This window comes from Phyllostomus discolor, chromosome 13 (genome assembly GCF_004126475.2).
Source record: "Phyllostomus discolor isolate MPI-MPIP mPhyDis1 chromosome 13, mPhyDis1.pri.v3, whole genome shotgun sequence".
In the NCBI taxonomy this organism is placed as follows: domain Eukaryota; kingdom Metazoa; phylum Chordata; class Mammalia; order Chiroptera; family Phyllostomidae; genus Phyllostomus; species Phyllostomus discolor.
The window spans coordinates 20,244,036-20,383,959 of record NC_040915.2 but is presented as its reverse complement, the minus strand read 5'-3'; the positions used below and the strand labels follow the sequence as shown (position 1 = coordinate 20,383,959).

General features: G+C 51.5%; 4 protein-coding genes and 1 long non-coding RNA gene across 9 annotated transcripts; 1 reads left to right on the top strand and 4 right to left on the bottom strand.

Annotated features, from left to right (window-relative positions):
- Positions 1 to 13,608: 13,608 nt before the first annotated feature.
- On the bottom strand, positions 13,609 to 29,175 carry LOC118497835. Of its 2 annotated transcripts, none has more exons than XR_004900346.1 (3): positions 28,993 to 29,175; positions 17,436 to 17,554; positions 13,609 to 16,897 (listed from the first exon to the last, which is right to left on the bottom strand). It is a non-coding gene; the product is annotated as an uncharacterized LOC118497835 (long non-coding RNA). The 2 variants fall into 2 exon arrangements; XR_004900345.1 differs by having other exon boundaries at positions 13,609 to 15,069.
- A 17,967-nt stretch (positions 29,176 to 47,142) lies between these two features.
- On the top strand, positions 47,143 to 51,727 carry IL17B (interleukin 17B). The gene is made up of 3 exons (XM_028528820.2): positions 47,143 to 47,489; positions 49,687 to 49,976; positions 51,391 to 51,727. Exons 1-3 carry the CDS (start codon positions 47,469 to 47,471, stop codon positions 51,620 to 51,622), a joined length of 543 nt encoding a protein of 180 aa, XP_028384621.1. The 5' UTR covers positions 47,143 to 47,468; the 3' UTR covers positions 51,623 to 51,727.
- A 4,232-nt stretch (positions 51,728 to 55,959) lies between these two features.
- Positions 55,960 to 66,320, bottom strand: PCYOX1L (prenylcysteine oxidase 1 like). Its single transcript, XM_028528629.2, has 6 exons — positions 66,165 to 66,320; positions 62,086 to 62,292; positions 60,505 to 60,679; positions 59,725 to 59,936; positions 57,356 to 57,496; positions 55,960 to 56,902 (listed from the first exon to the last, which is right to left on the bottom strand). The coding sequence occupies exons 1-6, from the start codon at positions 66,250 to 66,252 to the stop codon at positions 56,244 to 56,246; spliced, it is 1,482 nt and encodes a 493-aa protein (XP_028384430.1). The 5' UTR covers positions 66,253 to 66,320; the 3' UTR covers positions 55,960 to 56,243.
- A 2,416-nt stretch (positions 66,321 to 68,736) lies between these two features.
- On the bottom strand, positions 68,737 to 78,888 carry GRPEL2 (GrpE like 2, mitochondrial). The gene is made up of 4 exons (XM_028528809.2): positions 78,738 to 78,888; positions 76,268 to 76,421; positions 75,142 to 75,223; positions 68,737 to 71,645 (listed from the first exon to the last, which is right to left on the bottom strand). Exons 1-4 carry the CDS (start codon positions 78,812 to 78,814, stop codon positions 71,281 to 71,283), a joined length of 678 nt encoding a protein of 225 aa, XP_028384610.1. The 5' UTR covers positions 78,815 to 78,888; the 3' UTR covers positions 68,737 to 71,280.
- A 2,182-nt stretch (positions 78,889 to 81,070) lies between these two features.
- AFAP1L1 (actin filament associated protein 1 like 1) lies at positions 81,071 to 139,106 on the bottom strand. Of its 4 annotated transcripts, none has more exons than XM_036014834.1 (19): positions 138,945 to 139,106; positions 113,865 to 113,993; positions 112,637 to 112,720; positions 111,817 to 111,914; positions 110,591 to 110,699; positions 106,799 to 106,897; positions 105,897 to 106,108; positions 103,758 to 103,937; positions 101,602 to 101,694; positions 99,937 to 100,030; positions 99,540 to 99,698; positions 98,240 to 98,451; positions 96,569 to 96,714; positions 95,853 to 95,925; positions 94,004 to 94,115; positions 88,830 to 88,994; positions 87,160 to 87,338; positions 85,012 to 85,140; positions 81,071 to 83,005 (listed from the first exon to the last, which is right to left on the bottom strand). In XM_036014834.1, exons 1-19 carry the CDS (start codon positions 138,958 to 138,960, stop codon positions 82,982 to 82,984), a joined length of 2,313 nt encoding a protein of 770 aa, XP_035870727.1. In that variant the 5' UTR covers positions 138,961 to 139,106; the 3' UTR covers positions 81,071 to 82,981. The 4 variants fall into 4 exon arrangements, with proteins under 4 accessions (XP_035870727.1, XP_035870728.1, XP_035870726.1 ...); XM_036014835.1 differs by lacking the exon at positions 138,945 to 139,106 and adding an exon at positions 114,321 to 115,430; XM_036014833.1 differs by lacking the exon at positions 138,945 to 139,106 and having other exon boundaries at positions 99,540 to 99,692; positions 113,865 to 114,285.
- Between the last annotated feature and the right edge of the window lie 818 nt (positions 139,107 to 139,924).

Sequence of the window (139,924 nt, the reverse complement as noted above, 5' to 3'; positions counted from 1 at the left end):
GGGGGCCCACACCTCTGACACTGTGACCCCACCCTGACAGATGGTCCGGGCTGGTCACTCTCTCCTCGCCCTTGGACTGCCCACCCTGGTTTTATGGCCGCCCTGGGAGGGCTCCCCATGAGACTGGAGAGTGTAGGGATACTGGCCGGCTGCCGGGGGCCCAGGTGAGAGACTGCTGAGGTACCAGAGGCACTTGAGAAACTTCCTCCTCAGGGCGGTCAGGCCGAAGATCTCCAGGCCTCTGGGGCTCCCTGGACTGCCAAGGTCACCCGCTCCCTACCCTGCATTCTGCCCTCTGCCGCCCCCTTCTGGGCGTCTTCGGGGTGGACGCAGAGGGAAGCCAAACCCTGCACCCTCGCCACGCCAAGCAGTTTCCCCTCCAGCTTTCCTGCCACAGGGGGTCGCAGGCTCCCCCTGCCAAGCCCCTTCCCCTGCCCTGCCGGCCGGACTCTCCCCAAGGCCTGGGAGGGCATTCACTGTGTCCCTGATGCTTACTGCAGGTCTGATACTCAGTAGAAGGGAAAATGAGTGCGTGGGTTGGCTCAGGAGGCAGAGGAGAAACTGAAGCCCAGAGAAGGGGTCTCAGAGCTCACACAGAGCCTTCCAAGAGCCCAGGCTCGCTCTGCCATGGCCTCGCTGGGGAGAAAGTCCCAGCCTTTCCTGCTCAGCAAGAGCCAGACTTGCTCATTTGACTGGGCTGCCCCGGGGGAAACAGGCTGTCCACAAATTGGGGCAACTGGGCGGGCTGGGGAGGCAGGCAGCCGCCGGAACCCAGCCTGCCTTTGCTGGGCGCCCCAGCTGGTCCTGCTGGTGGATTGTGCTGAGCTGGCCCACGCCTGGGAGGAAGGCGGTGGACACAGACACACCTGGGAGCCGGAGGGGGGCGGGGGGCCAGACGCCTCCACTCCACCCACAGCCTCTGCCGCAGTATCATTATCTCCTGGGCGGATGAGGACACCTCCGTTCCGAGGGGCTGGATTTGCCCAAGGCCACGGCTCCCCGCGTCTGACCAAGCCTGTCTCCCACGAACCCTGCTGGCTTCCCCCACATACCCGGGGGCCATTCCTGGGCCGCTCGGGGAGGCAGGGCCACCCGATTCCCTTCCCAGAACTTCCAAACAATGACGGCTTGGCCACCTCTTCCTGTTACCGTGTAAAAAAAAGGAAAACACAGAAAAGCCAAAAGAAAGCCCAATCGCTCCTGGGATCAGCCCCAGTTCCCAAATGGCCCCAGTGAACCCTGTCTGCTACTGTCTCTGGAACTGAACCCCTTCCTGTCCTCTCTGCGGGCCTCAGCCAGGCCCCCTGCCACCCTCGCTGTGGCTGAGATCGTCCCACCCCTGGGGTAGGCGTCTGTGTCCTGCCGTCCTGTGCTGTCCCCTCCCCCGTTGTGCCTGCCCCAGTGATGGCTCAGGGGCCCCTCAGACCGCAGGCCCCAAGACTCCATTTCTCTCTCTTTCTTTCTTTCATATTTTATTTATTTTTAGACAGAGGAAAGGGAAGGCAGAAAGAGAGGAGGAGAAACATGGATGTGTGAGAGAAATATCAGTCGGTTACCTCTCACATGCCCCTAACTGGGGACCCAGCCCGCAACCCAGGCTTGTGCCCTGGCAGGGAATCGAACAGGTGACCTCTCACCAGCCCTCCATCCCCTGAGCCACATCCGACAGGGCCCGAGAGTCCATTTCTGTGTGAGATGACTGGGCCGGCCATTCCCTGCTCTGAGACCTCTCATGGTTCCCAGACAGACTAGAAAAGACCCAGACTGCTCAGTCTGGCGAGGAAGACCCCACACCATGCGGCCCAGGGCACCCCAGTGATTGCTCCTCCGCACTGTAGGCCTACAGCAATGAGTGGCTGTCTTCCTCCTAGGTGGGCCTTCCCTGCGGCTTGCCTGCCCGGTGAGGGCAGGAGCTGGGTCCACTTAATCTCTGCAGCCGCTTGGCTCGTCCCAGGGCCTGGCACAGAGTGGGTCCTCAGCAAATGCTCACCAGAAAGAACTGAACTGGCTTGAGCAAATCGATTCACTCCTGGCAGGTCCAGGATTTTGCCCCAGCCCACGCCCTGCCCGCCGCCCTGGACTGCAGGGTTTGCCTGCTCCTGCCCTGCGATCACGCTGGCTGTCTGCCCCCTTTCCTGTCTTTCTCCCACCCTCCCCAGCCGGGCCCAAAGGTCCTTCCATTCTGTTCTCTCTCCAGCCTCAGCCCCAGGGCCTGGGCAGTGCAGGGGAGGCTCCCGGGAGTCTCGGGTGCCGGGCTGTGCTGAGCGTGCTAAGATGCCGCAGGGCTGGCTCCTTCAGGGAACAGGAACACGGCTGCTCTTCCATGGGGCTAAACGAGCTTCAACAGGTCGGCCTGAGTTCCTGACATGAGCGAGAACCGGTGCAGGGGTGGACAGGGCTAGCCCGGGAGTTCGGGCTCAGGCACAAGCACAGGCCATGGGAGCTTGCGAAAGGCGCTTAGCTTGTCTGAGCCTCAGCTTTGCTGCCCATACCATGGGCATGGGAATACCCAGCTCACAGTGTTGCTGGGAGGACTACAGGTGAGCTGGCACGGGAAGGGGTCTGCAAACTACAAAGCTGATGGGGGGGATGGGACACTGTGGTCCTGTGAGGCCTGGGTCGGCAGTGGCCTGGTCTGGAGGCTGGGAAGAGAGCGAGTCAGGACGCAGGCCAGAGGCCTCCCCAGGCCGGGTACAGGTTTTCCTGGTTCCTGTGTGTGCCGAGTGAGGGTGAGGCGGCTGGAGGAGGAACAGTGGGGAAGGAGCTGGGGAAGGTAGGCGGGACCTCTACTGGGAGCTGCTGGGAATCCCAGAAGAGCTGCTGAGTCACCCGCCTCCTCTCTAGCCTTCTTTTCTTTCTGTTTTTTTTTTTAAGTCTTAATTACTTTTTTCTGCTTACAAAAGCAGGACATGCTCACTGTGTGCAGTCCAAACAACACCGAGTTACACAGTGTGCATACTGTGTAAGGCAGGCAGTTTCCCGTCTTCCCAGGTGTGACTGTTGTTGACGTTTTGGTGGATGTTCTTCCAGATTTTTCTTTTGATGAAGAGATGCCCACATTTTAAATTAAAGAAGCATGTTCCTTGCAGACAATTCAAAACAATGCAGACCTGCAGCCTGGGTGTTCCCTCCCACACCCCACTCCAGGCCAACCACTGTAACTGCTTTGTGGGCGCCCTCTCGAAACGGCTACATGCAGCTGCATCCACAGTGGGCGTGAAGGAGGAGGGGAGAGGAGTCATTATAGACCTAAAGCCAAGAATTACTAGCCAGGGTCCAAGCCCCAGTCCCAACAATTACTAGCTGGGTGGCTGTGGACAAGTTACTGAACCTCTCTGAGCTTCATTTTCTTCCTCTGTAAACTGAGAATAATGGTAGCAACTACTTCAAAGTGTGATTGAGATGATTAAATGAAATAAAGTATGCAGCGCTCAGCAGAACGCCTTAGTGAGGATTAGCATCATTTTACTTATTTTTAAAAGATTTTATTTATTCATCTGAGATGGAGGGAAAGGGAAGGAGAAAGAGAAGGAGAGAAATATCAATGTGTGGTTGCCTCTTGTGCGCCCCCTACTGGGGACCTGACCTGCAACCCAGGCATATGCCCTGACTGGGAAGTGAACCAGTGACCCTTTGGTTCACAGTTTGGTGCTCAATCCACTGAGCCACACCAGCCAGGACCATTTTTATATGCGTGCGCATGCACACACACACACACACACACACACACAGAGGGTCTGATAGAAGTAACACCTGCTTGAGTGTGTTTGGTAGGGTAATAATATGGGTGTCATAATTTATAGTTTTAATTTGAACATTTCATCTAAAATGTCATGGTGTGCTTGAGTGTGATCTTATGTTGCAGAATTACATGCTTATGATTTTGTAATAAAAGATTTTGTAATAAAAAAGAGGTGTCATTTGTGGCCCCGCATACTCATAACGAATCATTTTCTCCCCCACAGAAAGAGGATTGCACGAAGTGTTCCGTCCTGTTTCCTTTGGAGGCAGAATTAGGCGGGAAGGTTAGTCATAGGGCTCCTGAAATTTACATAGGAGACGGGAAGTCTTGCATGCAGGGTGGAAGAACTGGTTGCGTAAGTGTAGGCTGGGAGAAACCTACGTTTCCCAAGCTGAGTCACAGCCACCTCTGCCACTCCGCCGCAGCCTGGGCTTTGTCAGCAGATGCTGAGCTTTCGAAACATGGGAAGTGATGGGGTTTCTGTAACCTGGGCCTGTTGACCACCTGAGACTTCCATTTCCTCAAAGGCTTTTGCAGCTCTCACTGCGTGTACATCCGGCTACCTCCACGGTATCTTCTACCTGGAAACGTCTAAAATCTCTCCCTGCCAGGCCTCCCTGCCTGCCTCCCTCCGGCCCCCTAATCCCACAACCTCCCCTGCCTCAGTGATACATCAGAGTCTGCCCATTGGCTCAGGCCAGACCTGGGGAGGCTCGTGGTGCGGGGAAACCGCTTTCTGATTTTTCCTCCCTTCTACACCAGATCCCTCTGCAGATCCTGTGTGCCTTTGTTTCCACACACACAACGCCCCCCACCCCCTCCCCTCCTGCTGCCTCTGTCCCGATGCCTCCTGTCCTCTGCACCCCAGATTTTTAAGTTCACTTTGATCTTTCTGAGTAGGTATTGTAATGGGCTGAATGGCACCCCAAAAGCTATGTATGTCTTCATCCTATTGTTTCCCAGAAACTGGCCCTATTCAGAAAAACGGACTTTCTAGATGTGACTAAGGATCTTGCAATGAGCAGGTGCTCCTGGATTGTCCAGGTGGGCCCCGAATCACTGATAACCATCCGTACAAGAGACATGCCGGGGGCTCTGACAGACAGGGGCAGGGGAGGCGATGGGGGGCAGAGACTGGAGGGGTGCAGCTCCCGGCCAAGGAACTCCTGGAGCCATCAGAAGAGGAAGGGGCAGGAACAGGAGCTCCCTCGGGCTCCCAGAGGGAGCAGGGCTCAGCCGACACCTTGAGTCTGGACTTCTGGCCTCCGGCCCCGTGAGGGGTAAGCCTCTCCTGTTCCAGGCCACCCAGTGTGTGGCGATTTGTTGCAGCATCCACAAGAAAGCAGCACATAGACATGTGGTTCAACACAAAATGTAAATACTGGGGAATCTAGCTTTTCTAGGGAACTGCCTTTACTAGTTTCTTTTCTACTCATCCAGGGTTTCTTTACAGAGATGGAAGAAAGTAGGATTCCTCCTCGCTGTTTAAGAGTGATCTTTTAAAACGTCTGACTTAGAAGCAGTCACTTGGCCGGGCCCCTGGGCCCTGACCCACAACCCGGCTTCCCTCCAGGCTGCAGCCCCGCCTGCTCCTTGCAGGAAGATCCCACACTCCCTCTGCCTCAGGGTCCTGACACCCACCCTCATTCCTGCCTGGCCCTCAGGCCCTTTTCTGTTCCCACCGCCTTCCTGTCGTCAGTTCTCACTCAAGTGCCACTGCTCCTGACCCCCAGCAGCCCTCCCTGACCCCCCTATTTAAAATAACACTTCTAACCCTGTTACTTACTGCAGTGCACGGGCTCATTTTCTCTCTTGAATTTGTCACAATCTGACATGTCTTAACCGTGTGCTGGTTTTCTGATCTGCGTGGCGTCTGTCTCCCTCCAGACTGTACATTTGAGGAGCTGGGATTTGGTTTGTTCACACCTCCATCCTGGACCCCAAAGGGTGCCTGGCACAGAGTAGGCCCTCCATACACGTTTGTCAAATACAGAGATTAAACCCAAAGGCCAGCCACTTTCCAGGAACAGCGGCACACTAAAGACAGGGTCTGTCGCGCTTCGGGACCCTCTAAAGGAGTGCGCTGCATGCTGTGTGGGGTGCAGCTCTTTTCAGGGCGATGACTGACAGCTTCGGTTAGCTTTTTGAAGGTGTCCTGGCCCCAAAGACGTGAAGGGGTCTCAAAACCAGGGTGTGGTTGTGCAGAAAGGGGGTCACAGGGGGCTGGGGCATGTGTAGCCTGGAGGAAGGAACCCACGGGAGCCGGGACCTGTCTGTAAGTCTCATGGGCGGTGAACAAATGGGGGAGATGACAGGGCTTGCACTTCAGCAGGGGAAGGACCTCCAAGCTAAGAACCTGCGGAGGGCTGGTAAGGTTGTGAGGTCCTTGTCACTGGAGGCACGTAAGCACTCATACATGCCTCTCTGTCAGAAATTGTCCTGGGATGAGCAGGCCAAGGAAACACACAGCTCTGGGGTGCAGCAGTGTTCTATGGTCTGGGTCAGAGGGGACGGTTTCTCAGTTAATGTAGCTGAGGGTCCTTCCGGCCTTCCACAGGCTACAGTGCGATTGAGATGCCTCTGCCTGTCCTGGGAGTGAGTTTGTTGGAGTGCCATTCCCATATTTTACACAAAAGGAGCAAATCTGGGCCGACTCCCTCCCCGCTAGGCTGTTTGCCACTGCGCCTGGTCCGCTGACTCTGAGAGGGGCAGTCTGGGTCTGAAATGCAAAGACGGGCCTGGATTCCTTTCTGGGGCCACTGCCCTTTCGCAGCAATGACCTTGGCTCGCACAGGCTGCCAGCCGGGCCCTCGGGACTGCTGGAGCTGTGTAATCTCCCACAGGCCGGACTGTCCTTCTCTGGCCTCCCTTGGGCTTCCTCTCGGTCAGCAGCTTTTTTGCAGGCCTGTTGTTCTGGAACCAGAGCATCCCATTTCACAGCCTTTATCTGGATCATCAGACCACATCCGACAACAATTCCAGGGCACCCTTCCTGCTGTGCCCTCTGAGGTAGGCAGCTCTCCAGGAGCCTAGGAGGCTTTCTCCTTGAAGCAAGAAAAAAACCTCTGGAAGGGCAAGAGGTGGCCCCTGCAGAGGGACTGTGGGCTCCGAGGCTCAGATTGGACGCCGCTGGCTCCGAGCTCGCATGGGAGATGGTCGGCCGCGGGGCTGTGCTTGCTGCCTGATGTAGCTACTGAGCAGTTAGGGGACCCCAGGCACGTGTCTAAGGCTCTGAACTGTTCTCCATCCGTTCCATAAGGGCCACCATGAATCTCACAGGTCAGGTCATATGTACAAAACAAATTCAAAGTGCCAGGTACAGAGTAAGGGCCCAATAAATCCTAGGTGCTATTATTGCTACTGTTATTTTAGTAAGTATCGCTTAAACTGGCTGGGCCTCTGAAAATGTATGGTGACAATATGCACCTCATTGCAAGGATTATATGAGGTCACGAGGTAGAAAGTGCATTTTGAGACACACAACCCTATGCAAATGTGTTAGATAATGATTACTGATAACATTAGTAATAATAATGGAAAGTCCCTGTAAGCAAGGAAGCATGTTTTTCCAGGATTGGCCACAAGAGGGCACTCTCTCCCCTGCTCAAGCCTTGTCCCTGTTGCCACTGTCCCAAGCGGCCACTCTCTCAGGAGGGATCTGGTGCAGGCTGCCCTCACTGCCTGAAGAACCCGGGCCCAGTCCTGTGGATCTGTCCCTGGACTTGTCACGGGAGTGGGGGGAGGGTGCCAGTTCCTTCTCCCCACAAGATGGAGCATCTAGGGATGTGTTTGAAACGGTTAACTACTTAAGGGCTGTGTCGAGAAATCGTCTCCACACTGAAATCCTGCAAGGGCAGTGCAGACGCGCACACTAGCATGTGTGAAGGAGTCTGTCCTCACAGCGCTACCCTCTCGGGACCTCGGGCTCCTCAGCTGTGAAGTGCAGGCTCACAGGCCTTCCTCTGAGCTGGTTCTGCGGTGCAAAGGAGAGATGTGGGGACCCCCTGTGCCTCCCATTATCATTGTGTAAGAGGTTGTCAGATTTGGGTTTTTTTTTTCTTGAAACTTAGACGGTCACGCCTAAGGTGGGGTATTTGTGTTTCAAATGTCCCTGTGCATTGGCCATTATGCCTATGGTTCCGCTAAAGCCCAGAGCTCACTCTGAACCCTAACACCTATGCGGGGTGTGATTGCAGACGCTTTCCTATTTAACCTGGCCAGTCACACCTTGGGGATGAAAGCTGAGCCGCTGTGGGCCAGGCCCCAAGTGCTTCTCAGCTCTTGTCTTGGTCCCACCCTAGTGGGCCTTACCTCCCTCCTCTAACGCCCCCACTTTCCCCCCAACAGCGGGGCATCCCCAGCCGTGTCACGGCAGCTTCCTAGGGCTTCCGACTGACTTCCCCAGTGTGGGTCCTGATTGTTTCCGTGCTGGCCTCTGGAAGTGTGGGGGAATGTGAAGGCACCCGTGGGTCATCTCAGGGGCACTGTGTTATGGGCTGAGCAGTGACTGTGTGTGGAGACAGGGTCTTTAAGGAGGTAACTAGGGTGGAATGAGGTTATTAGTGTGGGGCCTAACCCAATGTGACCGGCGTCCTCAGGAGAAGGGGTCAGGACGCAGGCAGGAGCAGAGCGAAGACCCAGGGAGAGGACAGCCCCTCTACCAGGCAAAGAGAGTGACCTCAGGAGAAATTGACCCTAGACGCCGTTGTCGTCCCCTTTCAGCCTCCAGGACTCTGAGAAAGGAGCGCTCTCCCTAACCCGCCAGAGCTGCCCAGTCTGTGCTCCTTTGTGGTCAGCCAAACAAACTGTAGATGGGCCGTGGGGTTCTTCCCTGCCTCCTCCCCACCCCATGCCGTGTTCCCAGGAAGAACCAGGACGCAAGTCAAGGGCCCAGCACTTTATTGTGGTCACAGAACACAGAGACACCACGTGTTTGACCCTTTCCCCCAGAGGAAGTCCTGGAGAGGCAGCCCTGCCCCCCAGGCCGGTGGGAGGGAGGGGGCAAGGGCGGCTGGAAAGTATAAACACAGACTTGATTTGGTTCCAGCTTCGTGAGTGAGTTTAGCACACTGTCTGGAAAAATGTAGGTAGTCAGCGAGTGGAAGCTATTATTATTATTATTGTCATTATTAGGACCAAGGCACATTTCCTCATGGCCAGGCTAGCTCCAGGTTCTGTGGATGAGGCCTGTTAAGAAGGCAGCTTGAGACACGTGTGGGAGCCCCCTGGGAGTACGGGGTCACTCCCCGAAGTGAGTATTCTGGGGCCCCGGCACTGACTGTCTCTACCAACCCTAGGGCAAGCACCAGGAAGAGCTTGCAGAAATTTCTAGTTTGGCACCGGGGCCACACTCAGGGTGGCATTCGGTCATTAGCACGCCCTAGTTCTGTTCAGAAAGAGTCTTCTTGTTTCAGTCCTGTAGTTTTTACTTTTGGCGAAGGCATTGTCATAGGCTACTGCACTTGGAATGAATCCTGGCTCTCCCTGTTGCTATCAGGGAGACCTTGGGCCGTTCACTCCAACTCTCTGAGTCTCATCAATGACCCTGACCTTCAAGGAGCTCTGAGGAGAAGCCAGGGTGTGGACGTAAAGAGGACTGTAAGAGGAGGCATCACTGGTAATGAGATGATGCATGGTGCTGAAGCTTCCACTGGCTCAAAGGTGATTGGGGCAGAGGGAGTCTCAGCCCGCTTGCGTGTGTGCGCATGCGCACCTGTGTGCGTGCGGGGTCAGGGGGAGTGTGAAGAGCCGTGCCCCTGGAGTGGGTAGAGGCAGGCATCCCCTCAAGGGGGTGCTCTGAGCTTCCTCTGCTCTACCTTGAAACAAATTTTCATTTTTCTATGGCTGCACTCCAAGCTGAAGTAAGACTTAGGGTTTTTAGTTTACTGAACTGATTTCATAAGCTTTACAATAAATTTGTATGCATTTATGAGTTTATCAATCATGTAGATAGGACGCTGTGGCCCCTACCATATGGCATGCTGGGAAGCGGGGCGAGAGTCGGTGGAGACGGGAAGAACCCGGGGCTTCCCGGTGTGCTTGTCCAGCCCCGGCTCAGCCGAGCGCTGGGACTAATTTCCCACGAGGGCGACCGTGGTGAAGCTCCCACATCCAGCCTCCCAGGGATGTTATGAAATGGACAAAATGGAAAGAAAAGCAACTTAAAGGTCAACGCAGTCCCCAAGCCCTCTTACCTCCAGTGCACGGCTGGCCAGTTGACCTGCGAGCGGTGCTTGCGCCGAGCCCCACGGGGACAGCTCCGGGGTGGGAGGAGGCGGATCCAGCTGTGAAACCATGACCTCAAGAACAGTATTTCCAGGAATCCCCATCTTAGCATCCAAGGGATTCCTGGGAAAACTGGACCGTGAGGACAAGGTGAGCGCGCGGCCTTCAGCACCAGGGCCCTGGCGTGTCCCTACGGGGCCGGCTGGAATTTTCTTCTGCGCGCAGCCGGTCTGCAGACCCAGCGTGGGCGTGCGGCGGATCGCAGGATGTGGCTCCGGGAGGCGTAGTGACTGGAACTTCAAGTGCCCTGGAGGGTACTTTCCGGGTGGTCAAAGGCTACCTCCTTGAGCAGCGACCAGCCGCAACCCTGCCCCCTTTCCCGCAACAGCCCTGAGTTGTGCGCATTCCTGAGCCTCCAGCCACAGGGAGGGTTTCACTCTAAACCCATAGGGCCCATCTGGAGCCTGGGCTCTGCTGGGCAGCTTCCTTGCTGGTGGCCGGCAGCAGCAAGGCACTTAACCTCGGCTTCCTTCAGTTGTGAAGTGGGATCGAGCAGGGGCTGCTGGGCTGGGGGAGATGCAAATCCCCTGGGGGAGGGGAGGGGAGGGGAGGAAGAAGGCGGTCAATAGGATGGAGGGAAAGTCTCTGGGTCTGTCTTTGCTAAACGTGAGCCAACGTGTAAGGGCAAGAGCAGAGCAGGAGTGATTATGTTCACCAGCTGGTCCCCTGTCCCCAGCAGTGGGCAAGGATACAGATCTGAGAGCAGGGAGATTAGGCTACAACCTTGACCCAACACAATGTGTGTGACCTTGGGCGAGTTACTTAACTGAGCCTCAGTTTTCTCATTAGTAAATGGGTCAATGACATTGCCACCTCCCAAGCTTGCTGGGAGGTCACATAACACTGTGCTTAGCCCAGGGATTATCCTCGGCTGCTCCTTGCTCGTCTGAAGCCCCTAAAAGACATCAGACTGTGAGACGAGTGGACTGGGTCAGGCTGTAGCCTGGAGCGAGGGAGGGGCTCTTCCGGTGAAGAGCCTGACCCAAAGCCCAGGACTTTTGTCTTGAGGATTGAACGATTTGGTGCAAGCCATGAACGATGAGTGGGTTTCAGTGCCGAGTCACTCATAGGACTTCGTGTTGAGAAGGGTTCGGAACCTGCGTTGAAGCGCTTCAGGGGTGGACCCTGACAGGTGGACAGGCCGCAGCTCCCGGAGGACTCAGGACTTGCCCAGACTCACAAAGCATGGATGGCGTGGGTCGGATCTGAGCCTGGAAACTTCCTCAGCACAAGCAGCTGACAGCACGGAGAGTGGAAACATCCTGTCCTTCCCGATGCTCCCCCCCACCCGCCCCCCACTTAGCACTTCCAGGAGGAGGGTGGAAGAACAATTTCTCCCTTCCCGAGCTACAGTGCTTCATCTCAGACTCCCAACTGACCAGAGATGCAGCACTGCACCTCAGGCTGGGGGACAGGGCACCGGGCAGCGGCAGGGAGTCCGGCCTCCCAGGGAGAGAGAGGGGCGGGGGAGGGGCCTCGGCTCCACGGCCAGCCCCACCTGTGTGCCCCACCCTCCGCCAGGCATTGGAGCCCTCTGGGACCAAGCCTCGACTCCCCTTTCATTTTATTTTTCAAAGAGCTTTATGGCAAGAAGGTCCCCTCATCCCTTTAGAGTGCATGATGAAATGGGGTTTTAATATGTTCAGAGTTGAGCAACCATCACCACCATCAATTTTAAGATATTTCCTCCCTCCAAAGAGAGACCTGCCACCATGTGGCCCCTCCCTCCCGTTGGCCCCAGCCCTGGGCCGGCCACATTCTGTCTCCAGAGCAGCCAGTTCTGCACATTCGGTAAATGGAGTCTTCCAACAGGCTGACCCCACTCCCCTCTCCCCTGCTCTGTGTCTCCCAGCCAGACAGCACCATCATGGAATTTGATATTTTATACAATCGAACATCTGCCGTGGCCTCCTACTGGGTCTCCCTGCCTCTACTACCCCGAACCCCCAGATTTCCCACCCATCCTTCCCTGACACCCTCCCAGAGTGATTTCTCAACGTGCCAATAGGGTCCTGTGGCTCCCCTCCTTAATTCCTGAAAGGGCTCCCGCTGCCCTCGGGCTGGATTCTGAAACCCTCACCAAAGGCCTCGGCGCCTGCCCCACCTGGCCACTGCTGGCCTCTTCCTCTCGGACACTCCTCCAGGGAGGCCGCACCCACTGCCCCTAGCTCCTGGGCTGCACTGCTCTCCTGCCCGTCTCCTCTTCGTGGGGTTGGTGTCTGCTCAACAGCCACGTCCTTGGGGATGTGCCTCCTGGCCTTCTGGGGTGTCAGGATACCCTGGTCACGTCCTCAAACACCCTGTGCCCTTTTTCTAATCCTTTACCACTGTGGTCTCGTTTAAGCCCACTTCCACTCGTGGGCCGCAGGGCCCACCCTTGGGGGAAGGGGACTTGTCAACGGCACTCCCACCGAAAGTAGGTCCGGGCAGCACAGACCCCCCAAAGCACTGATGGATGGCCGGATGGTTTTCCTCTGTCTTGCTAGTGCCCAGGTTGTTTGCACATGGCTCTGACTGGGCTGCGCCCCCAGTTCCCTGAGGACAGCACCCACATCTTGTTCATTTGGGGGTGTCCCTGGGCCTCACTGAGGCCTTTGTGCGTGCTGACGGGCCCAGGGAATGCATGCCATTTGGTGAGTGAGTGATGGCCCTGGAGGTGATCCCTTTTCCTCTCCAGATCTGGCTTGGGTGAGGACATCCGAGTGGGCTGGCAGAGCCCCCTGCGCTCCTCCGGCCTCCCCCTGCCCACAATCTCAGGGCTCCCCAAGGGCACCCTCCTGCTTTTCTGGTTGCCCACTGTGGTGGCCTGGGTGTCAGATGACATACATTGTCAGGGATGTCTAAAGGGAGAAAGGGGGTGGACAACCCTTCCTCAGGGCTGGGAGTGAGCAAGAAACACACAACCTTAAAACTTAAAGCGTGTCTGATGCTTCTAGCAGGACTCTGAAGTCAGGCCCCTATGTGAAGAGTATTTCCCCGGCTTTACCACTAGGGGTAGGTCAGAACCATTGGCCCCCTGAGGCGAAGTACTGCCTGCCTCTAACATGGGACTCTTCCCGCGGGAGCTCCTTTCAGACTGCGTTTGGCTGGGGAGGGATTCCAACATCAGGACGAGCCTTGGGAGGCCTGGACGGCCCATAGCCCGCGTACTCCTCTCTCAGACGCCCCGACCAGCCCTGCGGGAGAGAACGCTTGCCCCACTCACGGGGAGGTTTCAGTGAGGAGTCAGGAAGCGTCGTTCCAAAAAAGTGATCATCTGTTCCCAGAAACCAGGCCAATAAGGTCAGCCCTGCCTTCTGGGGTGCTCAGTTTTTCCCCAAAGCCCTTTCCCCCGAACCGCCTTCGGCTTCCCGGGGGCACTGCAGGGAACGAGCGGTCTGGAGGGGTGTCTGTGGCCTGGGCACTACCTAACCTCAGAAGACAGTGACTCGAGTCCACCCATTCGCTCGCGGTCCTGTCTCCCGGTGCGGACAAAGCCTCAGCTGGGTGCTCGCTCGTCTCTGACACTTTTCTGGCTCCTGCTCATCGGCCTCGGGCCCCGGGCAAGTGACTCTTTCACCCCACTGCCTGAGTTCTTCCTCCTCTCCTAATTAGGGCCTGTTTTCCAGTTTCCCTCTGCAGAACTCTTGACAGTGAGGTATGAACAATATTCATCTTAAAATTTAAATAGATCTGGCAAAAATTTTAAAAAAGGGCATCTGAGCGACTGCAGCCTGGGGAGCCCTGCCCAGCCATGCGACCTGCAAAACGGCCAGCCGGCAGATGCGGCAGGCCGGCAAGGTGAGCTCCTTGCCTCAGCATGGAGGACTGGGAAGGGGAGGAGCCAGCCCAGCCAGAGCTGAGGGGGGGCGGTGCCGAGGGCTATTTCCAGCACATCCCTGGTCCCACTGGACTCAGAACGTCGCAGCGAGAGTAGCAGCTCTCCTGGGTGCAGGAACAGGAAGTGGACGGGTAGTCCCACGGTCCTGCGGAGTCACTCTGACGCAGGGACAGGGCTGCAGGCACAGCCTCTGCTCGGGGGAGGGGTTCACCTCCATTTCCTCCGTGGCTAAGGGCTGCCCCTTCTGTTCCTTTGTATCTAGGAAAAGCACTCTGGTGCGGCTGCGCTGAGAACAGTTGTTTAATGAGGGTTTTAGTTGTGCTGATCCCTGTGCATCCCCAAGGCTCCGTGGGAAGGGAGTGTTCCGGGGGCAGGGAGCTGGGACTCCTAACTCAGAACAACCAGCCCCAGGGCCCTCATTTTAAACTCTAAGCTCAGCATCTTCTCCCTTGACCAGTTTCTGATCCTTTGCGTTTGGGGTCTAACCCTTGCACCTGTTCGTTCTGCAAACCGAGTTTGCCTTCTACATGCAGAGGACAAGACGGGAATAAACTCGGTGGGATCCTTGCCCTGGAGGAGTGCACTCAGCCAGAAGTGGAAGGACAATGCCCCCAGCAAGGCAATCAGGGGGCAGACCTGGGTGGCATTCGAGAGCCTGAGAAAGGACCGCCAAGGGCTTAGAGGACATAGAGGTTCCCGCCCCTGGGGGAAACCAGGAGGGCTTCCTGCAGGAGGAGGTGCTGTGGTGGGCTAGGAGGACCTGGCTGTCTAGTCCCTGGAACTCTTCCCTTGAGGCTTGTGTACCTGCCTGGCAGGCAGACAGCACTGGCCCTGACCCCTGGTCTCCTCCAAAAGAGACCTCGCTGAGAAGGAGCTTCGTAGCTCTCCTGTTTCGCTTGTCCCACAAGAGGCTCAAGAGGCTCCTTCTCGCTCTGGGGCCCTAGTCAGGAGGCAGGGGCCACTTGGAAAACTCAGGTTCTGTCACTAACTGGCTCAGTCCTTTGTCACAAGTGCATCTCCTCCCTGCGGTTCTGTTTCCCCTTCTGTCAAAGGAGGCAGCTGAATCGGTGACCTCAGCCTCTTACCTGGTGTCAGCTGTGGGCAGGCTGGGGGGCTGCTCCCAGAGGATGAGCCCCTTTCTCCTCTGTGCTCCCCACAGTCTTCAGGAAACGTCGCCCAGCCTGGGGGAACCTCTGTCTTCTGTCTGGAAGCTCCAGGGAGGCTGGGAAGGAGAAAATAAACAGTGGCCGTCTGGGTTTTCTCGCCTGCCGGAGCCAGGAGGCCTCCCTGGCTCCTTCCCTTATATGGCCAGGCTGCTCTGGGCTGGGAGCCTGTGCTGGCTCCCCCACCCTCCCCGCCAGCGAGGGCCGGGGGCCACCGCTGGTCACCTGGGGCCCTGGGGCTGCAGGGGCCAGGGCAGGGCTGAGGGTGGAGGGTTGGAGCCCAGGATGTGTCCCCACAGTCACTTGTACGACCTGGCCCCCTGTGGCCTCTGGGCTGCATGGGTGGCCCAGGTGGGGAGAGTTTTATTGGGACAAGGGGTGGAGAGAAAGGAACCCACCCACCTGGTCCTGGCTTCACCTCCAGCTCAGGGTGTGACCCTGGCCGCGCCTTCCCCGCACCTGCCTCCGTTCCTCTCTGTGCCGGATGAGGGTGTGGAAAACCCTCACTAACCCTCCCAGCCAGCCCCTTTCCGTGGCAGCCGTGCTGTCCCTCTTTCACTGAAGGGAAAACGGGCTTGGAAGAGGCTGAGTGGACCACAGCTATTTAGCAAAAAGGGAGCAAGGCTGGATTTGAACTTGGGGCTATCTGACTCCTCTGGGCTCTGGGCTCTTGATGGGAGGATTGCTAAGGGTGCTCTTGGTGGCAACATGCAACTACTTGTGCGCACCACACGGAAAAGGGATCCTCCCGTAGTGACGCCCCTGGAAGACCAGGGAGGCCCCAGCGCCCAGCACCCAGTGCAGAGGACACTGTTCCGTTAAGCAATGGGGGCCGAGGCTTATCTTGGGGTCCCTAACCACCCTGCCCTGCCCCGCCCCGCCCAGGGCCTGGTGCAAAGTCAGGGCTCAGGAAGGGAGAGCTGTGGAACCACTGACTGAATGACGCTCAGGAGCCACATCTGTGCTGTGGGCACAGCCCCCTGACTGCCAGGCACACTCTGGGGAGTAAAGAAGACAAGGGTGAGAAAGCACTGAGATGCCGCCTTTACAATGGCATTTTCTCTCTGCGCACAAGCTCCTCCTTCCCTCTGCTTCTCATCCCCCAGGCCACTGCTTCCTGAGCTGGCCAGTCCCTGCTCAGCTCAGCTGTGGGACCAAGATGAGGGTGGTTCTGGTCAGAGCCCGGGCTCCGGCTTCAGAGACCGTGGGAGAAGCTGTGGGAGGGGAGGGTGAGAGGGGAGGTGGGGGTGGGTTGCTGGGAACAGCTCAGAAATGAGCCTCACACGAGCACTAACATCCTGTGTGCTCTTAAGCCAGCCCTGGAGCCTCCCTCAGCCCATCCATCATCGTGGCATCCTTTCGGACCCCGGCCGTCTTCCGGGGGCCCGGGGATGGGTGGAGGGGGGCTGCGGGCTGGCTGTCAGCATGGCCGAGACGCCGCAGCTGGCAGCTCTGCAGGCCTGCTCAGTGTCTGAGCAGGACAGTCGAGGGAGGAGGCGCCTGTGGCCCTCCTAATCCAATTTGTTTAGACGCAGTCTCGGGGGTTTGCTGGCTCGGGAGAGAGGGCCGGGTGTGTGAGACGTGCTGGGCTGCACGTTTGCACACACGTGTGAGGCGTGTGGAGGCGAACAGGTGTGCTGCGTTATGTAAGCCAGGCCTGGGCCTGTCACCCGTCCCCGGAGTGTCGGCTCCTGGCCTCCTCTGCTCGCCTCCAAGCCTCCCTCCACTTTCTCCGTTGTCCTGAGGTTTGGCGCCAGAACACCCGTCTGCAGGGGCTATCTGTGCCATTCTGAGTTAGCTCCTTCGCCTCCCCGGGCCTCAGTGTGTCCACCTGTCTTATGGAGCTGGTACACCACCCTGCCTGCTCCGTGCACAGGGTGCTGAAAACTGGCAAGCATGGGGAGAACAGGATGGATGGTAAAAGCGACTGTCACGGTTTTGCGGTGGTCACTGGGGCATACACCCGACCTCACGGGCCCTGTCAGAGCCCCGTGTGCTGGTTCTGTCATCATCGGGTTCCCTCACCCATGTCTACATGTTCCCAGAGTCCGACCCTGCTTGTGCCTTTCCTGGGAAGACAGGCAGCATCCCCCCTCCCCCCAGTCCCGCCTCCTCCGCAGCACGCAGGCTCCGTGCTGCTTGTTTGGAGGCAGAGTGGGTATTGGGCCCCTGGCTGTTTGTTCCTTTGTTGGTCTCACTTGTTTTCTCCTGCAACCCGGACCCAACAGCCCCAAACTGCCTACCCCCCACCAATCAGTAGGGGCCTTGTCAGCTCTTCCCCCACTGAGACCTGGTTTCTTGGCCATTCTGAGGGCTGGGGTGGGGGGAGTGCCCCACGGGACTGGGGTTGCCACGGGGGCACCGTGAGAGTGGGGTGAGGTGCGGGGTGGGTGGGCATCGGAGGCCCGAGGCAGGAAGCACTCACAGCTGCACTTCCAGGCCCCATGGCCTGCCCTCCTCTGGTCCTCAGGAAGTCCCTGCTGGGGTGCTTGCTCCTTCACCGTCAGGGTGGTAGGGACGGCGCCTGCAGGACCGTGTCCTTTCCTGAAAGGGACAAAGGTACCACCTGTCAGCAGGTGCTGGGGTGCCCTGTGGCCTTTGGGGGTTCTGACTGGCTGCCAGGCTCCGAGGGGTTGCGGGTGGATCTGGGTTGCTGCTGGGCCCTTGGAAGTGTCCGGCTGAACCTGCTGAGAGTGTCCAGGCCTCCAAGAGCCTGCTTCTCGGGCCCCAGGCAGCCATCGTTCCCACTTTGCCTGCCTGGCTTTCAAAAGGGGCCTCCTGAGCAGCTCCAAGCTCCAGGAGATGGAGCCCCCCCACCGCCCCACTCCAAGCACAGCCAGGCCCCGTCAGTGAAAGAATGGGGCTGATGGAAATTTCCCAGAGGCCGCTCAGACCCCACCTCCGGCCTCACAAACTGGAAAAGAGCCATTCAGGGGTAGATCAAAACTTGGGGTTAACACAGTGGCCAAGACTGAAGGGACAGCCCTGGGCCACCTGTGACCACTTCCAGCTGCACATGGTTTGCAGCCTGCACAGAACTCCCTCCCTTCTGTAACTCCAGGACACTCACAACCGCCACTGGAGGCAGAAATAACTTCCCTGCTTACTGATCTTCAAAGAAGCTCCACCACGTGCCCAGGGCCATCTGCTGGCAAGCGCCAGAGGCCAGCCTGAACCCAGGCTGTTCATGCTCAGTCCAGCTGTCTCCTGAACTCGGGCAGTGGCCGGCTCGGTGGACACCAAACCAAGCTCACGTCACCATGGTCATTGCAGAAGCCCTAATGCCCTTTCCCGGCCTTGCTCGTTTCCAAGAAACATGAGGGGCTGGGACTGGGACTGGGCCACATCTGCCAGCCAGATGGCACCGCTGTGGGAGAGCTGAGGCGAGGGCTCTGGGCAGACGCGAGGACCCACATGTTCTTTCCCGAGGGGCTTCCCGGGCCACAGTGACCTTCCCTGGCTCCCCGATGCAAGTGCACGTACCAGGGCTGATGTGCTTCCTGGGCTCCAGGGCCCTAGGGTTTCCACTGTGTTGGAAAGAAGAGAAAAGACCCAGGCCCTGGAGCTGGGCTGCCCTGCAGTGGAGTCTCGCCCTAACACTCACCAGCTGCGTGATCTTAGAGCTCATGGGGTCACCTCTCTGAGCCTTGCCTTCCAACCTCACAGTTATGGAAGTAGAATGTCAAGTGCAAGCACAGTGGCTGGTGCACAGTAAGCCCACAATAAATGGCTGCCAACACCACTCCGTGCACAGGGCGGGGGAGAGGTGAGAAGGATGGGGCAAAGGCCCACAGTGGCACCCGGAGAGGACATGGAGGCTTTTGTGGGAGCCACCGTGTAGGGCCTCGAGCTCTGCGTGTGGCTTCTCGGGGCTTTCTGTTCCCAGAGTGCCTTCCCATCCCCTGGACGCCCCAGCCGAGTTCACCAGCCTCACACGCTCCCCACTTCCTCCCCAGGGAAGGTCGCTGCTTGGGGACTTCTGAGCAAGCCCTGGGAATGCAGCTTGAGGTGGAAGCAAGAGTGATGAAGGGAAGAGAGGGGAAGAGAGGGGCCGGACCTGCCTGAGCCCTTCAGGCAGGCCCTGCTTGAAGTAGCCGGGACTCTGGGAGAGTAAGAAACCAGTATCCCTATGACCCTGACCTTCAGGGAGAACAAAAACTGGGAAAGTGGTGACGGTGATGCTAGCTACCACCCATCAGGCTTACCCTGCGTGATGAAGCAACAGCTGACACGCTGGGTGCTACAGTTCACTCCCTGGACGCTCTCATACTCGCACAGCTCTTTGTTCTGTGTCCATCTTCTCACCTGCTCCTTACAATCACCTGTGAGTCAGGTGCCACTTTTATTCCCTGTTACAGATGAGGACACTGAGGCTCCTGGAGGTTACAGCACTCCTTCAGGGTCTCACGGCACCTAAGTGTCAGGGTGGGAGTGGCCCTAGGTGGCCCACCGTGCATTTTCACGGCTCCCGTGTATGACCAGATGGTTTGTGGTATTACTTTGACAGAGTGACAACCTGAGTCGGCATCTCATGGCACTTTGTCAGGTGTGTGTGAGTCTGTACTTGGAGGGGGTTGTGAGCAGAGAAAGCGGAGGCCACACAGGCCCTGGCAAGGGCTGCAAGTGTCCAGAAGGAAGGGGGTGTCTCGTTCTCATTGTCGTTATGCCTCTTTCCCACAGAATCTTCCCCTTGCACGTTCCTGTTTGCTTAAGAAACAAAACAAAACCCCACGATAAAGGAGTTAGTTCTCCCTTCTGTCCTGTCTACTTTGCAAAGATCTGGGGGCTCCAGGGTCCCCATCGGCTGGGCCTGAGTGACGCCTCTGGATAACACAAATGTTGGTTTCTCTGGGAACGTGTTGCGTGGGAAGAGCAGTAGCTTCAGCCCAGGCCCCCTGCAGGTGTGCTGTGTGAGGGTAGATAAGTGTCTTCCCCTCTCTGGGCCTCATCCTGATGGTGGGAAAGGATGGGACTCTAGGTGTCCAGAGTTCTCCCAGGGTCAAATATGGGGGGAAAGTTGACCCCACCTCATCCCCCTGCTATGAATGGCCCCCATAGATCTGCTTGGTAAGAGAGAGAGGGACAGACAGACAGACAGACACGGGGCAGTACATGTTGAGGCCGGAGCTCTCCTAGCTGCCTCTCACTCCTCTTGCCCCCATCCCACCCCTGCTGCTCAGTGCAAAGCAGCCCGAGTGACCTGGACCAGCAGGACTTGATGTCTCTGAGCATTCCTGCTGGTTTCATGCCGTTGTTCAGAAGAGGAGACTGAGGCATGGAGAGAAGAAGCACGGAGCTGAAGGCGATGCTGTCTGTCCGAGGCCCCACTGGGACTGGCCCCTTCTACTCACTGAGGGATCCTAACGGTTCAGATCTTAGCAGAGGGGCCCCTCAGGAAGGAGGGAGAGAGGAGAGCCTTTAAGTTCCTTTGGCTTTGAACGTGGAATAATCATGACTTCCTTTTCCAAATATCTTTTGGCCCTTCCCAGAACCAGATGGCGGATGTTTGGAATTTATGTTGTAAATAGTGTTTAAGAAGGGAGGGGGGTGCAGATATGTTTCTTTCCCCAACCACCAAAAACAAGGTCCAAGGGAGGGAACGGAGGAGGGGAGGGGACTCTGAGGAGATCTGGGCAGAAGGGAGAAGCAAGGGGAAAGAAGAGAGAAGACAAAGGAAGGGAGGCTGATGGAGCGACAGAGCAAGACAGAGAGGCAGAGAGAGGAAGCCAAGGGGAAGGAAGAGAGAAGGTGGGCGAGGGCAACGGGGAGGGGGCTGCCTGGTGCAGGCTCCATCTTGAGTTCAGGAGCAAACCCTTGAGTTTTCTATAAATAGCGTAGCCTTTCCCCCAGCGAGGCTGGCAGCAGGGACTGAGAGAGGCACACTTGCCCTTTTATGGTACGAACATTCCAGATCTTCAAGGGGGAGCTGGGCCTGAGCCTGTGGTTCTGGGTAAAACCCAGCCCTGGGGTCTGGGGTGGGACAGGGCTGGGTGAGGGTTGTGACTTGGTAGGACTTCCTGGCCTGGGTGGCCTCACCCTTTGTGAAGAAAGGGCTGAGGCAGCAATACTAGAGCCTCAGTGTTGGGGTGGAGGGACTCCTAGAGACATCTGGTCTACCCCATTTTTCGGCTTGATAGGAAAAGAAACTGAGTCCCAGGGAGCAGAAAGGATTGTAGGCTCCCCATGTAGAGGCTTGAGGTGTCAAGGTAAACCAGTGCCCAGGTCCATTATTCCGGGCGGCAGGGTGGGCAGTAGAGAGAGCCCTGGTCTGGACTTCAGGGGACCCTATGCATGGTTTGCTGTGTGACCTTGAGCCATCTGCCAAACCTCTCTGGTCTCAGATTCCCTCACTGGGGTGATCTTAAGGGCCTTCTCAGCTTTTTGCCTCTCTGGGAATTCCAAAGCTGGAGAGCAAAGCTTGGGCATAGAGGATGCTGCTTCCAGGCAGGGAGGGACCTACAGCCTGTGGTGTTCTTGCTGTGCCTGGCCTCCTTCCTGTGCCGAGACAAAAGCTAAGATGGACCGAGACAGACAGAGAGGAGGTCCTACCAGAGACTGGGATAGATCATGGATGGAATCTCTGTCCAAGCTGTTTGGGTCCAGGCCCTCACTGGACACACTGAGGCCAGAGAGGACCTTATGTTCAAGATCATGCTCAAGGTCACATGGAGAGTTGGGGCAGAGCCAGGAGCAGAACCAAGGCTTTTCCCTCCCAGCCTCAGGCTCCTTCATCCACAGGAAGCCTCCCATCTGCAGCAGCTGGCAGCTTGGGGGACCATCCCTGGCCAGGAAAAGGGCCTTCCTGGACAGAGCAGCCAGAACTCAAGATGTCTTCATCTTCTGACTCCCTCCTAAAGAGAGTTATGTCCTGGCAGGTCACCAATCTCTCCTTTGTCCCCCTCCCTTAGCTGCAAAGACAATACCATGGTCCCGCCTGAGGAGAAGGGAGGAAAGGCGAAGAAGGACGCACAGCTCTGGCAGGGCGGCGGTGTTGGTCATGGGCTCTGCATCTACAACACCAGATGTGGCCTTGGAGGTGCTCTTGACAGGACTTTCTGCTCTACCAGGACTGTGGCACTCTGAGTTTAGGACTCAACACCAAGAAAATGTATTAAGCCTGCACCAGGTTCACGGGGGTGAATGAGAGGGATCGAGTCCTACGTTGCTGCTTCGCAGTCGGCTGAGTACCCAGGGTCCCTGGTAGCCCCAGTCCTGAGACCCTCTGTCAATTCTGGGAACCTGGGCTGTCTCTCTGACTCCAGCTGGAACCCAGAGCTCAGGCAGCTCTGGTCTTGAGTGTCCAAGAATGCCTGATGGCCGGATCCACGTGCATGCCCACTGCCCAGGACCCTGCCCAGGACCGTGCCCAGGCCTGCCCTGGCTATCCCCCTGACTTTGCCCTTCCCTCCACCCTGTCCCACATAGCTGCCCACCTCCCCAGGCCCTGCCTGGTCTGCCCCCTCGTATGCCCTGCACCCCCTCTCTCCACACTTGGTCTTTTTTGTGATTCAGTTCAGAAGAGGAGGATTGAGGGACAGGAAAGAAAAGGGACAAAAATAAAGCATCTTGTTCTAAGCTTCCCTGTGACCTTCCTGGAATTTCCATGTAAACTCTCTGGGGCGTGTGAACAGGGCTCTCAGGGACCCTGGTCCCCTCCGCCTCATTCCTGCTGGGTGGAAGGCCATCAGCTGAATGTTCCCCAGGGACCCAGCCTTACAGCCAGGCTCCAGGTCTCCTTGGCGTTCCCTGGGAAGGGCAGGAGACAGCAGTGGGGTGAAAGGAAGTGGGGTCCCTAGAGGCCCCCTGTGTGCAGCCAGGGCAGATGCCTCGCTGGGAATCTGACATTCAGGCAGCAGCGTAGCTCAGCCCCGTACGACTGTCCCAAGGCATCTAGGGCTGTGATGTGAAGTCCCTGTCTGGTGGTGGGAAAGGCCTGAAGCCCAACCTCCTCTAATGCTTGACTTCTCTTGAAGGTCTCTACAGTGTCTGCTGAGCTTGCATACCTCTGGCGATGGGGAGCTCACTGCTTCCCCAATCACCTGCCTCTCTTTGGATAGACTCCTGGAGATTCCTTCCTAACATCCTGCTGACACCTGCCTCTCTTGGGTTGTATGCCCTGTCCTTTGCGGGTACAAAGAACAAGTTCTTGTTCCTCCAAAAGCTCTTTAGATGGTGATGCAGCCTGTGGGCTCCTGACCCCACCCTAAGGCCTCCTGTTCCACTATGCGACATCTCAGAGTCACCAATGCCCAGGTCTCTGCCCCGCAGTGCAGCTCTTGGCCTGATGGTGTTTTGGGGAAGGGGACAAACAGGCTAAAGAAAGGGACTCTCTCCCAGAGACAGATGCCAACCCCCCCACCCAAAACAAACCAGTCCCACCTTCTGAATTCTGGCCATCCAAGCTGCTTCATGACCAAGCCTGTCCCACCTTGCCCTCCTTGGATCTCATGGAGTTTCTAGACCTACCCCCGGTTCCAACGGAATGGGCTCTTCTCCTGAAAATGTCTTTCCAGTCCTGCCTCTGTATCTTTGAACACAGAGCTCTCCACCCGGAATGCCTTCTCCTTTCTTCTCTGTTGACCTGAACTGTGCCCCAGGACAGGGGGGCCAGTTGGTTGGGCATCATCCCACAAACCAGAAGGTCATTGGTTCGATTCCCAGTCAGGACACATGCCTAGGTTGTAGGCCAGGTCCCCAGTAGGGAGCACGAAAGAAGCAACGACACATTGATGTTTTTCTCCCTCTCTTTCTCCCTCCCTTCCCCTCTCTAAAAATAAATAAATAAATAGACAAATAAATAAATATTTCTTAAAATAAATAAATAAATAAATACAATTTCTTAAAAAACCCCCAAAACACCAAAGTGTGCCCCCCTGCTACTCCAACCACCCCTGCCCCAGGTGTTTCCTCCCTGAGAGCCTGTGCACCCACTGCAGTACACGGGTAACCTGAACTGTCCCCTTTTTACTCTAAATCATGCAGCAGCGCAGCCTGGAGAGCCCGAGGGACGGAGGAGCAGGAGCGTACCTGAGGGTGCTGGCTGCAGAGCCAGGACCGGAGTCTTAGCCTATTTCTCTCCCTGTTACCCCAATCTCGTTCCGTTTCTCCCAGCAGATGCTCTCAGACTCCACGGGGCTGTGGGGCCACACGCCTGCAGTCTGGGTGGCTCTGGGTGGACTGACCAGTGGCCTCCGAGCTCGGCAGTCCAGCCGGGGCCATGCCACCCTGAGGGGCAGGTTCCCTCTGGACATTTCACCCTGCCCCTGCTTCCCTGCAGCGGTGGGAGGAGGACGGTGTGGGGCACCCTCGAGTGGCAGCTGAACACCGTCCTTGTGGAGCCTGTGGGGTCAGTGTGTTTTCGAGTTTGGGGCTTCTCCTCCTCCGTCCGACCATGGCGTGGGTCTTTGACGGTCTTTGAGGAGGGGGCCAGAGGTTTGTGGCTGATGTGGGCTCCTGGGGAGGAGCCAGGGTGAGGCTGCTCCTTCCAGCCTTGGCCTAGCCAACTGCCCTTTCCTCAAAGCTCCATGGGCCATGTGGGGCAAGGGGCAGCCTGGACTGCTGAGGCCCCTGGGCACTCAGCCGCACTAAGAGCTGCTCAGTGGGCAGAAGGATCATTTCGCCAGGGTCCACCTTTGCCCCTGAACAGGCCTGAGGGGTGGGACCTGGGCAGTGGGGTGGGAGCTCTGTCCATCCCCTTATCACAACAGGGGAGCATCAGGCTCCAACAGCCCCTGCCCAGATGTTGTCCCTGTTAGGCAGGGCAGAACCAGGACTAGTTCTTGCTCATGGACGGTGTTAGAGGGTAAGCACATGGTTTCTAGGGTGAGCCAGACCTGGGATGGAGCCCAAGCTTGGCCTCTTAGAAGCTGTGTGACTTTCGGCAAATGACTAAACCTCTCTGAGCCTCTAGGTTTTCAGAGGGATAATGATTCTTACCTCAGAGAGTGGGGCAAAGGGACCAGACATATGGGCAGAGTTGATAGCAGAGTTGATATGTGCTACTTGTTTTTTTTTTTTTAAGATTTTATGTAGAGAGAGGGGGAGAGAGGGAGAAAGGGAAGGAGAGAAGCATCAATGTGTGGTTGCCTCTCATGCACCCTTTACTAGGGACCTGGCCCACAACCCAGACATGTGCCCTGACTGGGAATCGAACTGGTGACCTTTTGGTTCACAGGCCCATGCTCAGTCTACTGAGCTATACTAGCCAGGGCCCAACTGCTATTTTTGAAGCAGCAGTTTACCCCCTCCCCAGGTGGAAAGGAGAATTGGAGCTCAGTACAGCTCACTCTCCGCCCCACCAAGAAGCTGCCTTTCATATTCACATTTTTGCAACTACTTTTTATTGAGAACTTACTCTGTGTCAGTCACTGTTTTGAGGGCTGTATGAGGTTTCACTCATTTAATCAGACAGCTAAATAACCTAGTGAGACAGGTGTGCTTACCCTGCCCAAGGTCACACAGTTGCTGCGAGGCGGATCTGTGACTCAAACCCAGGCAGCCTGACTTCCCTCTGACCCTGCAACCGGCCTCCTGCCGCACCTGAGCCCCACCCTAGCAGTGCTGTGCTCCCTGCCTGCTCACCTCCTCACCTGGGCACGGGGGTTCACCCCGCATCGGAAGCCCCCCAGCTCCAGAGTCGGCCTCCATTTTCTCACCCGAACAAAAACAGGCCTGAGTGAAGCGGTCTCCACGGGCCACAGGAGCGGGTGGTTCCTGCTGTCTGTCTATTCAGGCATGTTTTGAACTGGAGAAAAGGTTTCTGGTGGCGAAGCACTGCCACCAACAAGCCTCTTTTGCAAGAGGGAAAGGGGCTGGCTCTGAAGTGTGTGGCGAAGCCCCGTGGGGCCTGTCTAGACAGGCCTGTAGGAGGCGGCAGCCACTGTGGGCTCTTTTCCCCAAATTCCTGCACAGTGTCCCGCAGGCGACCTCCGACTGGACCGTGGCCACTGCATGCCGCCGGGCTACGGGCGGGGCCGCTGGGCGGTGCCCGCTGCCACCTCCGTGCCTGCGGGGCACTCCCTCTGCAGCTTGGCCCACACGCAGGGCACTCTCTAGAGACCCAGGTGGACAGGGCTGTGGCGGTGTTTTTGTTTCTTCCTTACATTCTTCCCACACAGATTTAATGGACACAAAACAAAGTGCTTTACCCACGTACTTCAAGAAACCTGGCCATGTCAAGCGTTGCCAGGGAGGGGCTGCGCCCACACTCCGGAGGCCGTGTGACTGGGCTCAGCCACTTTGGAAAGCGACACGCTGCTCCTCTACAAAGTCACCGGGTGTGCACCCCAGAACCCGGTCATCCCTCTCTAGGTATGAGCCCCGGGAAACTGCGGCTCGTGTGCACTAGGAGATGTGAACAAAAATGACTGTAATAACGCTGATCAGAAAGAGGCTTTATCGCACTTCTTGGCGCAACTCCGCTGCCCTAAGCCCTGGGGGACTGTTTAGCTGGAAAATTGCAATAGAGGCGGGCCCAGGCACAGCCCACAGGTGAGGACCTCAGGGACCCTCTCCCAGGCCCCTCCAGGCTCACACAGTCAGTGGTGCCACTGGGCCTGGAACTTTCTATTCCTTAGGGCTACGCGTGTCAGCTCTTCCCCAGACCTGGCCAGGCAGGGAAAGGGCTGGTTCTGCTCAGAGAGCTGCCTTGTGGCTCCTAGGGACCAGTGACAAGCAGTCTCTCTCTGGTCCTGGGGAAGTGGCAGGGTGGAAGGCTGGGCGGTCCCCTTGGAACTAGAAGACCTGGGTTCAAGTTCCTGTGAGGCCGCTCCCCCAGCCTCTGGTGTGTGTGTGGGGGTGGCATTCCTCCTCACTGCTCTCAGCTGGGCCTTGGGGGGCAGGTGAGAGTGCGTGTTTTGAAGCTGAAGAGTGGGTCCCAACCCATTCTGCCACTTTCTAGTTGTGCCACCTGGCGTAAGCCCCAGGGGTCTTCTTCCCTATAAACTGGGGATGGTGGAATGATGCTGACTCCTGCCTCGTGGTCATCCTGGGAGGATTAAACGATAATGCTAGAGATTCAGCCCAGCACCCGGCACCCGGAAAATCCACCAGACATATCCACTGGTGCATTGCGGATGCCAGGATGCCAGGGTGAGGTGGCCCAGTGGCAGGGCAGGAGGTGGGAGACCCATGTGGAGAGAGCATCTCGGGCAGCCAGATCACATACAGTGTCCAGGCTTCATGACCCACGAGCTGTGTGACCTTAGGCAAGCTCCTTAACCTATCTGTGTCTCTGTCTCCTCCTCTGTACAACGGGGAGAAGGATAATAATTGCACCTAATTCTCACAGGGCTGTTGTGAGAATTAGACAAATTAGTCCATGTTCAGGCCTTAGGTAGTGCTGGACCATCGGCATCGCATCTCATTTCCCTGTCCCTACCGCCTCCGGGAGGCCTGGGCTGGGCAGGGAGAACGGCTCTGCTCCAGCTCTGCCAGCAGCTCTCTGGGCGACCTAGACCAGGGCTCTCTTTCTGTGCACTCAGTTGCCTCGGCCTTGTTTGCGAGGGTCCCTAGTTGCTTGATGGCGTAGCATTCTCAAAACTCCACGGGCATGGGAATCACTCAGGGAGCTCACAGCGCAGATGCCCGGGCCCCATCCTGGATTACCTGTCAGCAGGTGAGTGTGCAGTGGTTTGCACACTGCATTATGGGGCACATGGCCCAAGCAATGCCCTGCTGAGGGCCAGAGATGGCAAGTGACTTGCCCAGGGTCACCTGTCTAGTAAGTAAACAAGCCAGAACTGGACCCAGGCAATTGGATTCCAGAATCCCCTTTTGGCCATAATGGCCTTGGGCCTGTCCATCAGACGATGCTGGGCAGGCCGACACTGGAAGACCAGGTCCGTTCTGGGCCCCAGCCGAGGCCAGAGCTTGTTCAGAAGAGTGATGTGGCCTGCTTGTCTCCCAGTCCCGGCCTCAGACCCCTGCCTCTTCCTAGGCCTGTCCCCCACGATGCCCATCTTGAATCTCCTGCCTTCCTCTGATTCCCACGCCTACCACGTCACCCCCCTGGAGTTCTCTGCTGTCTCTTCTGTCCCCACCCCACGCTGCTGTCCTCACCCAGAGATCAGCACCTTCCCCGCCAGAGGCTGCCTGGGGCCACGCCTGCGTCAGATCCCCTTCGGCTCCCTTTCCTCACTGGGGGCTCAACCTCCAAAAACTCGCACAGGCTACGGGCACCTGCTTGGACTCCATACCAGCAGCCCCAGGGCAGGCTCACCTCAGGGACACCTGTGACAACTTCCCGACACTCTCTGCGTTTTAGGCTTGAAAAGGGCTCAGATGCCACATTCTGTGTGGACACTTGGTCATCCAACAGCTTTAAGGTACCGAGAAAAAACTGTAGGTCAGAGAGCATAGGGCACCTGCCCAAGGCCACAGGGCCAGGCAATGGGAGGCAGAGCTGGGGCTGAAGACCGAGCCCATCCCTCAGCCATCGTGCCCATCCCACGGCCGAGCAGCCAGCCCCTTGGCCTTCCCGCCTGTCTGCCGGTCTGCCAGAGCCCAAGCTGATAAGGGCTTCTCTTCCAGCTTTGCTTCTTGAAGCCATTATTGGAAAACAGTTTTCCTTGCCAGGAGCCCCGGCTCCGGGAGCTGTGAAATCAAACCTCAGAGAACACGGAAGGAGCGCTGTCTACAGGGAAGCCGGGGAGACGGGCCCGGACTTGGTCACGGCAGGGCAGCTCAGGCTGGCAAGACGCTGACACTGCCCACTTGCTCTGCTCCCACCCCCACTTCGTCTCAGCCGCAAGAAGTCCTCGGAGCCAGCGGGACCAAGGACTCTGCCCATCTGGCCAGTGCGGGAAGGGTGCTTAGAGATCAAGTTCAGCCCCTGTGCAGATGGGGAGACCGAGGCTCAGAGAGGCGGAAGGCACAGAGCGGGTTAGCAGGAGAACAAGGACCGGACCTCTGACACAGCGTCCCCTAGATGCCATGAGCCCCCGCCCCCTTTCGTACACCCAACGTCTACCATCGGTTCTTACCTCTCCTGTGTCTGGTCCAGGTGAGGCTCCTTGTGGCCTGAGATGGGGGCCAGCCCACCTGGGGGATTCTGGGGGGATGTCACTGCTTCCCAACTAACTGGACTGGGACTCTGGTACCCCTCACTGCCACCGGGGCGTTTTCCAACGGCCGGCACCGGACCCCCCTCCTCTTAGCCCCTTGCTTGCTGCTCTCTGGCCACAGAGGCCCCTCTGCCTTTTACTTTATATGAGCTGAAGGAGCAAGCCCAGTGTCGGGGTGAGGCGGGTGCGGAGTCCTCCCGGGGGCCCCCCATTGGCCCAGGCGCCCGCCACGTGACCGCCTCGCCTTGACCTGCCCCCGGTGCTGAATGTTGCTTTTACCCCCTAAGGAAGGAGTGGTTGACAATTTTCATATTTCTTCTAAATTTGGAGATTTCAGACAATGCTGGGAGGCTTGGCTCCAGCTGCCAGAGGCCCATGTGGAAGTCATTAAGCCCAAGAAGGGGGGCTGGGGGAGAGGGAGGCAGGGAGAGGAGGAGGAGGAGGAGGAGGAAGGGGGTGGGGATGGAGTTCTGAGGGTTGCCAGTTGTCAGCCTGGGAACAGGAGCAAATCCCTGGGAGCAAGCCGTGTGTGAGAATTTCCTTCCTCCTCTCGGGCCCCTGTGTCCCAGGCCCGGCGCTGGAGCTCTGAGATTTTTCTGGGAACCTCTAGTCAGGAAGACACCCGTCCTGGCTCCCGGGGCCTGGGGGCCGGCTGTGATGGCAGCAACAGGGGACCACGAGGAAGCAAATCCTCTCTCCAGAAAGTGAGGACCCTGGACGGCCAACCCCATCGTCGGGCAAAGGAGACTGAGGAGGGACAAGCTTGTCCCCATCACAGGACAGGAGCTCAGACCCCGGGATGCCTGCTGGCACCGGGTGCATCTCCTCACACACCCCTCCTTTCTCGTGGCCCGGCACCACTGGCCTCCGGCAGGCACCTCAGCGTTTCCATGCTTCAGGGCCTTTGCATTCGTGGTTCTCTCCACCGAAAGGGCCCTTTCCCCAGAGCTTTCCAAAGCTGCTCCTCCTGCTTCTGGTCTCAGTCCAACAGTCCCCTCTGGGTGAGGCCGGGTCTGGCCGCTCTGTAATTCCCTGCCACTGCCCCTGCTTGTGGCCCCCCGTGACGGCCTCACGTGTACTCATTGTACATGACTGCTGGTTTTGTCGCTCACTGCCTAGCTCTTCCAGGGAAGTGCGACTCCTCGCTCAGGGTCTATGTCCCCAGACCTCCCACAGTGCCAGGGCAGAGCGGCAGGAAAGACAGGGTTTGCTGAAGGGCAGCCACCAGCGTTGGAGCTCGGAGGCTGGAGGAGGGCTCCTCCCAGTGGCCAGCAGTGTCCTGGGCGCAGGGCTGCTACCCCATCTAGTTCACAGTCCCCCAGCTCCTGGCTGCCTCTCCCGCTCCTCCCTCGGGGCCAGGGTTCCTCCAGCACCTGGACTTGTGCCATCCCGTGTGGGGCTGGCGGCTGACCCCCAGGGGTGTGGGATGCTCAACTTGACACAGACCCTGCCCTTACAAGGCTCCCAGTTCACCTCCTCTTCTTTCCCTCGGAGGAGATAACTCTCTGGCCACGGGAGGCCTGTGTTACAGCTCTGCCGCTTCCTGGCTCAGGTGTGGCACAGTCACTTCCCGCTGCTCTGAGCCTCACCTTCCTCCTGCGTGAAGCGGGATAACAAGGCCTGCCTTACAGCTTCGCCTGAGGGTCAGGTGGGGTGCCTCCTCTGGCCCCTGCCCCGCCCTGGGATTGGGTTAGGCTGGGGCTCTGCTACTACCCACAGGGTGGGGGATGTGGGGTGTCGGGGCGTGGGGGGTAAGGGCCTTGGGAAAGTTACTTCGTGTCTGTGAACCTCGCTCTCTTCTGTACGGGGAACAGCACCCACCTTTAGGACTGCCGTGGAGATGAAGCGAGACCAAGCTTAGGAAGGGGTTCGCCTGGGGCTGGCTTAGAGTAAGTGCTCCATAAGCATGAGATACTATTGTCTTCTGACGCTGGAGCTGACACAAGGTAGGCTGGCCATTCACGTCCTCCCCTTTGTTCCTGAACAGAGGAGATGAATTCCGTTCATAACCCCACCTGGGGTATAAGAGGATGGGCAGGGAAGGCCTGTGAACCGGACTCCCCACCCACACTCGGAGGTCCAGCTGAACACTCCCAGCATCGCCATGAGATCCCAGGGCAAAGAGCAAGCCAGCCCGGCAGAACCATCAACATTATGGAAAGTGCGCTCTGGAGACGGTGAAACACAATTTATGCTTCTGGTTGCTCTGCTACTGTGTAAGCATCAGGGATTTTTCTGTTGAGACAGAAGAGAAAACCAGAAAAACTATCAGTCTAAGTGGTGTTGGGAGCCACCATTTCAATGCCCCAATTCTGTGCCTGGCTAAGCACCAAGGGGCTCAGTTATCAGAAAGTTCATTATCAGAGGTTGGAGCAAGGACCTGATGTGACCCGGAGACAGGTCCCTAGCACATGCTGGGAGAGGAGGTGTCCCGGCACCAAACACCCCAAAGGGCTAACCGAAGGCAGCCATCTGTGACTCAGTCTCCATAAATCTGTCTCAGAAATCTCGGAGCCGTTTCCATTTCCTCCCATCGTCCCTACTGGGAGTCATGAGTGCTTTAGGTTTATTAATCACTGTGTGAAGTGGCTTTTCCTTCCAGACTGTGGCGAGCAGCCTTGAAATCCCTCCACGCCCAGAGGAAACAGGTCATTGATACTCTGAGTGTGTGTGGGTAAAAGGCATCTTGGGGAGCGAAGGGAGAACTCTTATTCCGAGCTGGCTGCGAGAGTGCGTTTGGCGAGCTCTGTGTCTTCAGAGGGCGTGTGCGGTCAAGGGCAAGGGGAGCCCCAGCCGGGAGGGTGAGGGGGCCGAGGAACAGGGGACAAGTGGGGCCTGGGAGGGATGCCTCCCTTGCACAGGTGACCAAGGAGGGGGCTGAGTTGGAACAGTTGGAACCTTTAAGAAGATGGGGTTTAGATTCGCACAAGGAGGGCTTTGAGGGTGGTAAGCACACAATATACAGATGTTTTGTTATAGAACTGTGCACCTGGAAGTTATATGTTGTTAACTAGTTACCCCAATTAAATCAATTAAATAAAACAAAATGGTAACTCTTAAAAATAATAAAAGCTCTGGCCAGTGTGGCTCAGTTGCTTGGAGCATCTTCCCATAGCTGAAGGGTTGAGGGTTCAATTCCTGGTCAGGGCACATACCTGGGCTGCAGGTTTGATGCCCCGTCTAGGTGCGGGAGCATGTGATCTTGGTCTGGACACATACAGCCCCCAGTCGGGGCGCCGATCCCCAGTGTGGACACACGTGGGAGGCAATCAGTAGATGCTTCTCTCTCTCTCTCATTAATGTTTCTTTCTCTCCCTTCTCCTCTCCTTTCTGTTCTCTCTAAGCAATGAAAAAATGTCCTTGGGCGAGGATAAAATAATAATATAATAATTAACACTACTGCTAATAAAAGGACTTTGTAATTGCAGTCAGTGGAGCTACTCAAGGAGGAAATGGGCAAAAGGCTTGATCAGGTTGTGAGCCCTCTGTTCCTGGAGGAATGCAAGCCGAGACCCTTCTAGTGCTGGGATCCTGCGAACTTTATCTCACATCTCATGTTCCCACCCCAACCTGCCCCTGCCCCTGCCCCTACCCCCACCCCGGACTTCAGTAGCTCAGAGGTGACCGGCGGGGGGACAATTATGTATAGGAAAGGGCCATCGGCCCCTAGTTAGAAATCGAGCTCCCTATGTTTTCTTTGACAAGCATAAGACTTTTGTTTCACTCATTTAATTTGATTCTGAGAAGTGATAGTCAATTCACAAAAAAATGCTTATAATTATAATCCAAGAAATTTCTCAAAAACATCATTCCACAGAAGGCTGTCTACAACACATTAATGAGTTTAAAAATCATGGTACAGAAGAATATATATGGTATAATCCCATTTCAGTAGAGTGATGTATCTGCTAAATTACAATGAGATGCCACTTCATACCCATTAGGATGGCAATAACAATAATAAAGGAAGAAGAACCTCCTAGACACTTAAATACTGTACAATCCCACTTCCATGAGGTGTCTAGAATAATGAAATCGTAAAGGCAGAGAGGACAATGGGGGCTGCCAGGCCCTAGGGAGAGGGACATGGGGAGTTACTGTTTAATGGGAATAAAGTTCCTTTTTGGGGACGGTGAAAAAGTTCTGGAAATGGGCAGTGATGATGGTTGCACAACACTGCAATATACTTAATGCCACTTAATCGTACGCTTAACATGGTTAAAATAGTCAATTTTATGCTATGTGCCTTCTGCCATAATTAAAATAAAAGATGTGTCCGCGTGAGGGGGTAGGGGTGGACGCAGCCAGGTGCCCTGCTGGAGGCTGAGTTTGTCGGACCCACGTTTACAGACGGGCCAGGACCCACGGCCACCGTGGGGTGCCCGAAGCAAGTATCTCTGGGACAGGCAGGGGTCGCTGCGGGGAACGGCGGTGGGGGAGGGCACAACGGTGGGCACAGTCCAAATCTCTGCGACTCCCTGGCATTTGAACACCGATGAGGAGTGGGGCAGCTTGTGTTAAGGGGCCCTGGGTGGGTGGCTTGGAGCCCTGCATTGACTGAGAGAATATTAGCTTCCACCTCTGTGGCTGGGTTGGGGGTTGTGGATTTAACCCACAGCTTGGGATATGACTCACCAAAACCAGCTTCTGCTCAGATGTTCATGCCTGCCGTGGTCAGTGCATTGATACAGCACCCGGGCACCAGGTGGGACTGGACACTACCCCCACCCCCAACCCAGACCCTCGAGTGCATAAGAGGAAGGCGGTCAGAGCCTTGGAGAGGGCTGCCGCGCTGCAGGCCTGGCCTCCTGCTGTCACTGGCGCGTGGGCCTTGAACAGGTAAACTCTTGGGGCCAGTGGAGCCTCATTAATGGCACTCTGACCCATGCAAAGGAACACCCCAGGGACACGTGTGCATGCATGTGATTGCACATGTGTGTGGCAATGCAGTTACATATTTGAAAGAGTGTGGGAATTTGGGTAATTCTGGCTTACGCCATTTTGTTTTCTGTATTTGATTTGTTCCTAACTCATAGTGAGCATTTATTATTTTCACTATCAGAAAAAAAGGTGATTATCACATTGAAAAAGGCATATAATGGTCCTAGACAACTTACTTTGTGTTAGAATTTATGTATGCCAAGTGTGTAAAACTGAAAATTTAACGCAGTGCTAAATGTTTGACAAGGTTCAGCGCAGGAAAGCGCTCCTGTTATTTTAAGTGGACAGGGATTTATGGCAGGGAGTTAGGTGCTGACACAGTTGTGGGGAGGCTGGAGAAGCTCCCAGCAGGGCCCTGGATGTGACCGGGTCGACCACCCCACTGAGCTGCCAGGCTGGGGCGGCTGCCACCTCCGCTGCCGTCGGAAGGGCTGGGATCGGGAAGGGCCGCTCCGCTGTTGACGGAGAGAACACGTGTTGTGCCGAGTGCAAGGGGTCAGGAAGCCACTCTCACGTCTGCCACGACTGCCCTCCGACACCCACCAGGCCAGCGATGGCTATTTCAGTTTCTTGGGGCTGCCGCGCCAAGGTACCACAGACTCCATGACCTAAACACCAGCAGTGTATTCTTTGCCAGTTCTGGAAGCTAGGAGTCCAAGGTCAAGGTGTGGCAGGGCTGGTTCCTTCTGAGGGCTGTGCGGGGAAATCTGTTCCAGGCCTCTCTAGAAGCTCCCGGTGGTTTGCTGGCAGTCTTTGGTGTTCCTTGGCTTGTAGACGCATCAGCTGGCTGTCTGGCCTTATGTTCACATGGTGTTCTCCCTGTGTGTGTGTGTGTCTGTCTCCAAATTTCTCCCTTTTATAAGGACATCAGTCACGTTGGATGAAGGGCCACCCTACTTCAATATGACCTCATGTTAACTAATCATGTCTGCAACAGCCATATTTCCAAATAAGGTCAAACTCTAACGTGCTGGAGGTTAGAACTTTAACATACAAATGGGGGAAAGACAGTTCAGCCCATACATGAGTAATGGAACACTGCTCCGGAAAAACCCGCATGGTGGTGCTTGATGTCAGCTACTATGAAGAAGCAGGGATACGACCTTATCGAGAACCCTAGGAGGCCTGGGAAATGTTTCCAGCTTATTAGACTCTGCAGTAACGAAGGCATTCTAAGAGTAGGTCGGAAGGACACTCTGCCAAGCCACCAAACCACCCTCCTGAGTCTGAAACTGTCTGCACATCACCCTACTCCAGGTCATTTTGCAGCTGGCAACAGTTCACACCTCTGAGCAGATGAACCTGGGGGACTGGAAACAGCCCTGTCTCAGAAACCAGGAGCTGGGAGTCAGCGGCCTGGCCTTCTCTCAGCAGACAGGACAACAACCGCAGCTCACCAAGCGCACTGGCAGGAAGCCCCGCCGCCCGGCACTCACTGTCACTGCCTCGCTCTAGACCGAGCGCGCTGCACGCTGGGAGCTAACGGCATGCATTTCTGCCACCGGCTCACCCACCCAAATTCGTTTTCTTTGTTTTTTCCTTGATATATGGAGATTTTTTTAAAAAGATGATTGTCTTCTCTGAACCCATGACCAATTGCCTGCCACTACTTACTGGGGGATGATGGGCAGTGGGGTACCCTAGTCTGGGCCCCAGCTTTTTCATTTGTACTACAGTGGGGTTGGACAACTTGGTACTGAGGACAGGACGGAGAAAACAGTCACACACACTGGATGCGGCTGCTCCTGCCTCGGAGAGGTGAGACCTGGCTCGCTTCTAGGTCACTCTGCTGACTCATGGAGCTAAGGCCTCTTGGGCCCAGCCAGAGAGAGCGGATGAAGGGGAATGAAATGATCTTCATCATACAGTGACAGGTTTTTTTTTTAATTTAAAAATAGTATTTGTTATTAGACTAGATAACACCTGCCCATTGTTCCCATCAAAAAGGTATTAATGGCCCTGGCTGGCGTAGCTCAGTGGATTGAGCATGGGCTGCGAACCAAGCATCACAGGTTTGATTCCCAGTCAGGGCACATGCCTAGGTTGTAGGCCATGGCCCCCAGCAACCGCACATTAATGTTTCTCTCTCTCTCTCTCCCTCCCCTCCCTCTCTAAAAATGAATAAATAAAATCTTTATTAAAAAAAGGTATAAATGGTGTCCTATGAACAATAAGTTTCCTCCTGAGCCCACCCCTTGGCCACCCACCTCCCCTCCCCCAGGAAATCTCGTTACCAATTTTTGTGACTATTTCCCTTAGGAAGCCTAGGCACATGCTAGCTAGTTCGCCCTCACACAGGCACGAATACAGTCCCCGCAATTTTTTTACACATAGAAGCCTATTGTTCACACCGTTCTGAACTTCATTTCCTTGATAATGCATCGCAGATAATGCAGCCTGTCTTCTTAGAGAGGGCCGTGCACAGCTGGGTGGATGCTGCCCGCCCTGCGTGACCGTGTGGATGGGCCCGTGGAGGGTTTCTAGTCCCTTCCTGTCATGAACGATGCTGCAAAGCCCATTCCGGTGCCTGTGTCCTTTCTACATGGAGATGCCTTTTTCGGGCGAAGGCCTGGAAGAGCAGTTGTTGGACCACAGGCCGAGTGCATTTGTGATCCTGAGATGCATTGTCCCCTGTCCCCCCACAGAGGCTGTAACCAGTGTGGCCTCCCCCAGCAGTGGAGGAGCGGCCTCTTAGCCTCCTCGGGCAGCCTGGGGGAGAGGGAATGGGGGGGGGTGCGTGAGAGCCTGGGAGGAGCACAGGGTAGGGCAGAGGGAATACATCAATAAAAAATAGAAATCAGAAAAGGTAGAAGTAAAAATAGAAGTCCCTAATATTTTTCCTGAGTCTGGAGTGATACCCTGTTTTGGAAACCATAGGCCTGGCTTCAGGGAAGCATAGAGCCGGCCTGCCCGAGGGACTTAGAGGGCTGAGTGTGCGTGTGTGTGTTCAAGAGCTCATGTTCTGACTCAGCAATGGACGGGCTGGGGCTCTGGGGACACGTGGGACATGGGGAGGTTTTCTTGAGAGGCAGGGGCCTGAGCTGAGCTTCCACTGGAGCCCTCTGTGCAGAGGGGGGCGTGGCCGCACGGTAGATGGGCTGGACCTTCAGGGTCTTGGCTTGGGGGCAATTTGGCAAAATCCCTGCACCCCGACTTGGGCTGCATGAGTGGGGGAGCCTTTCAGCTTCATCATGATCCCTTTTCCCACCCCAGAGTCCCCTTAGATAAGTCCCTTGCCTCCTTAGATAATGAGCTTAACTATGGGGACTTTAGAGCTATATTATATTATAATTACACGTAACATTAGGTACTCCTACTTTTACTACTATCTTTTCTAATTTCTATTTTTGTGTGTGTGTTCAGGGAATATAACATATCAGTGTAATAGTACTTTACAGACTTTATGAGGAATTATTTTAAAAAATAAGTTACTTAAACGTATTTAAGTAATCATGGAGATGGAGTCAGCCCGCAGCCCATTTCCCCCCGGGGCGAGGGGTCCTGCTAGTGATGACCGCTGGTGCAGGGGCCTCGGTGCGACAGGGAGCCCAAGGGTAATGCGATTGCTGCTTCACCTGCTTACCACGGAACAGGTTTGTCCTCACTGCCTGTGTGTGAGAGGGTTGGGGCAACAGAGGGCAGTTATCGGAGACCATCTCCAGCTATGAGCAACCTGTTCGGTGGGATTAGGGGAAGTTACTTTAAAGTCCCCTCGAGGCCTTGGCTTCAGTGTTGCTTGTCCATCACTCCCTGCTGCCGCCGAGGCCCCTCCTGGCCACCCTGTCCCCACCCGACCACGTCTTCCCATCCGACACTCCTCAGCCAGCCCTCAGGACGGCAGGCTGACTCCAGGCCTTTATAAACCGCCCAGGACGGTTAAACAAACCCTATAATTAGAAGCCAGGTTTTCTAAATGAAATGAAAAATGTAACACTACCCTCTGTTTGTTCACTGGGTGCTCCGTGCATGTCCCATGACCCGGAGGATCTGCGACTTTGGGTGTCCAAGAAGCCTTAATAAGGTAATGTTTATAAAGTCCTTAACTCTGCATCTCTGCTGGAACATGGCTCTGTGAAAGCAAGACAAGCCATAATTCCAAGGAGATGCCTCCTGCCTCCGTCCCCACCCCGCCCTGTCCCAATGGTGAGGAATGTTGTCCCCTTATGGGGTGTGCAGAAAGCCCCAAGACTGGGATCAAAAGAAGTGAGCTCTGACTCCAAATCTGACCCTGAACTGCTGTGTGACATTGTATCAGTCTCTTTCCCTCTCTGGACTGGATTTTGAAAAAGTAAATCTTTATAAATTCTGTAAAGTACTGCGCTAGTCTCTCCATCTAGAAAAGAGAAGAGATGATGAGACTTGCTTATTCTAACCGTCCCTTCAAACTCTGACAAACTGCAGTTTGATTCTGTGTCTCTCTGCCATTGAGTTTGTCTCAAGCAAGGATTCTTCTCGGAACGTGACCTCTTGACCCCACAGAAGGACTTGGGGTTGGCAAGACACGTAGATATACCTTTGCTCCCCTTGGCTCTGAACCCCTAAAGGCCTCTCTCATGAAATAAAATGTGTGAAAAAACAATGTGAAAATGACTGGTGGGGAAAAAACCCTTTAAATCTTCGGAGGAATTCAAACTGGTCAACGTGGGGAACAGGGCCAAGAGGCAGCGCCGTGCTGCCTGGAGACGGTGGCCACTGCCGCGTGAAGTCCACATTCCCACGTTACGTTCACATCACCATAGCTGACATTTACTGAGTTCTTTCTACGAACCAGATTCTGCTGAGGTCTCACACCTACCCTCTCAGTTAACCTTGGAACAAATCTTCGAGGTAGGTGCTTTCTCATCATCCTCATTGCACAGATAAGAAACTGACAGTTAAAAACATAAAAGAACTTGCTCAAAGGAAATAAGTGGCTGGAACAGAGGTTCCTGAACCTATTCTTGACCTCTATAAATCTGTTGCCTATAAACCTCTGACCCTTTGTGGAAGCGAACATTGGGATAAAGCTTTCATCACTCTGTGTCCCTGAGTGATTCTGATGAACAGAGCGTATACTTGTAAGAGAGACACCTTCCCTGGGCTAAGTCACCGAGAGTAGGGGGCTGTTTGTTACTGCAGCAAAACCTGGCCCCTCTCGATTGATACTCCTTGTCATAAGACAGAGGGAGCAGCTTGTTCTGGGTATTCTCAAAGAGCAGATGGAAGGAGCAAGGAGGTGGACATTTAAAACAAGCAGAGACTAATGAGAGACTTGGGAGCATTGAATAGGAGTATCATTGAGAATCCGGCGAAATGACCAGTAAGGTCTCGGTGAGCCCGAGACTCTAATAAATGGTCCAAAAACAGGAGAAGATTTGGAAGTGAATCTGAAATGATGAAGTCAGCGCTAGCTTGGTGGTTGGGATGACGGGACAGAATGCAAGGGAATCCCAACATGGGAGACAAAATGACAGACATAGCTGTGTGATCACTAGACCGAAGAGCCAAACCGCCCCAGCGTTTCCAAGAACACACCACTGGAGAGAGGAAGATGGGGTCATCCCAACCCTTGAATTTGCTCTGGAACGGACTGAGAAAACACATCCCCCTGGCACCGAGCCCTCTCACCAGACACACTCCCCTCTGATGTAGGTTTGTCCATAGAGCACGGCTAGGCCAAGTGAGCAGTCATTTGGATGGCCCCGGGCACTCCGTGCACACTGCTTCATGACAGGCAGGGGGCCCCTGTACCTGCTGCCTAGCTCCAAAGCTCGTTCCTAAGCTGGGGCAAAGGTTACGGTGGGTGGTGGTCAGAAGCGGCCTCGGGCTCCGAAGCTCTGCCCCTTTCCCATGCTATCTGACCACGGGCAGCTTATCTCCCATCCCTGGGCCTCAATTTCTTCTTTTGTAAAATTCTTTATATTTGCATGGAGTTGATACAAGGAGTAAATAAACTCACAGACATAAAAGTGCTTTGTAAACTGTAGAGTGCTATGCACCTGCCGAGGGTGTCACTCCTACCACCAGGGCCATGATTGGCCGCATCTGCCTGGGTCCTTGGCCGGACCACCTCCGTCTCCCAGGGCTAGAAACCTTGAAAACGTTTTCTTCTAACATTAGAACAGTTACAGATGCTTCTTTCCTGGGAACCAGACCTTGCAAACGGCCAGATTCCAGAGGAGCCATTTCTTCCTCTTTCCTCACAAATACAATATTTATGAGAACCGATGTTCCAGTGGAAATTTGGCAAAATTTCACCTTCTGGAAATATTGTGCCTTCCTTCACGTGCCCCAAGGGCTGAGGTCATGGGCTTTGCAGGAGATCTGGCGGTTTCTGAGGATGCAGTAGGTGTAGAGGACTGAGAGGGGAGGTGCCCAGCACCTATGGTCTCTCTGCCGTAGGCGGCTCCTACAATACCAGCACTGTAATGTCTGCCATCCTCTCTAAGGGCATGGGCTCAGGGACTCTTGTAGCTGCTCACTGCTGTGTGCCCGCAGTAGATGCTCAGTATGTATTTGTCCAGTGAAATGAATGAACCTTCCACCTTCCTCAAGAACTCTCAAGGGTCCTCACTGCCCATATCTTGAAACTTCCAGAGTTTCCTAGGCAACCTACTTAAACCACCATGTGGGCAGCTTTTCGAGATCACATCTCAACGGCTTCAGGCCACAGAGAGCAGCCCCTGCGTGGAGATAGGGCTGGGAGGCGCTGGAGCCCTAAGAGCCTGCACATTTTTGAGGCTGTTTTCTGTGTGGGAGGCGGGCTGGGGACAGAGACCTCGGCGATGGCCATCAAGGCCCCTTGCTGAAGTGGGACACTATGTGTCTTGGAGCCACTGCCTGTCCTCTATCTAGGTGGTGGGTAGTGAGTAGCTCCCAGGGTTTCTTTGCCTCTTCGGCAAGACCTGCCGAGGTCACAGGTCCCCAAGGCAGGCTCTGAGAGGGACACGTGTCAATACATCCTGCTGGCTCTCTGCAAGAAGTTTCAGTCTGACTGTTCAAAACAAACAAAAAAAAATGAATGAAACGCTCACAAGACCCCATCTCCAAATTCGCACTCACACGGATATGTACCAAAACAAGTGCAATAAAACCAGCACTATCTGAGGCAGTAACAGGAGCCAACATGTGAGGCGGACTTTGGTGAGAACCACCCAGTTTTAGCTTTGTTCCGGGGAGCAGGCCTTTGAACCCAAGCTGCCAAGGAAGTCCCCTCTCCCCATACCGGGATGCCTCAGCTCTGACAGCCAGACGACACCAACCTCCCTCTTCTCCCCTCCTCTGCAGCCCAGGCTTCCTCCTCCACCAGGGTCTACCTTCTGGGGGTCTGAAGAGAACATTTCTCATGCCATACCCGCTTCCCGCTTGTGAGGATGGCGCTTCCCACCCGAAATAGACACAGGTCCACCCTGCAGGAGGAGGGGCTGACAGCTCTGGGGGGAAAGCCAGAGCTCTGGATCTTGTAAGTCCAGACGTCCTGTAAACTCCGACCCGAGTATAAACATCCCCTGGGAGTGAGGGGAGGATATGCCGGGGGGCAAGGGGCCCCGGCGCCTCCGTCTGCCCTGGGGACAGGCTGTTTATTCCACGTCCCTCCCAGGCCTTCTTGGGCTCCTTCCTGCCCCAGGCCTGGGCAAGTCCAGGCAGGCAGGACAGCCCCTAATGGGGGTGGGTAGGGTTGGAGGCCTTGGACATAACACTTAAACCTCTTCGGGATGGAAGGGAAGTATTTATTAAAGCTCGACAAGCCAACCCTTTTCTCTTCTTGACTCTCCCTCACAGCACTCCCACTGGTCGTCTGGCTTCTGCTGACACACCTTGGCTGATGGGGAGTTCACCCTTTCCCAGGGGAATCCATTCTGCTATTGGGACTGGGCAGTTAGAAAGTTCTAGAAGAGAGCTGACTAGAATTGTTTTGTGTGACCTGATTGGGCAGAGCTAAAAACACGCACAATGAAACAATAGCCAGGCCATCCATTGGGCACCACTCCGTGACAGGCATTTATCTGGTTAAATCCCCCTTCCTTCTGAGGAGGACATGCGGGCTCAGAGAGGTTAGGCCATTCACCCAAGGCCACCCAGCCGTTGCTTTCAAAGTCTGTGTTTAAATCTTCGCCTACCCTGGGTCTTCCCAATCAAAAACAAAAATAGCACATAAACCCACAAAACTCCATACAATAAACAGGGACACACAAAATCAACCAAGTGACAATAAAAACAGCCCCAACTTGCCAACTTATGAAGCACTAGTTGTGTGCCAGGCAAATCACAATTTTTATGACACATCCATTTTAACAACCCTGTGGGGAAATTGCGGCTCACTGAGGTTAGAAGGAGTGGGCATGGTCACATAAGAAGGGGCGGAAGCGGCAAGTGTCCGGCCACCTTTCTGAAGTCTGCAATCTCCCACCACACCGTGGGGTCTCCCAGTGCATCATGGGGCAGGTGTGGGGGGAAGCGAACTTCAGCATAATGAGAGAAAACGTTTATAATTATAATGATCATTTTCAACAACTACAGCTTTAAAACATGGGATGCACGTCCTCAGAGAGGAATGACCTCCCTAGGCTGGAGGTGCCCAGCAGAGGCGCTTCAGAAGCAGTCCCCACTCCGGCAGGGGCTACACAAGACAGCCCCCAGCTCTGAGGATCTGTGGGTGGCAAGTGCTAACAAGAGATGAGGCGCAACGCAACGTCAGTATGCAACCCAGAAACAAACCCAGTCTTTTCAAGGCTGCATGCTGGGCTGAAGGGAGGCCTTGGCCACCCAGTCCCAGAGCACAAGCCCACCTTTTGGCCCCCTACCCCGATGCACACTTCCTTGTCTGTCCCCTGTGTGGGAGGAGGCGTGGGCACCTGGCCTGGGCAGAGGGTCCTGTGGATGTATACATCCCAGGGACCACCCATTCCCCGAGGCCTTTCCCTTTTTTGAGAAGTGGGAGCTTGTTGGGTCTGTTCCCACCGACAGCGTTCCCGTCCAGGGAGCTTAAAATAGTGCTTCTTGGCTCGGGCTCCGGAGTGAGCAGTGAGGCAGGCATTTGTGCAAATATGGGCCTGGGAGAAGGACTCTTACCCGGGAGGGTAGAGGGTGGGGTGGGCAGCGTGGCAGGAGAGCCAAGACCTCCTGCGGATGATGCGCCCTCCTGGCCACAGCCCCCGTCCCTCTGGCAGCAGAGGCGCCAGCTGGTCTCCTCCGGCCTCCCCAGCCCCTTACTGGGGAGGCCACTCCGACTGGTCTTCAGACCGAATCCCGGGGGTCCTCCCGGCCCAGCCGGTGTTCCAGGGCAGACCCACCGGGCACGAGGGCCTCTGCATTCTTCTGCTGGTACTGTCCTTGTCCCCACCTAACAATCCCCTTCCTACCTAGGAACACTCCAGAAATATCCTGTTTTAACGCTGACAGGGACCACTGGAGCTGCCATTCACGCCTCCTCACTTTTGTCAGGCACTCTGCTAAGTGCTTTACACACAGTATTTCATTCCAACCTTACAACAATCTGTCGAGAGCCAAATTATTTTTATCTCCACTGTGCAGAAGCAGCTAAGGCTCAGAGGAGTCAAGGAACTTTCCCGAGGTCACACAGTTGTGACCTGGTAGAGGCAGGATTAAAACTCAAGTCTGTCGCCCTCTGGAGTCTGGACCAGCCCGTGGGCTGTACCCGCTCTTCCAGGGCCCGGCTGCTCTGGCCTCCCACGTTCCCCCCCAGGAGTATCAGCCTGCAGAACACACCCCCGGTTTGATTCAATGCATGAAATACTGAGGGCCCACTCTGTGTCAGGGACAGTGCTGGGTGCCATGCCCACACCCTTGAGTTCTCAGATCCCCTGGAGGACTCGTGTTCCGGAGTGGGTTCAGGGCCCTCCCTGACATGCAGTGTCCGGATTGTCTGAGGATATCAGGGTGAGGCTGAAGCAAGCACTGGCACCTCCTGATGACCCCGTGACCGGCTGGACATCCCCCCTCCTGTCCTGGTTGCATTGCCCCCTCCTGTCCCTCCCTCTGCAGGGAGGGAGCAGCATGTGCATGGACCAGACAGCTTGCTTTGAAGCCTCTATGACATCGGCTCCCTGAGCCTGAGTTTCCCCATTCTACATTTGGGATAATTAGGACCTAATTAAGACCTAATTTTACCCCGAGTATAGAAAAATTAGAACATAAAATGTGGCTGGAAGGATTTAATGAGACAATGCACATGAAGACTTAGCACAAAGTCTGCCAGTCAGTGAGTAGATACTATTATTACTAATTGTTACTTTCTGGAAATTACGGTGTCCAGGGGTCACGTGCCTAGGGCCCAGCACATAGGAGGCGCTCCAAGTGAAGGGAACCACCCACCAGCAGACACAGTACCGCTCACCCTGCTGCCCCCACTCTGGACCATCTGTGCCATTCCTGCCCTGGGGAGAAAGGTGTCCTGGGCACTGGTTCTCATTGACAGCAGGGTCACTGGGGCAGCCAGGGGTGGGCACAAGACCTGAACACACTCTCCCGGGCCGGGCCCCTCGTTTGCAGCCCCAGAGCCCATTCCAGAGAATGGGTGGCTGGTGCAGAGGGCCATGAGGGTTTGCAGGGCTCCTCAGGGATGGCTGGTGGCGCCACCTGGTGGTGAGCACAGCACTGCTCCTGCAGCCGTGGCTCCGCTGGCTCGGAGCGCCACCGCCTTCTGCCCATCTGACGTTCCCTTCCATTCACATGCACTGACCACCTTCCATGTGTAAAGGCTTAAGGACCCCAACTCTGCTGTGGGGCAGAAGCCGCTGAAGTCCAAGTCACTATGCCTCCCTCTCCAGCCTGGCTCTGACCTGCGGGTGTGGGTTCTTCTGGGGTCTGCCAGAATTCACTCAGGATATCCTTGAAGGCAGGTGGCCCTCCAGTGGCTTCTAGAAACCAAGGCTGGGGAAAGGGGCTTTGTTCTTGGCCTTGAGCTAGACAGGAATGGGAAACCCCATGGTGGTCACTCCCTGTGGTGGCCACTGCCTGAGTACCCCGCAGACCTCCCTCTCCACTGGGAGGGGTCTGGGGTCCCCAGAGGGACTGGCCCGGCTTCTGGGCCCCCTCCAGACCAGCACGGAGTCCCGACTGGGCCCAGAGCTGTGTGTATAAAGTTTCAGGAGGAGCAGTAAGGGTTAGGAGGCTGCGCTGTGCTCTATCCAGCCTTGCCCAGCCCTGGCACTAACATGCTGTGCTGTAGGCATGGGGGGGGGGGAGGGCTTGCCCTGCCCTGGGCCTTGGTCGCCTTGTGGTAGAATGGGGGTGGGGTGGGAGAGTGAGCAGGAGGATGGCGACAGTCCCTGCGGCATGCAGCCTTGCTGTTGTTGTGAAGTGCAGCTTGCAGGCTGGCTACGTCAGAACTGCGGGCCAGGACTGCGGCACCTGCATCTACACATGCCGAGGCTGAGAGCTGAGGAAGCTGATTATCACTCCTTCCTGGGAGACAGCAACGATGAGGACAGTGTGGTGGCTCCAGGGATCCTGAGAAGCAGAGGCACGCCCTGCACCCCAGTTGAATTTTCCTGCCTTTCTGCGGAGGTCGGGGGAGGGGTCGCCCCACTGCTGGCCTGTCGGACCCCACCACCCACAGCAGCAGAGGGGATGCACAGAGCGCAGCCAGGCGGCCCCCATCCTTCGCTCCGTCCCTCTGGCTGTTGCACTGGTTCAAAGGGCAGTGGCGGTGGGGCTGGACCAGCTGGGGGTGGGAGTGGGGGCCCTTGCTGTCTGAGGAGGTATTTTCAGAGTCCCCCTCCCTCCGGAGTTTCCAGCGATAGAATGGAGCCCTGTCTAGTATTTGACCAAATATGGTGGTATCTCTGGATGAGCGCGAGCCCCAGCCAGCTTCCCGGCTATGCTGTGGAAACCTGCCCTGCACAGATTAATCTTGTGACGCTCAGGAGGGCCTCGAGCCCCGCGTTCTTCCCTCCGGCCGATTCCTGTAAATGGCTAAAAGTGGCCCCTCAGCAGGACACTGCAGCCTGGGATGTCTGTTCACCGTGTCCCTCCCCTGTCCTCTTCACACTCCCTTCCGTCCCCTCCTCTGCCTCCCCAAGTGGACTCACTCGCTCACCATTGGCTGGGCTGTTCACTTGAGCGAGAGAGGTTGTTCGACCAGCGTCCCGCTGGGCTGGTCAGTTCAGCGTGTGATTCCAGGACACATAGACCCCGGGGTCACCTGAGCTCACAAAACTGTCCCCAGAGCCCTTGAAACCCTGAGCTCCCTTAGCCAGGAGGGTGGCCGGACAGGGCAGAAGTTCCCTTGGCTGAGCAGTGGGCACTGTGCTAGCACTAAAGTTAATTAGAACAGCTGATGTTTATAAAAAACAATTGTAAAATTATAATAATTTTGACAATTAACTGTTAAGTGTTTATTGAGCAGTTACTACATGCCAGGCACCGTGCCAGTCGTTTAACATGGGTTATCTCTTTCAGTCATTATAACAGCCCTAGATGTTGAATGCCTCGAGGATTCCCATTCTAGATACATGGGAACTAAGCCTCGAATGATTTCAGGGAGACATGGGCTAGGCCACTGTTGATTCCTGGGCGCAACACCCATTTTACAGAGAGGGAAACTGAGGTTGAGAGAGAATAAAAGTCATAGACAGTCATATGGAGCCAGGTCCCTGGAGCGGAGACCTTCTCCATACAAGGGGGAATGTGACGGCAGGAAGGCCAGCACGACTGGCCACGACGTCCTCATGGGTCTGAGACTTGGCCCGTGTGAGAACACAGATTCACAAACACATTCCCAGCAGGCCAGAACTGCACAGAAAATATCCCAAGAAAAACAATGTGGGCTGGTGGATAGAGCCCTGCACAGCGCCAGGGAGGAACTCCAGCTCTGGCATCTGTAACGCACTGTGTAATCCAGGACCAGTCCCTTTTTGCTCCGGCCAGCCTCAGTTTCCCCACTTGTGAACTAAGGAGGTGGCACTCCGGTCATCAAGGGCTATTGAGCTCACCTGAGACCGGCTGAGGCCGGAGCACCCGAGTCCGCTACCCTGGGAGGGGGGGCCTGTGTCCTGCTCCTGGCCAGCACGCTCTGAGAACATTTGCTCTCCTGACCAACGGACAGCCCGTCCCTCCTCTGCCCTCACCCCCTTGCCATCCCCAAAGCAAACGAAGCTGATTGTCTTAGCCGGCCCTGTGGGTGCTGGCCGGCCGGCCGGCCGCAGGCCACAGGCGGAGGTGCCACCCGCCAGAGCCCCGCCAGACACACAGGGCATTGTCCCTCAGTCAACAGCCCCTGGGCACCTCTGCGGGCTCCTGGCCTGCCCCCACGCCCCTCACCGCCTGCCACTGCGCCAGGCCCAACCAGCTGGGGGCCCAAGGCTCCCAGCGAGGATGAGCCCACCCACCCCCAGCAGCCCCCTGATGAGCTATAATTGCTTCGCTCCATCCTGTCGCTGCCATTCTCTTGGTGGAGGCATCTGGGGTTCCAGGCGGGCGGCAGCTGCAGGCTGGCCGCCTGGCTCGTCGGGATGGACTGGCTGTACAACCTGGTACGTGGCGCTTCCCTACCCCCCACCCCCACCCCTCTTTAGGGCCCGAGCGTTTCGGTACTTCTTTCCTATTGATTAATGTCTGCCTCTGTTTGGCTTGGAACCTGCAGAGTCCTCCCCTTGTCCTCTCCCCCAGGACGAGAGAGAAACAGACTGGTCTCACAGACTGGTCTCACAGACTGCAGCCATGGCCAGTAGCTCAGGCCTCTGAACGGTGCTCGGCCCGTCCACACTGAAGCCCTTTCAGGCCAAAGGCATCTGGGGAGATGCTGGCAAACTTAGTTATCGGGGTTTTTCCAAAGAGTCCTTGGGTCCTGAGAGCCAGGCTGTGTGACCTTGGGCAAGTCCTTCGGTGCCTCTGGTTCCCATCTGCAACCTGAGGCTGGGGGCGGGGGGATGTTGATTCCATTCTGGGTTTCTCTGGAGGAAGAACTGGAGTTTAAGGATGCCAGGTGAGAAACTCAGATGAGATGAGAGAGTCTGTTGTTAGAGAGACAGTTTTCTGCGCAAGAATCTAGGACCAGAAAGGAAGACTTCAGTGCCTGGAATCTCTGTCATGGAGTTTGCTCCAGGAAATGGCCCTGCCAAGAAGGACTTTGCTGGAACTTGTTTCCAAGGGTCAGGACTTGCTGGGTAGCCTGGAAAGTCAGGCACGGGCCCAGCAAACCATGGGGTGAGGGACACAGGGCAGGTAGGGGCCTGGCTAGGTCCCAGGGAGAGATGAAATTCCCCCCCGAAGGTCCGTCCCATCTGGCCGGCCCTGGCCCCACCCGAGTCCTGGCCCTTCTCTCCCTGGCTTCCCGAGAAGTCTGGGTCCTCTCTGGAGTGAGCCAGAGGCTTTCCTGACACTCCCGGCTCTGAGGGCAGAAGTGGACAGCAGCAGGTGGGGGGCGGATACGAGTGGGTAAGGAGAGGGTGGGGGGTGGGGCAGGCAGAGGGTCAGGGGCTGCAGGAGGGGGGCACAGGTGTCAGGGAGTCCGACAGAGATCCTTGGCTCTACCTGCCCATCTCCCCAGCTTCATCTCACGCCCCTCCCCCTGCACGCTCTACTCCAGCCTCACTGTTGCCTTTCAGCAAAGCCCTCAGCCAACTCACATCTCTCACACTCTTTCCCATCTGCCACCCCCTCGTCCTCCAAACTTCACCTGAAATGCCCGCACCTCAGAAAGGCTTTGCGGGGCCCCTACCCTGTCACCTGGCTACGTGGGTGGCCTTGTTCTTCTCTAAGCACGCACTGCACGGCCCCACCATCACTGTTGTCTCTAGTGAGATTTAGGTGTTTGTTTTCATGCTCAGCATCTGTTCTTTCTCCCAGACTAAGCCACAGAAGGCAGGGATGGTGACAGCCATGCGTCCACTTGGACATGGGGGATAAGACAGGGTGTGGAAGCTGACCCCACGCCTGCTCTCATGGAGTCTATGCTTAGCAGGGGACAGACATAGACAAGAGTCCCATATACAGACCGTAAGACAATAGTCTTATGAGCAAGAGGCATGTGGCCTTAAGGGCACAAGAGGGCCCGCCAAGGCACCCCTGAGGAGTGACCCTGGAGGGCTGAGAGGCACTCAGAAAGTGAGGAGGGGCAGGACTCTGCAGGTCGTGGCCTGTGACAAGTCCCAGTGGCAGGAAGGAGCATGGTGAGAGGCAGAAACTGGGAGAAGACCAGAGGCTGGAGCACGGGTGTGAGAGGAAGCGCGGGCCCAGGAAGGTGCCTTGATTAGACTGGCATTTCAACAGCTGCTCTTAGCCCTGGTGTGGAGAACGGCTTGGGAGGAGACAGGGGCGGTTTGGGGAGACCAGGTAGGAGACTGCTGAGCTGTTCAGGGAAGTGAGGCTAGTGGTGCAGCTAGAGAGAAGTGGATGGGTGGGGAGATTTTTATTTCAAGGTGGGGGGGAAGACTTTATTTACAAATAACAGCATTTAGAAAAGATCCATCCTTGGCCCTTAAAAACCTTTTCATCAATTCAAATGCGTGGGGAGAGTATTCCAAGGTGCACCAGGCAGGACTGAGCAATGAGCGTGGTGCATGGAAGTGTTGGTACATGGGTGCAGCGGGCTGGTGGGACAGGGCAGGACACACCTCCGTAAGGCCTTTCCTCTTCCCCCTCCCCTCTCCCCTCTCTGGGTGCTGAGTCTTGGCCTACAGGGAGGGGGTCCTGGCTCTCTCACCTTTGACCTGTGACCTTCCTCCTCAGCTGTTTCTTCTCACCATTTCCATCTTTCTGGGGCTGGGCCAGCCCAGGAACCCCAAGAGCAAGAGGAAGGGGCAAGGGCGGCCTGGGCCCCTGGCCCCTGGGCCTCATCAGGTGCCGCTGGACCTGGTATCACGGGCGAAGCCATACGCCCGCATGGAGGAATACGAGAGAAACCTTGGGGAGATGGTGGCCCAGCTGAGGAACAGCTCCGAGCCAGTGAGGAGGAAGTGTGAGGTCAACCTACAGCTGTGGCTGTCCAACAAGAGAAGCCTGTCACCATGGGGCTACAGGTAGGCCAGCCTGGGTAGCCGTGGGCAGGCTGGGTTGCGTGTTGAGGGCTGCATGTGGAAGGGGGAAACACCGTGTGCATGGTCCCTGTCATCATTAAGAGTTAAGACTGTGAAGGCAGAGGCCTGAGTGCTTGGGATGGAATTCTGGCTCTGCTTCTTGCTTGCTGTGTGGGTTTGGGCAAGCTGCTCGGCCTCTCTGCAAAGAGACACCCATGCACAGCGCTGCTGCTGCTGTTCTTCAAGCCCCCCCACAGTGCCTGCAAGGCCTTGCCGGAACATCGCTTTCTCCAGCTTGGAGTGTCTTGTATGCGCTTCTCAGTCACTGCACTTCCAGGTGGTCCTGAGTTGGCCGTGTCCGTGTCGGACTCATGCTGGACTTGGACCTTCCCCATGCCCGCACTGGAGTCACCTATGGATTCTCCTGCTCCATCTAGTTAAAACCTCCAGGGCCGAGGCCCAGAAAGTGGGCCTTTATACATCATCCCATGATTAGGATGCACAGCTGGGTTTGGGAATCATGACCTGCTGCCCCTAGATGACCGGGAAGGGTCTTACCTTGGTTTGCATGCAGCTCCACGTCCCAGCCCAGCACCTGGCACACAGAAGGGGCCACCTGTGTGTGTGTTGAATGCACAACGAAGACACAGGCTAACCCTGAAGGGGCCTCACTCACAAACCCAGGCTATACAACTGATGTCCTGAGACTCCGGAATAACATGTTCAGTAGAACTTTCTGTGATGGTGTAAAGTCCAACTGGCATTTCTAACAAGTTCCCAGGTGATCCTGGCACTGCAGGTCCACAGGTCAAGTTCACTGCCCACATTTAGTAGCTGAGGAAACTGAGGCACAGCGAAGGCAAGGTCACAAATCAAGTCCCTATACCCCCATCTGTGGGCAGGAACTCCTCTGTGTTGCCCATCAGTGAACACCCAATGTCAAGGACAGACTCACTCACATGGTGGGTGTGTGAAAAATATTTGTTGAATGAATAGAAACTAAGTCAGGATAGACCCCAGGCCTCCTGACTCCTCTTGCAGTGGGAATTAAGCATACATGTCCTATCCTATGTTACTTCTTGTGGATTAAATTTCTTAAGACTATAAGTAAGGGGGAGGGAGACAGAGGGGCCTTAGCTTCTTTGTGACCCTATGGCACTGTGTGGTATTAGGATAGGAATCTTGTTGAATGAAAGAAGAAAACTGGGTGACTAATTGGTGACCTTGAACCTGGATAACCTTGGGGCACCTGACTTGTCCTCCAAGATTCTTTTTTTCACCTGACCTGGTTACTGCCCTCCCTGTGGCATCGCACGGTGTTGCTGTGGGAAGGAAAACCTGGGTTAGGAAAAGCAGGGGCATGGTGTGTGGGCTCCAATTTTCTCCCTGAGTCCTGTTCTCTCCGGCCTTCCTGCAGCATCAATCACGACCCCAGCCGCGTCCCTGTGGACCTGCCAGAGGCTCGGTGCCTGTGTCTGGGCTGCGTGAACCCCTTCACCATGCAGGAGGACCGCAGCATGGTGAGCGTGCCGGTGTTCAGCCAGGTGCCTGTGCGCCGCCGCCTCTGCCCGCTGCCTCCGCGCACCGGGCCCTGCCGCCAGCGCGCGGTCATGGAGACCATTGCTGTGGGCTGCACCTGCATCTTCTGAACCGCCTGGGCCCAGAGCCTTCGGGGAGCTGGAGACCGCCCGCCCTGCACCCCTATACCACGCAAAGCCAGTGTGAAAAGTAAACGCTGTCTTTCTAAAGCAAGACCTTGGGTTTGCTCCTTGTGGCTCTGAAGCCAAAACCAGGGTCGGGGTAGGAGGTTCCAGGGAGGTAGATTTCAGATCAACATAAAGGAGGATTTTCCATCACTCAGAGTTCTCCAACACTGAAATAGGTTATTTTAAAAAATTACTGTATTTCTTCCTACCATTTAGGGCAGTCACATACTTCCTTTAATTTGGGTTTATAAGCCTTACTCCAGCCACGCTGTTGGAGCTTGGATGGCACGAACCTATGCAGGAGTGACCAGGTGTTAACTCTCCCCAGTTAAGGCTGGGACTGTTGCAAACAGTCTCTTCAGAAACAGCGAGCTCCCCATCTCTAGAAGGGTCCAGCTAAGTAAGGCTGAGCCTCTCAAGAATATTGTGGAGCAGATTCCTGCTCTGGGTGGAATAAAGTCTCTTTCAACTCGGCTTCTCTGCAGGTCAGCCTTAGACCGGAGGAGAGCCTCCGGCTTGCCAAAGAGCAGGGGTTTCTAACCTGGGCTGGCGAGCCCCTGAAATGTTCACATGGGAATGAATTTTTTGGGGGGCTGGGGATCTCTGACTTCGAACAAACACTGGAGTTGAGAAACATCAACACAAATCATTCTTTCAACCAGCCTTACCCACCGGGGGATCTGGTTAGACGGTTTGCTGACATCGGTGGTGTTCAAACTTTAGGTAACGCCAGCATCGTCCCGAGGCCTTGTTACAACCCAGATTGCCCAGCCCTCGCGGAGTGATTCAGGGTCAGTAGGTTCGAGGTGGGGGCTGAGGCTCGCATTCCTACTGCAGCGTGTCCTGCAGCTGGCCTGGAGACCGCACTTCGAGAACCACTGGCTTCTATCAAGACACTTGGCTGATCAAAAAGGCCGTGTGGATGGATTTGCCCCAAAGCTTCTCCTGGCTCCTTGCCCCCTCGATACTAATTCCCACCCACCCGGCAGCCCCTTGCAACTCAATCCTTCCCCTGCCCTCCTAGCCCCTGCAGCACATCCGAAGTCAGCTGCTCTCAGATCTAAAAATACTCGCCCTCCCCCAGGACAGCTGAGGGGCTCCGGCTATTTTCCGAGGGTAAGAATAGCTGGCACGTTAGAGTTAATTTCAATAAGAGGGCCAACAGCCAGTATAGAAATACTTGGCTGCTCTAACTTCGATGCTTAAAGCAGCTTTAGCTGTGAATGTATTCAGGCTCCATAATTCATGAAAGGGCACTGGTTAGGTATGTGTCTGTCTGGGGTGGTAAGTAACTTACCTTTTTTGGTATTGTTCTAGAGTGGATACTGGTTAAAATTACCCCAGGAAGCTTCAGCCTGGCTCCAGACACATGGAAAATAGATTCCGTGTGCCAGCCCAAGCTGATGCCTTCAGCAGCCTCGTCTCCTCCCTGGGGGTTGCTTGCCTCTGAGGCCCCCGCAGCCTGCTTGCTCTTCAGGCCTTAAGACTTGAGCCGCACATGAAGGACCCGTGTTCCCCAAGGCCTGTTGGTGGGGTGAGGGTGAGGGAAGAGTTGGGTGGCAGAAGGGTGCTTCAGCTTTGGGAGGAGACCCCAGGTGTCCTGGGGCATGGGGATTGGGTGGGGAAACTCCGCACCCGGTGGGATTCCTGCCAGACCATCAGACACAGGGAGATCTTCAGTAAGCGCCAGTGAACTTATTGGTTTCCTATGGAGATTGTCTTTTCCTCTTTCCGGTCTTCAGTTTTCTCATCTGTCAAATGAACAGATGGGATTTAGTCTCTCCAGGGTCTTTTGCAGTTTTATCATTCTGTGACTCAGGAGCTTGGTCTCCAGAGCCCGGGCTGGCAGTGCACCCTTCCCAGTGCCCTGGTTTGCAGGCAGCAGCAGGGAGCTCAGCACCTTTGGAGAATGGGTCTGCACCGTGCCCCTAAACTCCTTTGGTCTAAGTTCAAACGCGTCTCATGCCTTCCCCTTTCTAGCGAGAATCCCCCACTCCATAAGAACGGGCTCCTCATCCCCCAGCCTCAGTGTTGTATCCCCAGCACCTAGCATACTGCCACGTGCAAAACAGGGGTGCAGCGCTTGGTGAATGAGTGAAGGCATGCATTCACGCACGGAGACCTCAGGGAGAGCCCAAGATCTGTCCCTAGCTCCCTCTGTTGCTCCTTCAAAGGTGGGTTCAGGAGCAAGGCATTCCTCCCTCCCCACTGTTCGTCACCCACCCCCAGCTCTACCCTCCATAGCCCTCCTCCCCTGAAAGAGTTGAAATCTTGCTTCAGTCACCTGCTCTAGGGGCAAAGTTCCTTCGAGGAGTTTGGGCATGCACTACACTGCCCCCGGGACTGCTGAGAATGTGTGGCCTCCTTCCTGTTTTGTTTGGCAGACTGTAGGGCTCTCTCTGTCTTTGCAAACACTCCCTCTCTCTTCTCCCAGAGCACTGCGGATCCTTGGGGGCTTCAGTCCTGGCCTGAGTGGAGGGTGGGCCTGGGGACGGAGGCTTCCTGCTGGTTCTCATGCTCCCTTCAACTGCCTTCAGGAATCTCTGCCCTTTTCTTGTAGGTGAGAAGGTGGTGAGATCCAGCTCTCAGGTTCGGGCTTGGGGAAGCGGGCAGCGTGGGCATCTTGGCCTGGTTTGGCCCTGAGCTGTTCAGGCCTGCCTGTCCAGACAAAGGAAGCTCCTGAAGCAGCAGCCAGCTCCACAGCAGTCAGGCTGGGGCAGGGAGCCAAAGTGCCAGCTTTGGGGATCAGATGTGAAACGTCCTGGTTTTTTCCCTCTCCGTACGTCCTCAGGGATGCACAGGGTGGTTGTCAGAAGCAGTTGGGGATTGGTCTCAGCTGCCCTGCCCAATACCAATGATCATCAGTTACACCGTGATCGCCTGGGCCACCTTCACTTTAAACATAAACCACAAAAGTATGCCGTTACACACAGATTTCACCGGACTTGAGAGGAACAAGAGGGCACAACCCCATTTGGATCGCCTCTTCTCCAGGGGTGGGTCCTGACAATTCTAAGCCAATCAGCTTAATCTCATCCCAACTGAGTCCTAAGCCAATCAGCATGTGGCATTTACTTGGCCACAGTAACTGGTTCAGCAGGGCCCCAGCTGGCCCAGAGCCCAGACTGTGGTTCAGAGGTCGTGGGAGAAGACCCTCTCACCCTGGGAGCTGTTGGCAGCCATCCTTGACCATGAGAGAAGAAGTGACGCTGGAGCTGCACAGCGCCCTGAGCCTGGACTGTTGTGATAACCAGGACACCCTTCTATTGCTCAGGCCAGTGTGAGTCTGGCTTTCCACTCCACCAAGTTTGGCGTCTTACCTACGTGTCGACTTCCCGATTCCTGTAACAACCAAGGACACGCCTCTCGCACTTTAAAGGCACCTTCTCTCTCACGACCACAACTGTCGCCTTGGCACGGAATTCATGTGATTTTAAGGAGAAGCTCAGATTTAAGCTCTGTTCCATGAATTCACCAAGAGACCTTGGGCAAGTTATGTAGTCACTTTGGGCTTTTATCTCTACCTTTTTAACAAAAGGGAAGTTGGCGGGATGACCTCTGGGGTTGTTCCGGCCGGGAAAGCCCCCGTTTCAGTGTGCTGGGCAGTGTCTGTCCTCCTGGGCCCAACCCCAGAGCCGGATTTAGCAGGGCTGGGTGGGACCTGGGCGTTGAATCAGGTTAACGCTGAACTCCATCCCGACACCTCTTCTTCCCTTCCTCTGCTGGGGTTAATGTTTGGGGGTCAGGTGTGACTGCCCTCTGCCCTCTGGGGCCTTGTCTCCTTGCAAGGCGTGTTCCACTCCACACCCCCTGCAGCAGGGACACAGTGGCCAGTCCCTCCAAGTGCTAAGGAAGTTCTCCTCTTCCTATGGCCCGGGCCTGGTAGGTTTCCCGTTTTCCACTGGTTGCCAGGAAGCTCGGAGCCATGCTGACAGCCCCGTGGGGGTGACCACCTCTTCCTTGGGCCCTGCCACAATCCTCTTCCCCCAATAGGCGGTGTTGTTGAGGGGCTTGCATGGTGTCTAATCATTTAATGAGGCACCTCACATCCAGTAGGTCCTCAGTAAATGGGAGCTACTATCATGCCTTCTGTTTACTGATTCTCCCTTCTACTTTATTTGTAACCATCTGGTTACACGTGTTGTTGCTGGTGTTGCCACAGGTATGTTTCGGGCCTGGGCAGTGCAACCCAGTAAAGACCTGGATTCTGAGTTCTCTGTCTTCCATTCCCTCCCACTGCTACCCGTTTCCTAGTTAGAAAATCACGTTAGAAGCGGCTGGAGATGGTGGGTTTTTATTTCTTCTTTTAAAAAAATAAATAAAGTGAATACACTGGTTTGAATTTTCTTCCCCTGTTACTCTCTCCCTCGGAACAACCACTCTGAGCATCCTTAAGATGGAGAGGCAGAGAACGGGCCGCCTGGACCCACGCTGGACAGAGGACACTTGATGCAGGGAGGCCAGCAGGGGGCCTGGCGGGCGAGTGAGGCTGGCCCAGCCTCGGCCGCCGAGGCGGTGCTCCACCTGCAGCTGGGGGTGGACGTTCCCGGGCTCGCTCCAGACCTCACAGTTCAGTCTTCACCTTGTGCATCAGATCCTTCTGGTCAATTTTGTCCAGGTCCTGGTACCAGCGGTTGTAAGCCAGCAGGGCCACATTCTTGGCGGCTACAGCCATGACCTCCACAGAGCTGGCCGCCCACTCCAGGGCATTGAGGTGGAAGAGTTGGTCATGGAGTGCGAATCGAGGGAGGGTGGTGCGGGAGCCGTGGATGGGGTGGGCCTGCCACTCAGCTGTCTGCACGGAATAATAGGAGCGGAAGAGGGTCTTCAGCTGGGACCGAAGGAGGGGTTTGGGGGACTGGACTCGCCAAACGGCTGCCTCCTGAGGCTGCTTCCGCCGGAAGTTGGTTGAGATGTTGACGGGACAGACATTGTCCAGGGCCCAGAAGAAGGTGGGGAAATCTGTGGTAAGGATGTTGGCGAAGGGGAAAAGCTTAGGGTCAGGGAAGCCGAAGTATGAAGAGTTGAGGTAGCCATGGACCAAGGAGACTACGGTGGGCTGGAAAGAGTCCTGGGTGACGTCCAGGGGCGGGTCAAAGCCTTCGAAGGCGATGGTGCTGCTGTTGCCCAGGTGCAGGGGGGTGGCGATGACCACTATGTCGTAGAAGTCAAAGCCAATGCCCGCCTCATTCTCATACTCTACTAGGTACAAGGGTTTCCCTTCTGGAAGAGAGCACAAAAGTCAACTTATTTCTTAGCTTCTACCCACCGATCTTCCACCTGGGGCCCAGCACAGAGGGTATGAGACCCTGGGGACAGCTGGGCTGTCCCGATGGCAGGCCCTCGTCTTTCTACGTTGGTGTGGCTGCAGGGCGAGCACTGGGCCGGGAGTCAGGAGACTCAAGCTCTGGCTCTGCTCTTGCCACAGACTGTGGCTCAGAATCCTCACTGGTCGAATGAACAGAGCCAGACCGATATAAACCTCAGTGTTCCGGCTCTGACACCTGAATTGGGACAACAGTGCCCTCTGGTGTCACTTGGTAGAGCTGGGGCTTCCCAAAGTTTTTCTGGAATCCTCTCAGGCACGTCACAGACTGGGGTTTAGGGACTGAACAGGTGTATAAGTGTTCACTGTCTAGGAAAGGAGTGGCCACGCCCCCTGCCCCACCCACTCACCTGTATGCTGCAGGGTCACAGAGGTCACTGTGGCATGGATCACGTTGGCCTTGGACAGCTTGAGCAGACCAGAACAAACCAGCTTGTTGCCTCCCTCCACAGACCACAGGGTGCCTTGGGCCCCGGCTAGTGCCATGGCTCCTGGGCAAAGCGGGGAGGGGGTTGGTGGGCTCTCAGAACCTCTGGGCAGTGGGGCCGAAGAATCCACCACCATACTGTCTGGGCCTCCCTCCCAGGCCAAGACTCCTCCCAACCATGGGCATGGAGAGACAGCACACGTGAAGATAAATACAACACATTTCCAATGCTATGAAGTGAAAACTCTATGTTCAACGCAAGGGCCAGCTACAGAAGACCACAGGTTGTAGGATTCTGTTTAGACTACCTGCAGTGGGCAAACCCACAGAGACACAGCAGATTCGTGGTTGCCCAGGGCTGGAGAGCTGGGGGTACTGGGGAGGTGACGGCTGAAGCTAAAGGTATGAGGTTACTTCTGGGGGCGATGAAAATGTGGAGGATGCACAACTGTGAATATCCTCAAAACCACTCAAGTGTACACTTTAAATGGGTAAGTGGTGTGTTATGTGAATTATATCTTGAAGGACACACACAAAATACGAAAGAGTGAACAGGGAAGCCCTGAGGGGCCACCTGGTGGGATCTGAAGGCTGGGAAGGAGCCACAGGAACCGTATCCTGGGCATGTGGAAGTTGCCTGTTAATTCCAAATCTTTCCATTCATTCATTCAACAAGAATGGGCTGAGTGCCTACAATGGTCTAACCAGGGAAGACACCAATTCCTGCCCTCAGAAAGCATCGATTCTAGTGGGAGATAAAGTAAGTAAATGTAACAGTCCACTGGAGGATGATACCTGCAGGGTAGAGGGCCTGGGACTGCTGGGGGCGGGGGGCGGGGGTTGAGGTATAACTTAAATCTGGGCGGTAGGGTGGCTTCAATGGAAAGGTACCATTTGCACAAAGACACAGTGGGGAAAGAGCATTTACTGTGACTGTGACTCAGGGAAAAATGTTTCAGGTAGAGGGAGGGCCACATGAGAACACTCAGGTGGGGACGAGGCCAGGGTGGCTGGACTGGGGTGAGTGAGTGGGGGTGGGGAGGTGGAGCCTAGGCCACAGAGGGCCTTGCAGGCCACTGAACGGACTTCAGGCTTCTCCTGAAGGAAAGAGGGAGCCCTTATGGAGTTTCACATGCAGGGCTGCCATGGTGTCTTTTGCTTTAACAGGATCATTCAGCAGACGTGTTGAGAATAGCCTGTAGGGGATGGTGGGCAGGGTGGGGGTGGGGGAATGGACCTGGTGGGGGACTTGCAGTAATCCAGGTGAGGGATGCTAGTGGTTTAGGCCCTGGAGGAAGCAGTGGTGGGAAACCGTTGGATTCTGGGTATGTGCGGAAGTAAAGCAGATGGGATTTGTTGACACACCAGGTGAAGAATACGTCGGAAGGAAGTGAATCAAGGTTTTTGGCCGGACCAATGGAAAGGAGTAATTACCAACCAAGTTGGGAGGGGCAGGCCTGCAGGGAAAGGTCAGGAGCTCAGGTCTGGACAGGCTGAGTGTGAGATGCCCACTAAACCTCCCAGTGGAGACAAAGGGGTGGTGGCCGACACAACGCATGAGACTGCAGTTCTGGAGAGAGGTCGGGGCCGGAGGTCAGGTCTGGGGGACAGGTGGGTGGAACCTAGTGCCTTGGGACTGGCTGAGCTCGCTGAGGGAGCACGAGAGCGGGACCAAGGACTGAGCCTGGGCGCCTCCCTGTTACGGGCGCTGGTAGAAGAAAAGGGCCCTGCCAAGCAGGCAGGGAGGAGAGGCCGGCGAGTGCCGGTGCAATTTCTCGGCCGTACATGCCTAGCCCCCATCCTCCCACTGCCCTAGAAAAATCCTGCATCTTCCAAGGCCCAGTGTGGTCGCCAAGCCTTGGGGGAGATAGGCCCCATAGGCCCTCCAAGGCAGATTTAGTTGTGACCCCTCTGGTGGCCTGTGCTGGAGGACAGGGGTTGTGCACATGCCCACTGGCCCCAGTCCTGAGTGGGAAGAGGAGGTGGGCTAAGAGATGAATACCCAGGGCCCAGAGACCCCCTTGGGGTAGTTCCTGAAACTAACCTAATCAGTAGTGGAAAACCATTAGATCTGAGACCTGAGCCTCGCTTTCACCATCTGTGAAGTCAGGTAAACACCATTTCCTGCAAGCTCAGAGGACCCATGCCAGAATCAAGCGGGGCTGGGGCAACAGAGTGCTCAGGCAACGGTACTGAGCCGGGCAGATGTGAGGTTATTATGGGGATCTCAGCCATGCTGGGCACTGTGGGTCAGGGAGGGGCAGGTGGGCAGGCCGAGGCCTGCGGGCTTACCAGCAAAGGCAGGCATTGCTGCTGACTGGCCGTAGCTGGCCCGCAGGACGGCGGAGACGATGTCGTCTATAAAGCGCTGTGTGACGCCCACCTGGAGCAGGGACTCAGCCACAGAGCGCTGGGTCATGTTGATGAAGCTGGACTCCCCCAGCGAATAGAGCAGCTCCTCCACGCCCGAGAAGGCGTAACCGTGGGCCTGGTACTTATAGATCCTGGGAGACACGTGGAGCTGGGGCCCTTGTGCAGAAAGGTCTTTGGGCTGACCACCCGCTGCTGGGTCCCTGCACCTGGGCTGACCACCCACTGCTGGGTCACTACATCTGGGAGGCCCAGCAGGGACCCGCCCTCCTCTCTATGTAGAGGTCAGAGAGAGACAGGTTACATTCCCCTTGGCCTGTTCACTGGCTGTGGTGGGCCTGTCCCATCTAGAGGGACAGTGCAGAGGGAAGGACAAATACCCCAGAATCCCACTAGACCTGGCTTCACGCTGGGGCTCTGCTGACTGACAGGTGCAAAAGCCACTTGTCTACCTTTCTCCCCCACCCGGCTGCTGCATGTCCCAGGCTAGCCCTGCCCGGTGCCTGAGTTTACAACCCATGCTTAGTTTAGCAGAGGGAAAGAAAACGCTATGGTGACAACACCAGAGACCATGCCTGTACCAACTCGGTACGTTTCTCACGCTGGGGGCTTGCTCAGGACCAGGACGGAACGGCACTGGGTTCCTTCCCCATCTCTTTTTCCCTCTCCCTCTGGAAGCCCCCCAGCTCCGCCCAGCCCTACCTCATGAACTTCTCCATGACCTCCTCCACCCACATCTGCAGTCGCAGGAAGCTGATGCCGTAGTGCCACCAGAGGCGGAAGAGGTTCAGCAGGTACCAGTCAGTCTCCTCCAGCACAAAGTTCTCCCCGCCGAAGATGGCGCTCCTGCCCACTACCTCACGCCGGTGTTTCAGCCCTGCAGAGACAAGGGGGAGCCCCTCAGGTCCCCTTCAGAGGGCCCCCCAGGAGAACTAGCTGGGCCTGAAGCTGAAATTCGGGACCTCCCTGAAGGACGCAGATGCACCGGGTCCACTGACGGGAATACGAACACTACGGTTTGTTCACCTGTGCTGTTTGCTCACAACAGGAAGCAAATACACTGGGGAGGTGTTGGGCCTGGCTAGTCCATAAAGAGATGCAAATGAAAATAATGTACTGTTTTACATTTTTTCCCCCAAAAGGAATCCTCTCAGCTGCAAGCGAAATTCAGGTGTCATCCTGGAATGTCAGGAGTGGGCAGCGCTGGGCACCAAGACCACATGGGACAAACCACAGCTCCTTGTAACCATCCACCCTCTACAGCTTACAGAGCACAGGAGTAGCTCCCTCCCTCCTCTCATGGCCTGCAAAGAGGCAGGGCGGGTGTCAAAAGTGTGGAAACTGAGGCTTAGAGGTTATAGGGCCTGCCCCACGGCACAGGTTTCTGTCTTTTCCCCTCTGATTCCTGCTTCTGAGTCACCAGTAAGTACGTTCCTTCAGCCTCCTTCCAGAGAGATTTTGTGCCAATACTCATACATGGTGTATCTCTGTGAGTTATCCCCGCCGCCCCACCACCACATTCTGTGCACTGTTCTGCACCTTCCTGACATGCTGTGTCTTGGAGACTGTCTTACACCTGGCCATAAGGGACATCCCCATCTGGCTGACCAGTCTGTGTACTTTAAGAACAATTTATTTAATTCCAGAACCCAGTGGGTGGGCAGGCAGGGTATTTTCAAACTTCTGCTGTTTTAAACATTGCTGTGATGAGTAAGCTTGTGTGTGTGCCTCTGTGCATGTGCAATGCCACTTCTGCAAAGTGGAATGTCAGGGTCAGATAGTACATGCGTTTGTGTTTTTGAAAGACACTGCTGGGATCACACCCCAGCTCTCTCCCTTTTTAGCTGCATGGCCTTAGCCATGGTATATACATTTTCTGAGCCTCCATTTCCTCAGGAGGAGATATAACCCCCATCTTGTAGGCTGGTAGAGAGGAGGATCAGAGGTGATGTCTACATACCACCTACAAGGATGCCAGGTACCTGGCAAGCACATAGCATGTGCAAGCCATTTTGATCATGATTATTAAGAGGCAGCAAATTAAAAGGGAAAGAAACTGGCCTTTGAGTCAAACCTGAGCTGTAATCCGGGCTCTGCAACTAACTCACTGTGTAACCTCAGGCAAGTTCCTTCCCCTCTCTGGTTTCAGCTGCTCCATCTGTAAAACGAGGAGATTGGGCTACATGACCTTCTGGCCTTGACCACTGGGGCAATCTGGGAGGGGCCTGATGGCTGCTGCCAGCCCCAGAGGCTGGACGATGGAGCCCCAGACGGCACACTCACCCAGGTGCTTGACGAAGTCCTGCATGTGCAGGCTCAGCGAGTGGAAGGAGGCGGCCCCGCTCTCGTAGTGCTGCTTGTTGACCGAGATGGTGGCCAAGCGGCCGCCCACCGTCCCCTTCTCAAACACGTCGATCTGCACCCGGGCGCCAAAATGCTGCTGGAGGAAATGGGTCACCGCAGAGCCCCCAATTCCAGCTCCAACCACGGCTGTCCAGTGGGCCCGGGAGGCAGGCAAGGAAAGAGACAGAGGATGGGCGTGAGACTGCGGGCCATACTTCCTCAGCTTCCTGGGCCAGTGATTCCCAGGCACTTGCATAGGCTTGTAACATCTCAAAAAAGGCAATCTGCAGACTAGTTTTTGGTAAAGCTATTAGTAAAGAAAGGACACTCTGAAAACTGCCATCTACTGTAATCCTCACTTTGTAAAGAAAAGGACACATTAGCAGCAAAAAAGCAGGCACCTCAAAATTCAGGATGATCATTTAAAGAGAATAAATTTCATCTGATACAAAACTCATTGCATTGCACCTGCTTTTATTTCACTATGAAAACCTAGTCACTGACAGGTACTGTTAGGCAGACCAGTGTTTGGAAACCACTTCTTAATCCAAGGATTGGCTATAGTTCGCAGACCAAACCTATGCAGATGCTTGTTTTTGCAGACAAAAAGTTTTACTGGAATGCAGCCAAATACTTTCTTTAGCTTACTGTCCTGGCTGCGCGCATGTAAGGCAGAGTTGAGTAGTTGAACAGAGCCATTTGGCCTGCAAAAGCTAGAATAGTTACTCTCTGACCCTTGACTGAAGAAGTCAGCCAACCCTTGGTCTAGTCCAACCTTTTACCTGACACATCATTTCTGTATGTTTGCCAAGACCGGAATGCACCCTGTGACGGACGGGTTGCTCATTGCCCTATAGTGTACTTTTTTCCAGCTTGGACACCTGTTACAATGTTTCAGCTCTTTGAGGTCTTTGTGGGTCTTATCATCCATTGTCTTTCCTACACCTCTTGCTTTCCTGTTATTTGCAAACTTTGCTCACATGCCATCGTATTCTTATCCAAGTCACTGGTAAAATGTTTGACTGCACAGGACTGTGAGGTGCTATGGGGAACCACTGGCCAGACAGACACTAATCCTGACTAGGACTGAGAGAGGACAGTAAAGCAGCTATGGCGCTACTGAACTGTCCTGACACCATACCCACTGTCTTTGCCCACCATGGATCTGGTCCTCTCATACGACAGGCTAGGAACCCTATCCAAAAAGAATATAAGATAAATCTGGTGCGATTTGTCCTTGCTAGACCTATGTTGGATGCTAACATCACAAGTACCTGCCAAGAAGGCAAAAAACAACAAAAAGAAACACACAAAAAACAAGGTTGTTAATCAGCTGGCCTCCACTTACTTAGTCCATTCCCTGCCTGGCCCTTGTACTACTCCACCTTCTTATCTGTCTGGACTTCTTTTGCTGTGGAGCATGTGACTGCTCTGCTCTCTCTCTCTCGCCTGTGCCTTGTCCGCGTTGCTCACTTTACCAGGAATGTGCTGTCACTCTCTGCCTCGCTGACTCCTATGACCCTCACGTCATCCCTTGCTTTGGCTGACCCAGCTAAGACAAGTCAGGTGTCCCTCCAGCATATTTCCGCATAACACTCTCCTTACCCTTGGCCTGGTCCTCAGCTCGTTCTGCTCAAGGTCCATTTAAGGATTGAGAGCAGGTATCTACGCCCCCAGGTCCTGGCAGGCAGTGGAGTTCATTAAGTATTTGTTGTACCTTGAAAAACAAACCACTTCCTCTTTCTCAGTGTTTACAAAGCCACGTCCAAGAATGCCATTAACCTTTTTAAAACAGTGTGTTCACCTCTCCTCCATTTGCAAGAGCCCCAATTCACCCATTTTTCCAAAGAACCTGCTATCACAAGGCCTGGAAGCTGTCTAAGGGCCACAGGGCGGCAAAAGACCTCACTCACTCAACACCCATGAACTGACTGATAGCTGCTCTCTGGTCTACGGTAAGATGTGCCGGGGCACAAGTAGAATCAGACGGGGCCTCTGCCCTCCTGAGCCCAGGCTGCAGTGGGCAGACAGACTCACACACAATCAGCTATGACAATGTGTAATTAAGTGCGACAACAGGGTTCCAGGGAATCCTGAGGAGGAAGCAATGAGCTCTGCCTGAGGGTGGGTAGGCAAAAGGGGAAGAAGCATTTGGTTGGGACCTTGGAGGACACCAGCTTTGTTTGTGAGTGGAAACACGTTCTCCACAGAGAGAAGGGCGTGAGCAGGGCAGTGTGTGGAACTCTGGGACTTCAAGGGTCCAATGCCACACTGAGGTGTTCACATTTGAACCTGCAGCAGTCTGAGGGTTAAGCTGTGCTAACAGGAAGCTCCTCGTTCTAGACGGGGTAGAGTCCAAAACACTGAAGGAGGACAGAGGCTCCTGTCAGAGGGCTGAGGACAATCAGGAAACTACAGGGCAGGCTGGCACTGCCATGTGTCTTGCTCTAGATGCCCCTGGGGCAAGGTGGGCAGGGCCGGCAGGAATGAGGCAGGTGGCAAGCTTTGCACTGCCAGAAACAGTAGTGCTGGGAGGAGGCCCTGAGCCTTCCGCAGTGGTCTGTGGGGAGTGTCCTTCTCTGCTGTCCACTCCCAAGAGATGGAGTGCCCAGCACCTCCACACACTGCCTCCCTAACTTTCCCCCATCCTCCAAAGCCTGGCTCAAAATCTACTTTCTCCACATCTTCTTTGACCACTGTAGCCATCAAGATTTTCTCTTTCCTCTGAAAACCCAGAATCAGTCCCAAACTGATTTCTGGCAGGCTTCAGTCTGTCTTAACCCTCGGCAGCCCGGGCTGTGGTTCTGGAACCCACGAAGCCTTAGCACTGCACTGAGAATAAGTCTGTGGTGCGCCCCTCCCTGCCGAGTGCAGTGCACGGAGGGCAGATAAGAGGAGTAGGGACCCTGACTCCCCCAGGCCAGAAGCCCAACATCTCTGCCTACTATGGACATTTTATATGTGAGGGACATGACAATCTTCGAGTCATGTTGAGTTAAATGACAATTGTTAAGAGGAAAAAACTATAAATAAATATGGAATGCTAGTGGATGATATGCATAACGAAGTACTTAGTAAAGTGTCCTGATGCTTGCAATTTATTTTGAAATCCATTAAAATTAAGATGGATCAATGGGTGTGTGATAGGTATGTGATAAGACAAGTACAGTAGCAGTGTGTTACTGGCAGAAACCAGGTGGTAGGTATACAGATGATTACTGCGTAATTCTTTCAACTTTGGTGTATGTTCGAAAGTTTTTGAAATGAAATATTGAGGAAAAAACCCCCAAAACCCCCCACCAAAAACAGAAACAAAAAACCCAACCAAACCCCACAAATAAAATGACTGCTGTCAAAACGTTCCCCACTCTGTCACTCAGCCAATCTATCTCCAGCAGACCTACCATGGGTTCTGTCTCCACTTAGGCCATCTCCTACTCTCGCAAGGTTCTGGCTTAGATGTTGCCTCCAGGAAGCCCTCCAGGGCCCTCCCAGAGCCATCGAAGGCTGAGGTGAAGTGCATTTCCTCTATATCAGGGTACTTACAGCCTTGTATGTATGTACTTCCATGTATTATTCAGCCTTCCCCTGCAGAACTATGAGCACGGTGCGTACTACTCAGGCCTTCAATAAACCTTTGTGTATGACAACCTTCCAGACTCTGTCCTCTGTCATAGGGGCACCTGGCAAAAAGCCAGGTCCATGGCAGATGCTCACTGTTTCTGAATCTTTCGGTGAGATCAGTGGCCAGTCCTGCCCCAAGCCTATTTCCCGCCCGAGACAGCCAGGGACGAATGTCCACACCACCCTCCGCATCAGCACCTTGCCTACGGCAGGCAGTCCCCTTCCTTGCCCCGCCGCCGTCCCTTACCTCTTCTCTCCACCCAGGTCCTCTCCTGAGGACCCTTCCGTCACCCATCTCTCTTCCCCATCCCCCACCCAGCTGCGGCCAGTTAAGAACCCTTTTCCCGCGCACGCAGCCCTCCCCAGCTCAGCACCCCACCGCGTCCTTCCCGCACCGATTTTACTGGGCCGGGCGTCTCCGCCTGTAGCGGCGGCTGCGAGGAGCGTGGCCAGCGTGGCGAAGAGGCGGGCAGCGGGGGCCATGGCGGGCGGCAACAGGGGCAGCACTCCGGGGCTGGGGTGCTAGCGTGTTGGCGCTGTGCTCACCGCCCCGCCCCGGAGCGCCACTGGCCGTCCCGCCTTCCCGACTCGCAGTTTACGGCCTCTCATTGGACAAGAAGCCTTCCCTCTCGGGCACAGGGCCCTCATTAGCTGCCCCTCTCTCCGGGAAGGCTCTATCATTGGCAGCTTCCCCATCCCGCCTCCTGACTGTGGGCTCCTCATTGGCTGGCTCGTCTTGCTCCCAAGCAGGTGTGCATTCTTCGGATGCTCAGCATCAGGACCAGGATCCTGCTGCAGGGAGATTGGTGGAAGAGAAAGAATTAAAGCGTCGACCTCCTCGGTTCAAGGCCAACCTCTTACAGTTACTAACTGTAACGCGCCTTCTCTGTGTCTCATTCAGTTTCGCTGCTCTGCCTTTCCCAGTGGTTGAGACAATCATGTGAGGTAAGGAAGGTGAAAACAGTTGGCAGTGTCTGCTAGCGCTGGAAATTGCTGACCAGGCTGAAATAAGGCCAGATGCTTTTGAGGCTGCTGGTACAGTTGTTGTTGTTGTTATTTCAGTTTCTACATACAGCTAATATCTCTGCCTTCTACCCAAAAACAAAACCAAACAACCCAAAACAAAGCAAAAAGTCTTCATGCACTCTCTACTCACAGGGGAGGAAGGGATAAGCTCCCATTTCCAGCCTCTGAGAAAACAAGACCAGCCAGCATGGCTGGTGTATCGCACTGAAAGACAGATTTCTTCTAGCAGGAAATGAAGTTGGGGATGAGTTCATAATAAGTGAACTCCATGTTTATTCAGTTAGATTATGGCTGAGAGAAGAAGCTGCCAAGGGATTTGGAGAACAGTAAAAGCACATACAGCTAGGGTCCTAAATCAGCTCTGAGTCTTGATTTAACAGGGCCGAACTGGATTACTAGTAAAATGGTACATGAACATGCATTCCTCATAATCTTGAAAAAAAAACCCAACTTTTTGGCAGTGTTTGTGTCAGAATGCAAAACCTTTTAAGTTCATTCCCAAAGAATTGAAGTATTGCTTAGTTTTTCTTTAAACAAAGCATTCACTGATAACTTTGTGTGAAGTTTGTATGTGCTGACTTAATCTAATTGTGTAGGGTTTTTGGGGTGGGTGGGTGGGTAAATCATACTAAAGTAACTTCTTCACTCTACTTTGCTTTTAATTTTAGGGTCATTGGGGGAGTGAGGCTGGGTATGTTATCTATTGCTGCATAACAAATTACCCCAAACCTTGGTGGCTAAAAGAAACAATTATTCTTTAAAAGATTTTATTTTTAGAGAGAAGGGAGGGAGAGAAGGGAGAGAAATATCAATGTGTGGCTGCCTCTCTTCCACCCCCCACTGGGGATCTGGTCCACAACCCAGGTATGTGTCCTGACTGGGAATTGAACCAGCAACCCTTCGTGTTGCAGGCCAGCGCTCAATCCACTGAGCCACGTTAGCAAGGACTAAAAGTAACAAATATTTATTTGCCTCAAATTCTCTACTTTGGGCAGGGATGTGAGATCAGGTCATCTCTGTTCCACGTGGTGGCAGGTGGATCCACAGTCAAGATGGCTCCCCAAGATGACTGGCAAGGTGGTTCTGGCTGCCGGCTGAAAGCTCAGCTAGGGCCCTCAGGTCCACCCCACAGGCTGCCTTGGTCTGCTCTCGGTTTGATGGCTGGGCTCCCAGTGAGCATCCAGAGACAGGAAGGCTTGTGTCTAGAAACTGGCAGTGTCACTTCTACTGTATTCTATTGGTCAATCACCAAGTTCCAATGCAAGGAAATTTGGAGCCATGTTTTAAAATCTCCACAGTGAAATTTAGAGTGTGAATGAAGTCTGAGTGCACAGGAACAAGAAGTTACTTACCAACTAAGACTGAGAATATCAGAGATGATGGGTTATGGAACCAGGGAGTGCAGACAAGACTGGAAGAATGAAAACGCAAGGCCACACCTCCGGAAAGGCTGGCTCCAAAGAGGGCCACTGAGGAGCCTGGGTATGTAGGAGCCAGCCGAACAGAGGTAAAGACAAGGTCGGGCAGAGGTTGGGAAGAGCATGGCAGAACAAGGTCACGTGTTAGTAATCTGGTATAAAGGATGGTCAGAGGTCCAGCAGTTCCAGTGAAGTGGTTAAAGCAGATAAGACAATTATAACCAAGAAGCAAGCACAAGAAAATACTGCAGTTCCAGAGAGGATGGCAGAAACAGGAGTCCAGGTCTAAATAACACGCAGGAATCAGAAAGAAGCAAGTCAGGGAGGTGTAAGAACAGACACGACTTCAGCACTGGGGGAGGGTGTGGAATGCCTACACTGCATCCGTGTGGCTGCATTGCTGCAGAATCTCAAGGCACCTCCGCTGAGCACCAAGCAAGGTGGGTCGGGAGTCACTGTCGTGACCACAGCACATCAACACACAACATGAATTAGGCAAATGAAGGCACTACATGTGAACTGCAGTTATTTCAAGTCAGGTTTTATTGAAGTTATTTATTTCTGCATGTTTTATATCATCCTTAGTTCTCCCTATTTCATTTTGCTTTAGTGTTTAAGAACCTTGCTTCACTTATCAAATCCTTTGCCATGAAAGCACCAAAGAAGTTCCGTCAGTATTAAACCAACTGACTCCTCCTTTATGGCAGTGAGGAAAACCTGTAAGATTTGTAGAACCCAAGTACTGAAACACCGAGATTCCCCCCTTCGAGTGAGCCACAGCTTCCTCACATGCCCTCTGTAAGCCGATGTCTCTTCATGTCACCATCAGGATGAAAATAATTCAAAGCACTGACACAATTTTCTTGCTCCTTCAGCCTCAAAATGTGAATTTCTTGCGTTATGGTAAAACAAAACAAAAAAACAACCCAACCAAAACCACCAGAAGCTGGAAGGAAAATAAGCCACTCTGATTAGCTTATTAAGTTTCGATAGTTAAACATTTTTTAACCAGTAGTCCCCTTTTTCCTAGACTTTAAGGCAGGTATAAAACGTTGGAAAAACAATGTGTATAATAAAAAGCAATTAAAAATAAATATTTGAGGGCCTCCTACAATAGGCAATTTACACATTTCATTTAATCCTCACGATATTGTGAGGAAATCACAACCGTTTCACTAATAAGAAAGCAGGCTCACAGCGGTGAAGGGAGCGGGGACTGAGGTCACACTGTGGCTGAGCCGGGACTCCACTGAAGTCCATGCCCACAAGCCTGTGCTCCAGCGCGCTGCCCTAGCTCCCAAAGCCCTTCCACTTTGTGAGGTTCTTACTGCTATGGCTCCATTTTCTACATTTCCACTTTTAAGTCTGCAAAACTACTGAATGAGAATCCAAGGTTATTCTCAATCCACTAGCTAAAACAGGAACTTACAAGGAATATCAGAAAATTCTTCAAGTAATCAGAACATTCCATACCTAAAATTACGGTTATTTTAATTCAATGGTAATAACAGCTAGTAATCCAAGAATGCACGAGTAATTATAATGGGCTCATTCTCTTACTGTCACCATCTGTCAATCTCAAAGGAATGCAGGCAAATAAAGACAGATTCCCATTGTGAACTCTGATTGCTCATTAAATTTACACCATGCACTTAGGGGGATGCTAAGAGGTTTTGGTTTAAAAGTCTTACCACCAGTGTTTTGGTTGCATTTTAAAAGCATGTATTTTTTTTAAGTGTCTAAATCTCGTGGAGATTGTAGGGCCCATTGGGGGATGGCTTTATTTATACAAGTCTGTGTAGTGTCCTAGAATTATATATGGTGTCTAATTTTTACCACTCCACTGAAATGGGTCACAGAGTTCCAGGAGAAGTGGATTTATTTTATGGGTAACTAACTTAAACCTAACCCTATGTAATTAAAACATATTAAGGAAACAACCAAACAAACCCTAACCCTACGCAGTCTGGACAGCCGACACTTCACTGTCTGCTGGGGACGCCCTCGCGTGCTCATTACAGAACTACTGCGTCTTGACTGAGGTTGGTACCTAGTTGACCCTCATTCACATTCTCACTGAAATTTAGTCCATTAGTTTTAGAGATTTATTTTTTTGAGTCCAATTCTAAAAACACTGTTTTCATACTTCAGAAGAAGTGGGAAGGGTGGTGTCAGATCACCATTAAGGCCTCTTCTAGCATTAAAATAGCTGTAGGTAGCCTCCTTTCTGAAGTATGATGTATCACCCATTACCTGACTTGTACGTCGAACAAACCTTTTACAAAACACCAGGCACACAAAGCAGGACTGAAAAAGTAAAACACACACACAGGCCCGCTGCTCCAGGTCACACACGCAAGGGGAGTGCCACACTCGCACGCTCCGGGACAGACCGGGGCACTGGGTGGCTCTCTCGGCATTCCCTGCCTTCCGAGTCCCGCCTGGGTCTCCAGCCCTTGTAAATGGGATTCGGAAAAGACAGTGAGGGTGAAGGTGGAGTCTACCTGGCAGGCGCTGTAAGGACAAAAAAATGGCTAAAAGGAAAATAAAATAAGAATAGGTCAAGTCCTGAAAATCCACACATATAAAAACCAACCCAAACGATGTAAAGTCATACAACTATGAAGCTTCACCACCTAAGTGCCCAGATGTTGAGCTAATCCTTTTCCTCACAAATACCAGGTTCTATACAGTTCCTGTTACAGGACTATCAGAAGGGAACAATCAGTTGAAAACATAAACATATATATACTCATTTCCACCCTTTGAACAGATTTTGGATTGAAAGTCATCAGAGCACTAATTTAAAAATAATTTTCTTAAACGTATTTTGACAAAGGAAGGCCACAGGAACACTTGTCACATTGTTCAAATGCCCAATGGCAAGATTTCTGATGAGACCAAAGAGGTCACCGTCAATCAATACAGTATCTTAGAAACAAAGCCAATATGACTAAATCCAGGACAGACCACATGAAGTAGCTCATGTACAATACAAACCTAGTTTAATAAATAAAGGAGCACAGGCGGCCGCTCTCCGAAGCACATGCGGCTCCTCCCTGCCCGTTCACAGTCTTCTCTGGGACTCCACCGCCACCTCCACCCGGGCGAGTCTAATGGTGCGGCCGTGCAGCTTGTAGCCGTCTTGCCTCACCAACGCCACTGTGCCAGGCTGCACCCCCACCCCAGCTGGCACGTGACACAGGAGTTCGTGCTCATGAGGGTCGTATTTGTCACCAATGGGGGTCATTTTCTCCAGGCCGTGCTTGGCAAACACACTTTTCAGCTTTGCTTCTAAAAGTGACAAGCCTCGGAAGATCTTCTCCAGCGTGAGCTTCTGGTCCCCAAGCTCTGCTTCTTCAGAAATGCACTCTGTGGTCTTCTCCAAGATGTCCGCCACCTCCACCAGGTCCTTACAGAAACTCTGAATTCCTGCGGAGAAACCAGGCACCGTTGTTCGTGAGGAACCACTCCGACTCTGCGGGTGAGGTCTAGGGAGGCCCAGGGAGGGCCAGGGTACTGGGCACACCAGAGGGGGGGACGACTGCCCCACGGGACTCAGGGAGCAGCAGCAACCCAGCCAGCCAGCCAGTGTCCCGTGGCAGGCACTGGACTAGGAGGCCTCCTAGGAAACGGGGACGAGGGTAGAACCCGAGAACACACTATTTACAATAGGCTCAGGAACCAGTCCTTCAAAGCCATCTTCATGCTTCTTGTCTTTCTGTTGCTATTCACTTTTAGCATTGAGTTGTGTGTATGTTTTGAAAATTCCTGTCTCAGACATGTTGAGGCAACAGGGATGTTAGCACTTCATGGGAGGCCATAATAAAAAATTGGTGGACAAGACCAGACTAAGGGGAGTCGAAAGGGTGGCCTTTTGAGGATGGCTAAGTAGGAACAGGAAAGTAAGACACATCCATGATGAGTCTCCAACCGCTTGCTATACAGTTATACATACTTGCTAGAGATGAGCCCAAACTGTTTTGCCTTTTTAGAGTCACATGAACTGTTATAAAAGCAAACTCAGTTGTTGAGAAATCTCATTACTCCCATCGCTGTGTCTTGATTTTTCCCACAAGAAGGATAAGCAATGTTACCACTACAGCTGTCCATGGGAACACCAATGCCCTGGTAGGGGATGGTGGGGGCAAGGGACTTTGTTGACCCAGCTTTGATCCAGGCCGGGTTTTAAGGCCCTGTGTCCAAACAAGAAGCCACCTCAACTGTATTCAGAGGGAATCAGAAGACCAGTGAGAGGTAAGCAATAAAAAAGACTACAGATAAAGGAATGCCTGACAGAGAGGAGGGAATTTTTCCTTTAACTCTGGGAGGATAAGAGATCCATTATAGCTTCTTGAGTCAAACAAGTGGATTGGGATTCAAATTAGCCTAATAATAACATACATAATGAACTTTGGGGGGCTGGCAGCATGATAGACGGGCAGGCAAGGAAGAGATAAGAAAAACCTAGGGGAGTCAATTGAAGTAATCTTGTTATGATACAGTCTGAAGGAGAGGAAGCAATGGAGAAGAAACAGTGAAAACAGGAGGTATTTATTTCCAGGGAACCAGATGTGATATGCTCCAGGCTGTGGAAGATACCTCCCTGAGCCCCGCCAGGGATGGCAGCCAGAAAATATGAATGGCTCTTAATGAGACTGTCAAAGAAGACCTTGGCCAAAGGCTTGAAAAGCATGCCCATAAGATTAGTATTTCACCCAAGAGAAAAGAATGTCTTAAGAAGATCAATTAGCAACATGAAAAGTATCCCTTGGTTATTCAAAAGAAGACAAACACTTGAATAGCATTTTGAAAGCTGTAAGCTTCTCGTCTTGACTTGTGTGCTTGTGTGCTGCCATGGTACAAAGATCCCTGGCTTCTAGTCAGTAAAATTGGTTAAATTTGGGTAAATAGAAGCTTAGGTTCTTTTCCACTCTTTGATTCTATTCTAATTATTGTGTTATTTCAAAAGTGGTTGGTTCTGCATTGTTTCTTAGTGGGGAAAAAAGGTTCCTTCGTGAACTGTTTAAGAGAATATGGGTTACTGAGACAAAACCATCCCTGGAAGGAGAACAGACTCATGCCGTGTCCTTTGAGAGCATTCTACCTTTTTCACACTTCCATGCTCAGTTCAATTTTCTAAGTATTCCTGGTCACAAGGAAGAAATGATCTAAGGAAATGACTTATATGGCAGGTTTTGCTAGACACATCTTGCTCTGTAAACAAATTAAATTACCTATTAAATTCTTTTGAGTTTAGTTAATATGTACTTGTTTCTGGGCACCTTGTTAATTCTTGAGGAAACTGAGATGAGCTAGTTGCCAACTCAAAGTCTGACTTCTGGTAAGCCAACTCGCCCTGCTCCCCGCAGGCAGGTGGGAAGTCTCTCCAATCATCACAAGTGGTTTATTTACTACAAAAACTGTCTCTGGCTCAGAGGTCAGCCAACTGTTTCTGTAAAAGGTCATACAGTAAATACACATGTATTTTTAATCCTCACCCAAGGAAATGCTTATTGATTTTAGAGAGAGGGGAAAGGGGAAGGAGAGGGAGAGAAACATGAATGTGAGAGAGAAATGATCAGTTGCCTCTTGCACATGCCCTGACCAGGGACTGAACCTGCAACCCAGGCATGTGCCCTGACTGAGAATCGAACCTGTGACCTTTCAGTTTATGGGATGATGACAACCAACTGAGCTACACTGGCCAGGGGCCAGTAAGAAAGTAAATTTTTATGAGTTTTTAATGATGAAACTCAGAACTTTATTTATGGACTAAGAGGTGGCAGACTTGGACTGCAGGCTGTAGTCTGGCAGTTGGAAATAAGAGACTAAAATTTGGATGAAATATCAGGAATACAATTTGGGGGGCAGTACTTAGCCGGCACCTGAAGCCTTGAAACACGATGTCCACAGCACAGAGAGACAAGCAGAAGGCTATGCCGAAGTTCTGGGGCCGCACAGGACAGGAGCGAAGAGAACCGGGGCGCAAACAGATGAAGTCCAGAGCGAAGGACACAGTGTGCCACGGGGGAAAGAAGAACCGCTGAGGGGTCAGCACACAACGAGCTCATGTCCACGTCTATCACAAATTCACTTTTGTCACCTTACCTGTAAAAGAAGACTGGGCCAGACAGATGCCAGGGCCCCTTCGAGCACTCTCCTTCTATGTGTAGTGGGAGTATAGTGTTACACATTGAACTGTGAGTACGGCAAGTCACCACCGATTTGCCCTTTACCCTTGAAGTCCCTTGAAGTTAGTTACTCAACTAACGCCTTCAGGAACACATTTGGAACAAGATGTGATGCATGTGTAGAAAAATTTCTGAAACACTTTGAAACGGACCAAAAAGGTTATTCAATGTCATCAACAAAAATTTATGTGATCTAGCCCGGCCTCCAGGGTTATCTGCTTCCATGGGGTCCTTTTGTCGCTTGAGTTATTTTTATAACTTAGGAAGTTGACAAACACTGAGAATAATACAAATAATTCTCGTCCACAATCGTAAAAATTGTCTGGTGGAGATACAATGGATTATTGCACTATAGATACAGACCAGTTTTGCTTCTATGAAGCAATTTCAGCAGCCCTGATTGCCAATGTGTCTGTTTTGTGAATTCTCCATTGAACAACTTGATGATTCACTTGTTTGTTAATGAGTTAAACACAACTGTTTGTATGAGCACTAGAATGTTAAGCGTACATGCTTGAAAGAGAAAATAACCAAGGTTTGGTCAAACTACAGATAAGCAGTATTTTAGTGAATGGTTCACATGGCAACATCCCCTACAAGCAGCACAGAAAGCCTATGGGAATCAGGGAAGGGTAGGGCAGGGCAGGGGTCAGTTAAGGACTCAGATGCGTTTCCACTATGTTCAGTTTGCAGAACTGTTAGTGAGGGGTCTTAAGTAAGAATAAATCTCTCACCAAATATCTTGGCGTCTTCTACACATCTCTGGGTTCGCCTTCTTATGTTCTCACCATCAGCCACAGCTCTCTGGTATCTCACCTGACCATCAAAAGCAAAGTCAATATGATAAGAAAACAAATGCTTTTTGGTAGAAAAGAATGGTTTTGCTTATTTTATAAATTGTACCCTCATGACAGGGTTTAAATTTAAAAAAAAAAAAAAAAGGAGTTGTAGGAGTTCCAGATCAGTGACTCCAAATGCCCAGGTGAAGCAGGAATCTATTCTTTACAGAAGCCCTGGAAGGCGGTCATTGAGCCTGCTAGTTTTCAAGCTCATCTTGAGAAAAAGCCTTCTTTTTCACATTCAGCCAGCACTACCACCATCCAACTTTTGTTCACTGAATTGAACTCTAAGACAACCAAGAATATGTTTAAAAATGTGTCATCTGCCCTGGCTGGTGTAGCTCAGTGGATTGAGTGCAGGCCTGTGAACCAAAGCATTGCTGGTTTGATTCCCAGTCAGGGCACATGCCTGGGTTGCAGGCCATATCCCCAGTACGGGGTGTGCTAGAGGCAACCACACATTGATGTTTCACTCCCTCTCTTTCTCCCTCCCTTCCCCATCTCTCTAAAAATAAATTTTAAAAATCTTAAAAAAATAAATAAAAATGTGTCATCTATTTGAAGGCAGTTATTTCAGTCTCTTTCTCTTTCATTCTTATGACCCCTGGTTCCTTTAACTGCTCTCATAAAACATGCTTTCCAATCGCCTTACTTTTCCAGTTGGTCTTGTTTATAAGTACTTTAATATCCCTCTTCCTCAAAGTGCATTTGCCAGCCCAGCCCTGGGCACAATATGCCAAAGGTAGTCTGACCAGCAGAGTGAATGATAAATGACCTCACTGGTTCAACAAATATTGTCAACTACCTGCCAGGCACTGTAGTTCCTCTGAAGCTACCAAGTATCAGATACCTAAGGACTGAAACACAACAGGGAACTGAAAGAGAGCACTATCCTTAGTCAGTGATACTTCTGAACTACTGTGGATTATTTTGCCCAGTATGTCTAACTAGAGAGTGGAAGTGGGTGAGGAACAGAGAGCCAACGAGAAGAAACGATTGTGAACAGATAAAATCTACTCACTGTTAAATCCTGGACTTCCTTTTCCAGTCTCACAGCTTTTAGCTTTAAGGCTCTTTCTGCGAGAGAGGGCCCCAGCTCATCAGTAGGGTCCTCAGAACCGCAGTCCTCCCCAGCAGTGCTCTGGGTGGCGGTGCTGAAAGGATGCGGACATCCCCTAAAGTGGGAGGGAGGGAGCGAGCGCAGAATGAAGAAATGCCGCCGTTGACAGCCAAAGTTACAGCCAAGTTCAGAGACCAGGAAGTTTCCGGACTGAACTCCAGACAAAGGGTTTTCAGTCCCAGTAACAATATGAACAATTGTAAAGCGCTTAATAAGTACCAGACACTGTTTTTAGGGTTTTACTTGAACCATCTTTTCATTTCATAACAGTGTGTGAGATAAGTACTATTAGCATCCCTATTTTACAGATACAGATGAGAAAACTGAGGCTCAGAGAAGCTTAAGACTCGTTCAGGATCACATAGCTAGTATTCTGTGGAGCCAGGATACTGAGCACCAGGCAACAGAAATAGCCAGAAATGGGGACAAAAAAATTAGCAAGAAAAAAACAAGTTCTGATCCTCAGAACCTGTGGGGCATTTACCATAGTGGGAATTCAAACCAAAAAGCCATACAGCTCTGGTTCAATCCTTCAGTTTATAACTGGGGTAAATAAAGCTCTGTAAAGGGACTTGATCAAACCAAAGTTAGGTCTAGAGTTCTAAACCTTCTCGATTGCAAGCTGTAAGGCTTTTAGAGAAGGGAACCTGGGCTGAGTAAGAAAAAATTCTGAGATGGTACCTCACTTATATGTAAAATCAACTCAATTAAATATGCATAGAACACTGTATGTTATGGACTGTGAAACATAAACAGATGAATAAAATAGATCTTTGTATTCCATTATGCTTATAATCTACAATTTTATACAGCTAAAATGTTTGACATTTCATTTAGTTTACACAGGAGGAGAGTTAGAGCAGGGACTAATTTGTGGATCTTGGACTGTAGCAGCTCTGCCCCTCCTTCTATGAAGCTTCCAATGTACTCGCTGGATAATTTGATGTTAAGTAAAATCATTAAGAAAATCGGTCTGCAAGTGCAAAAGCTCTTTTAAAAAATTTATATAAACTGGCATATATGGAAGAGTGCTCATCAAGGTGACACTTGAGCAAAGGTTTAAAAGGGTAAAGGAGTTTGCTTCCAGAAAGGGAAGAGAGAGCAGCTGGCCTAAGGTGTACCTAGCACAACTTTTATTCCCAGACTTTCCAGGCCAGTCCTGCATTCACTGATTGGGATCTGGTGTCAGATTATACACATGAAATGCCTTCTTCCTCATAAACTCCTAACAAGCCGCATTTATTCACAGAAAACAAGCCACAATATCCTCAGGGCCAGCTGAAAGGGAAAATGGCCAGAACACAAGTCACAAAAGAGAGGGTAGCTGGGGCGGATCCTCTCAGCTCCTACTGCTTCTGCAGGGCGGGTTAATTTTATCAAAGAAGCCATTTTTCTTCTGGTCACTTTCCTACATCACAAACTGCCACAAAGACTTTAAAAAATTAATCACGATTGGAAAAAAAAAAGCCCAAAACTCTGAATTCAACTTCTCACCCAGGTGTTAGGGTGGGGTACTAGCTAGGTCAGGTGTGTTAGGACAAAAAGGTGACAGAGTTATGCATACAGTAATTCTCGGAATCCCCCGTGGATTAATTTACATTTCAGACGTCCAACTTTATCTACCCGCCTACTCAGCCCTATTTTATTCTTTCCTAGGAAGTAGTAGTCAACAGGGAATATTGCCGGAAAATAAATGTCATTGTTTACTAATGAAAAGCCCCGACTCTGGAGCCCTGACTGGTTTCCAGCCTGGGTTCCACCATTCCCCAAATGTTATCGCGGAAAGTTACTCAACTTTTCCAAACCTCAGTTTCCTCCGTTAAACAGAGCCTAATAAAAAGAATTACCCATAGTTCTGCAATCGGTATAAGTGATCCAAAAAAGTGCCGCAGCCCATTGATCAAAAAAGTTACTGGAAATCCACAGATTCCCGAAAGCAGGTGCAAGGGCCTTATGGGGAGAGACCAAATCCAACGCCCCCCTTTCCCGACAGGCAAAGTGATGTCCGGATAATGGGGAAGGGACTGGCGTAAGGTCACACGGGAGTCAGGGGAGAACATTCCAATTTACCTGCAGACACCACAGCGGCGAAGAAGGGGCCGGGAGAGATACCTCCCCAATTCAATCTACGCTCGGGGATGAAAAGATCTCCCACCTCCGAGGACGTGACCTTAGATCTTCTCACCTTCTGCGCCCGGCAAGGAAGCGCGGTTCTGGGGTTCAGTTTGCACCTCTGTATAATGGGGCTGTGAGCGCCTGAACGGAACGGCCGAAAGGCTTGATGGGTCCTCTCGCCCGCAACTGGCCCTCGGGCTCGCTCACCCCACATTGTCCTCACGTCCCCGACCCAAGGCTTGCCTCGCTTGCTTACCTGGCGTCGGACGCGGCACTGGAGGCCAAAAGGTGCTGCACCCGCCGCCGGACCGCCCACAAGGACCGCGCGGCCATGTTTCTACTCTAGGCCGACGGAGGCGGCGCACGCTCACTAGCTGCAAATGACGAGACGCACTCGCTCAAAAAACCACGATTCCCGGCAGCCCTCGCGGGCGATTCCGTCTCAAGGATGCCGGACTCGAACATTTGTTTCCGGAGCGCGGTACTATTCCATCCGCCTCGCAACACTTCCGGTTTTCAAGTGTGTTCCGCGCGTAGTGTGTGTTATTGCCACGACGGTGTGAGTTCAGTGCTAGCCGTGGTGTCCGCGGCGAACAAAGGGGTCACAGCTGTGCTCTTTTGAAGCTTATGTGAAATTGTAAACAACAAACAAATGCAAACGCGATATGAAGTCAAAATAGGACCGAGATTTAAAGGTGAGGGGCATGGTGCTGCGGCCGCCTAGAGTACAATATGGCCGAATGTGCAGAGTTTTCCTAATGGAAATATTTGAACTGAAAGCTGAAGAATGAGTAGATGAAACATCAGGAAAGCAGTTCAGGTAGAAGTAAGCAGCTTCTGTGAAGACCCAACGAAGAGGGAAGAGTACTGCGAGTAAGGGACTGAAATACTGGAGGAAGGGGAGAGACAACATAAGACGTGGCCATACGGTCACCTCAGCGATTTTAAAAAATAGGAGCCCGATACCCGTCCTTCCTCCATCACTCTTCCCTCTCCAATTTTCTCATGTCCCCTCTCCAAAATGTGAGTTCCATCAGCGTAGGAAATTTTTTGTCTTCATTTTCAACAATCAGTACCCTGATGTAAATCAACAATTTTTCTGAATGCTCTCGAGTCTTACTCTGAATGCAGTGGGAGCATGCAACAAAGCCTTTACATGTTTAAAGGAGCCATTTACTGTAGGGAGGAGATTGCAGGATGTGAGGCTGTGAGGATGTAGGGAAACAAGCTGTTAGGAATAGTACATGCAAGGGTGCTGGATTACCTCAACAGAGACCTTTGTAACCACCTTATCTAAAGTAGCTACTGGTTTAGGTGTGTCCAGCGCATTTTTGTTTCCATATTAGTAATTTATTTGCTTTGTTTTCTTTTTTGCTTGTTCTCCCAATTGGAGTGTGACTTTCATGAGGGTGTTTGTCTCATTCACATCTAGTGCAGTAAGTAGGTGCTCCATAAATATATGTGGAATGAATTAATGAAGATGCGTGGAGACAGGAAGAAGTGGTTGTATTTTAGAGAGATTTAGTATGGAAAGCCGCCCAGTTGTGAGGGTGAACTGATGATTGGGATTGAGAGCATTTGGAGTTACCAGACTAGTTACTGGATGGTCCCTAAAGTTGAAAAAAAGAAAAAAAAATTAAGGGAGGGAAGTTTCATCATTCTGTGTGCATTCGCCATGAATGTGCATTCGCCATTCTGCGTGCATTCGGCTTGCTTGTATTGTAGCCATTTGGGCCAGATTTTCTCCCTGCTTGTAAGCTCCATGAGGACAGAGCTGTAGTTTTTTGCATGTTTATGTCCTATCCAAGGCCCAGCTCAGATGTGTTGGAGCCAACACCTTATGTTTCAGGAAAAGAGCACCATGACCTAAGAAGGGATTATGAGTCCCTTTTACGTATAAGAAAATTACTCTCAGAGAGGTTGGTGAACCTGCTCAAGGTACCCCACTGAGGATTAGTGACATTAGAAATCTCATAGTCCAAACATCTGGTAGTGTAGGGAAGGATAGCTTCAAGTACACCTCTGATCCATGAGCCTACACTTTGAAAAACAGCCAAACGAATCATTTTACAACCAGGAGCTGGCATCTGTGTTTTAGCCATTTTCTTTACACTTTTCTTAGCTGTCCAACTTATAATGTACTGCATACATTCATCCATTCATTCATCCATTTATTAAGTGCTAGTGTTTCTGAATGCTGCAGTGCAAGGGGAGGGGAAAAGTGGATGAAATGAGAGGAAGACCTCTAGGGTCAGACCTTGCACCACATACTGGCTCCCAGTTACCTAACCTCTTTGGGTTTCCATTTCCTGTACTGTGAAACTGAGATAATAGTACCTATCTCACAGGGTTTTAGTGAAGACTAAAGGGATAATGCCTAGAAAGTCACTAGCACCAGGACTGCTTACACAAGTTAAAGGGCAAAAGGAATATGCGGAGTACTCCGCATATTCCTTTTGCCCTTCTAAATGTATTAAGAGTACAGCAGCAGAGCAATCAACCAAGCACAGAGCCCTGCTAAGCATGACTGCACAGGCTGCATGCTTGTGAAGCAGGCTCTGGCTGGCATAGTGCCTGGTGCATGGTGAGTGTTCAATAAATGTTAATTATTAATTTCCTAGGGTCCTACTTCTCAAAGAGTCTAAGATCTATTGGTGGAAAAAGATACTTAGCTTCAAAATAACTGCATGGGAAATAATGAGGGCACAATTGGGTTGTCAGGTTGACATTCCAGATCCACATTTTAAAAAAGCACATTGACGATACAGATTACGTGAGTGCCTTTGTCATTGAAGATATTCAGGTGGAATCTGGATGAAAACTCAGTTTCAGATTGGTTGCCTTATAGTTTTTGCTGGTTGTAATTACCATGCAAAAGCCATTTCTTCTTCAGTGGAAAGGACACAGGATTTTGAGCCAGACATTTCTTATCCAGTTAATAGTGAGAACCACTAATGACTGGGCATTTAATATTTCTCAGACACTGTGCAAGATGCTTCCCACGTATTATTATCTCATTGAATTCCCCCAACAGTCTTGGGAGGAGAGTACTGTTGTTAACCTGGTTTGATAGGTAAGGAAGACAAGAATGAGTGAGGTCAAGTAACATTCCCAAAGTTACAGCCATTAAGTGGCAGAGGCAGGGCTCAAACCCAGCCCTGTCCAGACCTGGGCTCTATAAGCCCTAAGCCTTATGCTCTGCCACTGACCAGCTGGGCACTTTGGGTCAGGTTATTTTTCTTGCTCTGGTCTCCAGCAACCTCAGAGGATGGAAAAGTTTGGACAAGGCTCAAGTGTGTAAAGCCTTAGGCAGGGTGAAGTACGTGAAGCCTCTAGGGAAGTGTCCAGAAGTTATTATGGTGTTTCCCTTCTCTCTCATTGAGCTAACCTCTGAGTGCACACAGCTAAATAACTTTATCTTTGTTGGAGGGAAATGTGTTAAAGACTTAAAAAGTGCCTACAGTGTTGAATAAGTGGTGAGAGGCACCATAAGGAAACTGCCCAGGACTTGAGGTCCTTGCTCCTCTCTAAAAGTATCACGTGTTTTAAAAGGCACTCGTGTGGCAGAAATGAGCCACTGTCCTCTGGGTTCTCCCTGACAGTTTTTCCTGAGAGCAGATAAGGAAGAGCAGACAGGTGGGCCTCTGAGTGCAAGACAAGGATAAACAGGTAAAGTATCACATTTCTAATCATAACTCCTAGAGCCCGAGTGTCATATAAAATAGATAAAGGATTTAAGTGACAGCAAATGACCCCACCCTACAAAGTTTGCAACATGTGGACATTAGAAATCCATGCTCCTGTCGCTGAGTATCACTCTGAGCTTAAAATATGTCAGTTACTGAACGTAGCCTCACCTACTGCTTAGATCTCTGATATGAAAACAACTCAAACCTGGAGTTCTGGTAGCTGCATCTGCCTAAAGCAGATGTGGAATGACTGTAGAATTTGTATGTTCTCTATAGCTTTTGTTCACCTTTATGCAGATAGGGATAGTGCTACTAATTTTTCAGCCTATTTATCTTGCCCAAAGGCTGTTAGTAATGCCAACACAAATCCAACTGGCGCAAGTGTGATTGGATGGTCAAGTCTTCTCTCTGTATTGCACCACTGATGCTAAGGCACCGCCTTCCTTTGCCCTAAGGACTGGGAATGGGATGCCGAGCATGGGATGGAATGGCTTATTCACATGTGCTTTCATTTCAGAAGGGAAGGCAAAGACATTTAACAAAACCCTTACAACTGTGCAGATTCTGTCTCCCTCCACCCTCATTTTCCACCCTCTGTAAAGTTACATAGCGATGCCCTTCATTCCCCTCTTCCCTCCTACTTCTTCCCTCCCTATACCCCCTATAATCATGCAGACAATAAAGGCTGGTCTTTTGGGTGCCCCGGAGAGTGGGGGCTACTTTCATCTTCTGATATCGCCTTGTGAGGAAAGCATTTCCGCCTTAGACGGGCAAGCTGATATCTCCTTTGGATAGAACTCTCATCCTCTTTCTAGGTCTTCTTCATTTCCCATTCCTGAAGTACAGAAAGGTAAGACAAAGCAGTTTGTTGAATAGTCTAGCATGGCTTGTAGGATAAAAACATTTCATTGCACCTAGTTGTATAAAGATGTCCACTGGCCATACTAGAGAGCCATAGGTCCCAGTCCTACTGTCTTTCTTTGGCTGTGGGTAAGTCACTTCACACTGGGTCTTATTTCTGAGGGGGGCTCATATATCACAAAGCCTCTTTCTCAGACAAGAAAACAGGCCTGGAATGAAGAGTGGAGTGGGGACTGCCTCTGGCTCCAGTGCTGTTCCACAGGACCTGGGGGTGGGGTAGGAGGCTGATGGAGGAGGAGCCAAAGCAGATTATTAAGGAAAAGTGAGGGCAGGCATCTCACAGGGCTCCATTCCTCCTCTAGGGCCTGTCTAGGAGTTCATCTGAGGGGATATTGAGATCATGACTAACAGCGGATGGTGGTTTACCTATGTATGATGCATGGGGTTTCTAGCCAGCCCTGGAGGTGATGGTGTAAGCCAAAGTAGAATGTGGTAGTTAGAAAATTGTTGGTGGGAGGATTCTCCAATCCCAACCTGCTCCTCTCCCAGTCTTTGCCACCCGAACCACAGTTGCTCAGGTCAGTGACCCAGGAGTCATCCTTGGTTCCTTTCTTTTCTGCACCCTCTGCATCCTCATCAGCAAACCCTTTGGCTCTACCTCCAAAGTCAGCCACTAAACTCCACTAAACCTTTCTCCTCTGTTTCTAACTGGCCTCTCTCATCCCCTCATCCATTCTCAACATAGTGGCCAGAATGGTCTTTTAAAAATGCAATTCATATCCAAAAATTCCTTGCTCAAAATTTGTCAATGACTTCCCATTATGCTGGAACAAAATCCAAAGCTCTTCTAGTGGCCTACAAGAATCAAGGCTCATGTTTATACAAAAACATTTAGTGGGCCAGGCTTGTATGACCTATAAGCTGAGAATGGTTTTCACATTTTTTAATGATGTGAAAATTATATGAAAGTCAAATCTTTGTGTCCATAAATAAGGTTTTATTGGGACACAGCCATGTTCATCATTCATTTACATATTAACAATAGTTGCTTTCCTGCTACAATAGCAGCTAAGTGCTTGTGTGAAAGAGAGACCATGTGGTCCACGGAGCCTCAGATATTTACTGTCTGGTCTTCACATCAGAAATTTGCTGATGTCTGGTTTAGGTGATCTGGTTTCTGGCTGGTTACTTTAATGCTCCGGTATTTGTTTTTCAGGTCCTCGCTTTCTTATCTGCAATCCTGAAATCCAGTAAGCTCAGAGATCAAAAATTTTTCTCAAGTGTTTTGTTGGCACAAACTCATGTGGTGGCAAAACCTATTTATAATCTCTTTATTCCACATGGTGTGAATATTCATGTATCTTGTTATAGAACTATTAACATATTTGCTTACAGGGTACCTCCTGAGAACTTGCTGGGGTTTTTCATCACATATAGTATATGCACCATATTACCTTTCTAAAATCCAAGAATGTTCTGAAATAAGCTGGCTCCAAGAGTTTCAGAGATGGGACTGTGGACCAGTCTCATGGAGTAAGCCCTAGACCTGGAATCGGAAGGGGTGGGTCTGCAAGGCAACTCTCACAATGGTGTTCTGCGTGACCCTGGGCAAGTCCCTTACTCCTGATCTTCAGTTTTCTTACCTATGGAATGTGCCTTTCCCGTCTCAAAACACACTGTAGGCTCAGAGACCACAGCTTGTTAGAACTATGTGTTAAGAAAAAGTTAAATAGGTTCTGAATGAGATTTGAGGGTCTTCTCTTCTGAGCAAAGCTCAGGAATTTTATTGCATTTGTGTATTGGCAAGGTTCTGAATGAGATTTGAGGGTCTTCTGAGCAAAGCTCAGGAATTTTATTGCATTTGTGTATTGGCAATTCTTTGCCTTTCTCACTAGCTGACTGTTTTTGTTTCTTGGTGAATTCCCACAGAAAGGAGGCTGGCTGATCTCTGAATTTTGATTAGCTGAGCTATTGCTGTACCTTGGCTTTTTGCAGCACCCGTCCTTGGTTGGAAGTTACAATTGATGGGCTCCTTTTCCTCAGCTCAGAAACGCAGTTGACAGGGAGAGGTTGCTCTGGAGCATTATTCTGGGGTTTATTTGTAGTTTCCTGTAGATAAGAAATAATCACATAGGTGAAGTCCAGTGCTGGCTACCTACACCCAGCCTGCCCTCAAAAGAATGCAAATAGAAGGCACTATGCAAACATACCAGCAGCAAACAGGGTGAGGGGAGGAAGACACTGGAGGGCCTTGGAACGATGGCTAAAATTACTGAACCCTCACTATGTCCTAGGCATTGGGACCTGGGGGGGATTAGCTTATTTAGCCTTTTCAAGCCTATGAAGTAGGTACTATTAGTTGTCTTATTTTACAGATAAGAAAAATGGGAAGGTCAAATCACTGCTCAAGGTCACACGGCTGGTGAGTGGGAGAGCTGGGATTCCTAACTCACTGTCCTATCTCTTACCCTCTCCCCCTTCCCATTTTCTATACTGCCCTGACCCCTTAAAATTTCCAGATGACTGCCCTTAATGGATGATGCCCTGGATGTCGTTCCTTAAATGGGACATATCCATAGCTTAGCCTCCAGGGAATTCAGAGAGGACTTTTCTTTATGTCCAAAGGCATGGAAAGGATCAAAAGTGGAGGGAAGATCTAAAATGTGAACGTCAGGGGCATACGGGTGGGAGGAAGCAGCTGGGATGAATGAACCACTTCTGGCTTGTCCACCAGCCCTCTGTGACTCTGTAAAGTTGTTTGGTCCCTGGCCCTTAATCTCTTCATTTTCAAATGGGGTTGGACATGCCCCATGGAGAGGATGTGTAGGATGTAAGAAAGAGCCCTAGCTTCCCAGTTACAGGGTATGGTCTGACCAGGAAGCTGTTGACCTTGGACAACAATGAGATTAAATGACAATGCATACTTATCAGACAAATTACTTCATTTCTGTGAACCTTAATTTCCTTGTCTGAAAGCAAATATAACACTTATTCATTTGACAAACATTTATTGTACTCCTACTATTTTTTAGACTATTTAAAGGGCTAGCACTATAATGATAAAAAATATAGTCCAATTCTTAATAAATACTACTATCTAGTTGAAGAGACAGACACTGGACAAGTAAGGATAGAAATCTCTCTCTCTCTCTCTGTCTCTCTCTCTCCACACACACACAAATTGTGGTTAAGTGCTATGCGGAAGAATAACAGATAGGATGGGAATGTTGGTAATTTAGACCAGTGGTTCCTAAATGGGGGGCAATTTTTGCCTTCCCAATGACGTTTGGCAATTTTTGGAGACATTTTTGGTTGTCATAACTGGGAGCGTGGCACTACTGGCATCTGGGGGTTAGTGGCTGGGGATGCTGCTAAACATCCTACAGTGTACACTACAGTCCCTTATAAATACAATGATCATTCCTAAGTGTCAATAGCGCTGCGGGTGAGACACTGACACAAACTTAGGTCAGCAGAGTTCTCCCTGAGGAAGTCTCATTCAAGCTGAGAGTCTCTGCCTTGCAGGGTTGCTGGGAAAGTTAGATAATGGATGCAAAGCCCCGAGAACAGGGCTTGGTACACTGGGGACCCCAGAGGAGGGCATGTGTAAGGCGGCTTACACAGGGCTCTGGAGTCGGACTTCCTGGGTTTGGGATCCTGTCTCCCACTTAGCTGGTGACCTTGAACAAGGTCACACTTCACACCTCTGAACCTCAGTTCCCTGGTCTATTAAAGGGGGTGAGTGCACATACTACTATTTCATAGGACTGCTGTGAAGACTATGTGAGATAATACCAGTTAACATGCTGTACTGGGCTGTGGTAATTGATGAACACAAGTCTGTTATTTTTATTCAGCCTATGGTAGTTATCATTATCAGTAAGGCTGCTTCCAAGACCACATTCAGGATACAAAGTCAACTGGTGGTGTGTCAGTGGAAAGAACACAGGCCAGAGAACTTGCTGCAAGGGTTCCCTTCCTAGCTCTGCCACCAGCAGCATGTCCCTTAGGGTCTGTTTTGTCACCTGTAAGTGAGCATCACTCCCAGCCGCTAAGCATGATCAAGATGTGTGGCATGTGAGGGCATGAAGGAGCAGCTGCCCCTGGTGCAGCAGGGAGTGGACTCACCCCACTCTTGTTCTTGCTGCTCACAGAGAGTCCCAGGGCCGGGCCGCCTGCCAGAGACTGCTGTAAGCGCTCCTTCACAGCCACCAGCCTCAGCTCCAGGTCGATCCGGTGCTCCTCCTTCGCCCGGCACTGAGCTTCCAGGGTGGCCACGGCCTCCTCCAGAGCCTTTGTCTTTGCTCCTGTGGCCAAAGACTTTGATGAAAAATAGCTGAGCCTGGCCTGAAGCACCCAGCAGTTTGGCAGGGCCTCAACCCCTACTCTGCCCCCCACCCCCTGCCCCCTGCCACCCCAGGAGGGCCTTTCCTATCCTCAGTCCTGATTAAGAGATGGACTTTGGGCCTGGGGTTTGCTTTCCCAATACCCACTTCCCATCTTCTGGATACAGAACCCTGATTTTCCACTGGGAAGCCACCTCTCCTCTCTCATTCTTTATGGTTTGGATGGGGCTGACCTCACTGCTAGTTCAAGGGGTTGGCACATAACTTAGTCCTGGGCTGTAATCATATCTCATTTTCTGGTCACAGGGATTGGTTTAGGGATCAAAGGTGGTCAGAGTGAATCCCGAAGTGTTTGTGGGGCCATGGGAAAGAGAAGTTCTGTCTGCTGGGTGGCCGAGAGGATTCGGTGAGGGCTGGAGCTGCACAGCCATTTTCACCACGAGGGGCAGCACATGAAACCAAGGTGGAGGAAGGCAGAAGGAAGAGTTAGAGGATGTGCTTTCCAGTGATATCATTTAAGTCCCTGGACCCCGTTATACCTGACAGTTCAATTTTTCAATTGCAGTTTTCTTCTTTTAATTTCTAAGCCAGTTTAAGTTTGGTTTCTGCTACTTGTAACCAAGAGTCATAATATGAACCAAGGGTTCCTACTAGGATTTTGCTGCTTATTCAAGTCTAACTGAACAAACCTGTATTAGAACATTCCTTGTGCCCAGAACTATGTTGGGCCTTACCAGGTTTAAAACTTAGCTCCACGATTTGCCCTGAGACAAGCACTAGGGGTGTTTCTAGTAGTGACGGGTTCTTTCCATTTATATTATTGTCCATTCAGTAAACACTTATTGAGAGCTTGCTATGTACCAGGCACTGTCCACCATTCCAAGCACCTGGACCAACATCTCACACAGTACTGAGAGTGAGCTGAATTGTAGCTATAGAGAGAATTAAGAGGAAATAGCAGAAATTGGGATTCAGAGGAGCCCAGAGCTGGCAGCACCTATGGAGGTCACGACCCTGGATTTCGGAAGAAGATCCTGGCAAATTGTTACTGTTCATAGTTCCCAGCACCTGGACCAGTGTTTCACACAGTCAGGTGCTCAGCACCTGTGAATGAATGAGTTAACGTGAGGTTCAAAATGATCTTTTATTTCTTTGATTCTAAGGCACACTCTGTTTTTCACATTTTAACATTTGTAAAATTAGATTACACCTCACCACATTAAATGTACACATTTTTGTGATGCTTTTTCATCTCTTTACCCCAAAGCAATTATTAAATAGATGGCACTTCTATTAGTCAGGAGGTGTGATGATGATGATGATGGTAGTGGTGGTGACGATGAGGAGGGGAAGAAGCTCATCTGTCCTGGGTTAGACCCCGGGTGGTCTGTGCTAGGGAAGTGTCGAGGCTGAGCCTCCCAAGAGCCCTCAGGGCCATACCCATGCAGGTACCTGGGCTATTCCGAAGGGCATCCTTGAGCTCCCTCTTTTCCTGCCGCAGTGCCATCAGCTCTGTCCGGATCGTCTCCTTCTCTTTCTCCAGCTTCTCCTTTTCTACCAGGTACCTCCGGGCATCCTCCTCAGCTCGGTTCTTACCGTACTTGTATTGATTGGCACCTGAGGAGATGTGAGGAAAAGGCCCTCAGTCCTGACCTCTGGTAAGGGTGCTTGGGTAGTGTTAGCTTCTCTCTCAGCCTTAACATCTCCATCTACACAATGGGACTATTTAGATCTAACCCCCTAGGTATATTGAGTGTGGCTCCTCTAAGGAAACGAGGAGCAAAAGGGAGGTAGCAGAGCGCAGGGATGAGGAGAAGGGCTTCAGAGTCAGACGGACAGAAGTCTGTGTTCTCTCTCGCCCTCTACTAGTCATGTGACATCAGGCAGAAGTGAATGGTGGTATTTTTGTGCCTTCGCCCTTGGCCCTAGTTTCCTCATTTGTAAATGTGGATATTGATCACTCTTAGCATTGTGGTTGGTTTTAAATGAGATATTTTGTGAAAAGTACTTACTGTAGTATCTGGAAAATACTAAGTGCTTAGTAAAGGCTAGATGATGATGATGATGATGATGATAATGTAAAACAAATTTTGTGATGTGTGACCCACCTTGGTTTTAAAAGGGTGTGTTTTGTAGTTAACTTTCAGGTATACGTAAGACACAGAGACAGGAATATATAATTCAGATCTGTAGAGAACTGATACTTTGGGCTAAAGTCAGGTATTGCCCATTTTTTAAAGGTTTATTTTTGTTTATTGACTTTTGAGGGGCAAAGAGAGAGAGACATCAATTTGTGGTTCCACTTATTTATGTATTCATTGGTTGATTCTTTTCTTTTCTTTCTTTCTTTCTTTCTTTTTTTTTTCATTGGTTGATTCTTACATGTGCCCTGACCGGGGACTGAGTCTGCAACCTTGGTGAATCAGGATGATGCTCTAACCAACCGAGACACCTGGCCAGGGCCAGGCACCACCCATTTTATTTCTGGGAAATGGATGGGGGCAGAGAGGGATTTAGTAGTCTACTGTGGACTCTACACTATGCTGATGGACAAAAACAACAAATAACTATACCAAAAATTTATTGAGTATTTACTATATGCCAGGCCATTTATATGCATTTCCACTTAATTTTCATAAAATCTTACTATTACTGGCTCTATTTTATTGTTGAGGAAACAGGCACTGTTAGTGATGGCAGAGTTTGGGTTTGAGCCTGTGTCCGCCTGACTCCAGGGTCTGTGCTGTGCAATGCTGCTCTAGCTGGGGCAAGGCCATAGTCCAACCTTTCAGGGAAAGTGTTATTTATTTTGTTGCCACGGACAGCCACACATAGTCCTTTGTAAGCTGGGTGTGTGTGGAGTGATTCCCATGATTTACGGATAGTTGTGTGGCTCTTGTCTCTCCAGTTCTTGTAGAGATGGCAGTGGCTACCCAGTGACCCATGCAAAACTCAGTTCCTGCCACGACTACCCTGCAGTTCCAGCCAGATGATAAGTAAAGCATGGAGGGGGAGCAGAGAAGGGGGCCCATACATCCTCCAACTTCCCAGGTATACATGGCGCATCAGGGGAGTTGGCTCCCAGGCTTTTGAATTTTATAGACTGGTCAAATTTTAGAAAATGGGTAGACCAACTAAGGGTTGTTAATGTATCAGATAAGGCCCTTAAAAAGCTCAACTACCATCTAATTATTCCCAATAATTTATAAAATACATACTATTTTAATACCCCCAGAGTTGGAAAGGACACAAATGCAGAATAAAGTAGTCATTGACATTGAATAGGTTTAGCTTTAGGAAAACCTTCACACACTGTGCTTATGTTCATCATTCCCCCGCTGGTGAGTGAAGACGTTCTTAGGGTCTGAACCAGCGAGTGTGCTCACTGTGGGGAGCCACTGCCCGGTTTGCTGTGATGTGTTAGCACCACGGAGAGCAGCTTATGTCACACTCCCACTGTGACACTTGAGTCACTTGGGTGGTGGAGAAGAAGGAAGCCAGGCTGCAGTAAGGAGCTATAGTTCAGTGGGCCTCACAGTGTGGGTGAGAACTGCCCAAGTACCTGCCAGAAAAATCTGGGCTTCCAAAGTAGAGGGGAGACAAAGGAATGTTTAGCGTCCAAGTTGCTAATCTAACTGTTGCACTAATGTAGTATATGTCGGTACTGCGTTCCTTGTTATTGCTGAAGAACATTCCAGGTGATCTTAAGAGGAAAGCCTCGGTTGTTTCTGATAAGTCAGCTGTTAATCTTACTGGGGATCCTTTGTAAGTGACAAATCGATGTTCTCTTCTGCGTTCAAGGTTTCCTCCTTGTCTTAGGCTTTAGTATTTTGACCATGATGTGGCTTTCATGGACCTCTTTGCTTTTATTTTACTTGCACTTCACTGGTATACTAGGTATGTAAATGATGCTTTTCAATAAATTTGGCAAGTTTTCAGCCAATATTTAATACTTTTTACACTCCTTTCTCTCCTCCCTTCCTGATACTTCCGTTATACATATGCTAGTGCGCCGATGGGGTTCCTTTCTCTGAGGCTCTGTTGGTTTTCCTTCATTCTTTTTTTCCCTCTGTATAGGTCAGTCTTTCCTGTTCCTTTGGATGTTTCATATTTTTTATTTGCAAATTAGACATTTTAGGTTCCGTCTTGTGGCATCTCTGCATACTGACCTCCCCACCCCCAGGTAGCTTGTTTGGTGACTCGCATGGCTTGTTTGGAGGAGCCCCTTTCCCGTGTAGTGCCCCTGACGCTGCTCCTCAGAGGTACATCGTTGGGCATGTGTACGGCCACCCTGTGAGGACAGGGGTCTTGATGGGCTCTGATTCTCTTCCTGATCTCGCTGTGAAGCTGTCTGCTTCTGTCGGTACCAAACTGAGCTGTGAGGTCCCTGTAATTGTCAGTGGATGGCTCTGCTGTTTTTGATGATTCCCGGTGGTATCAGGTGCTCCATGGATGGATCTGATTAAATTCAGCCCCTTTGTAGTGTAGTTTTTGGGGCCAGTCTTTTGAGGTCAGTCTTGAGGTTAGTTCTCTCCTTCGCTGGTTCTCTTTCTCCCTGGATCTCCCTGATGAACTAGCTTGGTTTAGTTTACTGTGCTCGTGGAGCTGCTCTCACTGTTCTTACCTTTCTTTGTTTGCTGTGTGCCCTGGGAATTTTCCAGGGCCTTCAGATGTTTGTATTAGTAACTTCCCCCAGTTCTGGCAGTTTTGCTGGAGTGGGTCTGTGGAGCTTCTCACACTACCACTTTCTCGGCCATCCACTTGGCCCCCATGGTTTTTGCTTTCCAGTATTCGTGTCCTTTTGCAGTGTGCTCCCACACTGGATAGGGCTGGCCCGTGTAACCATCAGGATATGGCAGACATGACAGAGTGTGACTTTGAAAGCCAGATTATAGAGACATTGCAGGTTCTTCTCTGTTACTCCCACCTGGGCCCCTTGCTCTGGGGTAAACCAGCTGCCTTGTCATGAGGACGGGCAGTCCCCACAGCAAGGAACTGAGGCCTCTTTCCAACAACTGGTGCAGCATGCCAGGTATGCGAGTGCGCTACCTTGGGAGCAGACCCTCCGGCGCGTCAAGCCTTCAGAGGACTGGCTAACCTCTTGACTGCAGCCTCAGCAGCGACCAAAAGCCAGAAGTACCAAACTGGGCTGCTCCAGGATTCCTGACCCACAGAAACTATGACATAATACAGGCTTATTTTTTGAGCTATTAAAGTTTGGATAATTTTTTATGTGGCAACAGTAATTAATACATGATCCTGTGTAAGACTTTCTCTTTTATGTTCTTCAGTCTCTTCATCTGAAAAACAAGGTTGGACTAGATCTGTGGTTTGCAGCTGCCCTGTGACTCCACAGGGATGTCCAGCGGGCCCTGTTGGGGTGGAAGGAAGCCAAGTGGGCCTCTGGCTCAGGCCAGAGCAGCTCCGCCTTCATGTCTCTTATAACCAGGCTTCAGAATAAGATTTGATTTGAGATATGAGCCTGTTTTCGTTACCTTTTTGTTTGGTTTTTAAAAAATACATTTTGTGATTTCTTTAATCATACATGCTTCTTTCAGTTAGCTTTCCATTTTAAAATGGGCACTCCAAAAGGCCCTATATTTCCAGTGTCCTGGAGCATAGTGTGTAAGGAATGTTTCACGGTAACCCTCTAGTTGTTCAGAAGGAAAACTCAGACCCAGAGAGGGGAAGGGACTTCTCCAGGGAGACTAGTAATTTAGTGACCAAGTGATATCAGGACTACAGGTATCCTGACTTCCAGAAGGGATCATCTGTGCTAATAAAATGGAGCTACAATAAAGAAAGGTATTTTAAAAAATAAATCTTCAAAAAGGAAAGAGTAGAATTTGACTTTGTTTAGGTGCAGTGGGGAGAAATGTAAAGCGACAAATACAAGACTCTTGAAACATACTGTCCTACAGGAAGTTGGTTTGCTCATAAAGGTAAATCACATGAGAGCAGAGATTAGTGTTGGAAATCAAACAGGATTTATTATATAGTTGTCTGTAATATGTAGTCATTATTGTGTAGTGTGGCCATCAGGCAATTAACGGGGTCCCAATGGGGTGCTAGGCAGAGCTCAGGCTGGGACACAGAGGTGAGCCATACCTTTGGCGGCAGCTGCCTCAGGGTCATTTGGAGGAATTCAGTTCTCCACTTAATTACCCCAGATCAGAAATTATAAATTGTTAGCTTCTGTACCAGACACAACTGAGGATGAACTTTATTATAAGCACATAAATATGTATGTATGTATGTATGTATATATATTTGGCATTATTTGATATTAAAATTTAAAAAATTAGTTGCTAGTAGTAAAAAAATGAGTAGATTTCATATAGAGTCTGGGCTTCTGGTCTCTCTTGAATAACTGGCAGTGCTGTGTGGGGGCCATAGGCTAGAGGTGTGGCCAGTCTCCTGCAGTCTCCCCCACCCCGCCCCACTCTTTGCTTCTCTTCTGAGACCACGTGCTGGCTGCCCTTAATCTCAGTGCTTGTGATGTCATTTTTCTTCCATCTCACTGCACTCATGTATTTGCCTGCCTGACCCCTGGAAGAATATGATGTTGAGACGCCCTCCACTGATGGACCGCTTCCCTCCCTTCCTTCCTCCCACACAGAACTCACTGGAGGCATGGCGTTTGACTTTGACCTGCGGATCCACGCGATGGGACTTCTCACTGCAGGAGGAGGCGTGGCGCTTCACCTGGGCCCCAGTGGGCCGTTCCAGCTCATCGTCCTGGGTGGGAGATGGAGGAAGACGATGAAGTGCAGGTAGGCTCAGAGTCATCCTCACGGGTGTGCTCTGGTCCGTGCTCGGTGGGTGAGGTGGGGGACCTCTGAGTTCCTGGCCTTACATATTTAAACTGGTGCAGCACTCAACAGCTTATAAACTACTTTCACTAGCAGGATACCACTGGATCCTCATACCAGGCTGTGGAGGTGGGGTGGGGGGCAGCCGAAGGTAACCCTAAATTGTAATGCCTGCTGAGAGGAAAGTTAAGAAGTCTGAAAAGATTGTGGGCGACCATGTGTAATTTCTCTTATATAGTCTGTCCTCACCTCATTTCAAAGCAGCCTTAAAATTTCCTGAACTGTTAAAAAAGAAAAGGTTGTGGATGAGATCAGCCAACAGTAGAAGTTATATAACTTAGACTGACAATATATTTGTGCCTGAAGAGTATTAGGAACATTCAAAATTCTGTCAAAGCTCAGGAACCATGAGCAGAATGTGATATTTATATAATAATGATATTAGTAACAGCAGTGTGATTTATTTTTGTGTATAAGACCTTCCTGTCCAGGCACTGTGCTAAGTTCCTTCCTTAAAATATTTCACTTAGTTCTTGCAATAGTCCAATCAGGTAGGTTTTATCACATCCATTTGAAGCCTGAAAGTAAGGACCAGAGAAGTGAAGCCAAAGGCAATGCAGACTGAGCCATGAGTCCAAAGTCTGCATCCTTAAGTACTAAGCTGTCTTGCTGCTAAACTCTGCAACTGAGAAAGATCTCGAGCTGCCTCTACTGGTGCATTGGTGTCTGAAGACCAAAGTAAAAGGAGTCCAATGTAAAAGAAAGACCATGTAAAGGGAGCCCCAGAGGTGTGGGCTCAGAGTAGCATCCAGCACTGCCCAAGGCAGGGGTCCTGCCACAGCTGCTTCCTGGGCAGCTTGATTTGCCCCTTCCCCTACCTACCTGTCAGGTCTGATCCACCCACCAGCATCTGATCAGCTGCTGGTTAAATCAAAAGGATTTCTCTGAGGCAAAGGGAAAAAGGAGTATGGCGACGTGCCGCATACTGATGCTTCTGTCAGGGCACACGCAATGGTGGGCCTGTAAGATTATACTGGAGCTGAAAAGTCCCTGTTGCCTGGTGACATTGTAGCTGTCTTCACGTTGCAGTGCAATGCACTGCTCATGTGTTTGTGGTGCTGCTGGTGTAAAAAACCTGCTTTGCTGCCAGTCTTATAAATGTATAGCACATACAGTTATGTCCAGTACATAGTACTGGATAGTTACAAATGACTGTGTTACTGGTTATGTATTTACTGTACTTTTAATTGTTATTTTAGGGTGTTCTCTTCCTACTTCTAAGAAAAAGTGTGCTATAAAATAGTATACCATGTTACATCTGCAGCCTCATACATCTCGTGTTTGCCTCGTCTCTCGATTACATCATTTTCTCTTGTGTTTCATCTGATTTCCCTTTGTTTTGAACAGTAACATGCTACACAGGCTTGTAGCCTAGGAACAGCAGCCTGCACCATGTGGCCTTGGCGTGCAGTAGCTGGACCACCTAGGTTTGTGTAAGCGCATGCACTGCGTGGCGCTCGCACAAGGTTGACATCCCCTAATGATACATTGCTCAGAATGTGTCCCTGGCATCAAGTGGCACATGACTGTAGTAGGGAAAGAGACAAGGAGAGCTAAGAAGTGGGCTTTGCCATGTTCCTGGGCAGCCCCGAGGTTATCGTACCTGCATCTTTTCATAAGGGACATCATCATAGACACGGGGCTCCGGCCATTGGTCCTGGCACGATCTTGCATATCTAGAAAATACAAGGTATGATGTCGATGACACCTTGCAGCTTGCAGTGCTTGCCTGTCTACTCTCTCACTCGATTCCAGCAGCTGCTCACAATGGATATTGGAAGGTTAGTCATAGCAACCACTGCCAGCAGCACCGGGCCATTGCTGTGTTAAGGGCTTTATGGGCAGGGACCCATGTGCTTCTCACAACACCCCAGGAAACAGGTAATGGGCATTCCAGAAGGAATGCCTCCACTACAGAAGTAAGAAAACAGAGGATCCAAGCTGGCACGCAACCAGCCAAACTGTTGGTTGTACTAGAGCTGAGTTGAACCTGGTTCTTCTAGTACAGAACTCTACATACCAGCCCCGTGCCTGCCCACCCAGACGCTCAAGGGTGTGAGAACCCAAGGCTTTGTGGCATCAGCGCAGAGCCCATTCATTATAAAAAAGGGCTTCTCCATTTTCGCCCATTTCATCCACAGCTTTCCCTGACCCTGGACTCCCTCCTTTAACCAGCTCACTCCTGCCTACTTCCCAAGGCACCAGAGCCCTCCTCAGTCTTCCCTCCCAGTGCCCCAGGCTGGACGCAGAGCCTCTGAGAGGGAGCCGAGACGGGGAAATGCCCGTGGCAGACGTGGGCCTTGAGATGCTGACTCTTACAGGAAGGAGTTGCGCCCTGCACTGACAATGCTGGTCAAGGTCTCCACGTCCACGTAGTCGTAGTGCAGCGCCTCGGGGGTGACTTTGGAGCCCGTCTCCACCAGCAGCAGCCCGAGCCAGCGGCCCATGTCCTCTGAGCAGCTTGCCTGAGGGAGACAGGCACAAGCTGAGTTCACTGTGGCACTGTCAGGGCCTCCGGCTACCTCTCACTTGGGCCAACGCCATATCTGTATGGTGCCTGTGATGCGCCCAGTACTTAGGGCTCCAAGGAGAACAAGTTCACAGCACACATCCGGAAGTCCAAGCGGCTCCCACCGTCCCTCCGTTCAGGTCTCTGCTCACTCTCCTCAGAGCCTTCCCGGCCATTTTGATGTGAACACAATGTTTGGGGGTTCCCTGAATTGTCTTTAAACACATTTACTTTTTATTAGAGGAGACTACTTCTCACATAACACAGTAACATTTTTCTTGTATTATAATTGCCAATTATTTACAGGAAGATCTTCAAGAGATTGCTGGCCAACTAAATGCATACTTAATGTTAGTTCTCATTTAAAGAGCATTATTATAAACTCAACATAGCCCTCAAATGCTAACTGTGAATAAGAAAGTACTCTTTCTGCCAGAGAGCTCCATGTGCAATTGAAGAGAAATTAGAGACCCATCTGAAACTATCAGAAATTAGAGTGAGCTACTAAGGTGGTATTTCTTGAAATTTAAGAGAGGCAGTAGGTCCTGGGCAAAGAAAGCAAGACCAGAAGGCTGGGTGTTAGTTCTGGGGTAAGAGCAGGAGGCCGCTGGCCCTGTCTGGAGCCTTGGACACAGCACTTGGCTGCCCTGGGCTCAGTTTCCTTATCTGTAATGGGAGGGGCTAGTTATTTACATTTTGCTCCACTGCTAACATTTTAAGTCTAAAAAGGCAAAGGACTGACACACAGAAGAGGGATTCAGTTGTTCTGCCTGACTTCAGCGAGGAAGGCTTGTGCCACTGGGTAGGGCTGACAATGAATGGGGGAAATGAAATCACGTTTTCAACAAATATTGTCCAACAAATATTAATTGGGCCCTTAGTCTGCGCTGGGAATCATGCTGGGTTCTGGAAAGACAAAAGTATGCAGAACGGGTTACTGCTTTATCAAGCTTAAAGATTTCAACTCAATATTGAGAAAGCCTTTCTAAAAATTTGTGTTGCTCGGTAGGAGGGGCAGGCAACGGGAAGGGCGGTGGTTTATGGGAGGTGGAGGAACCCTGGTGGGAAGGCTTTAGAGGAGATTGCAGAATCAAGTCTGGGTTCAGACTTGGGATTTTAAGATAAGGGAGCAAAAAGAAACCTTGGTTCTAGGGTGGCTAGATTTTGCAAATAAAAAGTAGAATGTTTTGTTAAATCCAAAGTTCAGAGACAGTCGATAATGTTTTAGCTGTAATGTCCCCAATGTTGCATGGGTTATCGTATTAAAAACATCTGTTGTCTATCTGAAATTCAGATGTAAGTGGGTCTTCTGCACTTTAACTGGCAACTCTGCTTGACCACTTGGCAGCAGCTGGCTTCCTTCCTTTCTTCCTCAGCCCCCACATGGTCAGTAGCAAGTCCCCCAAGGCAGAAGCCAGCACCCAGGCCAGTGCTCCCTTCAGCTCCCACTACCCAGGGCCACCTGGATTCTCTCCTCTCACCTCCAAGATGGCCACCTCCTGCCGGTTTCGCAGGATCCTGAAGGCAAATGGGTGTCTGGGCCCAAAGCCCGGGACCACCTCACAGCCTTGGAGGGCAATGGCATTCACGTGGGTCCGAAGGTCTGTGCGGTCCTTGTGGAAATACAGAGTGTTGTGTTTCAGGCGGCACCAGCGCTCCTTCCAGCCGTGGTTCACCAGCACGTTCAGATGCCCTGGGACGGGAGACCAGTGGTGTGACCTCCCACAGCCCTGCCACCAGGAAACCCGCGATGGTGCATGCCTGGGGTCTAGACCCCAGGGACACAGCGCCTGGGCGGCCCTTGTCCTCTAGCTAGAAGGAAGGCCTCCGGTGCAGCTCCCTCTGGGCCTGTGATCCCAGACATCCTCTTCTCTCTCTGGGTTCCAGTTTCCGTCTGTGAAACGGGGCTGATATCACATGTGCACATTTCCACGCAGCCCTGGGGTCGTGCCGAGTTGATGAAAAGAGCAGGGTCTGCTATGTGCAATAAACAAAAGACACAGCTCTCCCTTTCTACAAGTTATCCAAACGGCGAGGACAGAAAGTAATGGGTGATGCTGACACCTGGTGGCAGCATGTGGGAATAGAAACATCTAACCAAGGTAAAGAATTGTTAAACAGGGCAGGTACAGTCTGATGACCAGTGGGTTTGGAATTCCCTGTTAGAATTTTAGATTTAAATTTATTTTTACCATAATATGACCTTATTCACTGTTTACAAAATATTTCTGTAATATTCTTCCAGGGTTAGAATACTACTGTATGTCTAAAATACATGATTTTCTATTGAATTCCAGCATATGGAACACTGCATTTAAATGAACAAAATAATATGTTTTCCCTCTCAAACCATTCTTAACTCAAATTGAATGCACTTATAATCAAAAGTACTTAAATATTTTTTTCCAAGAAATTTCCTTATAAGTCTGGGTGGTAACTTACACATCTGGCATGTTCTATGCTGGGAAATAAGACACTCTCATCAGAGTGGAGGAAACTGAGGCCCAGAAACAGGTAGTGATGTGAACTAGGGTGACAGGTAGCACAGAAACATGGGAGTCAGCTGGCTTTTCTTTCTGCTGAGCATCAGGGCCTCTCGGGGAGAAGAGGGGTGGAAGGACATGGATTGCCTGCCGATGGGGTGGGGGTTAGCTATCCATGGGGAGCATTCTCCCCTCTGTCTGGGGAGCAAGGAGGATGAGGCCTGGAGGGTGTCCTGGCCTGGGCTCAGTGGTCCATGCTCACAGGGCCTGAATTCTCCTGGGCATGCCCGGTACCCACCACAGCAGGGAACCTCCTCTTCCGTGGAGGACGCCTGCAGGTCATCGGCCAGCGCCTTCCTCTTGGAGAAGCTGATGATGCGGGTGATCTTGCGGCCTGCGGCCCTGCTCACCGAACCCTTCAGCTCTGCCAGGCTGCTCTTCTTCCCTTTGCCTGTTGCTGCAGACATGTGTTAGAGCAGGGAGGGAGCCCTAGGTCCCAGGTCTACCCACCCCTAGCCTTCCCAGAGTCCCTTTCAGCCTATACACAAGGGCCTGGCCCACAGTTCCAGATGTGGACAGGTCAGGTCACCTCACCCAGGTCTCCAGAGTGCTCATGACCTGTCCTGTACTGCATGCCTGGGGCAAGACCCCTCCCAGCTCTGGCATCGTCTGCTCGATCGCCCACAGGGTCCTACCGTGTTCACAAGCCTCTCGGCGGCCAAGGGTGGAACAGTTGTCGCCCATGCCCAGGCTGTCGGAGTCTGAGGTCTGCTTCTCTTGGGACAGCCTCTGGGAAGGGACACAGACAGCCCCATATCAGAGGTCCCCTTTGTTAGTTCAGTCTCCCCCCAACCCCGGCACGTGAGGATTAGTTAACAAATATTTGTTAGCAACTATCTTGTACTTCATACTACACCAGGTATGGGGTTAGGGGACAGTGATAACTTAGGATGGTTGCATCTTTGAGATATTCACAGTCTATTTGGGGAGCAAAGCAATGAATTATAACACATTGAGATAAATGTCCTAGGTGTTTGGACCAGGTAACAGGGAGCTGGGAAGATATTTAAGGGGGATATTAATATAATGCAACCAGATTAGCAAGTTGGTTCCAGTGGCATCATGGGGGATGGACAAGAGTGAGCAAGACTAGAAGCTAAAGAGCTACTTAACAGAGGGTCATCCTGGGCAAGATGAGACTGGGCAACAGTATGAACCAAAATGACAGTGGGGATAGAGAAAAAGAGATGAAGTGGCATTTTAAAAAGTCACAGCCAAGTAGGTCAATTAAGTGCCTGCTAGGTACAGTGGGATGTGGTGCAGAGCAATCAGATGGACCTTGGAAGAAGCGATGTCTCCAGTACCACCTGTTAGCTGCGGGAACGTGGAGAAATCCTTTCATCTCCCAAGTCTCAGTTTTCTCACCCAAGTTACACTCTTTTGACTGGGCTGCTGGGAGGCGCCAGGAGCCCAAGTGAAACCGTGAGGTCAGTGGACTGTCATTTCTAACACCTGCATGGTGTGCTGCCATCTCACTTAGGACACTAAACTGTGCCGGCCAGACTCAGGACAGGATGACATGACACCCACCCACCAGGTGGGGTCACAGAGCTCTGCAGCCCCTCTGCAGACCAGGCTCAGGGATGCTTCCCTGTAATCATAGTACTGGGGTGTTGGGAGGATAGGAGAGGCCGTGTGCTCCCCTCAATTTCCAAAGGCTGGAAACCCGGCAACTGCCAGATATGGGATAGACGGGCAAAGGTATAAAGAACCAGCCCCATAAACTGTGAAACAGAAGTTATGGTTCTGTTTGTTCCGTGATAGATGGCAAGCTTTTCATCAAGAGAGAAACACTGGGAGCCCTTTGGAATTAACTTCGTGATTTTGGTGGCACTTCAGTCACATGACTCCATGGAGAGACAGACCTACCAACACCACATCCCCACCCCCACTGTGCTCCAAAAGTACCACCCTAAACATTTTAGCTACCCTCCCCCGTACACACAACCACAGGAGAGCTCATCTCTACAAGCACCTCTGAATGGCACCACAGTAGTATGTACCTGCAGGTGTGCGCGCGCACACACACGCTTTCTCTCACCCATCAATGGCTAAAGCTAACAGCAAAGGCTAAGTGAGGATAGAGTTGGGCTTCTTCTCCAGCACATGGGGCACGGTCCCCACCCTTCCTATCCTTTGCTTCCACTTACTGTTTGCCAGCTCTGTGCTGGGCACTCGTGGCTTGTACACCACCACTCTGGGTGCCTGGTTCACCACCAGCGCCGGAGCACCCCCACGGGAGAGCCTGTGCCAAGTCCCCACTGCCGGCCCCAGAGGAGACCTCGTGGGGATAGATGTACCTTGTCCAGGTCCAGTCTGCATGGGAGGACTGGGGATCTGGGCACGTCTGCCCCGTCGGCCCCAGCGATGGGCTTGCTCACCTCTCGGATGACCTGTGAAGAGGACGCACAGCTGTGGGCAGGGGGCACGGGTGCTGCAGAAGCAGAAGGAAGAAGGGTTCTGTGTGGTCAGGGCCACTGAGCAGAGGAGTGGGACCACTGGATGGAAGAGAGAGGCTGATGGGGCCTGCTGTCACACATGTGGGGCACACCGGGGTTTACAGAGGCTTTCTCCTCTATCTGCCCCTTGAATTGAAGAGATGAGGGGCTGGGAACCAAGAGGCTTGGCTTCTAGACCTCGCTCCATTGCTAATTATTTGTGTGTCCTTGAGGAAAGCCACTTGTCCGCTCTGGGACTCACTGTCCCATCTGTAACTGGGGTTATAACCTAACTGGGTTGTCTGGAGACCAGTGAGAAGCAGGGCCATAGGAACCGGGATGCCCTGCACAGGGCAAGGGACTTGCTCCTGTCGACTGTGTTGGACACTTGTAACAGCTCGTGGGGCAGCCAGGGCTCGTGCTTCCATTTCAGAGACATGGAAACTGGGACTCCAAGGCACTTAACCGGATTTTGCCGTGTGTAGCGTGCACCCACATTTTGTGCACATTATACTCAGGATCATTAGACCCATTACTATACCCCTGGTATGTAACATTACACCCATGTATAATGTACATCCTTATTTCTCCCTCAAAGATTTGGGCAAAAAAGTATACATTATACATGGCAAAATATAGTACTTACTCATCTAAGGCCACACAGAATCAGCATCCAAATCAAGAAATAACAGTGGTCACCTTTGTATCCCTACAGCAGCCCTGTGGGGCAGGGACAACTGTGGTCCCTAAATTACTGATTAGGATGAGGTGGCTCCAAGAGAAGGAGCTGTAGTTGCCTCCCTGAACCTTTGGGCTAATGGCCTCCGGGAACTAGATGTTCAGACAGCCTCTTAACTCTGCTTCCAGGGCTTCTTCCTCTGACACGCCCTGCTCCCTGAGGGCAGAGGCTCCAGAGCAGTCAGGCTCTCTCCTCCGTTCCTTCCCTTCCTGAGACAAAGGCAGTAACAGGAGACTCTCAGCATTCCAGTGGGAGAGCTGGTTATCACAGGAAGGAAGGGAGGATGGGGAGGGAGGGGTTTGGTTTCTGGTCCCAGCAGGAAGATCAGAGTTGGATAAAGAAAGGTGTCAGAGTGGATGAAGGTAGTGTGTAGGGCTGGAGGGCCGTTGGAAAGGCCCTGGGGGTGTGGCCTTCCCCATTATTGCACAGTAATCCCTGATAAGTACTAAGCGCTTACTGCCTGGCAGACACTATATTGAGAGCTCTCTAGAATTTTTACAAGGACCAGTAGATGGAGGAGGAAACAGGGGCGAAGTCGTCTGTATAAGATCAATCACATAGCCACTTAGGCCTGCGACTTGAACTCAAGTTTGTGTGTCACCCAAGACCTGCCTTGTCATCACAGTTATACCCGGCCCATGGCCTTTGGTGTGGATTTCCTTGTTAGCTTCTAATCCTGGCCCCAGCCACTTGGTTGAGTGGCCTTTGGCAAGTCATGTAAGTTCTCTGTGCCTCAGTTTCCTCATCTGTAAAATGGAAACAATAATAGACCCATTGTGAAAAGTAAATGAGGTCATGTATGTAAAGCTCTTAATACAATGCGTGACTCAAAGTAAGTGGCCAGTGCATGATACCTCTAATAGTTCTGTGTAGCTGCAAGATGCAGAAGCTGGACCACAGGGAATGTTATAAGGATGCACATTTCACATAAGACAAAGAAGGATTTTTCCTTTTTTAAAAGAAAAAAGAGGATTAGTTTATTTAATGATAAAATCAGCTTCCTTTGTAGGCATTAAGCTCCCCATTCTAGGAGGCATATAAGTGCAGGCTGGACAAGCCCACAGTAGGGATATTAGGGAGGGGATTCAAATAATAAGAAACACAGGCCTCCACCCTGAGGCCCATTTGCACACTTGAGCCCTGGCCATGCACAGGCATTGACCCCTCAGTTGAACAAAGCCTGTTCTCCCAGGGACTGCAGCCCACCCTGCTGAGGGTTGTTCCCTGGAAAGAGAGGAAGGAAGGGAGGGCAGGTGGGTGGAGGGCAAAGGCCCCGTACCTTCAGCCACTCCTCGGCCTGCTCCCGGCTCTGCAGTGCAAGCACCAAGACCTCGGTAGCCCCCTGGGAAAAGCGCAGCTCATGCCTCTTGTGCCGGCTGTCCTTGGGCACATAGATGACATTGCAGGTGTCCAGTGTCAGCCTCAGATGTGGCTGCCGGTCCTTGGAGCTTTTATAACACTGGACAGGAAGAGAAGAGGTCAGGGCTTCCTGGAGTGGTGGGTGGAGGAGGAAGACACCCTTGCACAAAGGCTTGGAGGAGCTCGACCCCACAGAGACCTCCCCCATCCAGCCCACTGTGGGGCCTGCATGAAAACAGGGGCTGTGGCTGTTCGCCCCAGAGGAGAGGGGGTATCTCTGAGCAATCTTCAGATTTAGGGGGCTACTGAGGGGCCCCAGGGGGCACAGCTACCTGTTAAGAAGTGATATTCTAGTCTAGGAAGATCACTTCTGGTGTAAAGAACTTTTCTAAAGAGAAGAAATAGGCTGACTTGTGAGGAAGTCAGGTCCCTGCCACTAATGGGCTACATGGTAGGAATGTGGGAGAGAGAATTCTAGCAGAGATAGATGGTTGGATTTGGGAAGTCAACAGTTCATCAATAATGATTCTTACTTCCCAATTCTTATTATGAGGCCAGCATTACCTGGGTACCGGAACCTGACAATGATTTTACAAAAGGAAATTTATAGGCTAATTTCTCTCATAAAGCGTTGCAAAAGCCCTAAGCAAAATATTAGCAAATGAAATTCATATACCTAGAAAAAGCATACTGGATCAAGACCAAGCAGAGTTTATTCTAGGAATGCACGAGTGGCTAACATTCAGAAACCAACCATACCATTCGTCATACTATCAGAAAAAAGGAGGCAAACTCTTTATCTCAATACAAGGAGGAATAGTATTTGATCAAATTCTGCATCTATTTATAAAATAAGCTCCTCAACTACGAGTGGAGGGAATTTCCTTTATGTGATAATAAGAGACATCTACAAACAACCCATAACAAATATCAGTCTTGGTGGTAAATTACTGAAACTTTCCTTTGAGATCTGGACGGAGACAGGGATGCCCACTCTCACCATTTGTTTTTGCATTGTGCCAGAATTCCTAGGCAGTGCAGGAAGTCAAGAAAAACAGCGGGTGTACAGAATGGAAAGAGTAAGTCAAGACACTGGACTGTTTCTGGGCTAGGATTAGCGTTTCACTGCTCTGGGATGAGAAAGGTTGTGTTTCAAAAGAATACCTGTGAGGCAAGTCTTGTCAACAGACTTTTGGGTAAAGAACTATTTTTTTCTGAAGTTATGCCCATTCTTCTACTTTGCAATTAAAGGTACAGTTTCTTTTATGAAATAGTAGTGCTGAGAGATGGTGAACTAAAAAGAACTTTTAAGAAAGTAAGGCTCAGTTTTGGAAAAGAGTGATGTATGTGAAAATGCGGGTGGAAATATGTCTATTGAAGCTTAACAGGCATAACCTCCTTGGGCATGCCCGCTTGAATTTCTTTTTTGAGTGAATTTTCTTTCTCCTAAACTCTTAAGGGCCCCACAAGACTTGTACCCAGAGGAGCTGTGGGCGGCAGCAGCTCATCCTGGGCTGACCCCTGAGCCTGTCTCCAAGGCCCCTTTTCTCTGACTCCAGTGAGCCGACAGCAGCCCTAGACAGCCAAAGCGGAGCCCCGCCCAGACTCTCTCCCGATGCTTTTCTGTGCTAGGCCCCTCCTTGTTTCACTGTTTGCAGCTTCAGTAAATGTATTCTCAAAAAAAAAAAAAAAAAAATTAACAGTGGGTAGCTCTTGGTCAATGGGATTATAGGTGGTGTTTTAAAAAATCATGTCTTCATTTTGTTTTGCTCTATTTTATAAATAAACACTTTAGTTGCATAATGAAAAACAATAACCATTATTTTAAAGTGTAAAAATAAAATGTGTCTCTGGCAAAACAGACTCTTGGTAAAGTCCATGGCAAGTCTTCTGAGGTTTTTGTTTTTTTTTTTTAAAACTTCTGCTCCAATCTTCAAAGCGCCAGGCTCTGAGTCCCTGTGCACAAGCCCGGAGTAACCGTGGCCGACACGCCCGCCCACACACAGACACACGCGTGCGCCTACGTGAGGCCGAGAGGAACACGTCCGCGCCCACTCACCAGGAGCTGGTCCTCCCTGATGACGGTCAGCTGCTTGGCCCACTGCCCAAAGCGCTTTTTCCGCAGCAGGAAGGCACATATCCTGCAGTCCCTCACCAGGTGCATGGAGGCCTCCTCGGAGGGCCACTGGTGCGTGGGCTGCAGCCCCTTTCCTTCCTCTTCCTCCTCGTCATAGGACTCGTAGGAGCTGCTCATTGCGTCAGAGTCATTGTCTGCAGGTGCCACGGGAAAGGACCTGCCACTGTGCCATCAGCTGGGAGGCCCCCCCTGGCCCCTCCACGTGCATCCCTGCTCTGGGGCCCCAGGACCGTGAGGGGTGGGTGTGAGCTGTGACCATGGTAACGACTAAACCCCCACACGGGCACTGTGTTTTGCGTTCACCACTAGCTTTGTGACCTTGGTGACTCTACTCTTCAGAGCTGCAGTTTCCTCCTCAGTAAAACGGCCCTCACGAGCAATAGCAGCATAGTATCCACCAGATCGGGCTGTTGTGAGGTTCAGTGAAGGTGGAGGGTTTAGCTAAGGGCCTAGCACTCAGCGAGTGCTCAGTAACCATCAGCGATGGTCACTACCCCACGATCTCCGCATCCGCTGTCCCAGGTCATTCTGGTGGCACTCCAGCAAGTCCCCACCGTAGACATGAGGCAACCAGAGGCTCAAAGAGAACAGGTGGCTAGTCTAAGGGCAGTCACCAGAGTCAGGGCAAGGGCCCCATGGGGGACCCCGACTCCTGTACCAGTGATCTTTCCACTGAATCTTGAGGCCACTGAGGACAAGGGCTTTGGGTCCTCCCTGGTGGCCCAAGGGAGGTCCAGGGGGTGGTAGGCACATGCACGTCAAGGGCCAGGTCAAGGGCCAGGTCAAGGGGACAGAACCCCACTGAAGGCCTGCCTGGAACTTACAGGAGTTCTTCAGCTCTCCGTTCATCCTGGTCGAGGGGTAGCTGCTGTCCGCGTCCTCGTAGTAGGCGTCCACAGTGGACTGGGCTGGGCTGCAGCCATCTGTGGGGTTGGCAGAAAGAGCTGAACTTCGGAGAAATGCAGGCAGAGTTCAGGGGCCAGACCCTGGCCCCGCAGGGAAGGGGGAGTGGCATGCCAGGCTGTGGGGCTTCCTGAATGTGCCTCGTCTACTGTTGCTCCCCACATGCCCTCTGTGCTCCTGTCATAGGCACTGCCCTAGTGGGCCCTGGCACACCTCCTGGCCTTGCTCATGATATCTGCTGTGCCCTCTTCTTTTCCCCCAGAGGACGCCTACTCACGCTTCAAGACCCAGCTCAGAGATTTTTTCTCTGACCTTTGCTGGCAGAGAGTGGGCAGCCCCTCCTCAAGGACCCCAGAGCACTGGTGGGTCCCTGTATGCACCGAGTGGTGTTCCAGACCCCCTCCCTGTTCTGCTTCTGCCTCCTTCTCTGCCACCTCAGCCCCTCTGCTCACTCCCGAACACACCCCCTCCTTTTGTCCCAGCAGTTCTCCCCCTAAGCCTCTGCGACTTCAGAGGGGCAGACGGACTGGAGGTGATGATGATGCACATAAAAGTGAGTGCAGCAGTTGCCTGGGCCGAGTTTCCACGACACAGTCCCACTCAGGGGCTGCAGCACCATAAGGGGTTGGGCTACCTCACATGTGTTGTTTCAGAGTTACCAGGCATCTTTTTAAAATGCAGATCCTTGGGCTGTATCCCTAGAAATTCTGATTCACTGGTGTGGATTCAGCTGAGGAATCGGCATTTAAAGAAAACCTAACTACTTAATAGGACATTTAAAAACACATGTAAAAATAGAAAATATGTATATTGGAGTGATTTTTTTAAACGTTATTTTGATGTAGACAGTCTCTGGAACACACCCCGAAGTTCTGCGGGTTAAGGGCATGTGCTTCGGGATTGACTGGATTTGAGTTTAAATCTATCTCCACCATTCACTGAGTGACCCTGGACAGGTAACAGTTTCTCTGTGTCTCAGGTGCTTCAACTTAAGGTGACATGAACAGTCCCATCTTGGCTTAGTGGTATAATGCATGTCCACTCTCAGCACAGGGCATGACACAGTGTGCTCGAAGGCCAGCTATCATTATCCTTGTCTCCACCGGGTCCCACAACGCAGTTCACCAGCGCCCATTTTACAGGTGAGGAAACTGAGCCACACATGTTTGCTAGTGACGGACCCTGGATGAGAATGGGGGTTGCCAGCCTAAGGGATAGAGGCACACCCCTCCGTCAGGAAGCCTTCCTTCATGCAGTCTGCTCGCTCTCACGCCCACTGTTCCTCAGAGCCCCGCTCTGGGCTCCCAGACCCTGCTGCCCCTCTGTTTCCGGAGGACGGACGTGCTCAGATCCTCAGCGCCGGGGACATCCAGTTGTATCGTCCAAGTGAGGCTCGGGGCCTGCCTTTCCCAGCCGGCACTTGGAGGCTTCAGAGTGACATGCGCTGTGAGGTGGCCTGGGGGAGTCAGGGCCAGAGGGGTGGGGGTGGGGGAGGAGGAGGCGAGCTGGAGAAGAGGGAGGGGACACCCTGGCCAAAGTGCCAGGACACCTGCCAGGGCTGGACGCTGTGTGCAAGAGGAAGGATACTCCTTAATGGGCTTGGCGCCCTCTCCCTGGACAAGGTCGCTGGCCCTTCCTGAGGCCCTCCCTTCCCTGCTGCCCCAGCATCCCCACTGCGTGCTGCCGGAGGTGGCTTCTCTGCCCCAGGTGGGAGGGGCGGGAGCTCTCTGGGGAGGCAGAGCAGCCTCACCCAGCTGCGGGCTGCCCTGGCGCTTCGCTCCCTTCTTCCTCCCCCTTCTCCAGTGGATAAAATAAAGTCACGTGCTCCACACACAAACAGCTGCTCACAGTGACGGGAGAGCCATGACTATGAAGGCTGAAGAGAGCCACTGGTCACCTGGTCCGACCTCGCCGTTTCACTCTCTTTTAGCTAGTTTGGTAATTATAAAAATAGTATGCCACAGTAGCCAAAGGTGGAAACAACCCAAATGTCCACCAGCCAGCTGATGAGGGGGACAAACCAAATGTGGAATATTACTTGGCCATGAAAAGGAAAGAAGTACTGATATATGCAATGACATGGATGGACCTTGAAAACATGCTGAGTGAAATAAGCCACAATCAGAAGGCCACATATTGTATGATTCTGTTATGTGGAGTGTCCAGAAAGGCAAAACCAAGGAGACAGAAAGCAGATTGGTGGTTGGCAGGGGCTCGGGGGAAAGGGGAGTAGGGAGTGACTGCTTAACGGGTACGGGTCTTCTTCTGGGGTGATGGGGACGTCTGGGAGCTAGGCAGTGCTGATGGCCGACACTGTGAGTGCACTAAATGCTGCTGGGTGGACACTTCAAAGCGGCCGACATGGTCAATGTTGTGTTACCTGTACTTTACTACAAATACACACACATACACACACCCGTGGTGTAAAGCACAATCAGCACAAAACAATTTGGGAATCTATGTTCCCCCATCTAGATTTTTCTTCATTCCCCACAGTATAGTACTGTTAAGAGTTTCTTGCGTATCCTAGAAAAATTGTTAAAATGAATGTATTGCATGTGTCCTGTTAAAAAATAAGTAGAGTCATGTCATATGCCGTGTTCGATTTTTTCCAATGACTGTATCTTGGAGTTCACTTCTGATCAGCACAGAGGACCTCTTCTCTTTCCTTCCCTGTGGCTGGGGAGTACTCCAGCGCGCAGCTGGACGACAGCACAGCAGTGCTCCAGCGTCCTGTGCATAAGTCAGTCCCCCTGCTGGGCCATCCAGAACCACCTGTGCTTTCTCGTGTGGAGCGCTAAGTCCCACACCCAAGCCAGTGCCTTGTCTGACCCTCAGAGGAACGGCCACCTCTTACAACACTGGAGGGGACCAACTGAGGGACAAGTCAGAACTGAACACTCTCCTTTGTGGCCGGTTTAAGAGATTTTTCAGAGGTAATTTGTACCTCTAAATTATTTTATTGTGCTCACCTATCAGGAAAAATATAATCATGAAATACACTTGTGTTACCTATGTGTATAAATTACATATGTATATATTATGTATGTTTGTATTATTCATACACAATTATATATAAACTAAATACAAGCATCATGCTATTATTAGACTATAAATACTATAAACATTCACGCAGACATTTTAAAAAGATGTGTTGATCTAAACATAAATAGAGCATCTACTACATCTGCCTACATCATCTCATAAACCCCCTGGGGTGGCCACACTCTACTCTGAAGACTTCTGATTTCGACCACGTGCTTTTTTATCGTGTGCCTTGACAGCCCGATCCATCTGTAAGATGTGACTCTGCTGAAACACACATTATTTCCCCAGTCCACAGAAGAGGAGCACTCGGGTTGGTACCAGCTTCAGTGCTAGGAACCATGTTCTACTGGCGGCCTGTGTACCTCCATCTTGGCGCATTTACATGTGTGTTATCTGGCCCCTCTTTCCTACTTAGGGCAGGGGAACAGAGGCCCAGAGCGGTGAAGGGGCTTGTCCAAGGCCACACAGACTGGTACTGGAGCCTGAACTCCTGACCCCCAGGGTCGCACACACTGACCCTGCATCCAGGATGTCACTAAATGGGCCTGGTGCTCAGGCGGCCCCTCCTCAGGAGGTGGGCATGGCTGGGGGAGGGCCGGGCTTGGAGCTTCAGGAGAGGAGCCGCCTCCTCCTTGCCCTTGACTCCCAGGGTGACCAGAACTTACTGTGAGAGCTGATGTACTCAGGGGACTTGCCTGGCCCCAGGGGAAGGGCCTCCTCATAGTAGTCCTCGGGTGGAGGCCTGTTGGGGAGCGGTGGAGGCAGGTCTGCTGCCTGGAGGGCAAAGAGGGGTGTGTGTGAGACTAAGAAGGCCAGGGGTGCAGAGGGGAGCAGCAGAGTGACAGGAAGGAGGCTGGGGACAGGGCGGCAGGAGCGGCTAGAGGGCAGGATCTGACTGGAGCCATAACATGTAATAGACTTGCAGAAGGGCAGAGCTGGGAAACCTTGAGTTTTTTGGTTGGTCCTGTGTTTCTTATCCAAATTACTTAAGCCTCAGGGCTCTTCTGTAATGTCTAAAAGTTTTGTAGACTGCCACAGAGGAGGAGTTAAACACTTGAATGAGCACGTGCAGAATTATCAAAAGCTACTGAGAGTTCTGCAAAACCCTACAACCATCTCTGCATACACAGGAGGAACAGCAGGACAAGTGTGAGACATGTAATTTAGTGAGGTGGTATCACCTCGTGGCCAAGAGCCTAGGCTCCTGGGCCAGGGAACCCTGGCTTACAACTACACTGTATTACCTTCCAGTGGTGGGACATTGACATGTCACTCACTCTCTCCGAGCCTCAGTTTCCTTGCCCGTGAAATAAGGATAATGATACTACCAACCTCACTCAGTTGCTGCAAGTATGGAAAGGACATAACAAGTGGTCAACAGTTGGTACCGTTGGTGCTGCTGACAGTGAATTATGCAGTTGACAGACAGTGCTTGATGTGGTTATGGGTCCCTTGCCCTAATTCTATGGCCCCAAGGCTGGGAACCCTAGATATGATCTAAGCCTTCATTTTATAGGTTAAAAAAAACCCAGGCTCAGAGAGAATGGGTGATTTGCCCAAGGCCACACAGCAGTAGGGAAGAGGGCAGAGGCCACCAGACCTTTCAGAGCTTTCCCTATGACTCCACCTGTACTACAGCAAGCACGAGTTTGGGTGGGGACGTCCTTTGGGTGGGGACAGGTCAGTTCACCATTATGTCTGCTCTGCAGGGGCACAGTGAGCATGAGTCACTGACATGTTCCATGGTGCAGTTTCTGGCCTTAACTACCGCACAGAAGAGAGGACAGGGTCCTGCACACCCAGGAGCACCCCAGCATCAGGGGGAGAGCTTTCCTTGCCCCCTCCAGAGCAATAAAGGGCCTGAGGTGTGGGAAGCATGTCCATGACTCACATGTTTCAGAGACGGGCTCTTGGCTGGCTCAGGGTTATTTCCTTTGCTGGGTTCACCATCATCCTCCGGCATGTCCCGAAGGTCACTCAGGTCACAGTCTATGAAGCGTCAGGCCATTGGGCAGAGAAAGCCGAGGATGAGCGTGGCAGAGCAGGAAGAGGGCAGAATTGGGGTTAGCAGGCCTCCGCCACCCACTTGGGTAGTAGCCCTAATGAGCAATGGCTTCCTTCCTCTGAGACCTGGTCTTCTCAGCTGTAACCTGGCCTTGTCTATCTTGCAGGGTTATGGAGAGGATCCGATGAAATTACGTCTGGTGCCGTGCTCTGGGGATGTGTAGGGGTTATGTCATGGAAGCACAGTGTTTTCCCTAAGTCTGTCGGCCCCTGACAGTCTCTCACCTGACCCGCAGCTCCCTCCCTGTGTCGAAGAGTTCTGTCTTCCCTGGAGACAGAACCGGCACTGCACATACCCGGCACGCAGCCCGGCTCAGCTGCGCCCATGCCCGTGGTGCCACTGTGCTGCTCAACCCAGGTCCCAGGCGGCCACTGCTGATGAATGTGGAGAAGCAGGCAAGACAGCACCCTACGTGCCATACCTTCTTGGGCCTGCACGTTCATACCTTCCTTTCCTCAAATTTTAGGGATGATTTCCCACAACTGTACAGATCTGACTAGACGTTCAGACCTGGTAAGGCCCAGAGAGGCCCAGGAACTTGCTTAATTGATCACTTTTGTAAGGTTGGAGCCAGGCCCAGGTGCAGGCATTTCCCTGCACAGTCCGGGACACTTCCACAGCCTGAGGCGGGGAGACAGTCACTCACCAAATTCTTCAAAGAGGGACTCCACGAAGCTGGGCCCGGAGTGGAGGTCGGCTGTGTTCACATACAGGTAGGAGACTTCCTTTGCTGCAAGGAAGGAGAACATTTTTGTCACATCTGTGCAGTGAGAAGGGAGGGGCTGGAGGCTGCTGACTATGCGGAGGGGCTGGGTCTCCCCTGCCCCACTGGGGACTTCTGTCCCACATAGGACACAGCATCGTTTGCAAGGCACATGCACGACGAAATGATATCCTTGGTTTTCAAACTTTGTTTTCATCTTCACGTTGTTCCTGAGGATCTCCTTCTCCCAGTGAAAGGGTGCCCAGGGCCCAGTACAGAAAGCAGAACACAGGGGCTGCTCTGGAGCTGGCCAGAGGACAGGGGCTCCAGCAAGCTCAGCAAAACACTGCCCCTGTCCTCCTCCCAGTCCTGTGAGGGCAGCCAAGGACATTGACCTGCTTTGTCACTGGGAAGTAAGGCTCAGCAAGTCATCCGGTAGAGACTTCCCACCGTGTCTCTCAGACCCCTCCAATAGTGTGGGACGTGGGTACAGCTCATTAGAGTTCACTGGGCTTTTGGTTTACACGCATCACCTCGTGGGCTGACTTGGGGTGCAGAGAAAGGCTGGGGCAGGTGAGGTGGCCTTGCTGCTGGGAGACAGTGAGGCAGAGGAGCCGCGGGAAGTAGAGGGAGGGGAATGGATGTGATGTGGGGCCGTGGGTGTGAGAGTGTGTGTCTGCGTATAGGAGTGTGTGATGTGTATGTGCTCTGTGTATATGTGTGTTGTGTGTGACAGCATGTGGGGTGTGAGAGATGTGTTGTGTCGTGTGCTGTACATGTGAGTGTGTGCTGTTGGCGAGAGTATGTCATGTGCGCACAGTGTATGTCTTGTGTAATGCATGTTTGTTATGGATGTGCTGTGCATGTGAGGTGTATGTGAGAATGTGCATGTGGCATGTACATTTCATACATACCACATGCACATTCTCATGTGTAGAGAGTATGTGTGGCATGTGCCTTGTGTGTGGGAATTTGTAGTGGGTTGAGGATGGAGCAGCACAAAGAGCACAGGCGGGGTTGTGTGGAGAAGGGCTGAGTGGATGAGGACATCGGCCAGACCACACAGAGTGTCGAATGCTGTGCCACAAGGCCTGGGCTTCCTCTTGCCAGCAGGCCCTGGGGAGTCAGCAAAGGTTCTGGAGGAGGTCTGGGCGGAGTGCTGGTGTCTGACCTGGGAGAGGCTGCAGGCTCTGCAGGATGGAGGCCACGGCCATCTTCTTCTCCAGGGTTTTGTCACTGAGGTACTCGTGGTCCAGGAGGCTGAGCAGCCCCGTGAGCTCGGGGAGCAGCTGCTCCAGCGCTGAGGAGGAAGCATGGTCACGACTCTGCATCCGGGATGCCGGCCCTGCTCCCACCCCCGAGAGGTCAGGGAAGCAGGGGACAGAGGGTAGGGCTGGGAGCAACAGGGAGGCCTCGGAGGCTTCACACAGCTGTCTCAGAGCTGGCTTCCCAGCCTCCCTTGGGAGAACCCTCTCAGTTAACTGTGACATTCCTCTGGGCTCCTCTGCTCTGGCTCAGACCTCATATGGCCTTAGCCTGAGGACTAATATAGCTCGAGAAGAGGCACTCAGGCCTCCCTTTGTCCCAGCATGCCCTCTGCTTTCCAGGCCCAGGGGTCCTTCCTCACCACAGCTCGGGGCTCAGTGCAGGTCCCGGGCTGGAGCCCCTGGCCATCCTGGACACAGGCAGGAAGGGAGCCTTCCTGTCCCATCAGTTCATACACTTCAATCTCTGAAAACTTCTGTTTCCGGTGCCTTGGCAGGAGCCAAACTGCACATTAACCCTTCCCATCCCAGGCCCACAACTGTAATTACCATTCTTTCTTTCCATGCTACACCAGTGCTTTTCAAACTTGAGTGTATGTATATGGGAGTTAGCTGGGGGGTCTTGTCAAAGTGCAGATTCTGACTCAGGAGGTCTGGGGTGGAACCTGAAAGTGCATTTCTGACAGGTTCCCTGCTACTGCTGCTGCTGGTTGAGACCACATGGGGTTGCAGAATCCTAGAGCACAGGACCCTTTAACAGCTGGAGTGTGCCAAAGCCATGATGTCATTGATGTCTCCCTGTCCCGAACAGTCACAGGAACTTGGTTTGCCTTAGAGCTGAAGACCAGCCTCATTACAGTAGTAGCATTGTCCTGATTTGCAACTCTCCCATCCCTTGTGCAAAATATTAAAGCTAACCTGTGCTGAGCTGTGCTAAGCCCTTTCATACTTGTAGTCTTATTTAAATCTCACATCAAGCGTTTTATTATCTCCATTATCTGGAGGATGAAACTAAGGCTCAGAGAGCAGTTAAATAACTTCCCCAGGGCCACTTGGCCAGCACAGCCTTGACCTGGTACCTCCCTCCGTTCCTTTGCCCATAGCACTGTGTTGCCCGGCAGTATTTTATACAGTCCTACCGACAAGTTTCGGGGTAGGCCCCATGATTGCCCTCACTTTGCAGATGAAAGAACCAAGACTCAGAGAAGATGAAGTAACCTGCTTGAACCACACAGATGCAAGCAGAAGGGCCAGGACTTTCATTCTAGGCTCTTGACTCTCAGCTCCACGGGCTTCTCCCCACCCTGGGCCCTCCTGAAGAGATGGTGAGACTCTGACTCACCACCACAGGGTCCGACGGGTAAGAGGGGCTATAACATCCTGCACAAGAGAACTGGCCAGGGAGCCAGACTACCTAGGTTCAAATCTAGGCTCTATCATTCATTAGCTGTGGGACCTTTGGCAAGTTACTTAGCCTGTGACTCAGTTTCCTCCTCTGTTAATGGGGGTAATAACAGCGACCCCTTAGTGACCCCTTATGGGTAGTGACCCCTTATGGTCACTGTGAAGATGAATTATGCCGTGCATGAGTAGTGCCTTGCCCCATACGTAGTAAATGCTCACGCCAAGTCAGCCGTTTTTACGGTCATCATAGTGTCTAGTGCGCTGGTCTGTGCTGTGCGGATCCCTGTGAGCGTCTGTCCCCCTCCGCAGCCTCCAAGGCTCTAACAAGTATAGACGGCACGGTGAATCTCCGCTTCCTCAGCATCTAGGCTGGGGCCTGCCTGGTGGCGGCGTTCTCCGTGGGTTTGAGGAAAGAGGGAACGAACAGGTGACCACAGAAGGACTTTTTAAAAAACAGAAATCTTAGGTTAGAGAGTGCTACTTGTTGGGAGAATGTGACATTGCCTCTCTCTGTGGCAGTCTTCATCATCGCCTCGAATTTGTTGGAAATGAGCGGAAGGCTGACAGCTACCACCTTGTGAGCTCTCTCTGCCTCGGGGCACTGAGGTCAGGACTTCCCGTGCAATGTCGCTTTCTCTCCCCACATCTGTGAGCAGGTCCTATCAGGTGACCTATGTTCCAGAGATAGAGTAGCTATGGGATGGTGGCACAGCTTGAAAGAGGAGGAGCCAGGCTGAGTTCAAGTTCGTGTGATTCCTAGAGCTGCTGAGTCATGTAACTGCAAGGGGCACCCGCACCTCCGATCCTGAGTGAAAGGGGCCCGAGGCCGTGCTGCCTCCAGGGCCCGCGCCCTTTCAATGCCATGTGATGGAGGCTTCTGGGGTGGGCGGGGGGAGTCTCTCTTTGAAGTAGGAAATCATTTAAAATCATCTCAGCTGTTGTGAAGGAAATGTTTTCAAATGGAATCACAAACTCCTCCAGCACCCTCAACAGACACACCAGAAGTCAGTTACTATATTTTTCGGATTATAAGACGCACCACCCAAATTTAGGAGGAAATGGGGGTACGTCTTCTAGTCTGAATGCAGCTTACCAGGCTCGCTGTTTGGGGGGGAGGTGGCAGCCTATGTTATTTATGTTATTAAATATTTTACCACATTTTTTGCTCCAAAATTTTTTTCCCTATTTTCCTCCTCTAAAACGTAGGTGCGTCTTCTGGTCTGGTGCATCTTACAGTCCGAAAAATTCGGTAACTGAATTCCAAATTACTTCCTGAGCAGTAACTGTATGCCCCTTGGAGAACTAGAAATGGAATAAAATATTGTTCCAGTGGGCATTCTCTGACTTCCTGTGCGTGCACACATAATCGCTCACAGAGGAGGCACCGCAGGCCACCACGGAGCTCTCTTGGGGCCTGCAGGCAGGGTTCATGTTTGGAAATTCAGGACATGGCTCCACTGTCTGCAGGAATGTCAGGGCTGTGGGGGCAGTGGCTCTTTATTCTTCTGCCAGGGGTTTACAGACTTCTTAGCCTCAGGAGTCCTTCACACTTTTAAAAATCATTGAGGACCCCAAAGAGCTTTTGTTTTATGTGGATTATATCTATCAACATTACCTGTGTTAAGAATTAAGACAGAGAAAACATTAACGCACAACGATGCACAGGCACACAGCCCATGAGCCTTCAGAGCTACCCTGTCATCACGCGGCACGCAGCCTCTGGAAACGCCATTGGATGCCAGTGAGACCTTGAGGGTGGAAAGCCACCGGAGGCCTCAGTACTACATGACAGTAGTTCCCACTTTACAGACCCCCTGAAAGCATCTTGGGGACCTCCTAGGCATCCCCTGCCCCAATCACACCTTCCTGAGGGTTATTGTCTTTCAATGCATAACCTCAAACTTTTTGGACTTTTTAAAAAATAGTGTCCACACACTGGTTCTCATTATATTTTCAGAGTTATGAGACCGCTGTGACAATCAGCTTTATAACAAGGTCATTACTTCCAACTCCCATTTTGTCCCCAGCCCTAAAGGTCACTTGCCTCTCTGTCGTTGTCTATATGAATTTATCTCTTCTGACTGTTTCATGTCAATTAAAGAAAAAATCACGATGTGGCCTTCTGTGACTGGATTCTTTCAGGTGGCATAAAGTGTTCAAGGTTCATCTATATTGCAGTGTGAGTCAGTACTTCATTCCTTTTAACTGGTGAATAATATCCAGATCAGCCGTCCCCTCTGTCCCTTCCTCTCCTCCCCGCCCCTCCCACTGCCACCTCTCCTCTTTCCCTCTGCTGTGACGGAGGTCCCAGAGTTCTCCTCGCTGCTGTCAGCAAGTAAGTGCCCGTGTGTGGCAGTACTCCTGCTGCCAGTGTAAGCTTTGTTATAACGGCCTCTAAAGTAGTGACTGCTAGGTTGGGAGTGAGTTCTCTGCATTAAGAAACATGAGCTGGGCCCTGGCTGGGCAGTTCAGTCGGTCAGAGCATCATCCTGACACGCCCAGGCTGTGGGTCTGATCCCCGGTCAGGGCACATGCAAGTGTCAACAAATAAGTGGAGCAACAAATTGCTCTTTCTCTTGAACCAATAGATAAAAATTTAAAAAAATACAAATATGAGCTATAGCAGGCAAGCTTTGTTACACTTTTTTTCCCCTTGTTGCTTGACAGGGTTCCTAACATAGGACGTTGATTCTAAGTGTTTTTTGTTTAACTGAGATGTGGTCATAGAAGTCCAGATAGTGCAAAGGAGAATGAGGGAGCCAAGTGACTCTGGGAGAAGCAGAGGGCATGAAGGATTGCCCAGGGCCAGCAGTGGTTTCTGCCACCTGGAAGGAGCTGGTGGCCGCAGGTGGCAGAGGGAGTGTGAGCCCTGGGGGAGGGCTCAGCCTGTAGACAGTGAGCGGGCAAGCACCCTTCCCTAGAACCGGGCCGTTATTGTGTGCTGGGCAGTTAGCACGCGTCATCTCATTCAATCCTCATAAACCTCATGAGAGGTATATTTTATTGCTGTCTGTGCTCTACGGGGCAGGAAACAGAGGCTAGGAGAAATGAGGTCACCCAGCCAGTAAACAGTTAGGCCAGGCCTTGAGCCCAGGTCTGTTTGACTTCCAAGCTTGCCCCCTGCTCACGAATCCTCCATCAGAAGACTGGCTCTGAGCAAGCAGAGGCCAGGCTGGGGTGGGGAGCAGGCGGGCAGCACCTCAAAGCCCTCCTGCTGAGGGCTCTGGCGTATGACTTCACTGGGGCCCCTGACCGGGGGGGGGGGGGGGGGGGGGGGTCCCTCACTGGGTGGGTAAGAGACCCTTATTGTGGGTCTGAAATTCCTGCTCAGTGGGCCTCTCCCCGCTGGCCCCTTTGAACATCAGAGTCCTAACGATGAATATCTCATAGAAGAAGAACAAGCTCAAAGTCATGTAACTCAAAGCATACACCTGACTTAAGAGTGGGATCTCATCCCAGAGAGAACCTTATACTTCATACAGGAAAGCTTCCAGCCAGGGCCTGGTTTCTCAAGGATAATACAGAACTCTCCCAGAAAGCTCTCAGGTGCAGTGAGCACAGAGGAGCCGTTGATGGCAGCTTTGTCTTTAAGGCCAGATAACTCACAGGGATTTAAACCATCAGAGAATTTAATTTGTAGAAAAATCATAAAATGCAGATAGGCACGCGCTGGGAATGGGAATTGAACCTGCAACCCTTCGGTGCCTGGGATGACAGTCAACCAACCAAGACACACCGACCAGGCATCCAGGTGATTCTGATGCAGGCAGTCCAAGGTTCAATCGGTAAAAATACTCCACCAGCGAAGACATACTACAGGGCATGTCTGTGACCATAAGGAATGTGGGAAGACCTCTTCATTCCTTAAAAACTTATTATTAGATGCCCCTTCTGAAATGACTGAGCATCAAGGTGAGAATAAGAGTCCCTAAGAAAATTATAACTAGCTGGAGCGTGAAGTCTTGCTTAGAAGAACATGATGACGAGGCTGTGGGGTCAGACCTGCGTGAATTGGAACTCCTGTGCTGCCGTCTCCAAGCTGCACAAATGGGCCCGTTAGAGAGCTCTGAGCCCTTGTTTTCCCATCTGTGAAATGAGAATCGTAGCATCCCGGCCTCCAAGGTGGGAGAACCAGGCCGGGTCATGCTCGTGCAGCACTTACTGTGGTGCTGCGCCTGGAGGCAGCACTCACTGCATGGGGGTCATTGCATTGTTGTTGCTGCTGCTGTTCTCAGTACTCCCCAAGACTATGCAGACTCCAGAGTATTGACCAGATAGTGCTTACTGACAGATTTGCTACAGTTGTGACAAGCTCCATGAGGACAGGGACTATGCCTCAAACTTAGTAGATGCTTAATGAGCATTTATTTAATGAACATGATTTAAACTCTCTCAATTTAAAGATGAGGGACGTGTGGGTCAAGGAGGTCATTTGACTTAGGGATGGTCACAGAACCAAGGGGAACTAAAAGTACCTTGTGTTAAACTCACACAAAGCTTGATGCTTAGAGGAGTCACAGAGGAGCGCGGGCTGTGCATAGTCTACCCCCTGCCCCCGCCAGCTCTGCCACTTTCCAGCCAGTGGCCTGTGGGGAAGTGTCTTAGCTTTGCTAGGCTTCCAGTTCTTTATCTGCAAACGGTGTGGGTAGTAACAGTGGCTGCTTTGCATGGTCACTGTGAAGACAGGGTGAAGCGATGTGTGCGGCTCTCAGTGTAGTCGACAGGCGCGCTGTTCATTCATATGTGACTCCCAGCAGCTGCCGGTGCAGCCGTCAGCACAAGGGAGGGTGGTACTTGGGGGCAAGGGGACGTCACGGGACTCTGCAGCCCCACCACGTGGACTGGTCACGGCTCTGGGCCTGACACTGAGCTTGGGGTGCTTACAGCAGAGGGAGGCAGTGGATTCAGTGCCCTCAGGGTGCTTACATTCTGAGGATCCCCTCCATGGCAGGCGAGGGGACCCAGAAACCCTGTTCCTGCCGTCCCCAGTCAGGAAGGGTCTCCGTCACCCGTTACTGACCTGCCCCCTCCAGTCTGCACTCCTGGTTTAGATCACTTCTGCTTTCTGAGGACAGACTGGGGCACCAAGGACAGGACTGTCTTTTATGTCTAAAGTTTATTTAGAACCACGAATACATTTCATTGATCTTGTTTGGTTTAGTTAAGCCTTAGGGAGGTACAGTGAATTCCAATGAGGAAAAAACACAGGAAGAAATGGTTTAATCATTGTTTATAAGTCTTCAAGCCTTCACTATGTGGGGCGGGCAGGCACAGAAACCCAAGATGGGCTGTAACTGTTCTCTGGGATGCAGAAAAGTTTGCCAAATAAAATTAGAGATCTATTTTAAAATATATCTAAGATTAGACTACAACGTGCTTATTGTTCCTGGTGAATACCTAACTAAGATCAATTTTCTCTCTGCTTCTCTACCCATGCTACATAGTTGAAGTCAAAAGGTATAGAGCAGAAATTAAGCTCTACATTTGCTCCCAGGACCGTCTATACCCTGATGCATCCTGAGTGAAACCTTCAAGCAAAAGGCGTTTAGCACTGCCAGTATGGTTCTAGTGTGGGGGAGGTCGGGTTTACTTAGAAGTATCAAAGGCACTGAGTCTAATTTCCATGACAAGAGAGAAGTGAATGCATTACACTTTAGCAAACCACAGGAATAACAACCTTTGTTTTGGCTCCTGCCAGGTAGGCTCAGTGAGTACTCTGACCTCTGATCTCAGTCCCGTCACCTTTCAGACTCTGTAATTTACGAAAATGCTTGGAAACAGCTTACAAGTTAGAATTTTAGTAACTGCAAAGCAGTAGGATGGAATCACAATGTCTCCTTTCCCCGCCTCACTACTGGACAAGTGTCTTTGGGACAAAGATAACTCATCCGTCTTTGATTCCAAAGTCAGAGGAAATGCGACAGCCATGATTTAAAGATGCAAAATAGGACGAGTCGTCAGAACGTGGTTTTACAGAGGGCCTACAATTTTTCTTTTGGTTTACTCAGATTTCCTTTCTCATTTCCAAACAGCAAAATAACCCACTTTTCATCTCACAGAGGCTCCTGGCCTGGAGAGAGAACCAGTGCATTATTTAAAGTTTTGATCATGATTTTAGAAATGACGCTGCGTGTTGTTTTTTAACAAGCTAGCACATCAACAAGGCATGATCCACGTCAGCAGTGGGGAGGCAAGCCACCCTGGGAAGGAAAGCAGGACACTTAACAGGTGTGACCTCCGTGTTTGGGAGGCGGGGGAAGGAAAGGAGGAAGGAGCCTTGTTGCTAGTGCCTGACACAGATGAGTGCTTACGTATTTGTGGAATGAATTAATTCTTGAAGCAACTTTTTCTTCAGGGTTAATAAAGTACAGGGGCCTGGTACAAATAACGCCCCTCTCATTAAAAAATCTTTTATTACAAAATCATGAGCATGATGTAATTCTATAATATAACAATGCCACACTCAAGCACATCATATGACATTTTAGGTGAAAAGTTTAAATTAAAACTATATATTACTATACCCATATTATTACCCTACCAACCACACTCAAGCAGGCCTTACTTCTGCTGGACCCTGTATACTGGCTAGTTAATGTGATTTTAAAATGATGTCTGTCCTCATAGTGGCTCAGCATAGTAAAAAGATGCTTAAAAAAAGGAAAAAAAAGGACACAAAAAGCCCCGGGGACCAAAGGAACCAGAAGCCCATTGGCTCAGCTCTCCAAGCCCCGTTTGGTTGAACTTGTGTCCCTGTGTGGATATGGCTGCCCATGATTCAGTGATGCCCATTTTGTAGTTGGTGGATTTTAACCTTGACACATGTTGGGAAATGAAAACTAACACGTATTGAGCAACCCAAACTACTTGAGTTCTCGTCCTGTTTCCCTGTTCCGTTTCCTAGTGCGCAGCTTTGGGACACTTACACAACTGCCCCGTTCCCCACATATGTCGTCGGTGACCTCTGAGTACACCCACCTAGCTCATCAGTGGAGACGGGCCCTACTACATGAGAACGTGCCTAGAACAGTGTACTCAGTGAACGTTAGCTGTCTGTATCACTCTTCCATGATTATTATGTAAGAGACTTACAGGTATTAGTTCCATAATTTCGCTCTTACAGTGAGGTGGGCTAGCCCCACTTTGCAGGTGTGGGAACTGAGGATTGCAGAATGGGAAGGACACTGAGGAGCCCCTCAGTGGTGCCTCTCCCAGGGCTCCTTTAAGATGCTGCTTTTGTCTACGTGCAGCTCCAGGTCAACCAGCAGAGAAGCCTCTAGCAACACAGGTGAGGCCAGCAGCATTGCCCCTTCACTTCAGGGGTGCGGAGATCTCTTTCTCCTGGGTCCCGTCCATGGGGACGGCCCACTTCCTTCCTTTGCATTTACAAGCACTTCTCTAAATCCAAGTGAAGGCCAACCGTGGCATTACATCAGAGGGGACCACACCAGTTGACTGGCATTGTCGATCACTAAAACAAACACTTCCTGTTGTCCCAGAGTGTGCAGGGAAGATGATGGTTCATGCGGGCTGGAAAAAAATGAAAAAAGAGGAGCAAAGAAATCCCCGCTGCAAAGTTGATGCCTTAGTGCCAACTGCTTTCCAGGAGTTAAATATAGCGCCGGTGTGAGGGAAAGCAAGGGGAGCAAGGTCACCTTGGAAGACTGTGTGTGTGTTAATTAAAGCTCTGGCAGGAAACCCAATATCCTTTATGCCGAAGAGAATAGTAGGAGTTAGACCCCATGGGACAGAAACATGAAATCCCGATGAAGGGAGGTGGTAAAGAGAAGTGGAAGATCTGGGATTTGGCATAAGAGGACCTGGCTTGGGTTCTAACTCCTTCTACTTACTGGTGTAAAACGTGGGGTAAGTCAGTTAGCCCCTCTGAGCATCCCCTTTCTCTTCTGTATTCCCACGTTGGTTGGTGCCAGGGCACGATGGGGAAAGGCTGGGAGAGGGTTTGTAAACCGTGGGGGTTATTACTAGGGATAGTGGAGTAGTACAATTCTCTGGTCTACTGTTGTTTCAGGAAGACAGGGAGGCCAGAGGTCAGGGAGGCCGCAAGTCCGTAGGGTTGTTTCTGGGTGACTCTCTTCCCAGGAGTCAGGCCAGGGGGGCAAGGTCAGGAAAGCCCTTCATCTCAATGGTCTTTGTAGCTCTGCCTGGGTCCTGCCTGTCCTCCACCAGCCTTGTTCTGGGCACCTCATTTCTCATTTGTGGGCACCAGGGAAGCCATGGCTCCCTGTCACCGAGCCACTTCCAGACAGGAGCGGGGCGGGGCGGGGGGATGGGGGCGAGCCACCGACTTCTAAGGAAATAACTTTAGGCTGCGGAACAGGGCTCTCCCAGAATTGTTCCTTTGTCTGTGGATTCCTCCCTGTTTAGCTCACAAAGGAAATGGTTCCAGGAGGAAGTGGAAAACTGTGACACACACAGTCATGACCCCCACCCCCCGTAAGATGGCAGCTGTTTCCATTTTCCGCAGTCTGCACCGTCTCCTTCACCTACAGCTGGGGAAACAGCAGCAGTCCCGGGAGGGGGCGGGTGCTGGGATACCCAGTGATAAAGCAGGTAGAATTTTTGAGCTCATAAGTGATGTTCCAGATGTTGTGCTAAGCATTTTGTGTTGACCACCTCATTTTATCCTCATAATGACCTTCTGAGGTGTAAATACTGTTTTTACTCTAAACCAAGTGAGGCTCAGTCACAGAACCAAGATTCCAACATAGGCCCAGCCCTAGAGCCTAAGCTGCCTGTTGCTGCATTAGGATACCTTCTGCTCTCTTCTTCCGCTGGGGGTGCCCAACCCCCACAGCTTCCTGGAACCGGCAGTGAGCACCTCAGGACTGTTCCCCAGCAGTGTCCACTCACAGGATGAGCACTGCCCTGAGGCGTGGCTGGGGCTGGGCTTTCTGCTTCTGAGAAGTTTGAGTTCCGGGACCTATCTCACCAATAGCCTGGGGCAGACAGAAAGAACAGCCGGCTGGGGGTAGGCAGGTAATGCAGGTAATAATAAAAATACACAAGAAGGACAGAGAATGTTCTCCCAGAGAACATTTATTAAATACCTCTTACAAGCAGGGCACTGTGCCTAATACTTTTATTTCTTTTTATAAATAGGACTTCAGATAGGAAAAATTGGGTTAATCCTAATTCTTGCTTCATGAGATACTGTCATCATCGGTCCATGCATACTCCATATAGTTTCATATATAGTTACTTATTTCATATATAGTCGTTATTTTTGCTAATGTGGTCAGCACCCACGAACCTATCATGCAAAGCAAAAGCTGGGACCTGGACAGTATCTTCCGTCCCTCTCTGACCCCACGCACGCGCCTGCCGCCCCCACCTAACCTAGCTGCCATCGTACAGGCCGCATCCTTCACACTCTCGCCTTCCCTTGTGTATAGTGTCCTTGCAAGTAGATGTACCCGTAAACATTTAAACATTTTTAAGTTGTTTTTAACTTTGCTAAAAGGATATAATGCTAGAGGTAATCTTTTGTGACTTTTTTCTTTACTATTACTATATTACTAAGATTCATCCAATCGTTTCTTGTCACTGTGTTTGCTCACTGTTTTGTGTGATATGCCACTGTGGGAACATTCTCTGTGCCTAATACTCCGTGCCTACCGCTTCATTTAATCTTCACAGCATCCCCATAAAGCAGGAGCTCTTCGTATCCCAGTTTTACTGACAAAACACTGAGGCCTGGAGAGGCTCAGGAACTTTCCGGTGGTTGCAGGTGCCACGTGTGAATCTGTCTGCCCTCCCACGGAACACTGATTTGGTATAGAGGCAAAACACAGGAGCTAGAGTCGAGAGCCCAGGGCTCAAGCCCCAGCTCCACACTTACTGGCTGTGTGGCCTTGGGCAAATTACTTCATGTCTCTGTGTCTCAACTTCCTGAACGCTGAAATGGGGTGATGATAGCTGCTGTGCCTGCCCCTCAGGCAGGTCTGTGGAAAGTGAGAGCGTGCGACCTCGTAGTGGTGTCAGTTGGTAAAGTGTGGTTAACAGTACATGTGCCATCTGCTCCCCCTCTCCCCAGTCAAACAACAGAACCTGTGCAGGTTGATGAGAATGAACATAATGATTCAGGAGATGAGCATGAACATAATCCCTATTCTCAAGGGCAAAGGTTAGGTTGACAATCAGTCCATAGAAACCTCAGTGTGATAAAAGAACCAGGAAATCCTCAATAGATGCTTCAAGTTGCACTAATAGGAACATACTATGAATTCATCATTGTTATGTTCGATGGGTCTTTTAAAAAATTATTATTTTTTACCTATTTTCAATATCTGGGGCCCCACCCACCCCAGTGCTCTTTGCTCACGGTATTCCCTCTGCATGGATTTCCTCTGCTACCCACTGCTGGGTGTGTGGCCTTGGGCAAGTTCCTTAACTTCTCTGTGTCTCCTCATCTGCACAATGGGAATAATAATAATAATAATACCAACACTTAATGGGGTTGTCATGTCGACCCAGTACGGTATTATAGGGAGTGCTTAGAGCAGTTTCTGATACATACCAAGTTGACTATTACTGTTATTTAAAATTTCTCCTACTCCCCACATGTCCTTTGAGAGTTGATTATTTAGATGCCACTTCCTCCAGGGGGCCCATCCTGCTTTCCTGGACAGGTGAGGTCATCTTGTTACACCCTTCAAAGTAGATGACTGGTTCAGTGCTCTTCTCCATTAAACTGTGAGCCCCTGAGGGCAGAGATGCCGTCTGATTTGATACCTGCCATCATTGCCCAGTGCCCAGCACAGTAACGGGTACATAGCAGGCGCCTGGGAATGGAATAAACGGACAACCCAGAATTCAGAGGAAGGGCCACAGACTAGGGAGAGGGCTGGAAATCCTGCCTATGACAACTGTCTCCCGGAGCGGAAGGGCTCTTGTTGTGGGGTGGGGAGAGGGAGGGCAGAGCACTGGGCCACTGGGGCACTGGAGGGCAGAAATCTGAACTGAGAAGCAGATGTCCCTTCCAAAAGTTTAACCAGTACAGTGGGTAGTTGAGACACTAGGTTACTGGGGCAAAACACAACCGGAGTCAAACCCTAGCCTAGTGGCCCCAGGCAGCTGATGTCAGCCCGGCTGTCTCACCTGTGAAAAGGGGGACTGTGGCCATGAGAGCGCCCCCCTCTGAAGGCTGTGGTGAGCAGGGGGCAGGCAGGGGGGTGAAGTGTGCAGTGCTGCGCATTGTGCCGAGCACACACGGGGCTTTCTGTCAAGTTTGGTTGTTACTGCTGATGTCGTTGGCAGTCACAGGGGATTCAGGTGTCTCCTGGGGGTTAGCCTAAATGTTTCAGATGGGAGGCAAAGGTCAGGCTCAGAGTGGCAGCCTTGACTGATGTTCAGGTAGGAAGTTTCTCTCTTCCTTCATTCCCCTCACTTGTGAAAGCCTCCCAGTGCTAACTAACCTTGGATTTGGTTCTGGACCAGGTGCCCAGGAATCCAGCTCCAAGGGAGCCCAGCCGTCCTGGGGCAGACTTTGGGAGACCCTGGGGTGATTCCTGCCTCTAGGACTAGGGGTGGGAATCAAGGACATGAGGGTTAAAGATGCTGGGAATGAATGTCCTGAGAATCGACTTGCCCCAGACAAATGTCTCCCCTGCTGTTCCATTACACCAACAATTCTACACAATCGATGCTATTGAAAATGGACAAAGTTTGAAGTCGTATCTCTCCTTGTTCTTAACTGAAACATGTTAATCTTGTACAGTCTGCTGCTCATCAGCAATATCTGCTGTAGCTCCTAACTGGTCACCTCTTTCCAATACTCCCTTTCTGCTCTGATGTGAGCTCACTGCTGGCTTCAGTAAATTCCCCAAATGGCAACACTCAGCACAACCCTCCTGCCCACACCTCCTCGGGAACTCCCCAGGGCAAGACACCAGTTTCCTTTGTGACACAGATGATGAAAGAACTCCACACGCTGCGAGCCAGCGCTCCCTGTGGCTGATCCCCAATTCCTTTGTAATTCCATCCTTTGGATGGGCGGGCGGGCGAGAAGAGCGAAGCCCAGGGAAAGTGTTACAGGGGGAACTTGGATTCCATTCTAATTCATTAAGAAAGGCGATCATTTACAAACCTGTATTTTAAGCTTTAGTGTTTTTTTTAATTGAATGCTTCCTGGTGCTGAGTGCTTTCCTTGCATGTGTCCAGTGATCCCCCATAGGTAGGCAGGAGATTGTTATCTCCATTTTTAGTGGAAGAAACTCAAAACCCAGGGGATTAAGTGGAAGGAGTAGAACTGTGATTCAAACCCCGCAACTCGACACCATAGGCAAAGCACTCAGCTCCCGCAGTATGGTGTCTCTATTATTAGTTACAGATCAAGCAACATAGCCTCTCAGGGACTGGGGCACACTTAGTTAAAAGGACCTGGAGGATAAGTCCCCTCTCTTGGGAAGGACTCCAGAGGTTCCATTTAACTTCTACCTGCTCCTCCGGGCTGGCTGTAGGGATGCTGACCCGACTTGCACTCTCAGCGCGTTTCTGTGCCTTTCTTCCCCTGCCGTTTCTCCATCTAGAATACCGTCTCCTCAGTGCTTCTGAGGTTCCTGGCTGGAAAGTGTCCCTCGAGCCCCTGGTCTCTTTATATTCTCTTTGAAGGACAATGACCAGGTATGACCTCATGGCACAGGCACTGGTGACCTAGTCTTACTTTCTCGGCCTCACTGGGAGATTCAGGGGTACAGGGACCCTGAGTTTCTTCTCTGTAATCTCTCAGAGCTGCACCTGGTTGCTGGCTAGAGGTGAGGAAACGTGACCCATCTCCCTGGCTTCCCAGCACACTCCTAGATCAGTTTTCTTCTCGGTTCAAGTGGAGCTAAAAAAAATTCCCCCTTGCTTTCATATCAGCTGGATCTGCTCTTAGCAAACCCTCCAACAAGAATGGGCAGGAAGAATAAATATTTATTCTACAAATGAATAAATCTGATTCCATCTTCAAAAGAAAGCTTTGGTATAAATTAGCATAATTTGTCTATTCTAAGATGGCACTGATTTTAAGATGTTTTCAACTATTAAAAAACCCAGCTCTTTGAAGAAAGTGCAGAAAAAGGAACAGATTAATGTATCAGTTGTAAGATACGTTCTGATTCTTTTTTAAGATTGTGAGAGAAAGTTTATGTTAGCAAGTTGCAGAGGTAGTAAGAGTGAATCGGCTCTGCTGCGTAGGCGCAGGAACCCAGTTACAGGAGCGCAAGCAGGGCCCTTGGAAGTTGGGAGAGAGGAAGGCCAAGGCAGAGCACCTGGAGGGGAAGCAGTGGGGAAGGGAAAAGCACAGGTGTGCTCCTGAGAGGGACTGCTCCAAATGTGTTCTGATTTTTAAAAGATATGGTCCGATTCCATTTTTATTTTCTTCTTTTGTCTCCGCTGCTGGTCTCAGATCAAAGGCTCCCAAGCCTTGACCAAGTCATTGTGAAGCATGGACGGGCATCAGCAGTTCGTCCTGGCCAAGTCCCAGCCCTGCATCCCTGTGGGCTCCTGGGTCAGTGAGGGCGTGCCACGGCCACCAGCACTGATGGCAGCTCGGAAGCCCCCAAAGCCACTGGACAGGCTTCTCTCCCCGGCAGAGGTGTGTCTGTGTTGTGCTGGTACCTGATGACCTCATTACTGGTTCTGAGGAAAGCCAACTGGGAGATGGTCATGTGACCTTAGGCAAGATGCCACCCACCGAGCCTCAGTTTCCCCAGTTGTAAAATGAGGGGCCTAGGATTAGACAGGTGGTTTTCAAACGCTGTGCCGATGAAGCTGCGGGGTAGGCGTGGCTTCCTGAGGGGGGGCTGCCTCGGGAGTAGAGGGGGTGGAGGGGGCTGTCCTCAGTGTTTTCATTTCTGCTTCGCCCAGAGCAGCTCTGTTGCTTAGGATTTTGTTTGCAAAAATATTCTGGGGCTAAACATAGTTTAAAAACCACTGTAAGTGGTGTTCCTCCAACACTACTCTTGAATACAAACTCGTGAATGGTCCTAGGACAGGGCCTCATTCCTCAGTCTGGACATATCCTCAGAATCCTGCTCACCACAGTGCTCCAGGCAGACATTCCCAACCTGCTGCGTTCTGACCCAGTGGTGGGCACACTGTGTCTTTGAAGGACTAGACAGTGCATGCCTTAGGCTTTGCAGGCCAAGGGTGACCTCTGTCGCAACTGTTCAACTCTGCCCTTGTAGTCAGAAAGCAGCCATAGACAATGCATAATGAATGGATGTGGCTGTGTTCCAGTAAAACTTTATTTATGAAAGGAGGTGGCGGGCTGGATTTGGTTCACGGGCTGAGGTGTGCAGACCCCTGCACTGTAATACTTCGACCTGACAGGTGAAGAAATTGAAGCCCAAGGAGAGGATTCAAGGAACTAGGTTTGGTTGTGATTCCGATTCCCAAACCGTGAGTGTGGCTCACCCCGCTGCATTGCTCGCTTAGCCATGACTCGGACCCTGGGACTACAGTTGAGGGAATGGTGCCTGGAAAAGACATGTGCCCCACTTCTCCCTCTCAGGAGATCAGTTTTCTCCTCAGTTCTCAGAGGGCTATAAAAAGCCGGGCTTGTCTCCTGCTGTCAGTCAATTCCCCAGCTCTGGAATGACCGCAATGTGTTGCCACACTCTGCCCCCACTGCAGCCTGACAGCTGTGTCGGGGAGAAGAATCTTGTCTGGCTGGCTCTGTGCCTCCTCTCCGACCTGGGGAGTGGTCGGGATTCCCGAGTGGAATTTCACATGGAGGACAAACCCTGTGTGGGCGCTTTTGGGGCAGCCTCTGTTAATTCCGGGAGGATCAGAGCTTCTTGAATTCTAAACACCAGAACTCCTAGGGCCACAGCCGGAGTGTGCAGGGTAAGAAATCAAATCTCACTGGCAGCTGCCTGGCCCTATTGTTCACATTCCTTTTTCCTCCTCTGGTTCTTGGCAGACTCCCTGCCCTCATCTTGAAATCTTTACCTGGTAGGTCCCCGTGGCTTATCTAACAAGTCCTTCATAGAAGTGACCCGGGAGTGACTCTCCAGCGTTCGTGGAGAAGTGGTGGAAAGCAGTGGTAAAGAGCTTGGATTTGGAGGTGGGCGGGTTTGGTAAATAAAACTTTCTAACCTTCAGTTTCTTCATCTGTAAAATGTGGAAATTTAAATATATATAATTAAATATATAACAAATTTGTAATTATGTGATGAAAATAAATAACAAGAAATAACTTTTGAATGTAACAGGGGACAAAGTCACGATAAACACTCCCACTTGATTTCCTTTGGCGGGATGGGACTGCAGTGCTGAAGGAAGATAAATATCACAAATGTATCAACATCAAAAACTTCAAATAGTCTATGCATGCACATACTGCCACAAACATTCCTCCACAGGGGCTGTCCTCATTAGCCTACCACAGAAAGAGATTTTGCCAAAAACTACAGAACTTTTAATACAAAATTATGTTTATACATTTATAATTCACATGCGCACCATCTGCACTTTAGAAAACAGAAGCTACACGCTGTGCAGACACTCTGAACTCGTAGCTGCAGGCAACGTTTTTGGATGGGCTTTCTCCCCCAGCAAAGTCAGTGACACATTCGGTGAACACAAAAGCTAGACTATGTCAACTTTCTGCCTGTGGGAGGATTAAATGGCTGGGTGCACACGCGTGCACTGCCTGTGTCGTGGCGAGCACTCGTGGCTGTTGTTATTAAACATATGCTATGTGTTAGACACTGGCAATGAAGTGAAAAGACAGCTTCAGACCACGGGACGTGCATATACATAGACGAAGCATTTAAGTTAGTGCAGCGAAATCTCCTAAACGAGGGTGGAGGTAACCTGAAATCAGGGAGGAGGCTGAAGAGGGGCTGTGGCCGGGGAGTCTTCCAGGGAGGCGATGCTGAGTGGTCTCTCTCAGAGAAGGGCAATAGCAGAGTCTTTTTTTTTTTTTAAATTTCATTTCTTACATCCTATCCAATGGGAAGGATGTCTCAGCTGTCCACTCACATGGCTTTTGCCAGAGTTGAGAGAAGCCACACAAGAGAAGTGCAGGGTGGAAGGGCCCCCAGAGAAAGGATTTTAGTGGTCAATTCTTGGCCTGAATATTCTTATATTACCTGGGTTCCTTCTAAGACAGTGCTAGAGTGAGCAACAGAGAACCCCAGGTGTTTGAGCAGGGTCAAGGGTCATGACAAAAGCAGTGCACTACAATAGTGAGCACATTAGACTTGCTTGGGAGCTTTGCAAAAAATACACATTCAAAAACCTCACTCCAGACCCATTGATCAGATCCATTGTGGGATGTTTCCAGTAGGTTCCCTAGGAGAGATTCTGAGCCCAGCTGGGTTTGAGAACCACTGCTGTGGACAGATTAGGAGTGGTCCTTAAGGTAGGCTGGAGAAGGCGAGAGTATAAGGAGGAAGCTCCTATAGGAGATGACAGGGTATAGGAGAAGAAGCCATCCAAGGTAGATTTTCCAATGGAAGTCCATAGGACTTGGAGTCTTATTGTATAAAGGATGAAGGCAAAGAATAATCACAAAGTCTATGTTTCTGTTCCTAAAATGAGAATCATCGATGGAGAATCCTGGAGCTGACAGTGTCTATATCCAATTTCCATCCTGTGAATTTTTTCTTTCGTTTAGTCATCATCTCAACAGACATTTTTTGAGCACCTACTGTGTGCCAGGCATTAAACTGGGTGTGGGGAAATAGCTGTGGATAGGTGAGAAGGGCCCTACCCTCACAGAGCTCACATTAACAGCTAATTCAATCCCACAACTAATTATAATTGTGAAAATGGCAACCAATGAGACATACAAGGCACTACAAGCACTTTAAAAGGGATGTAGCTTAGGAGACTGGGAAAGATTGCCTTGAGGAAGGGATGCTTGAGCAGATTGCTAAGGATGAGTAGGAGCTACACAGGTACAGGTACAAAGGCCAGTGTGGGGAGAGCCCACAGTAAGAGATGGACAGGGGCCCAAAGTAAGTTTGTGACAGACAGGGCAGGACCTTGAGGGCCACCACAAGGATTGTAGTCTATTTCTTAAGAACACTGGGAAAGTTCTGAAGGGTTTAAGCATGATCAGGTCTATGGTTTTAAATAACTGTCTTTCATTGCATCCTGCCTTCTTCCCACATTCCATCCACAAGCAGAGATAATTCTTAAATCCATTAAAATCTATGATACAATGTATATTTAAAAGATCAGTGCTTCAGGCCGAAGTATACATTCCTAGAAGTCCTGTTTTCTATAATGTGCAAGAGGGCCATGTCTATGGAAACAACGTGAATATCAGTGACAGCTGTCTTTAACCTATGTATTACTCTGGTCCCCACAGCGGCCATCCTGTGTCTTCTCTGATTTGCGGCCACTCACCCTCCGCTTCATGATGCCCCCGGGCGACTCCAATTCTATCATTGAACACCTCTTTTGTACTTGTATGCTTCTCCTAGATTGAGCCCAAATAGTTGTCTGTTTAACCTCTTGTCTAGCTTTCTGGAGACCCTATTACCTCTTCTACAGGACTAATTCCATGCCCCCCGCTTCAAATTCAGTCTCGTTCACAAACAGACCCATTTCCTTCAGGAGTTCCTCACATGGTTGTGTTAACAGAAAAAGAGAAACAGGAAGGGTCACCTGATTTGGTGGTGAATAAAATGAGTTCAAAATTGGGTCACTCGGAGGTTGAGTTGACCTCTGAATGGAAATGTACCACAGGCGGGAGGTGATGCAGGAGTAGCCCATGGCTAAAGATAGACACTGAGAGTCCCCCCTAGAGGGGCTTGGTTCTCTGCGAGAGTGAGTGTGGACAGGGGGCTGAGCTGGTGAGGAGATAAGGGAGGAGAGAGAGGGCAAGAGACATCAAAGAAGAAAGAGCAAGTGAGTCAGAGGGAAATACGGGACACAATTAGTAGGCGCTCACTATGGGCCAGGCACTGGGTGCTGGGAAAATATGACCACATTTCAGCCCCTCACTGCTAGGTGTCCTTCCTGCTGCTTTACAGACTGTGGGAACAAGGCTTACTTGGGTCACTTGCCGTAGGGCAGGAGAAGCAGAGGGTATGAGCCAGTGTGAGTGTGGGGTTGGGGCATGGGAGAGGCAGAAAAGGCTTTCTGGAGGGTTGGAGTGGTGGTTATTTAACCTACACTTATTTGACTCCAAAATCCATGCTTTGCCCATCTCTGCAAAGTTGGAGAATGCATTTAGAAAAAAGTAGAAGGTCAACAGAGCTACAGAGAAATCCAGGAGATGGGACTTTGAATAGGCCAAGATTAGACAAAACGGAAACCATTTGTAACCCTTAGGAGTGGGCTTTCAGCAGAAGGTGTGATTGGGAGTGAGACTGCAGGCAGTGGAGGCGTGTGTGGGAAGGAACAGGAAGCTGTGAGTGCTGACCATTTATTTGAGAAATTTGGCCGGGAAAGGAAGGAGGAAAACGCTTAGGGTGACAGGGGTATGTGTGTGCACGGGGGATTAATCTTTTTGTTCAGTTGCATTTTTTTTTAAAGGGTAAGAAGGGTATGAGAAGCTGACCATATCCAAAAACAGGATTGTTTTTCCAAACCAAAGATCAGAATGGAATAATGATAATGCTTTTGGTAGAGGGTGGGGAGGGAGGAACTTAATTGGCAGGGTGCTCACCCACGTGAGAAGTGGGGCCTGAAACTGATATTTGAGGAAGAGGCAGAAAAATACCCTGACTATAATGGAGAAGCCACACAAAGGAAGCTGATTGGGACAAGGAAACGGAAGTGGTGCCCAGTGACCAGCAGAAACCTCTGCAGGGATGAGCGTGAGGTTAAATACCTTGGCCCCATATGACCACACACGCCCACTGCAGAACACAGCTAAGATCCAAGTAATTATATTTGATAAATATAACATCTATCACTTATTGAGTACTTCCTAAGTGCTAGCTTTTCCCATGACACTCCGGATGAAATGAAACTGGAGTTCAGAGAAATCAAGTAATTCACCCAATTCATACAAGATTACACAGCTAGAAAGTTGCAGTCAAACTCAAACCCCAGTTTGTCCATCCTCCGAGCTGAACCACTCACTTCTACTGAGTCGCCAGGCTGTTGAAGGTGACCTCAGGGAACGTGTTTGGATGGAAAAGGTGAGTATGGATGAGTATTCCTTTCAGAATGACAGTAACTGATAGAAATGGTGGAGACGATGAACTCGGACGTCAGGGGAGAGGTGTGGGGGTTCACAGCCTTGGGGACGGGCTCTTCATGGGAGTGGCTACAGGCTGCTTGGTCAATGCAGGCTATGGATAGGGAAGATGTGGCTTTAATCATCATCATCATCATCATCATCATCATCATCCCCAAGCTGGTCTAACAGAGGGCAAGACACAGAATGGGTTCTTCTACCATCTCTTGAACAATAAAAATTTCATTTAATGAAAAGCAGAGCTTCAAATTGTTTCTTGAGTTGTCTAGTAGACAATATGATTTCCCAAAGAATATAGAATGCATCAAAGAAACTCCCATCTTGGGTTGGATTTGATTAGTTGAGAAAGAATTAGTTGTAAAGTAGAAAGAAAAGGCATCTCGGGGCAGTCAATGACTGCATGTGAGCCAGGCAGATCAGACATAAGCTTGGACATTAAGAAAACATATTAAAAAATCAAAGAAAATTTAGACAAAAGACTTTAAAGTGAAGATGCCTTGAGAAGACTGGAAAGTTTGCAGAAGCAAAATTGTGAAGACATAACCATGGTCAGCAGGCATGAATACATAGAATAAATAAGAGAAAATGGACTCTTAGAAATGTCAGTCGGATAGTGGCCCAGTTATTGAACCTGCATTTCCAAGAGACAAGCACCACAAAGGAGCTCCAGGATACAGAGAAGACTATGACATGGGCCCTGTCACCGCGTTGTACAACAGCTGACCAACTCATTATTTATAGTAGGGACTCAGAGAGTGTCATGAGAGTGAGACCAGCGTGTGGAGGGACCAAGCAGAGCTCTGTAAAGCAATTTTATTATGTTAAACCTGATTTTAAAAGATTGTAATTACTACAATAGCAAGCATTTATTGAGTGGCTTCCATGTGCTAGGCATTGTATGAAGTGTTTTCCATGCACTTAATATTTACAACCCCAGGAAATAGGTATTACCAGTATCCATATCTTGTCCTTGTAGGACAATAAGTTAGTTACTTGTCCTGTAGGAGGTGGTGTATTATTAGTCTACAGTGAAGGTGTTACCTTCACCACTGGTTGATTCTCTTTGTACAATATTCATGAATCAGGAAATCCCACTGGAACGAATTTCATTATAATACAGGGTGTGGCACAACTAACACCCCTAGTTTATTACAAAATCATAAGCATGTAATTCTGTAACATAACAATATAACACTCAAGCATAGCATATGACATTTTAGGTGAAATGTTCAAATTAAAATTATAAATTACTACACCTGTATTATGACCCTCCCAACCACACTCAAGCAGTTCTGTAAGTGGTTTCGAAGTCCATTCCTACATCATATGAATCCTGCTTTACTTATGGAAAGACACATACACTGTCAGAAGAGAAATCCTACTTCCCAGGTTTGTTTCCATTCTACAGCCAGTTGACTTTGATGCTGTAATTGCTACTGAAGATCTGAACAGTGCACCCCTGGCACAATGGAGACACAGGTGGGAGGGGGTGCTCGTAGCAGGAATATTTGGCGTCCAAGCTCTGCTCTTGGACTTGGGCAGGCTAGCTGCCACCATGGAGGCAGTCAGAAGCAAGCTTACCATCAGGACTTCTGTTCTAACCCAGCTCTCTTTCTGTCATGGTGCCTGATGAGGCGAGTCAATGTCAGCGACCTGCTGTTATGGACTGAATTGTCTCCCTTCCCCCAATTCATGTGTTGAAGCCTTAACCCTCAATGTGTCTGTTTTTGGAGGTAGCACCTTTAGGGAAGTATTTAAGGATAAATGAAGTCATAAAGGTGGGGCCCTAATCCTCTAAACCTGGTGTCCTTTTAAGAAGAGACACCCGAGCTCTTCCTCTCTGCTTTTTGCAGAGGAGAGGCATGTGAGGGCGCAGTGAGGAGGAGGCTAGCTACAAGCTCAGAACAAAGGTCTCGCCTTTATCTCGGACTCCTGGCCTCCTGAACTGTGAGAAAATAAGTTCTTGTTATTTGAGCCATCCAGCCTATGGTATTTTGTTAGGCAGCCCTAGCTGTCTAGTACACCTGCCACGCCTGCTTTCCTGGGACGTGGGCATTAAAGATAGCACCCGATCACAGTCCCCATCCCATGGCTTGTTCCAAGAGAAGCCATGCACAAAGCTGCACGTGGTGGCTGGTGCCTGGTGTGTGGTAAGAGTTTGACGATTTCAGTTGTCATTGTTACTGACTCTGAAGTGTGCTTCCTCCACAGTAGCCTGGGCATGGCAGGCCCACTCCCCACGTGGGAGGGCGGGGGCTGCAGCAAGGCCTGCGCTTCTGACACCTTCCTCGACAACAGAAAGTATGCGCACACACTCATCTGGGGATGGGGCACAAGAAAGTTCTGCTGGAATGATTTTTCAAGTCTCACGTTTCAACTTAAAACACGTAGATTTCTGTATTCTAATTAATACTGAGTCATGTTTGCTTTCATTCATAAGGGGCTTGCAGTAATTTATCAGGGCAGATGACTACAACCGAGGATCGATAACCCAGTCCTGTGTGCCCGTCCACTCTGCTCACGTTTTGGGAAAGCCTTTGTGAGTCACAAAGAACTGTTCTGGTGAGAGGACACAGTAACATTCTTTTTAAAAAATCAGCATTGCAGTTAACCTGACGCGCACCATGAAGTATGTTTCATATCACTAACTAACTACTGAACCACTGTTAGTGCGTGAGCTCCTACGGTGTGCCAGGCACCCACCCCGTCAGCACACTGGCCCCGCAGATCCACCCTGTGTTCTGGAAGCTGCAGTGGGGCAGGGGAGGTAGACAGGAACAGGTAGCTGGATGAGTAACTCTTAGTTAGGGCACACTGTGGCGAGAGCTGTGAAGGAGGAGGAAAGTGGCTCTGGAAAGCCTGCAGGAGGGAGAGGGCCAGAGCCCTAGAACATTCGGAGTCCTAACAGACTCCTGGGAAGTCCGGCTTCCTGGGAGGAGCGCTCTGGAGGCAGCCTTCTGAAGTGAAGCACCGGTTGTTAAATGCGTAAAACTAAGTGAATCGTCACCGCCCCTGGTGTGCCCGAGGAGGACACAGTCTGCTTTCCATAATTCGGGGTGGGCTAGTTGTGGATTTTTGTGCTGGGGACCAGACAGGGTGAACCTGACAGCTTGTGGGAGGTAACGGGGTGGGGGCTGGTGCTCTGCTTTAGATGTGTGATGTGGGAGGTGGGGGCGGAGGGCGCAGGGACATCGGTGCCTCTTGTCTCTTTCTCTTTTTCCTCCCCGGGGAGTGTGCAAACTCTGCAGACTCGTCTAGGAGTCAGCGAACAGTGAGAACTGTTTTGTAAATCTTGACCTGGGAGCCAGGGACCCCCCTCCGGCCCTCCGAACTCTGGCTTAATCTGAACTGGGAGTGCAGGGGCGACCCTGACACCCACGGCTCATGCCCGCGTCCCTGCCCCCAGTGCCCTCCTAATTGCTTCCACAGCCTTGGTCACTCGCCCCCCCCCCACCCCCACCCCCCCGGTGGCCTCAGCACACAGCAAACAGGCAGATGGAGAAAGTGCATTAAGATTATTGTAGGGATGGGGGAGAATTTTCCATTAATAATAATAATAAGAATAATCATTCTTCTTTTGTTGGCACCACACTCACTAGCGTACCAAGTGTATTCACACCTGTAATCTCTCTGGATTCCAGAGGTGGGCAGTTAGGACCCTGGTGTCTCAGCCTTACCCACAGTCCCCATGTCCTAGCAGGCCACTTCTTTCCAGACCCATGCTCTTTGAGATGGCTGGGTCTTTTACGCACAGCCCCCTAGAAACGCAGCCGGCTTTTTTCTTGTCACTTCCAATTTCTGCAAGCCCCCACCACTTCTGTGACATTCCTATCAAACACACTCATCTCCTGAGAGTTCAAGGAGGAAGGGGCCTCGGAGAGGATCTAGCCCAGCCTTGTCAGCAGCCCAGAGAGCAGAAGGGGCTGGCCTAAGGTCACCGAGCTGGTCAGGCAGGAACAGAGCCAGGACACCCCGCGCCTGCTCTTCCTCCTCCCAGTGCCCCAGGCAGCTGCAGGCTTCAGTCCCCTGGGGCTTCTCCCCAGGCGCACACAGGGCTCTTCAGAAGTTGGGTGTTTCTGGACTGTAACCTGTCAACCTTTTTGTACCCTTCATGAGGGGACTGGGGTGGGAAAGCTCGCCGGACTCAGAAATCTTGCGGGGGATTGTTTCATGAGGTTAGGAGTCTGAATGTGTGAAACTTCGGTTTTACACACAGAGGGCCACTCGTCGCCAGGACTAACAGACACTGGGCTGCCAGGGGCTGCAGGAGGCATCTGCACACTCAGCGCCCGGCCTCCACTCCCCGCACCAGGCATCACCGTCCCTCTCTCCCTCCTCTCTGGCCTCTAGGTCTCCGGGTTCTCCCTTCCCCGCTCCGCGCAGCAACAAGTGCGGCCGCTGCCGCTCCTCTTACCCCGACCTCGGTCCATGGCGCCGGCCGATCCCCAGGGCTCGCAGAGCAGGTTGCGGTGGCTCCGGCGGGGCTGCTGGCGGCGGGCGCAGGGAGCTCTCCTGTCGGCCCCGCGGGAGCGCCCTCCGTGCGTCCCCTCCCCCAGACAGGATGCTAGCCCGGCACCCCCGCCCGCCCCTCCACGCCTCTCCCGGAATAGACCCGGAGCACGCCTCGCCCCCAGGGCCGGCCGGTGTCCCTAGTCCCGCACACGCCTGTGCCACGCCCTGCCTTCCTTACGCCCTCCACGCCCCTCCCGCTGAGCGCCGAAGGACTCACTTTCCGGTTGCCGCGCTTTGTGTCCCGCGCTGCGCGTCAGCGCTCCAACCTGAACCAGGCGGTGCTCAGCTCTGCTTGCTCTCCGCTAGAGATGGGGAGCTCACTATCCTATCTCCCAGCCCACCCGTGTTCAGATTGCCGAGACCGTTAGGACGTGCCCGCATTCCCCACCATGGAATCAAAACCTCTGTCCCTGCAGCTGCCACCTATTTCCCGGCTTTGGGTTTATGGTCTCCAGCCAACAGGTCTTGAGCACCCAGTGCGTGGACCGGGTGCTGTGCTGATGACAACAACGGTATGAAAGAGGGGTGAAGTAATAATAATTACGAAGCCGAACACCTTATGCAAAGGCAGAGAGACGAGGAAGGTCCTGGGAAAGGGTACCCTGGACCTTCCTGGACTGGGCAGTTCTTTCTCCATTGCTTTTATGGGCAGGTTGAAATTAATGCTGGCTTTGCAAAATTGCACCGGTAGTTTGTTCCGTGTGCCTGTGTGTGAGCATTTAGAGGAAATGTGGTGTACGGGAAAAAACCCAATGGAATTTAAGTCTGAAACGTGTGTGAGCCCTTGCTCTACTCCTTTATAAATGAGTAATATTTAGCCTGTGAGGCTTGCTTGCTCACTGTGCTGGGGGTGATAACCTGACACTGACCCCACAAGGCTGT

Bases quoted from the DNA above. Each gene is read 5' to 3' on its own strand.
- AFAP1L1 (XM_028528942.2), bottom strand. From the start codon at position 114,183: ATGTCACAGTTAACTGAGAGGGTTCTCCCAAGGGAGGCTGGGAAGCCA. The intron at 96,715-98,239 runs GTGAGAGGAGAG...TGTCTCCCTCAG, and splicing joins AGGAGGTGGCCATCTTGGAG to GCAAGCTGCTCAGAGGACAT. The intron at 85,141-87,159 runs GTGAGTCCACTC...TCTTATCTACAG, and splicing joins GCAGCAAGAACAAGAGTGGG to GAAACTACAAATAAACCCCA.
- PCYOX1L (XM_028528629.2), bottom strand. From the start codon at position 66,252: ATGGCCCCCGCTGCCCGCCTCTTCGCCACGCTGGCCACGCTCCTCGCA. The intron at 62,293-66,164 runs GTGCGGGAAGGA...CCCACTGGACAG, and splicing joins CGCCCGGCCCAGTAAAATCG to CCGTGGTTGGAGCTGGAATT. The intron at 59,937-60,504 runs GTAGGGCTGGGC...CGTGTCTCCCAG, and splicing joins GTCATGGAGAAGTTCATGAG to GATCTATAAGTACCAGGCCC.
- GRPEL2 (XM_028528809.2), bottom strand. From the start codon at position 78,814: ATGGCCGCGCGGTCCTTGTGGGCGGTCCGGCGGCGGGTGCAGCACCTT. The intron at 75,224-76,267 runs GTGAGTAGATTT...TTTGATGGTCAG, and splicing joins AGGAAGTCCAGGATTTAACA to GTGAGATACCAGAGAGCTGT. The intron at 71,646-75,141 runs GTGAGAGATTTA...GTTTCTCCGCAG, and splicing joins AGAAGACGCCAAGATATTTG to GAATTCAGAGTTTCTGTAAG.
- IL17B (XM_028528820.2), top strand. From the start codon at position 47,469: ATGGACTGGCTGTACAACCTG. The intron at 47,490-49,686 runs GTACGTGGCGCT...CTTCCTCCTCAG, and splicing joins TGGACTGGCTGTACAACCTG to CTGTTTCTTCTCACCATTTC. The intron at 49,977-51,390 runs GTAGGCCAGCCT...GCCTTCCTGCAG, and splicing joins CTGTCACCATGGGGCTACAG to CATCAATCACGACCCCAGCC.